The sequence below is a fragment of the Ascaphus truei genome, chromosome 7, assembly GCF_040206685.1.
Source record: "Ascaphus truei isolate aAscTru1 chromosome 7, aAscTru1.hap1, whole genome shotgun sequence".
Lineage (NCBI taxonomy): Eukaryota > Metazoa > Chordata > Amphibia > Anura > Ascaphidae > Ascaphus > Ascaphus truei.
In genome coordinates this window covers 28899170-29020508 of record NC_134489.1, presented here as the reverse complement: position 1 = coordinate 29020508, position 121339 = coordinate 28899170, and the positions used below count along the sequence as shown (strand labels likewise).

The following is a 121339-nucleotide window of genomic DNA, read 5'->3' as shown; positions in this document are numbered from 1 at the left end:
GACGCAAAGCTTTCTCCATCTGCACTTCCCATCTGACTGTTGTCCTATTATACTATGGAACCGCTATCTCCACATACCTGAGACTAGCCACAGACGATTAGTTGGAGCAGGACAGACTGACCGCTGTACTAACCACAGTCATTACCCCAGCCTTAGATCCTCTTATCTATGCACTTAGGCTGGGGCCATAGAGGGGTTGTCAGTGCTGGACCGCGCTGACGCTGAGGCTCGCCTGCTGAAATCTGCGCGATTTCATGCCCATGCAGGCGAGCCAGCGGGCGCGATCGGGAGTCGGGGGGAGACTGAGGGAGGCGGGGCAGTGACGTAGCTGGGTCAATCGCCTGCGACGCACCGACGTCAACGTCACAGCACCGACATCACAGCGCCATGACGTTGACGCTGCTCTGTGCTGATTGGATGTTTTCAGCCGACAGCTCTCTGAAAAACAGTTTGGCTGTCGGCTGAAAAATCCAACGCCTCAGCACGCCTGCGGACGCTCGCGTGAGCCCCCTCTAAAGACATCCTCATGGAGGATGCAGGGGCTCAGCGCGGAGCGTCAGCACGGCTCAGCGCTCACTGTCCTTCTATGGACTCGGCCTTAGAAACAATGAGGTGAAGAAATCTCTTTAAAAAGTGCTCTTAGGAGACCAGGACTAAAAAAAAACACACGTATAGGAGACACTTTTTATTTTTTCACAAATGTTCTATAACTATTATTATACAATATTAGGAATAATGTATCATTGAATGGCTACTGTATTTTATCATATAATCCCTCATGTTTTCAGTGAACCTTGTTATTTCTGTATGCCACTGTTTATCCTGCAAAAGTGGAGCATTACTGATACTTGACTTCTCATACAGGACTGAGGCAGGTATCATAATCCTGTTATACTAATGCGCACAGGGACTGAAACATACATGCCAATTTTCCTGAATAAAGTCCCCTATGTACTTGGCTGAGTAATGCATCATACCCCAATGTATGGCAATAAGCCAATCCTCCTATCATCCCCAATTTCCAAAGCTCCCTGGTAGGATATATGATGTCTCTCTCATACAGTATGTGAGCATTCTGAAAATGGAAAGCCATGGTCTTTTGATACTGATGTTCAAGGTTGTAAGTTTGACTCCATGCTTAACTCTCTCTCTCTGACCTTAGGGCAGTCACCTTAGTTGCTTGTACAGGTGCGCCGACGAGTATTCTAAAACTTGCCTTAAACTTGCCTTGGAAAATCTGGGACTATAACCAACAAGACCCAGGTACATGCTGGGTACATGCTGCATAATGTACATGCTGCAACATTTCAGTGACATTTCTGCAGAGACTAATGGCCCATCGGATTAACACAGCAGGGGTCCCTGGCAGTCCAATTCAGTTTGAATGGGACTGCCAGGGACCCCCGCTGTTAAACCGATTGGCCATTAGTCTGTCTGCAGAAATGTCACTGAAATGTTGCAGCATGTACCCAGCATGTACCCTGCATGTACCCAGCATGTACCCAGGATGTACCCAGGATGTACCCAGGATGTACCTGGGTCTTGTTGGTGATTGCCCCAGATTTGTTTTAGAATACTCGTCGGCACTACAGTACCTCAACATACACACCTTTAATTGTGTAAGCATTAAGCATTATACAATAGGTCTGTTACACATTAAAGCTAAAAGTATGTGTCCACATACTTTGTATTCCTGTAGTTTCCAAACTTTGTTTAATAAAACAGGACGGTGTGAAACGTTTCCGTCAAAAGAGATTAGACAATAGATCAAGTTTTATGTTTGAAGGCCAATTTGCCTGTCCCAGACAGCTTTATATAAACCAAACTGGATCAGCACTCAAAAATGAAATCAAAGAAAATAAAGGAATTACGCTTTGCTTTTGGTCTCACCAAGTTTCTTCTTTAATGTATCAAAAAAAGGAGCAATACATAAAAAATCAGCACACACAGAGAAAGGAAATGTCAGCAGACACATGTTATGTGCACAATAGAGAAACGTTTCAAGGCCCCCTGGCCCCTTCGTCAGGCTTCATTACATTTTTGAGTGCTTATCCAGTTTGGTTTTTGTATTGAATTAATTCCTTGACGTCAAATCTATCTCATTATATAGATCAGTCTCTTCAGAAATGTGTAACTATGCTACCACCCTATGTTAGAGACACAACACAAGTAATTAACAACACATTCGAAGGATTAAACTGGGAGGAAGATTGTATCTGGGCCACATGTGATGTAGCCTCACCATACAACAGCATTGACCATCGTTAGGGATGTCGAGCAATAAAGCGGATTCTGTCAACAGATAATAATGTATACATAGATCAGATACATTTTTATTATTGAGAATATTAATTTTATACTGGAGCACAATTATTTTTTATTCGACAAACAGTTCTTCCTACAGACATGTGGCAATGCCATGGGTCCCGGGTCTGCACCAAGCTATGCAAACTTATTTATGGGAGTGTGGGAGGATCAGTTCGTATTCAATAACAACTTGATGTTGTGAACATCGATGATATTATTTTTATATGGAAGGTTGATGTAGTCATGCTACAAGAATTTTAAAATTATTTGAATACTAATGATCTAAACCTGTTATTCACCTCGAAATTTAAATTTTTTTGTTGTTGACATTAACAATTATGTATTAAAATCAAGTTACCATCAACATAATTGGACGTCTAACATTGCTTACGGCCAATTTAGCCACCAACTGCACTTCTATAAAGAACAGGCGACTATTTTAGAAGAAAGATTTTTAGACAGAGACTTCAGCTTTGAGATAATTGAAAATGCCAAATATAAAGCAGAATCACTAGAAAGTACAGAGATTCTCAAAACAAATAACAAATAAGAAGCCTCACGAAGAAATGTTGCACCCTTCATCACTGAATATAATAGAGAATCACATAAACACAGGAAAATTCTACACAAACATTGGAATTTGCTGAAACAGGACATTACCCTCGAAACCTGAAATTATATTCACGAATGTACTGAACCTAAAAACCAGATTGACATCAAGCGAATTTAGAAGTGGAATAGTAAACGGAGAAGGATGGCTACCAACTAAACCAAGAGGCTTCTATGGATGCACTACTGTACGTGCTAAGCATGTAAACATAGTGAGAGAAAAAACACAAAATTAACTTCATGCAAAACTAAAGAGGAGTTTGATATATCATGTTTTATTGAATGGAGGCGGTGGCGGAGAGAGTTAAAAAGGATTTGAAGGGAAATCAAATGAGCCAATGGGAGCAGAGCCTACCAGCAGGGGCTCAGCAATAGCTTCCCCCCACCAGCAGGATATCCCCGGCTGGACTGGTGCCACACTGACTGGGGAATCAGCTAAATTTTCTGGTTTTCGGGCAGATTGCCCTCTGGTCCGATCTCCACCCCTTGCCACTTTGTTCTTTGTCCCCTGCACCTCTCCTCCCCCTCCAGTGCCAGCAATAGCCATTTCTCCAATCATGTGGGCTTCACAAAGGCTTTCTCAGCCCCGCATGTTCAGAGCCCTTGGCTATGCTTTATTGTGGGAACAAACACATTTTTACACTTTCAGTACATCTTTACACCAAGAATAATGAATAAAGTTTCAGGGTACGTACGGGGCTACCAGGCATATAAAATGGGGGTAACAGTCTGATGACCAGATCAGCCCCAGGGAAGGACGGGCAGGGGCCAGGGACAGGGTTCACCTTCATTATGCTGGTCAATGGGCTTCTTTCCGTCACATCGACCGTCCCCAAGGGACATGAAATGGTGAATACGATCACACCCTTGGAAATAATAGCATGAAGTTCCCCAAACGTCATAAGGCTTACTAAATGACCAGCCCTCATGACATAGTATAAGGGGAATGACATAGGGGCACACCATTAACACACAATGGTTTTAATATTTCTGGATTTAATATCCTGTAAAATGTTGCACTAAGGCCATCTGGTGCAAATGTTATTTTTAAGTGCTTTGTGGTTTCTTGGACCTCTAGATTTGCGAAAGGCCTCGTTGTTTCTCTACCCCTTTTGTGTCTAAAGCCCTCTCCCGCCTTAAACCTTTCTCACTGACTGCCCCATACCGCTGGAATGCCCTTCTCCTCAATACCCGACTAGCACCCTGCCTATCCACCTGTAAGACACATCTTAAAACACAACTGCTTATGAAGCATATGAGTAGCTCCATGGCTGATACTATACTGCTCAAACATCGACCTTGTCTTGTTGAAGACGCACTTACCAGAACACGTTCCTACTGTCTCTGTGCGTTTTTCCTACTTACTAATTCGATTTTAAGATCTTCGGGGCAGGGACTCCTTTTCCTAAATGTTACTTTAATGTATGAAGCACTTCTTCCCATTATGTGTTATTTGTATTATTTGTTATTTATATGATTATGTCACGTGCATTACTGCTGTGAAGCGCTATGTACATTAATGGTGCTATATAAATAAAGACATACATACATACATGCTAGATAACTATGGGAGATTGGCGTCTTTTATAAATTTGTAAATCCTCCTCATCTGGGATTGTTGTATATAGGTCTTTATAGTAATTTAAGAATTTTGGCATATTTCCTAGGCTGCCACTCTTCTATTACCCTCTTTGGTACAGAGGGATGGTATATGGATGGCTGTTTTATTATCTTTTATATGGTTTGCCAGTAATTTACCAGGTTTGTTCCCCCATCTAAAATATTTGTTCTTTTGGTTTTGTAATTGAGTTTGTGTTCTTTCCGTTAATAAGGCATCATATATCTCTTTTGTTTCTGAGTATTTTTTGTTATTTGCTCTATTATTTGTCATATATGTTTGGTATGCCTGAGTTAGTTTAGCGTTTATGTTGTTTAATTTGGCCTGGAGGTTTTAGTTTTTCCTGGCACTGAATGCAATAATATGACTTCTCAGTACTGCTTTTGACAAGTCCCAAAATAACATTGCTTCTTCAGTGTGGGTTTCCTGAAGGAACATCACCTGAGCTTTGTAACACCTGAGATGATAGAGGACTTTCTTTCGTTTTGCTGATGAATTTTAACCTCCCATATTCCAAGAGATCATTTGAGGCTGTTGATTTGTATTGGGGGTTGTGAGGTCTCAGTATTAGTTATATTCTGCAGTTGTGTTTAACCAATCCCTTTCAGGGTGAAGATTTCCTTGTTTTGTTTGTTTGGGGTTCGAGGTATACCTTCCCAGAGAGAGGCTTCCCCGAAGCAGGTGACTCTGTAGAACATATTACAGGAGCTTTGATCACGAGAAACATTCTTTGATTTACTATCTTGCAATTTCCATATTAACATCCAACTTAATTCCAAACCAAACAGAGAGCAACAGGCTGTGTTTGAGTGCGACTCAACTTGTGGCTTGCAATAGCAATGAGTCTTTGAATAGTGTCCGGCAACCCAGTATAGCTATGTTTCCATCATGCGTAGTTCAGGATATCGTCTGTGGTTAACTGCAGCTTGTCACTGACAGTGCTTGGTCTCTTTTGTGTTGGAGTTTGGCTGTGAACGGTAGTCAGTTTAGTCCTGGAGGTGCTACTGCTGCTCCAGTTTGTGTTTCTGGCAGTTCGCCTGTGTGTTTCCTTATTCCCAGGAGCTTCCTGGCATCTCTTTCCGCACTCTGGGCCCATCTGCTTCCCTCTTCTATCTCTCATCCCTCCTGCGGTCTCATTCCCTTTCCACCCGTCACACTTTCCAATTCCTCCTCCGATTGGGTGTCTGCAGGTGGCGCTTCCAATTCTTCCCATAGCACGCCACCACTGTCCACGTCCAACCCCTCACTCGGATGTGTGTGGCACCAGAAAACCAGGGGGGCGGGGAATGGCAGATGGTTTGTGGAACGTTTCCTTCCGTCGGCCACCTTAATTGACCAGCAGGCTAACCAAACACTCCTGTGCCCGTCCTCCATTCGCCCACATAGGACACAGTGTCACAGCGTGCAACCCTCTCGCCGGTCCATTTCTGGATGCTGTGATCCTGCCTCTTACTATGTCTTCACTCATCTTGGCCCTCCGGCCATGCCTTGTAGTTTGCTCTCCTCTGCTGCTTCATCTCTGCATGGCCTCCCAACAGCGAGTATGCCCCTGTGTTTCCCGGATTCCTATGGATGGATCTTTATTCCTGTTACCTTTGTTGGTTGTTTCTGATTTGGGTGCTCGTGTAGTCCTCTTTCCCCCACCTTATGGGAGATGGTATACAGTAGCTACACATATGTCATAGTGCTAAATACCTGTTGGTAAACAGGACATCCTGAGTTCAAATCTCAGCAGTGCCTCCAAGTGTAGCCCTCTTTTCCCCACCCTATGGGAGATGCTGTAGCTACAGGTGTGTTTTGGTGCAAAATACCAGTTGGTGTGCAGGAGAGCTGAGGTTCCACCGATGTTGTTGGGGGAACAGGACAGGCTTTTGGAGGTCAATACATAGTTCTTTCTTTGGGAGCCAGCGCCTCCATCTTCAGCAGGCTCCAGTAGTGCTGGAAGTAGTCTCTGCAGAAGAAAGATCATATACTCCCTCCTGATGGACTGCAGACTAAGGCAAAAAAGTGTAGTAAAGCAGGAACATCTTCACTGCATACAGCATATTAATACAGTGCATATAGCCTTCTCTGGGATGTATATCACCCTTTAGGTATATTTTTTAGAGAGCTTTTTGGGATCTCACCTAAAATGCAGCCACACTTAAGGCCCGTCCACCATAAGTTCCGGTAATGGGCTTTTAACACCTTACAAACTTTTCTTCATATGTACTAGAGACACTTGTGAGGTTTGGAAAACATGGGTATAAAGTACTCTCATGTTAACATATTTAAAGTTGTCACAATTATCAATACAGGCACTGTTCCTCTGAATTGGATCATAAAGTCATCAATTATTTGCTAACCCCTTTTCTTTCCAAGAGGTTTGCTATGTGATGTTGACCTTTCTACCATCAAAGGGCAGAAAATAAGAATGAAGAATTCTGTATACAGTTAGAATTTAACCAAAGGTTGAACTCAATGAGCGTATGGTATGTTACTTTGTTACGTCGCAGGATCACATTATTAGTCTCTGTGATGGTAGGGGTAGCCGGCCTTAATAATAAAAGTGAAGCCCGGCTGACTACCCCTAAAATCCGTGTGTACTGGGCTGTCTGAGTGAGCCCCTAGGGCAGGTAAAGTATAAGACCTGTGTAATGGTTTCTCGGGGCCGCACCCAATCTGACATTGGCCCCTGTGGTCTAACCTGCCCCAGTTACATGTATGCAATGTGTGGTGCACCTGCTGGCTTACAGGACTCCTGAGTCTCCCACATGGTGTTAGTCAGTAAGACAGGCATCTGAGGTAGTGTGATCTGAGTCCTACTCACATCTGATGCAGCGCCTCCACCTCATAAGGATCTCTGCGGCTGCAGGGAGAAGTGTCTGATGAGGACCTCCTTCGGGGTGCCTCCTTCTGGATAATGACTTCACTCACACACAGCAAGGAGTTGGTGAAACTGGACATCTTTATTGCAGGGTCAGGCAGACTGCCCCTCATAGCGGTCGTCATAGCCGCTCATCTTCATGTTTGGCATCCCTCTCAGAAGTTCCTTCTTCTCAAAATGAGTGGGATCATCTCTCCCCTAAGGGAGATCACCACCTGTGTCAGATCCCTGAACACAGAGTAGGGTATGCTATTAGTTGAATCTGACAGCCTAGCTGCTGCAGACACTCCTTTACCTTGTAGTCTGTAGAACCACTGATTAACACACTAACTTTAGGCAGTGCTGTGTCTTATATAGACTCAGAAAAACAGCCACACCTCTTGTGTCACTAACAGTGGACACAGAGCATGTTACCACTCCCCTTGTGTACATATGACACCTCATCAGGGTGTGAGGACAAACCTCCATGATTGATGCTGGCAATCCTGCACACTTACCAGGCTTACTGCCAGCATGAGAGAGAACTGTATACTATTTTTACACATGGCTACAAGTGTATCCCCTGTAAACCATGTTACCTTAGCTGCCACTGTAAGCTCATCAGCTGGGTAAACTTGTGTGTTTTAGACCCCTTATGGGAAATAGCTACAGAAACGAGATTTCAGGAACAGGAGTTTAAGGGTGGATGTTGGGGGTCAAAAAGGGTTAAAATGTGTATAAAATTGCTGACCGATTCTACCGGTAGTACTGTAATTGTACCCGTGAAAAGCACATGTTTTGCGGGTACGGGTCTATGTATAAAGACTGTGTATTTTATTAATGAAATAAAGATATGTAACATCATTGCCAAGCCAGCAAGTTCAACAACCACGTTCTACAATGAAGGTATAGGAGCTAAGTCCTATAGCCCAAGTTGTAGAAACCAAATTGTAAGAAAGGATTTTAAAACCAAGTTTTAGAGCCCAAGTTCTCATTTTGTATTAAAATGTATTGGTATGTGTATTCATCTCTATGGAGTCAGCCCCGGTATTTCGATTAGCCGGGGTGCCTGCATAGAGATGGTGGATCAAAGAGGAGGAAGGGAATGACTGGGTGTCGAGCATTTGGCGAGCATGGAAGGGCAGAGAACCAGGTCCATAGACAAGGATCCCCGTGGGGGAAACGCTTTGTTCTCGCAGACACTGTGGAGCCTACCCAGTGGGAGGTATGGAGCTGGCAAGGGGAAACCATTGCTCATAGGCACGGTTCCCATTGGCCAGTTCGAATTTCCCACTTGCCGACATCTTGAGCCCTAAGTATACCCCCTCCTCTGATTGGTTGCAGTAAGGCAAGTCACCGGTTTGTGGTTGACTGCTAACTTTGGATCTGTGCTCTGATCGTCCGCCAGTCCCCTTTCCATGTTACACATAGGACACTGAGGACTATGTAAGGGGACTGCCCGATCAGAGAACCAGATCATCTTATAGCTTGGTCCGGTGAAGCTCTGGCGGGCTTTTCAAAAGTGCGTTGCTCAGAATAGCAAAGCATTAGGACAAGTTTTACAGTCGCGGCCAAGTTCTGAGGATGCGGCCAAGTTCGGAGGAACGATTTTACTTGCTCCAGGCTTAGTCCAGTGAAGCGACTGGTGGGTGCTCGGCATAGTGGTGGCGGAGCAGCTGGGCCAAGAGGAGGATAAGTGCTGGGAGCAAGTTCTCGCGGCCAAGTCCTTAGACCATGTTCTGATAATTGAACAGCGATGAAACCAGAGGTGAGAGCGCGGCTGCTCTCCTGAAAAGAGTACCATGTGTTTCCTGGACATGGAGTGGACAGGGTAAGCCTTCCTGAAGCAGGCGCCCTGCACCTAGTTGAGGCTGGGACTCCCCCCCAGATCCCCAGTTAAGTATGTTTTTCCCTGTTTTGTGCATTTTTGTATGTTTGTGATTTTACCCGAATAAACCCCATTTTATTCAACAATGTTGTCCTGCATAGTGAAATGGATCCCGGAAGGTAAAAGGTGTTAAAAATACTGGTCCCCCGTGACAGTCTCCAATGGTGCTTCTGCATCATTCCTGCAGTCAGATAGATGTCCCATATGGAGAGAAATATAATATAAGATGTATTAATTTATTGTGGTTTCCACCAGCCTTGTAAGACCTTATTGACCTTGGCTAAAAAGCACTACATTGGAATTCCATCACCACCAGCCTTGTCCCCAACCTTTGTGCATGTGAAGGTACTAATCGAAAGTAATATATGTAGCCAGGTTCCCCTTTGGGACGGACCCCCTCCGTGTACTCACAGATGTTTGCATGGGGAGTAATGGGAGGCCAGTGAGTGAGCAGCGTGCGAACTTTAGCCTATCAGGGAGGGTTCTTAGATGGGACTACAAGTCCCATGAGCCTCTGCATTCCCCATGTGACTCCAGGGAGCCAATAGTAACTCACTGCACAGGATTGTTACTTTTCGCGGGCTCGGAGCATGTTGTTTAGTTGGATACTGGGAGCAGCTAGGGGAAGGAGGTAGGGTGCAGGAGTCCGTGACTCTTTGCACTAGGCCAGCAGCCCCCTAGGCCCCAGATAGCTCTGAGCCACCATTAGCGGAGTATTTCAGGGACTCGCCCCAGGTCAGGGACCTTGCCCTTATTACTATAACAAGTCAGTAGAAGTACCGTGGATGTTGCCGTCCCTCCCGTGGGTTGGGTGCAGACATCTGTTGGTGTGGCCGAGGTTCTTCGCGTGGGATTTGCCCTAGGATGGTTCCGGTGTTCTCCGGTCGTCGGATCCTTTGCGAAGCTGTTGCAGATCCGAGCACTGGAGTGCTCGGCAGGTACTCTGATCTACAAGTGCACCACCGTTTGTAGTTATTATTGTTCGGGACACATGGCTGCGCAGCCACCCATATTTTCTCCGTAAGGGAAGGGGACATATTGTGTGGGGCTATGGACACGGGGTGGGATCACCCGGTGTAGGTGGGGAAGGGTTACGATTCATGATATTTTGTGTCTCCTGTTAGAGGGACACCTGTTCATTGAGTATAATATATATGCAAATGCAGTAAAGCTAGTTCTGTCTTGCCATTGTGGTTTGATGTGATTGTTTCCTGCGAGGGCCTCATCCCACTCCGTTGGGATTCCTCCCAGGTGGAGGCGTTGCACCCGAGATCGAGACATATGCATGTTCCCCAGGTTCCCTCAGCGGAGGCTTAGGCTCCTGAAAGCCTCACAGGTTATACAGCACGGTAGTAGCGTTTGTATTCATAGGGAATACCTGTTACATATACAAATAGGCAGCCACTGTTTAAAAACAATACAGTGTTTTATACAGAAGGCCAGTTATTCATCTGTTCATAATGATAACATGGTAATAAAATACTTACCCATCTAACAGACCCGGATAAGTGCTCTGTTAAGCAGCTGTCTCATGTCTCATACAAGGTACACTTTACATAAACCTGCTAAAATAATTGTCGTGACAAGCTTCTTCCAAAAGAGGTAAACAGGTGAAATAATATCATCAAACCAGATGTAAATACTAAAGCAAGTTCTTATGAAGCAGCCCTGATGACAAAATAGATAAGTAGAAGAGAGAACTGTGAATCAGAGATGATATTCCTCCTGGTCCTAAACTCTGAGTTTAGAGATTATCATAGTAATAATATTAATCATAATTGTATGTATTTTAGTTAATTTTAGTTTATATTTGTGATGTGTTTTCTACTTAGTTCTGACATAGGTTTATTGCTATTTTGTATAGTATGTCAACTTTATGTCTTTGGTATAATTCATTTTTATAGATTAATGTCATAAATACTCCAATTATATCTAAGCTGTATATTTACATGTTAATGAGGGGTGTCTGCAAACATATGACAAAGCATGCTAGTGTGACACCTACATGCATATATATATATATATATACATGCATATATATATATATATATATATATATATATATATATATATATATGCATATATATGTATATATATGTAAATATATATATATATATATATATATATATATATATATATATATATATATATATATATATATACAGTATTTATATTGTATAATTTATTTATAATTTATAATTTATATATATATAATGTATTTATATTTATATAATAGTATATATATATATGCATGTATATATATGCATGTAGGTGTATATATATATATATATGGGGAAAGGGGGGAAAGGGGGGAAAGGGGGGAAAGGGGGGAAACAACGGCGCAAATGACTGTTAACTGTATAATAAGTTTGAGCATAAGTAGAATGGGGGTGTGGTTTTGCCAATGATTCTGAAATAAATGAAGAGAAACAAAATATAGTGAAGTACGTTTAGTTAAAATATATGCGCAAAAGTAGATCGCTACTTACAAAGTAGCAGATGTAAACAAGCATGTAGGATATTATAATCCTCTCCGTCCTGCTGCCTGGAGTTGCTGTATGGATCCTTCACGTGGAACGCCAAGAAGCGCCGTGCTGGTTCTCCTCTGCCTGCAGCCTTCCTCCGTGACTTCCTGGTTGATCCTCTGGTCTCGCGAGACTAGCCCGCTGACGTCACTCCGCCCAAACTGTCCAGTAATGCGAGACCAGAGGATCATCCAGCACGGCGCTTCTTGGCGTTCCACGTGAAGGATCCATACAGCAACTCCAGGCAGCAGGACGGAGAGGATTATAATATCCTACATGCTTGTTTACATCTGCTACTTTGTAAGTAGCGATCTACTTTTGCGCATATATTTTAACTAAACGTACTTCACTATATTTTGTTTCTCTTCATTTATTTCAGAATCATTGGCAAAACCACACCCCCATTCTACTTATGTTCAAATTTATTATACAGTTAACAGTCATTTGCGCCGTTGTTTCCCCTCTTTCCCCATATTTATGCTATTGTGTGTAGCTGAACATTAGGCAGCAACTGTTAATATTTTGGATGTAAATTGTATCTTTTTGCGCACTTAGTATTAATATATATATATATATATAGTGGTTATTTTGGGGGTTCAATATGAGCTTATAGGGTTTCTGTATGTTTTGGTAATCTGCAGACATCATTTTTGGTTGCAGTTTTTGCTGCTATTCTGTCGAGGCGAAATGTGTTCTTCACACGCTTTGGTGGACTCCGCTATTAAAACCTCTGTCTAATACCCCACAGCATTTTCTGTATCTTTATACTTACCTAATTGTATGTGTACATATTATTTGCCTCTTGGCTCATTATTCATTTCAATTATTGTCACTTTCAGTTCCTTGGCAATTGTAAACTGTGTCCTTCGTTTACACAATTTAAACTAATAAGGAAATGTACTTTTTACTAATCTAAAAAACAAACAGATGGGTGATTTACAAGGAACTGTATTGAAAAGGTTCAAAGTTCGATACAAATAGATACTTTATTATTATGAGCATTCTCTGTGTACTGTATAGTATATTATGAACGTCCTTAATATGCTATATATTGTACTTTTTCATATCTACCATTGTTGTTATTTTTTTTTTAAAAAGGTGATGGGTGAAATACTAGGTTTTACTGGATGTGCACTGAGCTCTGTCTGTGTTTCATGTTCTGTCTCTGGTTTTAAATATATATCGCCATGCTCAGTAGCTCTCCTCTGTGACACCTATATGCTTATATATATGTTGTGGTTATTTTGGGGGTTCAATATGAGCTTGCAGGTGTCCTGTATGTTTTACAAATCTTGTTCAGCTGGTCTTAGCTGATTGGAAGGTGGCTCTTCCTATCTTGTTGAAGCTCACCCCCTCCCACATTTAAATGGTTAAAAGCTCACTCCATAGCATCTCCCACTCTCAGGGGAACTTGCCTGCTTGCAGTGTGATTGTGACAAATCTAATACAGAGTGCTTTTCCTGGTAATGTACAGGTTAATAAAAGCTTAAATCAGACTAAGAACTATGCAACTAATTTTGACATATTTATTATAAATCATTCTTCCTGGTAATGCACAGGTTATTAAGAATTTATATTAGTGTTAGGGAACCTTGAGTCTGGTCTGCCGTGTAGTGACTCAGGGGCTTACAACACTTTGGCCAAAATGTTATACTAAAAGACCATTTCATTTAATAGATATCTATACATATATATTTAGGCACTGTACCGTGTATAGGTTTCACTGGATGTGCACTGAGCTCTGTCTGTGTTTCATATTCTGTCTCTGGTTTTAAATGGTAAAACATTTTATAAATAAATCAAATCAACAAATCATATGTGACTCAAATATTTACCGTTGATTTTGATTCCTTTGTCTTCCCAATCTAATGTCTTGAACAATTCTTCAAATGTTGATGTGCAAAGCTTTGGTGACATGGGGGCCTATTCTAGGAGGTTTGATAACCAACTCATCTAGGTTTTTGAGCAGTTCTCGCAAAAAAATTCTATGTAGCTATTCAGAAAGCCTTGATGAGTTGCCAAACTTGTACGGGGAGTGCCTTTTCCCGAGTATTCTCGCTCCTGGACAAACTCAACGAGCGGAAGCTGCCAAATAGCATTTTTTCTCAAATGTCGCTATTCTAATAGCAACTGTTAGATAATTGGAGCTCTGAAATAGCGAGATTAAGACAGATCTCATCTCGCCAGCCTTAGGGAGACGAGAAGGGATCTGAGAGCAGGACTTTTCTGCATCGGATTGATGCTGGAAGTCTCCGGAGCTGATAACACATTAATACCAGCTCCGCAGACCCCCGGCTCCAATCCTATGCAATAAAAACACATTAACTGGCTGCTTCAGACATAAAAGTAACATTGCGGTTACTACCGCTTAGGTAATGACGGGGTAAACCTCTCCTGCTACCCACCCAGTATGCATAAACACCAACCATGAGCCAAATACCACTTTCCCCCACCCCCGCTACCCAAAATAAACATTAAAACACAATACTAGCCAATAATCACATTCATTGCCAGTGTTGTTACAGTACCTATGCATATTGCCAGTGTTGTTACCAAAGAAGCATATGAGTAGCACCATTGCTAATACTATACACGATACATAAAGCTTGGCCCCCTGCAGACACACTTACCAGAATTCCCTCCTGCTGTCTCTGTACGTTCATCCTACTACCAATTAGATTGTAAGCTCTTCAGAGCAGGGACTCCTCTTCAGAAATGTTACTTTTATGTCTGAAGCACTTCTTCCCAAGATCTGTTATTTGTATTATTTGTTATTTATATGATTGTCCCGTGTATTACTACTGTGAAGCGCTATGTACATTAATGGCGCTATATAAATAAAGAAACATTACATCACATTACATGCCCTCAATGGGAGCAAAGACAGTGCCAATGGGAATGAATGGGAACCCATTCTACCCCCAAAACTCCCAGATTTGGATAATATCTCATTTGCCATTTAAAATAAAATATTATCCAGCCAGTGTTAAGTAAATAAAACTTCTACTTACCCCTGCCGGGATGAAGGCCTTGCTCGTCTTCCTCCCCATCCATGTCCTCCGTTGACAGCAACATAACAATAACAAATACAAACTAATGGCCCTTAACCCCTTAATCATCTTAGCTGTTATTAAGCGCTATAGTAATTAAGGGGTCAACCCCCCTCCCCCACTTCCCACCCAGGCAGCCAAACCTCCCTCCCCCGGGCAACTATCCTCACCCTCTACCAATTGATTGGCACAGTGGAACATCATGCCCATAATATGAGCGTGGTTTGCAACCTAAAAAAAACAACAGCACCAAAAAGACACAACAACACAGCAATTAAATAAATTAAACACCTAAACAACAGAACAATTAAAGAAATCAAACACCTATACAACACAAAAATTCAATACAAACAAGCGCTACAAATACATAACAATTAATTAAAAACAATCAACAAAATAAACCAGAATTAAAAAAAGCAATCATAGAAAATAAACAAGAATAAAATTAACAATCAAAAATACACAAGAATTAAACAAATCAATCAAGAAAAATACATAACTGTGAAATAAAAACATGCTTTTTCCAAAAAAATGCTTTGCTTATCACTGTATTTAACTATAGCCCTAAAGGGACATAGATAAATAGATTTGCAGTCAATGGACAGTCTGGATTACTGTACTATATGTGTTGGGGAGGGGGGTTGTTCAGGATAAAGGAGGTGGGTAGTAGGTTTGTTGTGTTTTTTAATTTTTATTGAGGGTAGAGGGATTGGGTGAAAGGGGTAGTTGCCCCAAGGGTGGGTGGTTAGGCCTCACAGGTGGGTAGCGGGAGTGGTTAACCCCTTCATTAATATAGCTGTTCCCACCGCTGTTAGTGAAGGGGTTAACTCCTCCTGCTACCTTCCAGGCAGGCCTAACCACCCCATGTGGGGCAACAACCCCCTTCATACACCCCCTCTGCCCCCAATAAAAAGGCTATTCCGGTTTAACCCCTTCATTGCCTTTGTGGCTACCCACTAAGGTAATTAAGCTGTTTTTATTTAAATACTAGTGTGCAGAACAGGGGGTCTCCAGAGATGAACCACATTGATTTGAGGTACGGAGACCCCCTGCTTCCCGAGCTACAGGCCCCGTTAGGGGGTGCTGGTATCCGCATGCAATGTTTAAATCTCCGGCTTCGTGTGACCCAGACATTTAAACACATAGGAGATACCGGGGCCTGTAACTCGGGAAGCAGGGGGTGAAATTAATGTGGTTCAGCTCCGGAGACCCCCTGCTCCCGCACACTAGTGAGTAAAGACACTGACTGGCACGGAGTGTGAAGCAGGGGAACCTGGTTCAATTCCCGGTGTCAGCTCCTTGCGACCTTGGGCCAGTCACCTTATCTCCCTGTGCCTCAGACACCAAAAAATAAATAGATTATAAACTCCACGGGGTAGGGACCTGTGCCTGCAAAAATGTCTCTGTAAAGCGCTACAAAAAACTAGCAGTGCTATACAAGAACATGCTAAAAAAAATAATGGTCCATTGTGTTGTATCCACTGCAAAATCATGCTTGTTCTCTAGGATGAGCAAAGTGTATGGTCTGTTGCAGCCAATTAGTAAGTACGTTCGTAAAAATATTATAAGTGATTGGAAATAGTCGATCCACTGCTGGATACGGCCTCCCCAATAACCTTGCAGATCAGTATCAGATAATACCAACTGCTGCTAAATGTCTAGTGTGTTTATATGGAAGAGTTGCAGAAAGCAACATTCAATTCAATGCATAGGAATACCCAGAAAAAAAAACAGCACCAAAGTCATAATTTACAGTGAATTAAACTGGGGATTAGTGAGGGAAATGCCATGTGTAAGTAGCTGTAGTTTCGTAAAATAACTTCCTTTCTCTTCTTGATGCAATGTTTATTTGTCTAACTAGTACATTGACCTCTTGAGCAAACCATAAAGGTATTACAAACAAACGTAAGTAGAAGACGGTGCTATAAAGACGCTTCTCGTTGTTGCTTAAAGACCAGAGAGAGCTGCAGAACGTCAACGAGAAAAAAGGTAATTTCTACTGGTAAGAACATTATCTAACATAAATGAACTTCTAGATATTTTCTTGCCAGGAACAGGAAGTAATCTGTTGCATGTGTTATACACAAAAGAGAGGTAGAGTTTTATTTCAGGAACTTTGGTTGTTCTCTGACCCACCGTTGTATGGGGCCCGTGAATGAAGTTTTTATTTTAAATCTTTATGTACGGCAAAATTTCAGTGCTAAAAAGTAATAAAACCCTTAAAAAAATGTGCATCGTATGTGTAATGACTTCATACATATGGGCGGATATGGCACATAATTTATTTTAAATTATTTTTGACGCATCCCTGAATACTTGATTGATACAATTTAAATAAAAATAGAATTGTGTTATTTTGTATTTATAACTAGTATTAATAAATATAAATCATTAGGGCAATATTATATATGATAGGCTAAATGTGAAAATAATATATTTTGTTAACCTAAATAATGAAACGTGGCTGCTGAGTCACATACATAGCAACACAATTCTGCTCTATTAACAAGAATATTAATAATACGAATTGTAATTAACACTATTACCAGTTTTTCTAGGGTTTATGCCAAGTTGAATGTGGCAGGCGATTTAGATGCACTTTCTATTTTTTGGATGCACAGAAACATTCTCATGTCTTTGGACAAGTTTTCTTAGCTGTTTCTGAAGATTCCAGGTTTAACCTAATAATTACCAGAATGCAGGGTTAGGCATATGGAGAGAGAGAGGGCGAAAGAGGAAGCGAAAGGGAGAGGGAGCGAGAGGGGTTTTTGGAGTAGGAGACTTAAAACCTTGGAATGTTTTAATGGAATTGATACTCCCCCACATACCTCAAATACAGGATGTTACCTTCAAAGATACAGTTCTTTAAATGCTATGGCTGTGCTGAAAAGCTGTGTAATTTTGCAGGCATAAACTTACAGGGCTTCATGTTAAAATGTGTGCTCATTTGCATATCATTTCCCAGCATCCCTTGCTGCAGTGGAAGCATTGTATTGTACTATGAGATCATTGTGAAAAGCAGGGTGGCAGATGTTTCTGAGACTTGTGAATGTGCTCACAAGGGATATTTTCATTTGCTTGTATTTTCATTTCCACTGTACGGTGGAAGGTTATTTGTCCCTTTTTTTCCCATCATAACTTATTTAATCTGTGGTTAAATGCTATGAAAATATATAGGCGAGGGGGGTATACAGTATGTAATCAAGACAAAAGTAGTGCAATTCTGGGGCAAAACATTTTGTATTGATTTCAGTAGTTCCACTGTTCTTCTCTGCGCAGTTCAAGATGCTGATACATATCCTGTTGCTGCTGACACTCACCAGAGAATATTCTGCATCATGTGGTAAGTTCCTTTTCCAGGAAACAACCAATTACAACATTGAAAAATTGCAAACAAAATCTTAAACAATCTTATGACTCGTTGAATTCTCTGCCCTGAGTAAGATCTCAATTTTGCAGACCACAGAACTCAGTTCAGTTACAACTATTCAAGTACTCAGACACACACCCCTTACTATTCCCTGTAGCTCCTGACTGCTTGCATACCTATCCGATTGAGGTCCGATTGAGGTCCCGAGTGTGCTTTGGAAGTCAGAGTTCCCGGGCCAGTCAGGCACCCCGACTCACATTTGTCAGCTTTGCCATGTTTTGTGAGGACACGGATGACATAGATGGGTATGTGCGGTCCTTTGAGAACTATTGCGAAATGCGCAACCTACCTGAGCACTGGGTCAAATACCTGGTCCCTCAGCTGCGCTGCAAAGAAGGTGTGGCACACAGAGATGGACCAAGAGGATGCAAAGGACTACCCGGTTGTGAAGGAGGTTCTCATGGCATGTTATGTCATTACCCCGGAGACCTACCAGGACCAGTTCAAAGCCCTGAACAGAGGGTCCAAAGATACGCACCTCGAGTTCATGTCCCGACTAGAGCACCAGTCTAAACGATGGATCGCCGGGTGTGAGGTAACAACTTTTAAGACACTCCATGACCTGACGGTCAAAGAGCAGCTCATGTTAAAATGTTTTCCTGAGGTGCAAGAGTGGGTCACCGACCAAACATCGGCCAGTGCGAGGCAAGCGGCAGATTACTTTGTAGCCACATGGCCCCAGTTCCGGAGGCAGTCTCCTGGTGTGCTGTAAACCTACAGTGCCTTTCCGGGTGTGACAGCCTGATCCCCCCCTAACCAGCGCAAGCCCCTGGCGGCCAGCCACAGCACCTACCAGCACCTGGCCGGCACCTACCTAGTTAGCCCATGAACGGCAGTGCTTCAGGACCTAGACAGGGTCCATGAAATGTGACTGTCCCTAGCTTCGCCAGTCCCATGGTGCCGGGGCTTGGCAATGTACCCCAGCAGCCCGGGCCATCACCTAGAAAGGCAGCCCAGATGATCCAGCACCCTCACCTACGTTCCCGATGCCAGTCACAGCGACCAAAGCGACCAACCCCCTTGTTCAAGCCGTACCAGCACCCCAGGTTGCCACGGTCTGGCTTCGTCCCACTGACGTCCGGATCAAGCACCTCCGACTGGTGACAGTTGGGGACAGACTCTTATACCTTTCTCGCCGGGTGCTGTTGTTCAGCTGTCTGGGGGTGTAAGCTTTTCATGGTGGTAAGAATGGGCGCCAGGAACTTATTCACAAACAGCACAAGTTTATTTGGATACAGTCATACTTATATGAATCTCCCCTGGGACTCCACACAGCTCCTCAGAGAGGCCCACATGGCTTTGATCACATTTTTATACTCTCCACATCATCTGGAACTTGCCCTACATATTGTTCAGTGCCAACAGTTAAACCCAAACCCCAGTATAGAGAATCTGGCGTACTTCAAGCATAGGAGTTGTGGGTGTGGCTACTCCCAATACGGTGCTCCCCCCAGTGAGTCCCTGTTCTTGGGCCCCCAGGGCATAATGCCGCTGCATCACTTTATATCCTAGGCAAAGGGCTTCAATTTGAGAGTGGCCCTTCTAACATAAGGGGCACTCTTCCCTCACTAAGAAAATAACAGAGGTGGCCGCACATCCAACACAAAAATCCGGGCGAGTGGATTTAACCACCGGGCGAGTAAATATTGGCCCAAGCAGCACACGTTTGGTACTAGGTGGCGAGTAGATTTTTTTGTGTGGCGAGTAGATTTTTTGGTGATTTGTCAACCACTGCTTATATATATGTTGTGGTTTTTTTGGGGGTTCAATAGGAGCTTGTAGGTGTCCTGTATGAAGACTACATAGACACAGTATGAAAGACCTACCTGTTGCTCTTCCTGGAATCCTCCTGATGATATTGGGGCACTCCTGGGGTCTGGGTCCCAACCTCCTATATTTCCATATTTATACCTCATGATGACCTCACAGTAGTGATGTACCGGGTACCCATAAATTACCCAATACCCGGCACTATTTTCAGTACCTGGAAATTACCTGGACCCGGCACCAGGCGGCTGGAACTCATTGCCAGGTAATTTCCATTTTGCACTGCTCCCTCAGTCCTCCTCTTGGAGAACGGCATGAGCAAAGCAGCAGAAGACTTACCTGCAGCTGGCAGCGGAGGGTAAGGAGAACCACTGCGGAGAGTGAGAACCAAGGCGACATCCTGGTGGTGGTGGGAGCAGCGGCAGACATCTTGGAGGCAGTGGAAGCAGAGGACATTATTGTTCAGCTGGTCGAAGCAGCGTCATCCACAGCTGGTGCCAGTGGAAGCAGAGGAACGTGACAGGAGCAGGAGTGTTACAATTGGACAGTAGGGGAGGAGCTGGCTATAAAATAGTAACGCTCCTGCTCCGGTCACATGTTCCTCTGCTCTCACCAGCACCAGCTGCAAAGGATGTGTTCCACTGCTCTCACCAGCTGAACAATGACGTCCTATGCTACCACCGCCACCAGGATGTTTGCCGCTGCTTTCACCGCCACCAGGATGTTGGCGTGGTCCTCCTCACCCTCTGCAGCGGTCCTTTGCACCCTCCGCTACCTGCAGGTAATTAAAAGCTAACCGGCCGGGTATCTGGTACTGCAAATTTTCTATTTTTCCCCAGCTACCCGGTACCCAGCAATTCTCAGGACCTGTTACAACACTACCTGGCAGATCACCATGGCTACAGAGGTAGTGTTTGGGCTCTTTAGTACTTCACCCCACCCCATGTGAAAGGGTGAGCTCCTTCTAGAATATGGGCGGAGTTACACTATTAGCAACAATAATATAAAGGTTTTTGCTGTGCAACAACCCACCAGAACCCCTCATATAACAAACTAGTAACCCAATGGGGGGGTTCCAATATTATAAGACAAGTTTTCAGGAGTTCTCTCTCTTCCTTTGGTGGCAATACTAATAGTTATTACACTAAGACCCACTGATAAAGCTTGCAGTGTATATTTCACAAGAAAGTCTCCATGGTAGTTACAATCACTGGTCACATCCATAATGACTAAGTTTCCAAACTAGGATTTTTTTTTAGTGAAACCATTTACAATCTTTCTACTTTCCTATGAAAATGTGTCTCGCCCTAATCAGTAGATAAAGGGATTGTTAAAATTTCATTCCCAAATCATCCTTTTAGAAGCTTACAAATATTAGTATGGATAGTCAAATATGAATTGTGAGGGATCTCTCACTCTAAATGTTGATTAAGATATGGTAGTTTGGGCAAAAACAAGACATTTTTGGTCATTGTACCCTATGTGTAACAGAATGATGGTCCAGGGAGAAATCTGATTTCCATTATTTGGAGTAAGGAAGGAATTTAATTTTTCCCTTATGAGACATTATTGGATGATATTTCACCTGGGATCTTTCTATTTGCAAAATACGGTAAATAAAAAAAAGATATAAGAGAAGTATCTGTCGTCTAAATATACCGTAGTTTGAACTTGATGGACAATGTGTCTTTTTTCAACCTCATCTACTACAGTAACTGTATGCAAAGATGTAATGTGCTGAAATGTCTGTTTAGAGCATGCTTCTATATCGGAGAAGAAGGAGAAAATTCTGAACCTGCTGGCTTGCTGGGATGACAATTCAGCATTTGATCCCTCCTACCCCACTGGAGCGGGATACAGGAGCTGCAGGGAGATCAACAATTCTGACAATGAAGCCAAAGGTGAATGTTTATTACAGCTGGTGATTTGTGATGAAAATGTGGGTGGCATGTTAATCGGTTTTGGATAGAAAAAGTGAAACATTAAGCGACTTATTCTACAAAAGTATACACCTCTGATTCAGCGCTACCGCAAAGAATGTATATTTGAAGTCAATGAGGCTTTTGGGTAATGCTGAATTGGAGCTATGGCAATTTATAGGATAAAGCCCAAAGAGTATTACAAGATAGCAAGGGCCATTTTTACTAAGCAGGCTTCTGCAATATGACACCTGCAAAACACCTTAGAGCCGATTCATGTCAATTGGTTGTAAGGTGCCCTAGCAGAAGGCTGCTTCATACATATGGCCCAAATTACTCATAGTGAAAGTGATATTAACAGGATAAGGTCTCAGAATTAATTAAAAGTTGTATCATTACAAAAATGATAGAAAACCTATATTTTTTAATACTTTATTAACCCTTTTGCTGTTAATGGTCAGCAATACATTATTTCAGTCCAATAAAGCTTTTTCCAAATCCTGATGAAGGTCACCTTACTGGGCCATAAGACACCTACAGGGAGGAGTGGCTCAGTGAGTAAAGACTCTGACTGGCACTGAGACAGGGGAACCTGGTTCAATTGCTTCAATTTTTTCATATTAAAAATTATGTCATGGATATCTGTCCATTGCTCCATCATTATAGACATAGGTATATGTAATAACAGAACATAAGAACAGAAAATACTGGGTCAGATCGAAGGGTCAATCTATTCAAGTAACCTGTATCCCACCTTTTTTGCTGTGACAACTCCAGTGGTAGCTAGTTATAACTGGGATTGCGTAAATTTAGTCACGTGAGGATTACCGGCATCTGCATTTCTCTCCTCTCCCTACTGTAGACTTTCGAGCGCAGAGGAAGAGGAGGGTCACATGACACACACAGACGATTTAAAAAATTTTTTTTAAACATTCAATGCTTTATTGCTAACGGACACATACTGTACGCACACCCCTACACCATGTGGGAATTGAACATGAATACATTTTTTATAATACACATGCAGGAATCAAACTCAGGCCCTTCCATTTGCTAGACCAATTCTTTACCTCCTACACCACAGGATTGGTGTGGCGTAGCAAGTAGAGAATTGGTCTAGCAAGTGAAAGGTCCTGGGTCTGATTCCTGTATGATATGGTATAATTTATCAATTATTATTTTATATAATAATTTATAAATTATAAAATAAATAAAATAATAATTTATAAATTATACATTGCAATTTAAATAATTTATACATTATTTTATTTTTATTTTAATTATAATGTACAATTTATAAATTATTATTTTATTTATTTTAAAATATTCCTAATAACCTCACTTAGTATCTGAGCCCTATTCCTAATAACCTCACATAGTATTTTAGCCCTACTCCTAATAACCTCATTTAGTATTCCAGCCCTATTCCTAATAATCTCACTTAGTATCTGAGCTCTATTCCTAATAACCTCACTTAGTATCTGAGCCCTATTCTTATTAACCTCACTTAGTATCTGAGCCCTATTCGTAATAACCTCACTTAGTATCTGAGCCCTATTTCTAATAAGATCACTTAGTATCTGAGCCCTATTCCTAATAATCTCACTTAGTATCTGAGCCCTATTCCTATTAACCTCACTTAGTATCTGAGCCCTATTCCTAATAACCTCACTTAGTATGGTATAGGAGTGTGTGTATGTGTTCGTTGGCAATAAAAATATAGCAATATACATTATAATTAAAATAATTATTTTATATAATAAAAATAAAATAATTATTTTATTTTTATTTTTATTAAAATGTATAATTTATCAATTAATATTTTATTTATTAATCCTGTGGCATAGCAGGTAAGGAATTGGTCCTAGCAAATGAAAGGTCCTGAATTAGATTCCTGCATGTGTATTATATCAAATGTATTAAAGTTCAACTCCCACATGGTATAGGGGTGTAGGGGTGTGTGTATGTCTCCGTTAGCAATAAAGCATTAAATGTTTAAAAGAAAAAATGGATATGTTTTAAATCAGTAGCAACGTTTAGACCGCTCTTTAAGCGAATCACGCTATAACGGTATACATTATATATATATATATATATATATATATATATATATATAATCAAAAAAATAAAAAAATAAATAGATGATACCGTTCTGTGGCTAACGAAATGCTTTTATTTGTGCGAGCTTTCGAGATACACTGATCTCTTCTTCCGGCGATGTTACAATGAATGAAGCAAAAGGATAACTTAAAAACAGTGTCTCTTGGAATGTTATCTGTGCTGTTCCTTCCCCCGGTGTCGATGTGTTTTATGGCTAGAGGTGTTAAATGGTTCCTGAAAGCAAGTGAAGAAAGAGTGTGTGTGTATCAGTGTGAATAAAAATGAATGGAGAGCCCACAGTATATACCGTGCTTTACACAAGGTGTGTGTGGAGTGGGACTGGATATAAATGGTGTGGGTGGGTGTGGAAATGTGAGAGTTAGTAGCACAACTAAAAGTGTGTGTGGATACTTAGTGGTCCCTATTGGTGTATAGGGATGGAAAAACAAGGAGTATTAGTATGTGTAAGAGACAGCTGTGCGTGCATACATATAGCACAGTATGTACAGACATGGCCTTTAGCGCTTATGGGACGAGAGTTCACTACTGTCAGTAATGACTCATAAAATTTCGATCTCTGTTTAGGCCACTGCTAAGATATATATATATATAACATAGAAAAAGAACAAAAAGCACTCCGTAATAATAGTCACTGGTGTGGGTGCAGATCCTATAATGAAGAATAAGCAATACGATACCGTTTGGAAACGATATGGGAACAAAAAAGTGTAGCACCAAAGTAGTACTGCAATAGTATATCTCTATTGGTGGACTATAGTGAATAATATAGTAAGATTAAGTGTATATGGTGCTATAAATATATGCAAAAGTGGAAAATGCAAATACAATTGACATATAACAATAATATCTACTAAATTCTATGATAGAACACAAACATCTTAAGTGAAAAATAAAAATAAAAAAGTGCATAAAAGAGAAAAAAAAAATAATAGAAAATAATTAAATAAAGTCCAACCAGTCCTTTAAACATTAGTCCATAAATAGAGGTAAATGATGTTGACAAGGGGATCTCCGGCTGCTCTCACATGGGATTAACCACATCCACGGATATCTAAAAACAGAAAAAGAGAGAGCGCACGCCCCATAGCATAACACTGTGTATTTATTGTAAAAGGAAGGGAAAGGGGGGGGGGGGGGGGGGGAAAGAATCACACTCACAAGATAAAAATTATAAAAAGGCAGTTTGTGAATATATCACCACCATCCGGTTCTTTACTGCGGAATAGCGTCTCTGTGAACTCTTTCAAGACTGCCAATGAAGTCACCGCTCTCCGGATTCCTGGGGTGCCGTTTGTCGCCTGTTTGCTGTCCAGAAAACTCAGCTCTCTACTCCGAATGGCCGCCGTATAGTTCCCACGCTGGATTTGGCCTCGTGCGCGTGCGCAGCGTCGTAGTGACGTAATTGCGCTCTCAGTATCCCTGACGCGTTTTGTCACCACTGGGCGACTTTCTCAAAGGGCTGAGCTTTGAGAAAGTCGCCCAGTGGTGACGAAACGCGTCAGGGATACTGAGAGCGCAATTACGTCACTACGACGCTGCGCACGCGTTGAGGCCAAATCCAGCGTCGGAACTATACGGCGGCCATTCGGAGTGGAGAGCTGAGTTTTCTGGACGGCAAACAGGCGACAAACGGCACCCCAGGAATCCGGAGAGCGGTGACTTCATTGGCAGTCTTGAAGGAGTCCACAGAGACGCTATTCCGCAGTAAAGAACCGGATGGTGGTGATATATTCACAAACTGCCTTTTTATCATTTTTATCTTGTGAGTGTGATTCTTTTCCCCCCCCCCCCCTTTCCCTTTCTTTTACAATAAATACACAGTGTTATGCTATGGGGCGTGCGCTCTCTCTTTTTCTGTTTATATATATATATATATATATATATATATATATATATATATATATATATATATATATATATATATACACACACACAACTGTGTGGATATACAGTTCATTTTATTTGAAGCACTTTACATTAGTTCTACAATTGCAATTATATATTTTATTATATTTTTGGAGAATTTTTATTGATATCTATAAACTTTACGCTTTTTATCTTAATTTAGCGCTCAGATAACTTTTTGAGTAGATTAATGTAACCTGCTATTTTTACCCTAGATGGAATTTACACTTTGACCACTGAAAACAAAGAAACTTACCAGACCTTCTGTGACATGACCACCAATGGAGGAGGTTGGACCTTGGTGGCCAGTGTTCATGAGAATAATATAAATGGCAAGTGCACCTCTGGAGATCGCTGGTCCAGTCAGCAGGGAAACACTCCTAACAACCCAGAGGGTGAAGGCAACTGGGCAAATTATGCCACATTTGGGTTGCCTGAAGGAGCCACCAGTGATGACTACAAGGTATGAAGTCTTCAGTGAAATGTACTTTCATTATTTTGGTCATTGGACATTAGATTTTTTGACACAGATCTGGCACTGTTTACTTTTGAAGTGGGCACAATGAAAAGTACTAACGGACGGAGCCCGCTCATGGCCCGCATAGCCAGTAATGCTTGCGGCCCTGAAGGAATAACACAGCAGGGTTAATCCTACTAGGCCACAACCAGAGAGAAGCAGTCAGAAGCAGTCCCTCTTACTGTGTTTCTAGGCACAGCTCTTACAACAGATTTCACTTTTATTTATTTTTAGTACTCTGTATTCTCAATAGCTGAATCCCATTAATTGCAGGTCCGGGGACCCCATGCTTCCTGAGGTAAAGGCTTCCATATGTGGTGCCAGTATCTCCTGCAAGTGTAAATCTCCTGTATCATGGACCACGTGACCGGGACATTTAAACAGCTGCAAGATACCGGCACCCCATACGGAGAGGTCTGTACCTCAGGAAGAAGGGGGTCCCCGGGCGTGAAATGAATGGGATGCAGCACTGAAGACCCCCTGCTTCAATACTGTGTCCTAAAAATAACTAAGAGCAAAGCTTCATTACCTTAGTGGTTAACTGCTAAGGTAATGAAGGGGTTAAACCCTCCCGTCACCCCACCCCCCGGGTGGCCTAGCCACGCAACCCCCCATCTAGACAATGTCCAATATCCCTATTAGCCAAATGGATTTATTGTATTTGTAATGTGTATTTTTTATGTTTCTCAATGGGCAAAATCGCTATTGGCCAGATTATCCAGATCTGGCTAACAGGACTATTGCCCATAACTGTGTGTAGTGACGGGGGGGGGGGAGTTCTTGGGATAAGGGGCAGGGAAGGTGAATAAGACTCCCGGGGGAGGAGGGTGTAGCGGGAGGGTTAACTTCTTCATTACCTTGGCGGTTATATATCTCCCTCCCTCCCCCTTGTGAAAAGTCCAGAATTCTTAGCACCATGCATTGCTGTGTGCCGTTGAGGGAGATGTCGTGTAGTTGCCCAAACTTATCTTGCACCAGGGCTCCCCATTCACTAGTTCTGCCACGTATAACACTTTATCATTTTGACTGCTTGGTTTGTCCCATGTGCTACCAGAACCCTGGCTACTATGACATCAGCTCTAAAGACATTGGTGTGTGGCATGTGCCAAACAAGACACCATTAGCATTCTGGAGAAACTCATCACTTCTGAGATACCGAACAGAAACTGGCTTCCTACAGCATGAGGGAGGGAACCTCTTTCAATTGTACAAGGTAAGGATCTTCTGAGATAATACACCAAGTCTGGCTTCCTACAGCATGAGGGAGGACACTTCTTCCAACATTTGAAGGTAAGGATCTTCAGAGATGCCACACAAAAGCAAGACCTTTCCTTTCAGGATTCCATCAGAGATGTGGCCGTGTTAGTGAGTTATATCCCTTACTAGCTCTTTATTTATTCTTTTTCCCTTAGAAATACCCAGTGAGCTACAATGTCGGAAACTGCTTGGCACAAAATGGACCGGCTGTGCCTGTTGTGTATGACCATGGAAATGCAGTGCAGACAGCCAACTATTACTCCCCAAATGGAAGAAGTAAGTAATGTTTAGATATAGCAAAGTGTAATAATTTGTAATAATGTCGCGTCCAATGTGAAAAAATACGCCCCTCCCCACTTTTTAAATAGCAGGTTTTCCATGTATATTGAGACTTTTCTCCCTCCACTGTAGAGGTAAATGAGAATATTCACAGCTAGTGTTAGGACCTGCATGCTCATCATGCTCATGACGTGGCTGCAGGCTTAGGCCACGCTTATTGTGCCGGTGACGCGACGTCGCCCGAAAACAAATGCATTGTCGTCGGTGCAAGCGTTTATAGTAAGCGCGACGGCGACAAAGCGACAGGGCAACGCGATTTTTGGTAGCCGTAAATATTTGATTTTTCAGGGGTTCTCGCCTCATGTGACAGCCCCTGAACCAATCAGTAGCCTGGTCGCCCACGACGCCGCCACAAAGGGAAATACAACTTTCGCTTGCGGCGACGGGTAACGTCACGCGGCGACGGCACTATAAGCGCGGCCTTATAACGCTTTGGCCAAAGGGTTTAACTAAATGACTCTTACTTATGAAAATACTAACTTTCAAGAATGTAACTATGTATTTTGTCATATTGGATGTAGCATTGGGTATTTTTGTTGTATTAATTTGATGTAACGCAACTTAATAATAATAACTTTATTTAATATAGTGCTTTTCTACCAATGGGATTCAAATATAGTTTCCATATAGCTTGCAGTATGTAGCGCTGTACATAGAATTTTATAGGCATAGCCTTTGCCCACAACTTATCTATTGTATGTTTGGGGCCTGAGGCACAGTGAGATAAAGTGACTTGCCCAAGAGCACAAGGAGTTGTATTGTATGTCTTTATTTATATAGCGCCATTAATGTACATAGCGTTTCACAGTAGTAATACATGGGGTAATCAAATAAATAACAGATAATATAAATAACAGATCATGGGAATAAGTGCTTCAGACATAAAAGTAACATTAAGGAAGAGGAGTCCCTGCCCCGAGGAGCTTACAGTCTAATTGGTAGGTAGGGAGAACGTGCAGAGACAGTAGGAGGGAGTTCTGGTAAGTGCGTCTGCAGGGGGCCAAGCTTATGTATCATATGTTCAGAATATCCACAGTGCTATTCATATGCTTCTTTAAGCAAGTGTGTCTTAAGGTGGGTCTTAAAGGTGGATAGAGAGGGTGCACGTCGGGTACTGAGGGGAAGGGCATTCCAGAGGTGTGGGGCAGTCAGTGAAAAAGGTTTAAGGCGGGAGAGGGCTTTAGATACAAAGAGGGTAAAAAGAAGACATCCTTGAGAAGAACGCAAGAGTCTGGATGGTGCATAACGAGAAATTAGGGAAGAGATGTAAGGAGGGGCAGAAGAGTGTAAAGCTTTAAAAGTGAGGAGAAGAATGGAGTGTGAGATGCGGGATTTGATCGGAAGCCAGGAGAGGGATTTCATGAGGGGAGATGCTGAGACAGATCTAGGAAAGAGTAGAGTGATTCTGTCAGCAGCGTTTAGGATAGATTGTAGGGGAGACAGGTGAGAGGCAGGAAGGCCGGACAGCAGGAGGTTACAGTAATCAAGATGGGAGAGAATGAGGGCCTGAGTCAGAGTTTTAGCAGTCGAGCAACAGAGGAAAGGGCGTATCTTAGTTATATTGCAGAGGAAAAAGCGACAGGTTTTAGAAATGTTTTGAATGTGAGGGGCGGATGTGAGAGAGGAGTCGAGTGTGACCCCTAGGCAGCGTGCTTGGGCTACTGGGTGAATGATGGTAGTTCCAACAGTGATGTGGAAGGAGGTAGGGCCAGGTTTGGGAGGAAGTATGAGGAGCTCTGTTTTAGCCATGTTGAGTTTAAGGCGACGGAGGGCCATCCAGGATGATATAGCAGAGAGACATTCAGAAACTTTGATTTGTACAGCAGGTGTAAGGTCAGGTGTTGAAAAGTATATTTGTGTGTCGTCAGCACAGAGGTGATAATTAAACCCAAAAGATGTTATTAGGTCACCTAGAGAGAGTGTGTACAGAGAAAAGAGAAGAGGTCCCAGGACAGAGCCCTGGGGTACCCCCACAGAGAGATCGATAGAGGAGGAGGAGGTGTTGGCAGAAGAGACACTGAAAGTACGATGGGAGAGGTAGGATGAGATCCAGGATATAGCTTTGTTCCGAATACCAAGAGTATGGAGAATGTGAAGGAGAAGAGGGTGGTCCACGGTGTCAAATGCTGAGGGAGGTCGAGTAATATGAGCAGAGTGTAATGACCTCTGTCTTTGGCAGCATGGAGGTCATCAGTTATTTTAGTGAGGGCTGTTTCTGTGGAGTGAGCAGTGCGGAAGCCAGATTGTAGAGGGTCTAGGAGAGAATAGGTGTTGAGAAAATGGAGCAAGCGAGAGAATAAAAGTCGTTCAAGGAGTTTAGAGGCAAAAGGCAGGAGGGAGACAGGTCGATAGTTAGAAAGACAGGTAGGGTCAAGCTTGCTGTTTTTGAGTAATGGTATGACTGTTGCATGTTTGAAGGAGGATGGAAAGGTTCCAGAGCAGAGGGAGGAGTTAAAAATGTGTGTGAACGTAGGGATTATATTAGGAGCAAGAGGTTTTAGGAGATGGGAGGGAATGGGGTCAAGAGGGCAAGTGGTAGAGGGAGAAGAGGCGATCAACAGCGACACATCCTCCTCTGATACAGTGGAAAAAGAGTCAAGGAAGGCAGGAGGAGAGTTAGGAAGAAGTGTAGGATGGGAGGAAGAAACAGAGGGGATGTTCTGACGTATGGATTCCACCTTTTCCTTAAAATAGTCAGCAAAGTCCTGAGCGGAGATGGATTGGCTATTGCTAAATCTCGTGTGGTCAGTGGTCTCCGATAAGAGGTTTGTGAACCAATGTGCTAGGGAAACTGTCCACTATTGTCGTCCATGAACAAAAGGCTAATCCTGCATGCTCATCAGCTGCTTATTACTCTTCCCAGGTGAGTTTGTTGCTGGTTTTATCCAATTCCGTGTTATAAACACTGAGAAAGCTGCCCTGGCTCTGTGTGCTGGAGTGAAAGTGACTGGTTGCAATGTAGAACATGTGAGTACGGAACTATGAATAATAATAATAATAAAAATAATAATAACATGTTCTTGTATAGTGCTGCTAGTTTTACATAGCACTGTACAGAGACATTTTGCAGGCACAGGTCCCTGCCCTGTGGAGCTTACAATCTATGTTTTTTGGTGCCTGAGGCATAGGGAGATAAAGCGTCTTGTCCAAGGTCACAAGGAGCCGACACCAGGAATTGAACCAGGTTCCCAAGCTCCAAACTCAGTGCCAGTCAGTGTCACTGAGCCGCTCCTTCCCACCACAGTGAAATCCAGGAAAAAATATGTGAAGATGGATTATAACGTTGGAAAAAATGACACAAAGAAATCTAAGTGTCACAAAAAATCCTAACATAAAAATGAACAAATGTCCAATTATATCCAGGATAAATGGTATACTTATCCCCCCTTGACATGAAGAGTACAGTACTATAGCTTAAAGATGCCAGACAGTAGTTTCCGCCAGATATCAGAATCCAAATAGTAGTAAGTCCCAAAGTCAACCAGGGAATAAGTGTCACCAAATAGAGTCTCAGGGTCACTGCAGTTCTTCAGTACCCGGCCCCCCAGATTTATATTTAAACGAATAAGGAGTGGCAAGGGGAGGAAGAAGCAGAAAATCCAAGAACAGAGGATACAACAAGAACAGACGGGGAACATATCACTAGAGTTAGATAATTTACCAGACACCTTCATCATGAACCTAACTGACTTCATCTTAAATGATGACCACATTAGAGTCCTTAAACGAGGCCTTTCATATTCTCCCACTTCAAATATGGACCAATTTGAGTATATCAAAGACACCAACCTATTCGCCAGAAAATTATTGTTACACAAACACTACAGGAAAATTCAGCAAGCAAGGTCCAAAAATGTGGACCCTGTAGAAATGGGCAATGAAGACCTAGAAAATCTAGATATCCTATTGGAATTATGTGAAGAAAATGAACGAACACCAGGTGTTGGTCCATTCACACAACTTAAGCCTAAAAGTAAATTCACCCCTCCAATGGATACCTGTAGTAACGTGGAAACTTTTGTTAAACTGGTGTCTAGAGACATAGGAAATATGATATCTAAAGGAAGAGGGAGAAAGAACAACATGGATAAAAATGAAAGACAGGCACTCAAAGATTTATCAGAAAGGAAAGAAATTACTATAAAAAGTTCAGACAAAGGTGGTAACATTGTTATGCTCAAAACTGACAACTATGTCAAAGAAAACATGAGGCTCCTTAGTGATAAGAACTGTTACAGGGTCCTAGAACAGGATCCAACACTGATTTTTCAGAAAGAATTAAAAATCCTTCTAGATAAAGGTCTGGAAGAATCTGTGATTTCAAAACAGGAACATAAATTTATGTATAACCTATCCCCAAAAACAGCAACTTTTTACAGTCTGCCAAAAGTTCATAAAGATCCCATACATCCGCCGGGCCACCCAACTGTCTCTGGCATTGGGAATCTTACTGAGGGCCCTAGTGTCTACATTGACAAAGTCCTGAGAACCTTTGTAACATCTTTACCATCATACAGTATGTACAAGACACCCGGGATGTATTGAAACGATTAGAGGGAAATAACCGTTGATAACGGTACAGTCCTCTGTAGTCTTGATGTTGAATCGCTCTATACAAGCATTCAGCATCAGGTGGGCCTCAAGGCTGTAGCATCTTTTCTCTCTACTCGAGGCACCAAATATCTTGAACATAACGAGTTCATGTGTGACCTCTTGTCTTTTGTCCTAACCCACAACTATTTTATGTTTAACAACAAACTCTACCTCCAGGTACAGGGAACTGCAATGGGGACAACATGTGCCCCTACATATGCTAACCTGTACCTGGGGTGGTGGGAGAAATATACGGTGCTCAATGAGAACATGACAAGATTCACAGACAATATCATCATATGGGTCCGTTACATAGATGATATCCTGATATTATGGAATGGCAGTAAAACATATTTTACAACATTTGTGGAAACTTTAAATTCCAATCAACACAACTTACGGTTAACATATGAAATCAATGAAAAGAATCTGGTTTTTCTAGACTTAAAAATCTCCATTGATCAAGATGGCACTATTAATACTATATCACATGCCAAGAAAACAGCGACTAACAGCTATCTCAGGGCAGAAAGCCATCACCCGGCATCACTCATTAAAGGTATTCCCACAGGACAGTTCCTCCGAATTAGGAGGAACTGTTCTAATATGGCAGATTTTCACTGCCAGGCAGAAATAATGAAAAACAAATTTCTAACTAGAGGCTACAGCAAAACAAATATAAATAAGGCCTTTAAGAATGCAGAAAAAACAAAGAGGGAAGAGCTACTGTACACTAAAAAACAAGTAGATACTAAACAAATAATCCCCTTTATAGGTACCTATAATGCCCAATGGGATCAGATTAAATGTATCTATAGAAAGTACTGGCATATCCTCTTGGAGGATGATGACTTGCGGGAGGTTCTTAAACCATTTCCCACAATGGTACCGAAGAGATCCAAAAATCTCAAGGACACCCTGGTCCATAGTCATTTTCAAAGTAAATCACAAGTCCAGACTTGGCTCCCACAGAACACGCAAGGTACCTATAAATGCGGCACTTGCAAAGCATGTACATATGTTCAGACCAGTAAAACATTCAGAAGTACCCATAACAAAAAGATCTTTCAAATGAAAAACTTCATAAACTGCAAAACAATGAAAGTTGTTTATTTAATTACCTGCAAATGTGGGATACAGTATGTGGGAAAAACCGTCCGACAGTTCCGAAGACGAATATTGGAACATGTCGGATCCATCAGAAATGAGTTGGACACCCCGGTGTCCTGCCATGTGAGGGGAGATCATGGCGGAGACATTAATTCTTTGCAATTTCAAGGTATTGCAAGTCTCAAAAGTGATATGAGAGGGGGAGATTGGGACAAAAAACTTTTACAACTAGAGTCCCGCTGGATATATCAACTATCCACCCTGTCCCCATGTGGTTTAAATGAGGGCTTCCTTTTCACCCCCTTTCTGTAAACCTTGTACAACTGTTTGAAATCTGCCCTGATACATACCTGTTTTCCATGTGTTTACAGTCATTAATAACATCCTATTTTTGAAGAGTCTTAATATCTCTAATAACTCTCAAAGGGATCCTCTGTGATGAAGAATACTCAGTTAATCCCCCCTTTTTTCTCTCCCCTTGTGGACCAAAGTTAACCATTAGTGTTCACTTTTACCATCACCTCTATAGGTTATTTTGGCAATGACTATCTTGTCCCGTTCTAGACCATTTCGATATAGATATGTACTATATAACCATCTACTCTGATCATTACTATAGCCTGTATAATAATGAGTGTTATTATGCCCCACAACGGGATGCAGCAATACACAATGATTAAAGTGATTTAAGAATCCTTTATTACAATCACTAACACATACTTTCTGACAGCCAAAGGAATGTAAATAACATAAACACGAGTATCCAAGGGTATCCACCAATTACGGACCTCATAGGCAGTCAGGTGACAGTGTTTATGCATCACACACTCACCTTTGCATTATGAATGACGCGCGATTAGAGCAGGCCTGCACAACTCGTAAAGTGAGAAGGGCCGAACTGCTCCAAGAAAAAAAAAATTGGGCCGCACAGGTAAAATCATCACCATCATCATCATTCCTTGCACCTCATCATCATCATCCTCATATCTTCCCCAGCATCTCACATCCTCATATCTCCACCAGCACCATTCATCATCATCCTCATATCTCCCCCAGAACCCCTCACTATCAACCTTTGCGATACTCCCCGTCTATCTCTCATACCCCCATCTCTCCCCCTCACCCACACAATACCCCCCTCCACATCAAACACACAATAACCCCCTGCACACCACACACATCCCACCCCCCCTGCACCTCACATCCCTCACCCTCCTTGCACCTCACATCACTCTCCCCCCTGCACCTCACATCACTCTCCCCCCCTGCACCTCACATCACTCTCCCCCCCTGCACCTCGCATCACTCTCCCCTCTGCACCACAAATCACCCCCCTTGCACCACCAATCACCCCCCCTGCACCTCGCATCACTCTCCCCCCTGCACCACCAATCACCCCCCTTGCACCACCAATCACCCCCCTTGCACCACCAATCACCCCCCTCCACCTCCAATGACCCTCCGCTGCACCTCCTATGACCCATCCAGCACTCCCCATCTATCTCTCATACCCCCATCTCTCCCCCTCACCCACACACATAATACTCCCCATCCACATCAAACACACAATAACCCCCTGCACACCACACACATCCCACCCCCTGCACCTCACATCCCTCACCCTCCTTGCACCTCACATCACTCTCCCCCCTGCACCTCACATCACTCTCCCCCCTGCACCTCACATCACTCTCCCCCCCTGCACCTCACATCACTCTCCCCCCTGCACCTCGCATCACTCTCCCCCCTGCACCACCAATCACCCCCTTGCACCACCAATCACCCCCCCTGCACCTCCAATGACCCCCCCTGCACATCCAATGACCCCTCTCCCCTGCACCTCCAATGACCCTCAGCTGCACCTCCAATGACCCCCCCTCCCCTGCACATCCAATGACCCCCCTGCACCTCCAATGACCCTCCTTGCACCTCCAATGACTCCCCTTGCACATCCAATTACCCCCCTTGCACCTCCAATGACTCCCCTTGCACATCCAATGACCTCCCCTCCCCTGCACATCCAATGATCCCCCCTGCACCTCCAATGACCCCCCCTGCACATCCAATGACCCCTCTCCCCTGCACCTCCAATGACCCTCAGCTGCACCTCCAATGACCCCCCCTCCCCTGCACATCCAATGACCCCCCTGCATCTCCAATGACCCTCCTTGCACCTCCAATGACTCCCCTTGCACATCCAATGACCCCCCTTGCACCTCCAATGACTCCCCTTGCACATCCAATGACCCCCCCTCCCCTGCACATCCAATGATCCCCCCTGCACCTCACCTCCCCAGCACCTTAGAATTGTACTTTAATAGCTATTACCATGGCTAGTATAATTATATAACCGTGGACAAAGACAGTGATTAATAGCTATTTCTTCATATACACTGACGTCTTTGATAAATTAGCGCACAGAAACCTCCTTTATTTTTAATTTGTTTTAATCATTTGGTTCAATGTATATTTTGCTGCAATAAATATATTTTAATTATTTAATTAATAAATAGTACTTTTAATTTAGCCTAGGGTGCTTTCTCGAGTGCGACATAATAGGGAGCTCTCTTTCTTTCCTTTGTTTACCACAGTTTACATTCCCAGTAAGCACCACCCTCGCATTCTTTATTGCAGTTTAGTTTCCTGTCATTACACAGGACATTCATTTACCCTCCTCTGTGGTGTTGTGCGAGACACACATTTGACCCCGCTTGGGGTTACTTTTTTCTTGTGGATAATTAAATAGTAGTGTACAGAGCTTTTGAAACATGTTTCTTATACAAAGCCACCATACACTTTAAGAAGAAACATGAGGTTTAGAAATCTCTGTACACTATAATTTCCTCTATGAAGCGCTATTATGTTGGACCTCTAAAATGTATCACAACCTACAACTAATCCATTGTTCAGAGAGGTTTATGCACCACAGGTTTATTTTAGATGTTTTGTAACCTACATAAGGATTGGTAGAAATCTATAAGAAATCTATATTATCTATAATGTTATCATGGGTTAATTTCCCCATAGATCCTTCTATGTTCTTTTTGAGCCTTGAAATGGTTAAGTGCCTTTCTTTCCAAACGTGAGATGAAGTGTGCAGTTGAAAACCTGCCTTCTCCTTCCTTTTTTCAGCACTGCATTGGTGGTGGGGGGTACATCCCAGAGGGGAGCCCTCGGCAGTGTGGAGACTTCGCTGCATTCGATTGGGATGGACATGGAACCCACGTAGGATGGAGCTCCAGCAAAGAGATCACAGATGCGGCTGTGCTGCTCTTTTACCGCTAACATCGAATGAAACGGCGGAAAATAAGCACTTGGCCGCCTCTTCTGCTCATTTTCCTAACTGTTGTAAAACCTCTGCCCCTATATTATCCGAAGGTTTCTTTCATATTTAGGATAGCCTTGTGTCTAGCCCAGGTGTTTCTGAACCCCATTACTGTATTAGCTTCTCCCATCTCACCTGCGAGGCAATGCCACGAACCCGACCCCCTTTCTGTGATGAAGTACTTCCTTACACCCGGTTTATGACCTTTTCTTCATCATTACATTACGCCTCAGTTCTTAGGCCAGGTCCCCAGCGGCTGCTGCGGCACCCGCGCCACACACCACAGCATAGCTCTCTATGGGGAAGGCCCCAGTGGGTGGGTGTTTGGGCGCGCAAATGACGTGTACGCTGGCAGGGAAGACAATCATTTGGTGTTCACGTGCCGCGATCATGTGGTCGGCGCATAACCAATGGCAGGGCAGATATGCCCCATCATGCCGTGCCCCTCCCTCCCTTCCCCCCCCCCCCCCCCCGTCATGGACCCCCCCACGCATCCCATCGCTCCCCTACAGATCACACAATACGGCTTTCAACTGTGCACATGCCGCCAGGCGCGCGTGCTGCAGGTAATACTGGGGGCGTAGCCTTAGGGTAGCACATTTAAGGACATACAGATGTATCAGGCTTCATTGTTTCTCCTGGTGCCTTATTATGACACCTGATGGGATACGCTGCACCAACACTGCCACGGAATTTTTGGCATACGCAGCATACTACACACACTACATCTGTAATTCAATTTTTAAATAACCTAAGTTAAAAAAGAACAATACGCAACATTGTTATCCAAATAGGTTAGAACAGGGGTGCGTCCCTCTGCCTGCTCACGCCCCCTCCTTACCTTGTCTTCGGCGTTCTGATGTCACAACGTTGTGTGACCCCATGGCGTCATTTGACACCGCGTTGCTATGGCGACGCATCACAAGAAGCCGCCGGAGACAAAGTAAGGGAACTTACAGAGGCGCGGGGCCTCTGTAAACACTGCGCCCCTCTGAAAATCTTATGCACCCCAGTTTGCGCACCCCTGGGTTAGAAGTTGCAACAGTAGCAAACTGCAATGATTGTTTATCTATCTAGCCAATTAAGTTTAACGTGACCCCTGATGTGTCCACACTTTCCTATCTTTGGAGCTTGAGTGCTGATCTTACATGTGAGTGGGTGATGGCAGCCCAATGCGTTTTGCCTGCTTAATCTTTGCAGGTTTATTGCTAGTTAAACAATTAAGAATCATCAGGTAGATTTTAATGATTGATAATTGTGATACCTTTGTATTATGGGTCATTTAGCCCTTTATCACTTTTGAATTAACAGAATCAATTTAGATTTTGTTTAAAAATAATGTGCAATAAACATTTGAGCAATCTATGAATGATTCCTGTGATATGTCCTTGGTCTATGCAGTTTATAGAAATTCTTAAAGAGCATAAACATGGAGGCGCCATCTTAATTTCCCAAAGGAAACTGAGGATCGTACTGTTTTTGAAGTGAAACTTCTATGCTGGGACCTACCAAATGAAAATGTCCCTTGGAGTAAATCACCTTCATGGTGACAGAAGTGCAGTCGCGGAAGTGACGTCACTGCTGGCAGAAGAGGCCGTCAGTGCTGGTTGCTCGACGCGCATGTGCAGCCCTCCCGTGCTCGGCGCACCAGTGCAGATGTAACACATGCGCAAACGCCACACACACACACACACACACACACACACACACACACACACACACACACACACACACACACACACACACACACACACAAGGAATTCACAGTTACTATACATATAGAAGTGCAAATAGGCAAAACAGGGGTGTGTGCCACGCACGCGCGTTCTAAGTCAAAATTCTTTGCATTTTGGCAATTAAATTGTTTTTGATTTTTAATTAAAAACATCACCATCACAAATACAATTTCTGTGACAAAACACAAAGAAGTTTCACTTAAAAAGCGCGTGCTACGCATGCACACCCTTTTTTAAATTACTCTTGCAGGGAGGAGAGGGCACAATAGATTTGTAATGTAACGATATTTATTTAACCAATAAAGTCTTATATATCAGCTATATGCATGTCACAATTGGCAAGGTAATGGCATACAAAGTGCTCGGGAAACTGAAATGTATACAAAGAAGGTATCATAGTGGCTGGGTAGAATTACCTTTTGATGTATATATCTCGACAAATGCACTTGCCCGCTTGCCACAGGCGAGTGCATTTTGGCAGTCGAATGCTTACCTGCGGCGGGGTCCAGCAGTGTGGTGCGGCCATCCATGTCTTCTGCCCTGCAAACTGTACTCTTTCCCCTGCAGGCCCTGAAAAAATGGGCACGCAGCATCAAATGTCGCGTTACCATGGCAACGGTACGCTTCTTGACATCATTTGACACTGTGCGGCCATTTTTTTGCCGCACCACGCCATAGGACCCCGCCGCAGATAAGATTCGTGAGGGGGGGGGATATTGAGTTTTGGGGGGATTATATATAATATAATAATATATATATATATATATAATCAAAAAGAAAAAACACAGAGGTCCTAAGGCCTTAGAAGTAGAAAACTGTGGGTGTTTTCAGTAGTTGATCCAGAGGAGACTGAAAAATACCAGAGAACAATTTCCATACATACTAATATTGAGTGTTTGAATATTTCATTTGTACTCTTGGCTTCAGGACTCACTGCTAAAGTCTTAAATAGATTATCAGAGGCAAGGAGGAGGAGTGGGCATAATGGATTTATAATATAACAATATTTATTCAGCCATAATCGTCTGACATTGCAGATGCGTAAATGTAGCCTTTATTAAGGTAATGACTTACAAAGTGCTTCGAGAAAAAGATGCAGTATACTACAGCATCTACAAAAACGGAACTCGCCCAAGTCACCTCTGATCAGATTTGGTTTAAAGTTCAGTAGCCTTCTCTTCCCGATCGCTTATCTCTTTTTGAGGCTTAATATAAAGTATTTTACAGATGATACTGCAAACCAGCGAAGCCAATAACAATTTTTCCTAATGCTGATGATGCATGATGGAGAAATGCGGTGATGTTGGCTCATATATTCCCATATGATGGAGAAATGCGGTGATGTTGGCTCATATAATCCCATATGGTGATGCACCAACACTAGTCTCAGATCCGCGACGCCTTGCAGGATAATAATTTGCGGCCACAGATGACATTGGAATCTGTTATTTCTTTGTACTTTACGCTTTGCCTTGGAATTATAAGAAGATTTGGGAGCCTTTCCTAAATTATAATGAGTATCTCTACAGAATATGTTGTTCTTTTAAAAGAGGAGGTTCCCAATTCCATTTTTATTGCCTTTTTTTTATGTTGATGACAAAAAACGCAACTCAAATGTGAAGTAATTTGTATATTTAATTTTGTTTCTATGCTAAACGAATAAAGTGCAAGTTAAAAAAAAAAAATCACCAACGTTTTTCTTCCAGTATATTGTATGTTTCCAGTCTCCCTTCCTTTTACTGTAAGTGTTAAAGAATATATTTAGGACAAATTTGACACACAAGCAATGGAATAATTCTTCAGCTGGTTTTACTAATTAGTAGATGCGAGCCATACCAGAGATATGCTCACATAATTTAACAAAGGAACTGCAAAGTAATGTATTCTGCCTCACACAGGGGCGGGGCCTACATTTGGTAACTTTGGATTGGATAGAGTAATACATCTGTGACTCATGCTAGAGTCTGATAGGAGGCTAGAATTTGCATCTCCTAATAGAAATAGTAACGTGTGCAAAGAATGTATGTGTGTGTGTTAACACTGGATTGTCTCATAGAAAATGAATGAAGTAATCTGCCACAGACCTGGGCTGTGAGGAAAAAGGAAAATAAAATCCAGGAACAAGAAAATTTACAAAGATTTGCAGAATGGAATTTCTTAAAGGGACAGTCACCCAAATCCTTTCATAAGCTCCTACGAGCAGAGTCCTTCTTACCTATTGTACAAGTGTATGAGAAAGTTGTAACTTTAGTATCCTCACATCCCACTGCTGAAAGTCTAAACTGTATAAAAATAATAATAGTAATAATGTTGATCCACTAAAGAGTGTCACAGAAAAACCAAATTGTACATCATGTAGAAACCAATTGGCACATCTGGATTGCCCACTTTACTATCAATTGTAAGACCTCAGACCCCATTCCATCATTGGCTTTCTTTCATATTTAGGCTAGCAGCCTTGCATGTATTCCAAGCATATTTTATTTCTCTTCCTCTACTCGCCCCTGTCACATCTATTGGAAAAAACTTCTCCATGAATCCACCTCCCTTCCTGTGAAGAACTACTTCCTCACATCTCCTCTAAGCCTTCCACCCTTCAGCTTTAGAGAATTACTTCTTGTTCAAGTACTTTCTCTGAAATATGCTTTCCTCCTGTTCCTTGCTGAAACCCCTTCATGTATTTGGAAGTTTCGATCATATCCCCCCTCTCCCTTCTATCCTTTACATGCGCTACATATATTTAATTACTCTACTAAATTCAGGAAAACATTTTTTTTTAAATTTATTAAAATAAATTAACATGTTGGCAAAACCATTGAGTAGGATTAATGCCATGAACAGAAGTGATAGTTTCAGAATGTTCCTATTAGTAGGTCCCCTATTCTGGGTGCTTAAGAGTTGAGTCCTGAGTAAAATATTTGGCACACATCTCCAGTGTGAACTTTCTGATGACTAGTAAGATGAGTAGAGGGTAGTGAAGCTTCTACCACATTCAGAACAAGCAAATTACTTTTCCTTTGTGAGTTCTCTGGTGTGCATTAAGATTAGCGAGTTGAGTGAAAGCTTTGCCACACTCAATGCAAGCAAATGGTTTCTCTCCAGAGTGAATTTTATGGTGTCTATCAAGAGCCGAGTAATAAGTAAAGCTTTTCCCACATTCAAGACAAGAAAAGAGATTATCCCCAGTGTGAACTTTCTGATGACTGGTAAGATGAGAGAGTCGAGTGTAGCATTTACCACATTCAGAACAAGCAAATGGCTTCTCTCCTCTGTGAGTCTTCTGGTGAGCAGTAAGATTAGCGAGATGAGTGAAAGCTTTGCCGCACTCAATGCAAGCAAATGGTTTCTCTCCAGAGTGAATTTTCAGGTGTCTTTTAAGAGCCGAGTAATAAGTAAATCTTTTCCCACATTCACGACAACAAAAAAGATTATCCCCAGTGTGAATTTTTTTATGATTGACAAGATGTGATTGGCGGGTATAAGACTTTCCACACTCGGTGCAAGAAAAAGGCTTCTCTCCTGTATGGGATTTCTGGTGTCTAACTAGATCAGAGTAATAAGTAAAGCGTTTCCTGCATTCTGGGCATGTAAATGGCTTCTCCCCGGAGTGAACTCTCTGGTGTCTTACAAGAGAAGAAGATTGAGTAAAACCCTTCCCACATTCACTGCAAGAAAATAAATCATCTCCTGTGTGCGTTTTCTGATGACTAACCAGATGCGATTGTTGCGTGTAGCTTTTCCCACATTCAAAACAAGAAAACGGCTTCTCTCCAGTGTGAGTTAGCATGTGTCTGATCAGATCTGAGTTATGGTTAAAACTTTTCCCACATTCATGGCATGTGTGCGCCTTTTCTTCTGTGTGACTTATGTTGTGTGCCACAACATTTCCGATTTGAGTAAAACTCCCACATTCAGAGCTACAAAACGCTTTCTCTCCTGTATGGGATTTCTGGTGTCTAACTAGATTGGAGTAATAGGTAAAGCATTTCCTGCATTCTGGGCATGTAAATGGCTTCTCTCCGGAGTGAACTCTCTGGTGTCTTACAAGAGCTGAAGATTGAGTAAAACCCTTCCCACATTCATGGCAAAAAAATAGATCCGCTCCTGTGTGCGTTTTCTCATGACTAACAAGATGCGAGTACTGCGTGTAGCCTTTCCCACATTCAAGGCAAGAAAATGGCTTCTCTCCAGTGTGAGTTAGCATGTGTCTGAGCAGATCAGAGTTATGGTTGAAGCTTTTCCCACATTCATCACATGTATGTGATTTTTCTTTAGTCTGTGACTTTTCTTTTGTGTGTCTTCTCTGATGTGAAATAAAGTTTCTGAGTTGAATAAAGTTTCTCCCACATTCCGCACATGAAAAAGGCTTCTCTCCTGTATGAGATTTCTGGTGTCTAACGAGAGTGGAGGAGTGAGTAAACCATTTCCCACATTCTAAACATTCATAAGGCTTCTCTACTGGGGAGGATGTCTGGTGTGTATTAAGCCTACTACAGAGTGTCTCTTCTTGGTGGCTTCTCTGATGGTCTGTATGAACAGGTGGATTGGTAAAGCTTCTACCATATTCTCTGAAGTTACAGTTATTCACTGGCAGACCATTGGGAATTTCCAGTGCATTAGTATCCTCACTGATGCAATGCTCATCAGAAACAGATGTATATTCTGTCTTCACACCCCCTGTGTTATTATGGAGGTAAGAGGTTGTGAGATCTGTATTTTCACATGAAGTTTGCTTTTCTGATGAAATTCTTAATGGTTTTATTTGTCTCTCACTTTGTATAGTTTGGGTCGTACAGCCGTCTACATTGAAACTTAGGGACAAATTGTGATGCTCTTCTTTTACCCAGTCTGACGGCCAAAGTGGAGTGTTGCATTCTTCTGTCATATTCTTGCTCACGGTTCCATCTGTAGGACAGGAACACACATAGGGAAGAAGCTCATCAGAAAAGTGGCATTTCTGAACTATTCAATCAGCATGATAATCATGTCATTAATTGGATAATGTGTCAAACAAGAAATATGACATAAGTGGCATAGACACGACAATAGCAAAACAAGAAATAATACAAATATAAAAACACAATGTTATCTATAGTCTGTCCTTTTTTTATGATCTATAATAAAACAGCTTGCACGTTTGTCTATCAGCGCCATAATGTAGTTCCAAGACCGTGAAACCTAGAGACTTGAACCTTTGCATGCATACTAAGAGAACCATAGGGGTGTGCACCAGGTTGTTCTTTTTTTTACAAGTTTAGACAGAAAGCAGATAAAGAAAGAGGAAGTCAGTTGACATCTGAGGAGTAAGTAAAAATGCTGGCTGAGAGAAGGACGGAAGAGAGAGAAGGGGAGAGATGGGAGGGAGAGATAATGGGAGGATGGGATGGGGGGTGAAGAGAGATGAGAGGGAGAGAGAAGTGGAATAGCATCTTAATGCACATAGCCTGGTGGCAGAAAAGCAGAGTCAGGTAGCTATACAGTTTATGTGACAAGAAAAAGTAAGAAGGTGCTCTAAAATGTGAATGAGACCAGGGAGGTCTTAAAGTGAATGTATATCTTTAGAAAACATACCGTGTATAGTCTAGAACAGACTAAAAAAAACTATATTAATGTGAAAGATAATATATATGCATATAAATAAATAGGTATAGTAGATCAAAACCCAAAATAGGAAAGAAAGTTAGCTATGCTTTCCAAAACTATATGAAGTGAAAAACAAAAGGGGAGCACAAACAGGATAAATGACAAGCCAGTGCAATAGAAAAGTGCAAAGTGAAGATCTCTTCAGCAAGAGAATATATCACTGAAACAGCCTAAATATTAAAAGGTGCAGTATACTCAATACAAACAGTCTTTGTGAAACATCGGCAGCACTCCTAAGAATCCTCTCTGGTGTCCATCTGTATATCCAGCTTTATAACAGGAACCCACCTCAGAGGAAAGATCAGGCAAACTGATGGGGCAGATAGTATAGGCAAATGTATTTATATGGACATAAAAAGCACAAACAAATGCACACTCAGTGTAACAGGTTAAACTTAGCATTGAGTTAGAGGTTTATACTCTCTTCAGAGTGACAAAATCTCACTGCCGCCCGACCCGCACAGCGTCCCCCGTAACAGCTTGTGATGTCAAGCCAGTTATAGCACGATCCGCTACAACGTGGATCCGCATATAACGCTGTCTGAGCGTGGCTTCCGATTTAAAAACATCTCCAATGTTTTTTTTTTTTTTTTATAACATTCAATGCTTTATTGCCAACGGTCACACACGGACACACGGACACAGATGGAAACACACACACACATACACATCCTCACGCCTACACCATGTGGAAATTGAACCCCTGGTACTTCAAATGCTAGTGCAATTCTCTTACTGCTACACCACAGGGTTGGTGTGATGAATCTGACTCTATAAACAAACTTAACATCTACTGCACAGTGCAGTCCATCACCAGAGAAGAATATACCTCCCAAACAACCATAGGGTTGTATAAGGAGGATAGCCTTCCATCCACACAGTGGTTTAGGGCTTAAGAGCAGTGGACTGGTATATGAAAGATCATGGGTTCAATTCCTGTATGTGTATTGTATAAAATAATAATTTATAAATGATACCATACCATGCAGGAATTAAACCCCTGATCCTTCATATGCTCGTTCAATTCTCTAACTGCTACACCACAGAGGGTGTTCTGACTTTTTTTTTTTTATTAACATTTAACATCTTATACTATATTAGTGAAAGCACTGTATGTTTGCCTGCCTGCCTGCATGCATGCATGCATGCCTGCCTGCTGGATGTCCGGTGTCCCTAGCGGCAATCTCATTGGTCCCTTGGCCCGCCCGCCCCCGCACACCTCTCATTGGCCTCACACACTCACACCACCCCCTTGGCCCGCCCCCCACACCTCTCATTGGCCTGAGGCGGAGTGACGGGCCAAAGGTCCAAAAAAATAAATAACACACACACACACACACACACACACACACACACACACACACACACACACACACACACACACCTCTCTCCCCTCTCCAAATCAACTTTTCCCCCTCCCCAGCGGCATCACCTCTTCCCCCTCCCCAGCGGCATCACCTCTTCCCCCTCCCCAGCGGCATCACCTCTTCCCCCTCCCCAGCGGCATCACCTCTTCCCCCTCCCCAGCGGCATCACCTCTTCCCCCTCCCCAGCGGCATCACCTCTTCCCCCTCCCCAGCGGCATCACCTCTTCCCCCTCCCCAGCGGCATCACCTCTTCCCCCTCCCCAGCGGCATCACCTCTTCCCCCTCCCCAGCGGCATCACCTCTTCCCCCTCCCCAGCGGCATCACCTCTTCCCCCTCCCCAGCGGCATCACCTCTTCCCCCTCCCCAGCGGCATCACCTCTTCCCCCTCCCCAGCGGCATCACCTCTTCCCCCTCCCCAGCGGCATCACCTCTTCCCCCTCCCCAGCGGCATCACCTCTTCCCCCTCCCCAGCGGCATCACCTCTTCCCCCTCCCCAGCGGCATCACCTCTTCCCCCTCCCCAGCGGCATCACCTCTTCCCCCTCCCCAGCGGCATCACCTCTCCCCGCTCCAAATCACCTCTCCCCGCTCCAAATCACCTCTCCCCCCTCCCCGCTCCAAATCACCTCGCGTCCCGCAGCTGCCACGCGGCGCGTAAGATGGCGGACCCCCTTCCTCCCTCGCGGCGCCGAGTCAGACGGTGGCGGCGCCCGGAAGTACAGGTAGGTGTCGCTCCCCACCTCCGGCGCCAAACGGAACTAAAGAAAGGGCGCATCAACTGAGGTGTGTGTGTGTGTGTGTGTGTGTGTGTGTGTGTGTGTGTGTGTGTGTGTGTGTGTGTGTGTGTGTGTGTCACTGTCCACTGCCCCCCCCTCCTGTCCACTGCCCCCCCCCCTCCTGTCCACTGCCCCCCCCCCTCCTGTCCACTGCCCCCCCCCTCCTGTCCACTGCCCCCCCCTCCTGTCCACTGCCCCCCCCCTCCTGTCCACTGCCCCCCCCCTCCTGTCCACTGCCCCCCCCCTCCTGTCCACTGCCCCCCCCCTCCTGTCCACTGCCCCCCCCTCCTGTCCACTGCCCCCCCCTCCTGTCCACTGCCCCCCCCTCCTGTCCACTGCCCCCCCCCTCCTGTCCACTGCCCCCCCCCTCCTGTCCACTGCCCCCCCCCCTCCTGTCCACTGCCCCCCCCCCTCCTGTCCACTGCCCCCCCCCCTCCTGTCCACTGCAGGAAATGCAGGGGGAGGAATCCATGCCTTTGAGGCGCCCCCCCCCTCCCTTTGACGCCCCCCCCAATCCCTTTGACGCCCCCCCCCCCTCCCTTTGACGCCCCCCCCCTCCCTTTGACGCCCCCCCCCCTCCCTTTGACGCCCCCCCCCCCTCCCTTTGACGCCCCCCCCTCCCTTTGACGCCCCCCCCTCCCTTTGACGCCCCCCCTGCCTTTGACGCCCCGCGCGCACACACTGACTGACTGCCGCACGCACGCACACACTGACTGACGCGCACACAAAGCCTGACTGACGCACGCACACACTGACTGAGGCACACACTGACTGTGTGTGCGTCAGTCAGTCTGTGTGTGTTTGTGTTTCTGCCTCAGACTCACTGACGCGCGAGCAAACACACAGTGACTGACGCACACACGCTACATGAAGCTGTAAAGGAGGGAGGGAGGGGGGGGACTGGATTGATGTGAATGGGGGACAAACAGAGAGAGGGGGGAGGAGAGAGAGGAACGGGAACATTACATCCCGGGCAACGCCGGGTCTCTCAGCTAGTATTAAATAACCTTAACACTACAGTAAATCAGTCAATTAGAATACACCAAATAAACAACCATAGGGTTGTTAAAAGAGGATAATTATCTATCCACATTGTGGTGTAGTGATTAGAGCAGGGGACTGGTATATGACACGATCGAGGGCACACAAGCAAAAGTTTATTGTGACTCTATTCACTGTTGGCCTGTCATTGGTCAGAGAAGGCCATGTGACCCTCCTCTGCGCTCGAAAGTCAAATTGAACTGTCTCCCCAAGCACCAAGCTTGGGAGAGCCTACGTAAGCGCCGCGCACCAAGCACGTGGACGCAGCCTGATGAAGCAGAGACAGCGGAGAACTGCAGATGCAGGGTAAGTCCTCGCGGAACCTCTGATCGTGACCATTTTTCCCCCCGCAATCCCGGTTATAATGCGGTCTCATAATGGGGAGCCCGAGCAGTGTTTTGGGTCTCCAACTCATAAACATGTCAAATAGCTGTATATAAATTCAAACATATGAAATTTAGAATGTCTCAATATTTAAATTTATACTTATAGTCCGTCAGAGGATTTCAGAACCCTGACCCATAAAAATACTGGTAAGAGCAGACTGAAGCATGGCACAAAACCAATCAGGGGTGACTCCAGGATTTAATAGCCGTCTCTGTGCTCTGTTTCGGGGGCCTGAAATAAACATATTTCTAGTTAAAAAAATAAATCTAACAAAGAATAAAATTAAGTGAAACCAGAAATGTTTGCTTAGAATCCAACATAATTGTGTTAGAATTAGCGGCAGTCTCCACTTACCCATTGAGTTGAGGGTCTGGTGATGCTCCATCACATCCTTGTACAATTCCTCGTGTCCTTCTAAATACTCCCATTCCTCCTTGGAAAAATAGACTGCAACTTCATCAAACCTAATAGACACCTAAAATCAAGAGAAGACCCAATTTGTTATACAGACACAGAAATCAGTGCTTATACAGTCCCTCTCCCCCTAATATGACCTATGGTTAAAGTGAGCTCCATGTGATGCCCCTTTAAAGCAGATCCACAATATTGTTTTTATTTACTTTTTCCTTGCTGTTTTTAATTATATTTATATATTTTTTAAGGCCCACAGCCTGCACTGGAGTGTTCACATTACACCTTCTATTCTCCCTTTCTCCTCTACCAGACAGCACAGGGCAGTTTTCCAGGCACACTGTAAAGGTGTTCTAGTTATCAGAAAAAGCATCCGATCCTAATTTTCTTAGATAAGGTTCTTTGAAGTTTACTGATGTCACTGAAAGGCAGGGCTGCCAACAGGGTGGGTCTGCCGGGGTTTGCATCCCAAGGGCCAGCTGAGTCGGGGAGGGGGGGGGGGGGGGGGGGCGCGGCCAGCACTGCAAGTTGGGCCCAACCTCTGGCCAGGCCCGTCTGCCGGTCCTCTCACAGCCGGGCCCCGGCTCTCCCATAGCAGCAGCCTGCATGACTCATTCCCTCTGTCCTTGTGCTGAGGGGAGAGTAGGGGTATGGCCGCGAGATCACCGGCAGCCGGGCCTGGCCAGAGGCTGAGCCCAACTTGCAGTGCCGGCCGCCGGTCCCCCACATCCACTGGACCAGGTCTGATCATCCACAAGGTAAGTCTTTTTTTTATATGTATTGGGGGTGGGGATCATTTTTATATGTATTGGGGGTGGGAGTCTTTTTTATATGTATTGGGGGTGGGGATCATTTTTATATGTATTGGGGGGTGGGGGTCTTTTTTATATGTATTGGGGGTGGGGGTCATTTTTATATGTATTGGGGGGTGGGGGTCTTTTTTATATGTATTGGGGGTGGGCTTTTTTTAAATATGTATTGGGAAGGTGAGGGTCTTTTAAATATGTATGGGGGGGGGTTTTCTTTTTATACATGTATTGGTGAGGTGGGGTTATTTTTAATATATATTGGGGAGCTGGGGGTCTTTTTAATATGTATTGGGGGAGTGGGGGGTCTTTTTAATATGCATTGGGCGTGGGTGTCTTTACATTGCATTTTTTTATATGGGGTGGGGGGTGTATTTTTTAATATGGGGTGGGTGTATTTTTTAATATGGGGTGGGGGTGTATTTTTTTTATAATGCATTAGGGGGTGGGGGGTGTATTTTTATTATGTATTTAGGTGGGTGGGGTTTTTTGGTATGTATTTTTGGGGGGGATTGAGTGAGAGTGGGGTAATTGATGGAAGGTGTGGGCGAGTGAGAGGAGAGAGAGGTGGGAGGGAGGGAGGAAAAGAGGGAGCAAGAGTGAGACAGAGGGGAGAGAAATACATGGGAAAGGGTGGGAAATAGAGGGGCTTGTGAGGTGTGAAATGGGGGGGCTCGCAATACCGCCGAGGGGTGGGGGGGGCCCTGCTGAAAGGGAGTTATTCTCATTTAGGTTTTAAACTCCTTATTAAGGCATTCAAAAAAAATAATAATTGAGCGGGGGAAAACTAGAGATGAAACCAGATATCTGAATGTGTAGTATTGCAAAGAAAGGGAGGAGCAGCGGCTCAGTGAGTAAAGACAGGGCCTCAGACCAGTGGCACAGCGAGACATGCGCTGGCCTCTGGGTCCAAATTTTTTCAGGGCCCATTAATATTAATACGGACTGCAATTTTATTCTCCCTCCCCTGATCCTCTGTCTCATTATCCCTCCTTCTCATAATCATCTCTTCCCTCATCCTCTCTCCCCCTCTTCCTCTTCATCATCTCTCCCCCTCCTCCTCTCTCCCACCATCATCACCGCTACCCCCACCATCACCTCTCTTTCCCCCACCACCATCACCTCTCTCCCATCATCTCTCTCCGCCCCCCACCATCCCCTCTCCCTCCCCACCATCTTCACCTCCCCCTCCCCACCATCTTCACCTCTACCTCCCCCCATCAACACCTCTACCTCCCCCCACCATCAACACCTCTCTCCCCCCCAGCATCAACACCTCTCTCCCCCACCATCAACACCTCTCTCCCCCCCACCATCAACACCTCTCTCCGCCCACCATCAACACCTCTCTCCCCCACCATCAACACCTCTCTCCCACCCACCATCAACAACTCTCTCCCCCCCACCATCAACACCTCTCTCCCCCCCACCATCAACACCTCTCTCCCCCCCACCATCAACACCTCTCCCCCCCTCCTTCTCCCCCATGCCTACCTGTGGATGTTAAGGCGTTAAACAGAAGCCAGCAGAGGAATCACCAGCAGCTGTTACAGAGCAGGACAGCAAGGGAGGAGCGCCTCTAGAGGTCTGACCCGGAAGTTTTTCTTACTTTGGGTTGGGGTTCCCCAGAATTTCACAATATAATTCAAGGGTTCCTTAACCCCCCAAAAAGGTTGAAAACCACTGTTCTAGGTAATCGTGTGTTACATTTTTATTTTATTCAAGTTAGTGTGAAGGTTCTGCTTCCAATACATGGGGTTGCCTTTAGTTGCAATGTACAGACGTACCCCGCATGCACGTACTCAATGGGTCCAGAGCATGTATGTAAAGCGAAAATGTACTTAAAGTGAAGCACAACCTTTTTCCCACTTATTGATGCATGTACTGTACTGCAATCGTCAGATACGTGCATAACTGATGTAAATAACACATTTGTAACAGGCTCTATAGTCTCCCCGCTTGCGCACAGCTTCGGTACAGGTAGGGAGCCGGTATTGCTGTTCAGGATGTGCTGACAGGCGCATGTGCGAGCTGCCGTTTGCATACTGGGCGATATGTCCTTACTCGCGAGTGTACTTAAAGTGAGTGTCCTTAAACCGGGGTATGCCTGTAATGTTTATTGTAACAGAATACATTTTGCTGAAGGCCTATTTTTCCCATCACCCTAAAAGATTACTTCAGGTAGAGGCACACACTGAACTATTTAACATGTATTACTTAACAATATTATTTATCATTTGTGTCACAAAATCTTAAAAATCCAGGAAGCTTGCAGGAAACCGATACTGCGCCATTAACCGCGAACAACCTTATAAGTGGAAAATAGCTCTGTGCTGCCCAGTGGAGTAAGTGAAAACAAACATGCAGGAGTTGCCATGTAGACGCTCTACTGCAGGTTTTTGGCCTTTAAAATAAAAATGAACAAAAATCTGAAAAAAGCTAGGGGGAAAAAATGAAGGTTAATCTGTTTCTACAAAAAGGTATCTTGGGAGGTTTACCTTGAAAACAGGTCACATTGGGAGGAGCTGCACCTTGAGAAACCTTATTTTTTATCCCACATAAAGAATGGAAGCTTTGGAAAATGTCCTGGTCACCTTACAAAAAATAGAAATGTAGCGGGATCTCCAGTAAATGAATAAGTTATTTACTGAATAAACATGTTATTCCTACGCGTTTCGGTCCCAGCTGGGATCGTCGTCAGGGCAAAGCAAGGCCCGACAAGGGTCCCAGCTGGGACCGAAATGCACAGGAACAACAGGTTTATTCAATATATAAAAAAAATTCAATTACTGAAGTGACCGCTGCAATTCTATTTTTTAAACAGTTCTAACACGGGATCGACTACAGGATCAGACTCTAAACAAACAAACAGGGAAGCGCTATATGAGTTAGGATCAGGCCCAGCAGCTACTTTATGTTGAAAACCACATATGAAATAAGCATATAATTGCATGAATAAATACACAAAAATATATAAAATAAATAGCACAAGTCTCTGCCGGAGAGAAATTGTCCAGGTGGTGTAAATACAAGTTAATGCCCCTGTCTGATATGACAGACTCGGGCAAGAGTGGCCTTTGAGAGGTTAAAATCCAGAGTGGTAGCTTAGATGGAAAGCGCTACCAACTGTGCAGGTATTGAAGTGTGTAGAAATGGGAAGGTGCCGTAGGCATCAAATGTGGAAAGCGCTCACCCAGACTTCATACACTTCGCGCTGGTGGCTCCTTTTGTTTCCTCCTTCACAGCACTGCAGAAACACCGCTCCACAGCTCTCCTGGGCTCGCACACCAGTGATGGAACTGCTCACAGGGCGCCGGGTTTCCGGGTATGACGTCACGGCCGGACGTGACGCACCAACCCTTCCCGGCCGTTGCCTGGAACTACCGGAGCGCACAGGGGCTGAGAGCCGAATCTCACACACCCCACACAGCTTCAAAATTTCACAGCCTCGTCAGGATTTGGTGCACCACAATTTCTTGTTCCAGTATAGTGAGTACTATACGAAGTGCATGCTCTACAATATTCTTTATTCTGGTTACGTTATCTCCACGATACAAAACACGTCAGCACGCCAGTGGTCTTGAAACGTGTGTGAAAATGTATTTAAAGCAGGACCTCTTTAAATATGTTTTTTTACACAAGATTCAAGACCCCTGCAGCTTTGGCATTTTTGCATTATATTGCTCCAAACAGATTTTGGATTGACGTGTACCCGTGGAAGGAACCATCAGGTGGAATTGCGAGTGCTTTTTCCCCCATTTAACTATGTCACAGACAATCACCACTGGCTTTGATACCCACTCTCCCAGATATCTCCTAGTAGAGTTCAGCATGTTCTGCTAAAATGCATGTTTCATTGGGTGCATGCTCTTATTTCTCTGTCCTTGTTCTGGGTCATATCCAACTAACTGCCCTACTATATAGTTCTATGCTTTTCTCTCACCAACTCATTACCTACTTCAAGCAGATGTGTCCCCTTCTGTATCCTTCTCACTGCACCCAGAAGCCTTCTGCCCAAATCACATAACGTTTCATTATAGGTGCCTACTTCAGTAAAGGTGTCCACATTGGCATAAAGTTGGTATAATCTCACCTCTCCAGTCAATAGATGAATGATCTTGGTGGCATGTTCCATGATCTTCTCATTCATCAAATTAGTTGGACAATCCAGGATGAGACTCTGGATATTGCAGAAGTCTTCTGACACGCAGAGAGGGGTTGTGTGGGGGACATGCTTGTGTTGTTTCTTCACAAAATAATATTCCTACATATTGAGAGAGGTAGCAATTTAAAGATCAAGCTTCAATAGGAGGACAGTTCTGGTGCTCACAAGTTTTGACTGATGCGCAATAGCTTTTTTAATAAAAACTTACATTTAAGCATCTTCTCCTCTAGCACCATTAAAATCGCAATGCAAAATATACACATACCAACTAAAACTTGCAATCAACCATGTATCTTCTGCCCAATTATATCGCCCCCAGACCATGCATTATATAACTGCTCAATCACTTTACCTCTCTAACCATGTGCTGTCCCTCTACGTAGCCACATCCTTCTATGATCTGTGCTCTCCCCAGTCACATCCATCTCTGCCCATACTGGTCTCTCTCTATTCTCCCCTTGTGCCTAATCATGTCAAACTCTTGCCTCTACTGTCTTCTTCTTTACATGGAATTTGACAGCAGATAAGAACCATTCTGGTAATTTTCCTATATGTTGTATAATATTAGACCTAATTTGATCCTTGTCTTTACTTTATATTTTTCTTGCCATATCTATCCCAATCATTTTTTAATTCCTTTGTTATATTAGCCTCTACCACCTGTTGAGAGACTATTCCATGAATCCATCACTCTTTCCATGAAGTACTTCCTCAATTTCCCTGAGCCCCCCAACCTCCAGCTTCAGTGCATGACCTCTTCTAGCTTTTCTAAGACCTTTGTCTTAGACCTAACACCAAAGTCTTACATATAATCCCTTGATGTAACAATGTACATTCTAGAATGAGCAGTGTTATTATGGCATTGTTCAGTGGACCTCACCTCTCCAGTCAGAAAGTATATGATACCGACAGCTTGTTTCAATATCTCACCAATCATCTTATCCATGCTCAAGTTCTTATGATTCCTCATCATTAAGTTATTCAGATGCTTCAGGGAGACATTGAGGATTACAGAAGTTTCTTACCACATAATTAAGGTTTTATGTTTCTATATAAAAAAAAAAAAGAAGAGTGGAAATGACATTAGACTTACAAATACATCATGGTTGTGAATAAAACACAAATAGTAAATAATTTTTCAGAGTAACAGAAATGTATGTATGTATGTGTATATATGTATGTGTATATATGTATATATGTATATATATTTATTATATTGTGACGGATATAAGGGGATGGTAGAGGAGGGTGTATATATTGCCCCTCAATTATTGCAGGGTTTCTGCTATAATTAAGCCCCTGGGAGCTGCAGTGTATAATTTTTGGATGATTTTGCCTCTTATTGGGTCCCTGGGGCGGAGCACTTGGAGAGTAGGGTGGGCCAGTACTCCACTCCACGTTTTGGAGATTTACCAGGTAGAATTCAGACCGGGACTTCTAGCTCTCCCTGGTCTCACATAGCTGCAACTGCTAATTAAGAGGAGCAGCTGTTAAAGCCTGCCTGTGAGCAGACCAATTTGTTTTCAGAGAAGCTTGTACTAAGAGAGCTGTGTTTTGTGCTCAGTGGAGCAAGGACTTTTGTTTTGATTTATTGATGTTATCTGCTGTAACATCTTAATGGTAAAATAAACAGGCCAAAGCTTTATTTTCACCTCTGTGTCAGAAGACTGTCTCCTCTACCTGGAAGGCTGTGTGAAAGTGGTGATCCCTGGACAAAAGGTACATAGCAAAAGGGTACTTTTGTCACAGTATGTGTGTATGTATGTATGTATGTATGTATGTATGTATGTATGTATATATATATATATATATAAAACAGAGAGGGCACGCCCCATAGCGTAAAATTGTTGAACTTATCAGGACTCATCTAAGGGTTGGACCTTTGCACATGTTTTTCCAGTTTGGAAATCATTATATGCATTTATGCGTTGTGGAGCATTGCGCAGGTTTTGCATCTTGCGTCCTGGCATGGTCTTGTCCCACATTCAGTTGTACTGTTGAATTTACTCCTCACCATAATTTTCTTGAGATTATGAGGTGGTCTGTATGATAATAAGGGTGTTTCAGGGAAGACCTGTTGCAGTATTGTATCTTATACATTAGATAAAATAACAGGGAACTACCGCAGGGGTGGAGGGACCTATAAGTCTGTGTCTAACACCATATATTATTGTCTCTTTGATTGCAAGGAGACAAGGGAGAAGGGGGAGGAAAGGGTGTGAGGAGCCGACGTAACCTATGATAATGAATACTCGGTCATTCACACAATACCAGACATCAAAGGCAAGGATATAGACCTGGTCTAATATGTTATTAAGTCTACCTTATATATAGATGTAGCGCATAGTAGCAATATTTACATCCTACAGCTATTCCCTTATATTAATTCCTGGCAATACCTATAGGTGTATTCGACCGGTTCCAAGCAAAATGAACTTGTAATAAGTAAATAGTCACTGTTAAACCAATAAACTGCACACACATAATAACAGGAACATGTATGAATAAAGCAGTATACAACCAGATATCCAAGTGTGTAGCGTCTTATTCCCCGCACAGTAACTCCACTGCCGACGCCAAGGATGACGTCACTAAAATCCGACGGACCGTTTCGCGTGAGATCCACGCTTCATCAGCGTAGGATGTAAATATTGCTACTATGCGTTACATCTATATTACAATGCCATATTCCACTTTTTACATCTGCAATAACCAGGGTGCAGAATGCTATCCATTCTGACCGGAGTGCAATGTTGATCTCCATACTATATCACTCACTCTAAACCTTTTGTGACTAATATCCAGTGTTGTCATTTAATTGTGTTGGCAAGCTTTATATAGAGAGAGACACTAGCTCAGTCTCTAATTGTGTCCCTACTGAAGGGATATAGTGACAGATTATTTGCTGTCTCACTACCTCTCTTAGGACTGTGCAGCTAAAACACATTGGAGGAATATATAGGGTTACACTTTAGATATTTACATCTCCTCAATATATCACATTGAGTACAAGCGTCTCGCTCAATTATCTACATTTAGAGGGTATTACCCCTCCCTTATCATGCAATAGATAAACTTGCATAGTCTAGCTCCCTGTACTGTGATTAATTGTGGTGGAGTTTCTTTACTCAGGGAGTATTAACCCCCATGCGGGGAGTAAGATTATCTCCTGACATATGAGTACTCCCCCATTTTTAGTCACACTCCACTGCCAATATTTTAATTCCCTTGTATATATTCCACACCCAGTGTGTTCTTTTGCAGATATTAATAAATGATTTTTTGTTTTCTCTACTCACTATGACTGGTTATATAGGATACTATCCTGGATCACTGTTATCCTAGCAATAATTACATCACGAGTGCAATTGTGAGGGATTCTTGTGGGGATAGGATTTTCTTCAATCCTTACCTCCCATGTGTGTATAAACAGCACTACACCCCCTGTAATAGGCAGATCTCCCAGAGGGTGGGGGAAACACCGTTAAATAATAATAATAATATTATATAAGGAAAATGGCGCAAACCAAAAATAGGTGGACGGAAAATAGTTTAAAAAAAAACACCTACAAGGACATAGATACAATGAAAGTCCATAGATAATTCCAGGAAGAGGCAAGGCCTAAAAAATGAGAGATGCCAAATATAGTGAAGTAAGTTGTATTAGAATTACAGCGCAAGTACAGAAGCTACTTACAATGTAGCAGGAGGTTTCAAGCGTTTCAGGATAAAATCCTATCTTCGCTGCAACTTTGAGCTGGGTAGCTGTGGGATCAGGTATCCACGGGGACGCTATCGCTCCGGTTACCCTCCTCCAAAATCACCAAATCTCTGGATATTTTGGAGTGGATGACGTCAAAACCCGGAAGTGTCACCGTTTCTCTTGGGAAATTGATATTTGCAGTCCCAATTGCCTTAATAAAGGCATGCAGCTATAGAGAAGTATATAAGAAGGCTGTGGACGGACTAAATGGAAAAGATCTTGCAGTAGACCTTAACTTAAGGAACATCCCTCACATATACTCACTCACCTGGGAAAGAATTCTTGTAAGGGAATTTCACATTCAAACATCTCAGGAACCAGAGGGCCCACATAGTTTGGAGTATTGTGGTTCTGGTCCGGGGGGCCCTGTTTCAAATTAGGTAAGAAAAATAAAGAGCCAGTTTGGTGCTTTAAGACAGATATGGACATATGCAGTGAGAATATAATAATATTTAGTACTAGAAGTTACTAATAATATAACATAATAATAATAGTGGATGTGAGTACCTGTTGGTATAGGTGAATTCAAAGAAATAATTTAGAATTATTTAGGACCAGCACTAGGAAACCGTACAGGGAAAGGAAATATAACCTGCTGTAAAAGCCTAATATCTTCATCTCTCACTCTGCCCCCCTCCCCATCTGTGCATGTCTCCCCACTCCATCTGATCTCCCCACTCCATGTGATCTCCCCCCCCCCCCGATGTCTGCAAACACGTAATGTTTGCTTGCAAAGCTTTGTCCCTATTGCACATGTTTAACTATCAGCAATATACATCATTTGCAAAGTTTCCTACCGCAAATATAATATCATTAAACCAGCTCCTACCTGTAAGTCACACCCCTCTGTGCAGCAGTTATATGAATGGATAGCAGCACTGCCCAATGACAATCTGCTGAGCTCATGGAATTCTGGGATATGTAGGCTTCTGCATTCAGAAACGTATCATTTGTGTCAGACTAGAACTACAACTCCCAGCATCCTCCAACAATACAATCAGCCAATAAGGGTAGAGATTGAGAATGAGGCTTGGAACTCACCCTGCCCTTTGCTTCTGGTTTCATGCCCCACCCACATTCTGCCCTGTAATACGCTTGGTGCAGTGTGCTGAGAAGTTGGGGTAATGCACAGTAATTATGCATGAACGGATCAACCCTTCCTAGGACTAAATTATGTCAATAACATGTTTAAGTGGCGACATCTGAGTGACTGATTCCTTTTTTTACTCAAATATGGGACATATAAGTATTTGTAAATTGTATTTAATATATTCAGTATGATAAGCTAAGACTTGGGAGGGATATGCTTTTCTTTGGCTTCTCTGAGTGTTCAAAGGAGTTTGCTTGTGAAAAGCTTCCTCTCTCCATCCCCTTATCTTTATTGGCTAACTGATAAGGACAAGGTGGATAACTAAATAAAACACTTCATTGGCAAAGACTTTCCCATCCAGAATCTCCCAAGAAATACATCTATAATTATAGTATAGTTTCAGGAAGTCAATCACATTGTTAAATAATTTTTTACTATAATAGGAGCCATTCAATTATGTGATGGTTTTAGGGTTACACAGTACCATAACTTTTCTTGTAAATTATATTTATTGTATTCAGTATATGCAGGGGTGCCACCTCTCTGGGTTTAACCCAGAGACTTCGGGTTTGCATTCCCATCTCCGGGCTACGAGTTTGTCGGTGAAATCTCCGGGTGGCGGGCTGGGCGGCATGTGGCGGTGCACGCACTTGCCTAGTGCTGTCGGCGAGGGAGCTAAACAACCTTGAATCAGCAGCAGCACGGCCAGCAAAGTGGGGCGGAAGAGGACGGCTGTGGTGGAGCGTGCAGCGCGGGGCGGCAGAGGATGGCTGTGGTGAAGCGTGCAGCGCGGGGCGGCAGAGGACGGCTGTGGTGGAGGAGCGCGCGGGGTGGCAGAGGACGGCTGTGGTGGAGGAGCGCGCGGGGCGGCAGAAGACGGCTGTGGTGGAGGAGCGCGCGGGGCGGCAAAGAACGGCTGTGGTGGAGGAGCGTGCGGGGCAGCAGAGAACGGCTGTGGTGGAGGAGCTTGCGGGGCGGCAGAGAACGGCTGTGGTGGAGGAGCGCGCGGGGCGGCAAAGGACGGCTGTGGTGGAGCGTGCAGCGCGGGGCAGCAGAAGACTGCTGTGGTCGAGGAGCGCGCAGCGCGGCCAGGAAAGCGCGGCGGCAGAAAGCGGCTGTGCTGGAGGAGCGCGCAGCGCGGGCAGCAAAGCGTGGCGGCAGAGGACGGCTGTGGTGGGGGAGCGCGCAAAGCGGCCAGGAATGCGCGGCGGCAGAGGGCGGCTTTGCTGGAGCGCGCAGCACGGCCAGCAAAGCGTGGCGGCAGAGGTCGGCTGTGGTGGAGGAGCGCGCAGCGCGGCCAGCAAACCGCGGCGGCAGAGGACGGCTGGGGTGGTGGAGCGTGCAGCGCGGGGCAGCAGAAGACTGCTGTGGTGTAGGAGCGCGCAGCACGGCCAGCAAAGCGCGGCGGCAGAGGGCGGCTGTGCTGGAGGACCGCGCAGCGCGGCCAGCAAAGTATGGCGGCAGAGGACGGCTGTGGTGGAGGCGCGCGCAGCCAGCAAGGCGCGGAGGCAGAGGACGGCTGTGGTGGAGGCGCGCGCAGCCAGCAAGGCGCGGAGGCAGAGGACGGCTGTGGTGGAGGCGCGCGCAGCCAGCAAGGCGCGGAGGCAGAGGACGGCTGTGGTGGAGGCGCGCGCAGCCAGCAAGGCGCGGAGGCAGAGGACGGCTGTGGTGGAGGAGCGCGCAGTGCTGCCCAGCATTCCAAGTACCCTCCAACCCAGAACTCAGGTGTCAGAAACATAAAGGCGTACCCAGCGATTGTTTCGCTGGCACTGATTAATTAAATTATTAACTCTGGCACTGCAAAGGCGGCTTCCCTCACATGTGCAATTTTATGCAAGCAGCTCTGGCACGGACCAAAGCCTTTCAATTTAGTATTTTTTTCTTAGGCTACGCTTATAGTGCCGGCGACGCGATGTCAGGCTACGGTCGCTGGAAAAATCAAATTGAGATGACTTCCAGCGATCGCGACCAAGCCGTCGCGTCACGCGTACTATAAGCGCACGCGACATCGGCAATGCATTTGTTTTGACGCGACATCGCTGTCACTATAAGCGCAGCCATAGAGTAATAATTCCAACCTAAAACTGGGGTGTGTCAAGCTATACTAGATTACTTTATTACATTATTTAAATGTACATGCGGAGTGTGATTTTCCAAACCATTTGTACTAGAGTAATAACTTCTAATTCATACTGTAGTGATCTGATTTTAGTTTCACAGTACAATAGTGACTGCTAAAATAATGAAATCCTTCCAGTTTATCTCTGATTCATTGTTAATACCCTATTTCCTCGATTCTAAGACGCACCTTTTTTCCGAATTTCACATGTCTGAAATCGGGGTGCGTCTTAGAATCGATGTATTAAAAAAAAAAAGTGTCTACAGTACTAACCGCCTCTTTTCACTTACCATGTTTCAGGAGAGGGCCCATGTCAGCGGAGGACGAAGCGGGTGGCGGCAGGAGAGGTCCCACGTCTGCAAATGGTTGAAAATGGACAGCGGGTGGGTGTGCGGCAGCGGTGGCAGGACAGGTCCCAAGTCTGCAGGTGAATGAAGATAAGAAGACAGCGGGCCGGCGTGCAGCGGCGGTGGTAAGAGATCATAATAGCGGGAGAGCTAAGCAGGAGCAGAGCAGCATAGGGGAACGGCTTGGGAGCTGCACACTGTAACACCGGAAGTTGACCGGTGTCTGAATTCCGGTTACAGTGTGCACCTCCCAAGCCGTTCCCCTATGCCGCTCTGCTCCTGCTCAGCTCTTCTGCTATTATGATCTCCTACCGCCACTGCACGCCCGACCACTGTTTTCTTATCTTCATTCACCTGCAGACTTGGGACCTAGATGCGGCGGGACATAGAGAAGGCGGTTGATTCCAGATGCCACATATTGAAACAATAAGTTGACAGGTCTGCTGTCCGGGCACACTGTAAAATGAGACATAACTCAACAATTTACCAGTGCCTCACTGCTGCAAAAAAAGAATTTAACGAAAGAAAAAAAAAACATTAGAAGTCATGTATTTAGGCTTAATGCGACCCAGAAGGTACTGTAAGGGCTTGTCCAGGGTTTTACTGGAACTTGCCCTTACGTGGTTGTTGTAGCCATATTGGTTCCTGGCAAATCCCTCCCTGGACTTAGTAATTGGTTGCACCTATTCCTGAGCCTGCCTTGTTCCTGCTTGGCTCTCCCTGCTATTTAGGGTCAATCTCTTCCACCAGGAAGGGGCTGAGCACAATCCCTTTGTGACCTGTGCTAGTCACAAGCACTTTGCCTGGCCTTCCCTGTTTCCGGAGGCCTTCCCTGTTTCCGGAGGCCTTCCCTGTTACCTGAGGCCTTCACAGTTGCTGAAGCTGTTCCTGTGCAGTCCGTTTCCGTGGATTCCCTGGTGCCGACCCAAGATAGCGACCCCCTACTATCCGTATCTCTCCTACCCTGACCCGGGTACCCACGACGATGAGTCCGGCTTCAGGTCGGTGAATCAATATCCATTTCTGTTGGTGCAGCCAGTCCCTTACATACCGAGCAAGTGCTGTCGCTAGGTCACTGTAAAGGGTTAGGTTTAAATTCCCATGCATCCCATGGTAGCCGAGAGACTCTTAATCAAGCACAACTGGTCATGCACAGTGGGATAGACTTCACTTGCAGAGTCTGCACTTTACGTCGACCGGGCAGCCATTTTAAATCCCCATGTTTTTCTCAAATCCACAGGCTTTTCAGTGTCTGCCTGCATTCTCTACCTTTATGTAACGCTGCCATTTGCTCAGGCTCTTTTTTGTGTGAAGATATTGGGAGTGTCAGGGCAGAAATGGGAAGGCTGGGGAGAATGATTGCTCTAGCAGCCAGGGGAATAGTTCCTCAAAGCACAGAGGGGACTCAGGATGCTCAGATACCAAGAAAGATTGTGGTGGTAGGGGACTCCATTATTAGGAAGGTAGATAGGGTAATCTGTTGCCATGACCGATTGTTGGGGGGGGGCTGAGATTGACCCGGCGGTCTTTGTACACGTTGGCACCAATTACAAAGTTAGAGAAAGATGGAGGGTCCTAAAAAATGATTGCAGGGATCTAGGCCAAAAGCTTAAGGCAAGGACCTCCAAGGTAGTATTTTCTGAAATACTACCAGTGCCATGCGCTACCGCAGGGAGACATTCAGAGATTAGGGCGGTTAATGTATGGCTAAGAAAGTGGTGTAGGAAGGAGGGGTTTGGGTTTTTAGAGCACTGGGACTCCTTTTCTGAGAGGTGCCATCTATATTCTAGGGACGGATTGCACCTCAATGAAGAGGGATTTTCTGCGCTAGGGGGGAGAATGTTAAAAAGGTTGGAGGAGAGTTTAAACTAGGATGGAGGGGGGAGGGGAATGAAACAGATAAACTAAATACAATAGAATAAGAAACAAGGGGTTTTGGAGGTAGAATATGGGCAAGTGTGAGTTTGACAAGCAGTGAGACACCAATAGTACATAGAGATAATACTAGAAAACTTCTAAAGACTAAACCAAGTTGGCACAGAAAGGAAGGAGAAGATAAAATAATAGTACAGGCTGCAAAAAATCTGAAATGCATGCTTGCTAATGCAAGAAGCCTGACAGATAAAATGGGGGAGCTTGAATTAATACCCCCAAGGGAGCAGTATGATATCATAGGCATTACTGAAACATGGTGGGATGAAACTCATGACTGGACAATTAATTTAGAGGTTTATTCCCTTTTTCGGAAGGATTGAACAAATAGAAGGGGAGGTGGAGTATGTTTATATCTAAAACCTATTATTAGGGATGATGTTTATGAAGGGAATGATGAAAATGTAGGGACCTTGTGGATAGAAATTAGCAGTGGACGTAAAAGTATAAAGAAAATGTTTGTAAGGATATGCTATAAACCATCAAATATCGGTGAGACTGAGGAAGCTAAAATACCTTTGCAAATGGAGAAGGCATCAAAACTGGGTCATGTTTGCATAATAGGTGATTTTAATTATCCAGACAGATTGGGGCAATGAGATTAGCATTACAACAAAAGGAAACAGGTTTCAGGGGGTAATTAAAGACAATTATATGACCCAAATTATTGAGGAACCAACCAGGAGAGGGGCAATACTGGATTTGGTAATATCAAACAATGTAGAAGTAATAACAAATATTCAAGTCCTGGAACATTTGGGCAACAGTGATCATAACATTCATTTAAAATAAATTCTCAAAAAACAGATTACTTGGGTTCAACAAAGACCTTAAACTTTAGAAAAGCAGATTTTAACAAACTGAGGGCTAATCTACACGTAATACATTGGCATGATGTTTTTGCAGGGAAAATGTAGAAGATAAATGGACAGTCTTTAAAACACTGTTAGAAAAGCATACTTATCAGTATATACCCTTGGGTAATAAGTATAAAAGAAATAAGTCAAAACCAATGTGGCTAAATAAACAGGTAGGGGAGGAAATGGACAAGAAGAGAAAGGCGTTTAGATTCTTTTAAGTCAGAAGGGACGGAGACATTGTATCAGAATTATAAGGAATGTAACAAAAATTGCAAAAGGGCAATCAAATTAGCAAAAATGGATAATGAAAAGAGGATTGCAATAGAAAATAAGGTCAACCCTAAAAAGTTCTTTAAGTACAGTGCCTTAATAACAAAAAAATGAGAAAAGAAAATATAGGACCCTTTCAGTGTGAGATGGGCAGGCAGATTATTGGAGGTAAGGAAAAATGACTCGAGGGTATCCCTTTAGGTTGGAGGAAAGGAGATTTCACCAGCAACAAAGGAAAGGGTTCTTTACCGTAAGGGCAGTTAAAATGTGGAATTCATTACCCATGGAGACTGTGATGACAGATACAATAAATTTGTTCAAAAAAATGTTGGACATCTTTTTAGAAAGGAAAGGTATACAGGGATATACCAAATAAGTAAACATGGGAAGAATGTTGATCCAGGGATTAATCCAATTGCCAATTCTTGGAGTCAGGAAGGAATTTATTTTTCCCCAATGGGTTTTTTTTTGTTTGCCTTCCTCTGGATCAATATGTAAGTATAGATATAGGATAAAGTATCTGTTGTCTAAATTTAGCATAGGTTGAACTTGATGGACGTACGTCTTTTTTCAACCTCATCTACTATATAACTATGTAACTATGTAATCTGGAGCCAAAGCAATTAGTAGCTAATCTTAACTCCCATTAGTCTTCCAGATTCATAAATGGCATCTCAGATTAAACACGGACATCTCCTGACTTCTAACAAGCAAAATAAGAGCTCTAGATCTTTGTTTAAGATTTAAAAATATTACGTTATTTTTAACATCTTGACACTATAATTTCAGGCCATCCTGAAGCTATATTTTTAGGCCAGTCTATAAGACTAAGTGATCTTGGAACATATTAAAGAAATCCCAATTAAAGATAAAGGTTTTCTCACGTTCATTAGCCACCATGACTAAATCATGCATCTGCAATGTCTTAAAACTCATTCAGGCTGATTTGCTGGGCTTCTCGTGTGAATAGTCTGGTGTCTAACCAAATGTGAGCTTCGAGAGAAGGATTTCCCGCATTCTGTACAGGTAAAAGGCTTCTCCCCTGTATGTACCTTCTGGTGTCTAACAAGATGTGAGCCATAACCAAAGCATTTCCCACACTTTGTGCAGAGATACGGCTTATCTCCTGTATGAACTCTCTGATGTATAAGAAGATGTGAGCTATAACCAAAGCATTTCCCACACTCCGTGCATTTATAAGGTTTCTCTCCTGTATGAACTCTCTGGTGTCTATTAAGAAATGAACTGTTAATAAACCTTTTCCCACATTCATTGCAGACATATGGCAGCTCTCCTGTGTGGACTCTTTGGTGCATGACCAAATAAGACCCACTATAAAAGCTTTTCCCACACACTTTGCAGATATAGCGTCTTTTCCCTGTGTGTGTTCTCTTATGTACAATAAGATTTGCATTCCGAGTAAAACTCTTTCCGCATTCTTTACATGTATACGATTTTGCTGCTGTCTGGACCCTTCTCTCCGTAATTTGCTTTGAGCCGTATTGAATGTGCTTCCTACGTACAGGGTAACTACACAAACCTTCTCCTATTTGAACTCCTTGATGACTAATGGAGATTAAGCTTCTTTCACACTTGACACTGGTGCTGTGTTTACGTCCTGTGTGAGTCGTTTGATGAACAAGCAACAGTGATTTTTTATTAAAACAATCTCCGCATTCACTGCACGTGTATTTCTTTGCCTGAACGTCCCTGTAGTTTATCATAGTTTGTGAGATTTCCTCCTCATCGGGTGATAAATATTCTGTCTTCAATTGTGTGATTTGTAAGTGGCCATCTTCTCGTTTACTTCTACTGATGAATCCACCTAAAGTAAATTAACATTTCATGAGTAAAGGTTTTCAGATTTCTTTTATTATTGATAAATTATGTTTTTGCTTTAAACCCTTCCCTCTATTCTCCCTTCAAAAAGTAATAATATATCAAAATGTTATATATACTGTACACACACACACACACACACACAGTCTTATTGTTCCTAATGACAACACAAGATATCTCGTCATAACAGAAAGCCACACAGCTGCCACGGGATTCAATGGCAGTGATGGTACAGAATATCACACCATATACAACCAGAGTTAACAATAAATCTGTACACACACACATTGTTGATCCACTGCTGGATGAAGGTCTACCTCAATGATCTTCCAGGTACTTCGGTTGCAAGCCTCTTTCCTCCACAAGGATGCAGCAAATTTCCAAATTTCATTCTACCATCTTACTTTTGGTCATCATCATGGTCTTTTGAATTCCCTTGGGAATCCAGCCCAGTATCATCTTTGTCTATCAATGGTCACTTATTCATTGCGATGTGTCTGGCCCACTGCCATTTTAACGCCACTGTGTTTCTGCCTGAACCTTCTGAATTATTTTTGCATTTAGGGTCCAAATTTCAGATCCATACATGAGCACAGGCAGAATACACTGGTCAAACACTGTCTCCTTAAGGCACAGTGGTAGTTTCCCATGAAAGATAGTCTTATTTCTTCCATTTGCACTCCATCCCATCTTAATTCTCATGTTGATCTAATTTGAAAAAAGTTTCCATCCATTGTCACATGCTAGCCAAGGTACGCATCGTTTTCAACTTTCCCATTATTTCGATCTTTGAATCACATTTGTTAAACATCCCCTTGGTCTTGCAGAGATTCTTGCTTGCTTTAGCTGGTTCTCCAATTTGTTACTAAAAGGTTTCTGGACTTGTGACAAAAAAAAATTGTGTGTGTGCCGAGCACGCGCATTTTAAGTGAAACTTCTTTGTTTTTTGTCACTGTTTTGTCACAGAAATCGTGTTTGTGATGGTGATTTTTAATGTTAAAAATCAAAACACAATTTCAGTGAGAAAACGCAAAGAAGTTTAACTTAGAACGTGCGTGCTCGGCACACATCTCATTTGAGCTATTTGCACATCTATATTTATACTAATTGTGAAGTGCGTGTGTGTGTCTGTGTCCTTATCCAAAGTGGGGGCAAGTGTTGTACCTGGAGGGGGACGGCTCTCGCTGGCTCTGCTCAGAGCCTCTGCACATGCATTGAGGGGGACGGCTCTCTGTTTCAATATGTGTATAATATGTATGCGATGGCAGATGGAGCCGCTGATCAATACGCATGCGCAGAGATGGACGCTTCAGCGCTTCTGCTGATTGCTGCGAACGACTGTGTGCATGGAGGTAAGTCTTGGTGAGGGCCAACTGCCTCATCTGTCAACACTGACGTCACTTCCATAACCTACTTCTGTCTCCTGGAAAATGGATTTGGTCCCAGCAAACAAGTTTCACTTTAAAAAAAAAAAAAAATGCTGTCTGCAAACATTAGGTGACAAGTATTTACAGTTGATTTTGATTCCTTTTTCGTCCCAGTTCAATGTCTTGAGCAATTCTTCAAGTATTTTGGGAAAAAGCTTTGGTAACATGGTGTCCCCCGTCACAAACCCTCGCTAATCCTTCTTTTGATTGTGTCTTCATGTAGTCTAATGGTTGATTTCGTACATTTTCCTGTACACTCAACATTTTAACTTCTTCATTCATTTAAAAAGGCTGAGGTGTAGCAGAATCAAATAGTTTTTCGTAATCTAAGGTGAATGGTAAATCATATTCATTACTTTAGGAAATCCCTTTCTGTACAGCTCGGCTGTGGTCCATTGTGTTGTATCTCCAGCAAAATCCTGCTTGTTCTCTAGGCTAGACGCACTTCAGAATCTGTTGCAGGTGATTATGGAGTAGAGGATCTTCATAAAAAATCTGGTACATCACTGGACATACACGGATTGGCCTGTAGTTTGACAAGCTTGCCAACAGCATTCCAAAGGCCCAGTACAGAAGTTTATACAGGTTACGGAGTTGGCCCAATGCTTGCCCCATGATGGCAGCCCTGGTTCTTGATGTCTTCTCTCTCCTTTCGTATGGATGAGGATAACTATGGCTTTGCTTCATTATTCTGGAATTGTCCTGTTCCTTAAGCAACATGTAAAGAGTTTTGCAAAAAAAAAATCTCTACTTCCCAAGCTTCTTTCAAGATTTCAGTTGTAATTCTGGATTACTGCCATGAACAAAAGTGAATACTTCCAGAATATTCCAATTATTAGGTCCCCCTTTCTGGGTTCTTACTAAGATTTGAGTCCTGGGTAAAATATTTAGCACACTTATCTGTAGTGTGAACTTTCTGATGACTAGTAAGATGAGTAGAGGGTAGCTTTTACCACATTCAGAACAAGCAAATGACTTCTCCTTTGTGAGTCTTCTGGTGGCATAATTGGATCGAGCAGACAGCAAAATATATAACAAGATGCAGTAATTGCAGCACAATGATGAAATAAAAACATCACAACATACATGGAACGGAGTAAATAGCAACAATATGCAAAACATATATACATATGTACGGCGTTATGTATTCGGCACTATTTGCCACAACTGAAACCTATGTCTTTCCTATTGTGTTTACAGTGAATTTGCCAAAGAGAGAGAGCGTGTGGAAAACCGCCCGGCCTTCATGAAGTTGGCTTTCCTATCAAACATCAAAGAGATTAAAAAAAGACTGTATAAACTAGAGAATTATTCATAGATCTTGTATTTTAACTGGAAAAGACCAGTCGTAAATATTTTATAGTGCAGTTAAAATTATTAAAACAAAAAGCAAGGGAGGCGCATGCGCGACGGATAGGAGTATGGCAGCCTAACCTAATAGCTCCCCGCCTCGCTCCCTATAAAGTTCCATAAAACCCACAAAAACTGAAACCAAACGACGCAAAAACAAAGCCCCATACAGCACAACCAGTCAGGATGTCCCGCAAAACCCCCAAACCTGGAAAAAAACGGGGGATGCCAGAATATTTCGGAGCTGCAGGGCCGCGCGATGCGGGCTCAGAAATGGCGCCGATTTTGAATGCCGGCTCAGAAACTGAACCGGACGGAGAGGAGGAGGAATTCACCCTCCAGGAGCAAAGACCGGCAAGGCAATGCGACATAACAAGGCTATGCACCGACCTCAAAACATTCTTTCAGGCCGAAATGAAAGAGTTAAAGAGGGAAGTAGCTGGACTGGGAGAAAGAACAGGGGTCCTAGAAACGAAGGTAGACCAGTCTATCCGCGCTATCAGAAGACAGGATAAAAAATCCATGGATCTACAGGAGCAGATAAATGACTTGAGAGGGCGACAAGAAGATGCAGAAAACCGCGACAGGCGGAACAATCTGAGAATCAGGGGGGTACCGGAGAGCGTACTGGACTGTGAAGAATACATTGGACTTTGGCTAGAAACGCTGCTCCCTGAGACCCCCAAAGAAGCACTGGCTATGGACAGATGTCACAGGGCCCTGCGGGCTAAGCCCCTTCAAAATGAGCCACCAAGAGATATAGTGATCCGCCTACACTATTATAAAACCAAAGAGAGAGTTATCAGCATCACAAGACCCCTTCCAGTTGTGGAATATGAGGGGGTCAGGCTCTCGATATTTCAAGACTTATCCCCGGAAACCCTTGCCCGCCGCCGAAACCTGCTACCAATAACCAAAATCTTGCGGGAGAAGGGGGTCAGGTACCGCTGGACCTTCCCCTTCGGCCTGCTGGTGGCAAGAGGCGGCAGATCCTTCATCATAAAGGATTTGGCAGAAGGACCTGCCTTCTTACATAAATTGGGCCTAGGAGAAGCCCCCGAAGGGGCGGCCCCGGAGAGCCCTACACTAGACCCTATCTGGTCCCAGACCCAAAGGTCCCCCCGGGCACAACAAGATAAAGCCTAAATATGGCGAAAAAGAGCTATTTGTTCGTTCCAATGTTGTTTGGTTCCAGTTAAAAAGTTAACAAATAACCACCAAGTCCTACTGCTTGTGCCTGAAATTGTTCCCATGGCGCAGTACTCGGACCGGAGGATGAATGCTGAAAAATGGACAAATATAAGAATCCCACTTACCTTGGCAGCTTGCGAGGGCAGCGTTGAAGACCCCGGTGGCATCGACAGGAAGAACAAGATGGTCCCCCTATAAGGAAGATGGCGGCGATACACGAGGCAGCGGGAGCCAGGGTGAGACGCAGGAGCCGGAAGGCAGCTTCGGGCGGGAACCAGGAGCGCGCTCACACACAGCCGCCACAGACGCAAGTCCAATCCAAAATGGCGTCGGACCGGAAGGACGTCACCAAACGCGAGAAAGATCCGGGGAGAGAGACGCCATCTTGAAGGTGGCAGCACGTCGGAAGGCCCCAAGAGGCGGCGAAAGGGGGCCTGAATGAGCCTACGCCCCGCACAGGCATAAAATAGACAGCCATAGCGGAAAAATTTAAACAAACAAGCGCGAAAGTCGGGGATAGAGGCCGGTATAGTCCCAGATGAGACTTAGAAGATAGAGTAGGCAGCGCGTAGAGAGGGGAAAAAGCAGAGGAAGGTAGAGAAGGTTATAGGCCCACATAGGGGGGGGGAATAGGGAACAGCAGGTAGGGAGACTACCATTTAAACGGGTAAGAAAGCAAGTACTAAAGGCTGCATAGTGATAGCAGAGTAGACAGTCCTAGCATGTGAATATAGAAAGATAGAAGACAGATAGATAGAGCAAGGGAGGAAAGGAGGAACAGAAGGTGAGTAAGAAGGAATAGAAGGTGACAAGGGAAGCATTAAGGATAGGGGAAAGAACAGGGAGCCAAGGCAAACGGGAACTGAGGGATAACACACTAGGAGGGTAGCTATGGTAGATGGGGAGGAGAAAGGGGTAAGACAGAGAGGGGGACGTAGATAGAAGGGAGTTGAAAGGAACAAGAAAAATAGTGAAGGTAGGAGTACGTCACAAGAAGGTAGGCAGGAAAGCTGTACCGAGACCGAGATAGTTTGAGGACGAGATGACAGGCAGTAGGAAAGAAGATAAAAGACTAGAGCCCAGAAAGCGGATTTGAGCAATAGCCCGCGCAGAAACAGATAATAGGCAGAGCTGTGCAGGGTAAGGTGAAACAAAATAAAGAAAAATTGAGGTCAGTGGGTATCGCAGTAGAAAACTAATGACTGCAAAAACACGACAATGTCAGCGCTATAATAATAAGGGATACAGGTTTAAGGGGATTTGGTAGGTTTACCCTGAGTTCAGTGGGTGAGAAGTTTAGCGATTATGAGGGACTGAGAGGCGGGAGAGGTGGGAGGTAGCCTGCCCTGAAGTCTGCATGGGCCTGGCGCTGGTAAATAGGGAAAAATTCCCTATGGACACTAGTGCTACCCTTTGGGTAGGATGGTCGGGGAAAGGAGGCAAACACCCTGCCTCGAGTCCGAACATTCGAACTTTGGACTACAAACCCAAAGGAGGAAATCCCGGCGGAAGGAGTGAGGAAAGAGAACGCCGAGAAAGTTTACTTGTTTTGATTGTTGTCGTGTTTTCTTGTGGTGTTGTGTACATGTCCACCCCCATGTCCCCCTGTGTGTGTCCCCCTACCTTTGTTTCTACAGACGGGGCCAACAAGAGAAAGGTGGTCGGAGTTCGCCGGAATCACAAAAGAGGACTCGATCGTAAAGGCGTAGATCAGCTACGACAGATGGATCAGCACATCGCCTCTAATGAGTAAGGATATAGTATTAATATCCCATAATGTTAAGGGCCTGAATAGCCCGGCTAAAAGGCGGGTCGCATTTAGAGACTACAGGCGTAAGGGGGCAGAAGTACTCTTCTTACAAGAAACCCACTTCTCCCAAACTAACTTCCCCAAGTATTTCGATAAAGACTTCCGAACCTACTTTCTAGCATCAGATCAAGTTAAAAAAAGAGGGGTCGCCATCCTAATTCATAATCATATCCCATACAGACATGACAAAACATATAGCGACAAAGAGGGGAGGTATCTAATCATCACAGGTTTCATTAGAGAGTCCCCAATAACACTTGCTACTGTATACGCCCCAAATGATAATGCCACATCCTTTTTCAATAGCTTCTTTAATAAACTAAGTAAAGTTGCAAAAGGAAATATCATAATGGCAGGCGACTTGAACAGAGTCCTTAACCCTAGTCTAGACCGATGCACGACCACTAACAAACAACATCGACAGGACGTATTAACTCTTACAAAAGGTATAGCAAATTGTCACCTGATTGACATATGGAGAGAACTGCATCAAGGAGAACGAGAGTATACTTTCTACTCTCACCCACATAACACATACAGTCGGATAGACTACTTCCTCGTGTCTAATGGTATGGTCCCTGGGGTCTCTCGCACAGAGATCCATGATATTTCATGGTCCGACCATGCACCAATAGAGCTGCGGTGCACATTAATCCCACTAGACAGGCCTAGAGCGAACTGGAAACTAAATGAGATCCTATTAAAGATCCCGGATCTCGGAAGAGAAGTAGGTGCTAGAATTCAGGAATATTTTGAGGTGAATGAGGGAAGTGTAACATCACAAGCCACATTATGGGAAGCTCATAAGGCGACTCTTAGGGGGACACTGATGAATCTGGCAGCCAAACGGAAAAGGGAAAGAGAGAAAAAAACTAAGGCCTTAGAAATCCAAATAGCTGAACTCTCTACCCTGCACAAATCTAATAAACAGACACATATACTCAAACAACTGATGGACACCAAAATTAAACTCAACCTCCTCCTTACCTCCCAGGCTGAGAAGGAAATGGCTTGGTCTAATCGGAAATTCTATGAAAAAGCGAACAAACCCGATACACTACTTGCCAATAAGCTAAAAAAGAGGCTTCAAAACAACTCTATTCACGCAATTCGGAACCAAAAGGGAGACCTTACCTCCATACCTGGGAAAATAGTGGAGCAATTCAAAGTCTACTATGAAAAACTCTATAATGGAGATAAGGTCACCCATAACAGTAAAACGGGGGACCTATTGTCCACTTTCCTGAAAGAGGCAAAATTACCAACCTTGGCAAGGGCAGAGCGTGAAGCACTACAGGCGGACTTTACCCTGGAAGAACTCAAAGAAGTCATCAAAGCATTAAAACCGGCCAAAGCACCGGGGCCCGATGGCTTCTCTAATCTATATTATAAGAAATATATTAAAATTCTAGCCCCACATATGCTAAAATTGTTTAATGGTGTACTGGAGGGGGACTCCTTCCCGGCACAGATGCTCCAGGCGTCTATCTCGGTGATCCACAAACCTGGAAAGGACCCGGCAGACTGTAAGAGCTACCGGCCCATTTCACTGATCAATTCGGATATCAAAATCTACTCTAAACTTATAGCGAACAGGGTGGGTAGTGTCCTTCCCAGGTTAATCAACACGGATCAAGTAGGGTTTATCGGAGGAAGGCAAGCGGCAGACAACACCAGAAGAATCATAAACCTGATTGATCTGGCCCAAAAGAAAAATATACATTCTTTGGTGTTGAGTCTGGACGCGGAGAAAGCCTTCGATAGAATAGACTGGCCCTACTTATCAGACACGCTGAGGGCGTTTGGCTTTGGAGGACGTCTCATGCGGGCCATCATGGCTCTATATGGGAGCCCTACGGCGAGAGTGAGGCACCAGGGTTTTCCCTCTGAGCAATTCCACATAAAAAGTGGAACGAGACAGGGATGTCCACTGTCGCCGCTGCTGTTTGCGCTCTGTGTAGAGCCCCTGGCAGCACACATACGAAATAGCCCCGACATTTCGGGAATCTCAATTGGTGAGCAAGAGTATAAGGCCGCTCTGTATGCAGATGATGTCATTTTAACATTAACTAAACCGCTCACGTCCCTTCCTAATGTTTTCGAAATTCTGAACAAATTTAACCATATCTCTGGCTTTAAGATCAATCAGTCTAAATCAGAAGCCCTCAATATAAATCTTCCCAAAGAAGTCGAAAAACTGATTGATCTTAACTTCAATTTCAAATGGCAACCCTCCGCTATCAAATATTTAGGGGTATATCTTACAAGGGACTACAAAAACCTATATAAAGCAAACTTTCCCAGGTTAATAAAGACGCTGAAAGAGGATCTTAGACTATGGGCAAAAGGGGGCATCTCATGGATTGGAAGGATACACTGCGTGAAGATGAATCTCCTCCCAAGGATGTTATATCTTTTCCAGAGCCTACCTATACCATTGGTCCACTCTGACATCCTCTCTCTTCAGTCAGCAATAATGAAATTCATTTGGAATAAGAAAAACCCAAGAATTGCTAAGGGTATTCTGACGAGACCCACCACCAGAGGAGGGCTAGCGGTACCTTGTTTGTTCGCTTACTACAAAGCGGCTCAATTAGCCCAAATTCTCCAATGGCACACAGACCCAAGCCTTAGGAGATGGGTAGAGTTGGAGAAAAAGTGTTGTGCACCAATTGACATCCAAACGCTGATCTGGTTGCCCAAGGGAAGGACACGTCAGATCGGCACGCCGCTACAGACCATAGCCAATTCTATTCGGGTATGGGAGGCCACCAAATTTAGTTGTAAACTAACCACAAAGGCATCACTCATGACGCCAATCATTGGCAACCCTGATTTCGCTCCGGGCCTGAATAGTAAAAACATGAAGTATTGGACACAAGCGGGCATTACCCGACTTAATGATCTGAGGGACAGGATACATATACAATCATTTGAACAAATCAAATCCGCAAAAAATATCCCAAACACAGAATTTTTTAGGTACCTTCAGATCAGGGATTTCTTTAACAAAACTACAATTAGACCAAAACGTACTAATTTTGAGCAGCTGTGTTCCAGGGACACGGACACAAGGGGACTCACATCTAGGATGTACGGGGAGGTGGTCTGTCCGAAAACGACAAGCGAGACCCGGCTGCACTACATGCGACAGTGGGAGTCAGACTTAGGCGAGACGTTAGAGGACGAGGAATGGGAGCAGATCACACAAGCAGCTGCTAAAAGCTCCATCTGTACCACACTAAAGGAGAACGCGTATAAGGTCCTGATGCGGTGGTACTACACCCCAACTAGATTGGCTAAATTTGTTAAGGGCTACTCTCCGCTCTGCCCGAAACAGTGCGGGGAAGCAGCTGACCTGCGACACATGCTGTGGTCTTGCACAAAAGTGGTCCCGATTTGGGAACAGATTAGAGATTGGTTACAGCGGATTCTCGGTTGGGAGATCCCCCTGGACCCGTGGTTGTTTCTGTTGGGCAGGCGGATCCAGGGTATGCCAAATGCGACGCATAAATTAATCGCGCATTTCGCAATAGCCACTAGATGCGAGATCGCAGCACTGTGGAAGCAGCCAGGAATCCCAGTTATCCCCAAGATTCGAAATCGAATTTGGCACGTTTGCCGGATGGAACAATTAACGAGTTTAGTTAATGACACCGGCACAAACTTCCTAAAAGTCTGGTCACCATGGCTAGCACAGACGGACATCCCTGGGGTGGACGCCACCGCAATTTTGCTATAATAGTCACGAACGCGTTCTCCTTTGGAGGTCAGTGACCAGTCGACATATTGTGATGAACAGATAGATGACAGCCCCCTGGGTAACAACCTAATGAGTCAATCCTACAGAGTTACAGCGATAATCTAGCGTTAGAAGCAATATAACAAAAAAAAATTATCTACAAGGAAAAGAAGATGACAAATGACTTCGCGGCAGCAGAAACACCCTGAGAAGACCACACCCCCCCCTCCCCCCTCCCTCCCCCCTCCCTCCCCCCTCCTCCCTTGTCCGGTGTCCGGTTTGTCTTGTATGTCCTTTATGTAGTGTCTCTGTCTCATACCAAAGAAGATTTAATAACCATACGATTGTGTTAACAAAGAAAATCTGTTGGGGTATTGTATTACAATGGGCTGTGATATACTATCAAAATTTGTAACCCCAATAAAGAAATTTGAAGTTGAAAAAAAACAAAAAGCAAGGTTCCATTTCTATTGGGCAACCCCCTCTATATCACCTAAGTTTCAGGCACAAAAATGAGGCAAAGATAAAACAAAGGTAGTTTTTTTTTTGTGTGTAAAAGTGATAGATACTGATACAGTATGTTTTGCAATAAAAGGAAAAACATGAATGTACAGAACCACTAAATAAAGATTGAAAAGTTGAATAATTTTGTATTTGATATTTTAAGATTATAAAGATCGCTTCTTTAGATATGTGAGCATTAAGATTAGCGAGTTGAGTGAAAGCTTTGCCCGCACTCAATGCAAGCAAATGCTTTCTCTCCAGAGAACATTTTCTGGTGTCTTATTAGAGACAAATAACTTAAGCATTTCCCACATTCACGACAACAAAAAAGATCTGCAGTGTGAATGTTTTTATGATTGACAATATGCGAGTGGCGTGTATAACATTTTCTACACTCTGTGCAAGAAAAAGGCTTCTCTTCTGTATGGCATTTCTTGTGTCTAACTAGATCATAGTAATAGGTCAAGCGTTTCCTGCATGCTGGGCATCTAAATGGCTTCTCTCCAGAGTGAACTCTCAGGTGTCTTACAAGAGCTGAAGATTGAGTTCACCCTTCCCACATTCAAAGCAAAAAAATAGATCCGCTCCTGTGTGCGTTTTCTGATGACTAACAAGATGTGAGTACTGCGTGTAGCCTTTCCCACATTCAAGGAAAGAAAATGGCTTCTCTGCAGTGTGAGTTAGCTTGTGTCTAACCAGATCTGAGTTATGGGTGACGTTTTCCCCACATTCATGACATGTATGTGACTTTTCTTTTGTGTGTCTTCTCTGATGTGAAACAAAGTTTCTGAGTTGAATAAAGTTTCTCCCACATTCTGCACATGAAAAAGGCTTCTCTCCTGTATGGGATTTCTGGTGTCTAACTAGAGTGGAGGAGTGAGTAAACCATTTCCCACATTCTAAACATTCATAAGGCTTCTCTACTGGGGAGGTTCCCTGGTGTGTATTAAGCCTACTACAGAGTGTCTCTTCATCGCGGCTTCTCTGATGGTCTGTATGAACAGGTGGATTGGTAAAGCTACTACCATATTCTCTGAACTTACACTTATTCACTGGTAGACCGTTGGAAATTTCCAGTGCATTAGTATCCTCACTGATGCAATGCTCATCAGAAACAGATGTATATTCTGTCTTCACACCCCCTGTGTTATTATGGAGGTAAGAGGTTGTGAGATCTGTATTTTCACACGAAGTTTGCTTTTCTGATGAAATTCTTAATGGTTTTATTTGTCTCTCACTTTGTATAGTTTGGGTCGTACAGCCGTCTACATTGAAACTTAGAGACAAATTGTGATGCTCTTCTGTTACCCAGTCTGACGGCCAAAGTGGAGTGTTGCATTCTTCTGTCATATTCTTGCTCACGGTTCCATCTGTAGGACAGGAACACACAGAGGGAAGAAGCTCATCAGAAAAGTGGAATTTCATAACTATTCAATCAGCATGATAATCATGTCACTAATTGGATAATGTGTCAAACAAGAAATATGTGCACTATAGTGTTATTTTTTTAAAGTTTAGAAAGAAAAAACATGAAAAAAGAGAGGAAATAAATTAACACGTGAAGAGAAAGTAAGAATCCTGGATGAAAGGAGAGCGGAAGAGAGAGAGAGAGAACGGGAGAGGGGCCGAGGAGAGGGGGGGAGTGATGGGATGGAGTGAGGGGAGGGATGAGGGGGGAGAGAAATTAGGGGGAGAGAGAAGAATAGAATCTTAATGCACATAGCCTGGTGGCAGAAAAGCAGTCTGAAAGCTATACAGTTTAGAAAGACGAAGAAAGAGAAAGATGAGGGGGAGAAGATGGGAAAATAGCAGCTTAATATGGCTACTATTTAAAACACAGAGGGAAGGAGGGAAGAGAGAGAAAAAGGACAGCTGAGATGTTGACAGACTCAAATGCTTTTTTGTAATCTATGAATCCTAAGCAGAGTGATAGATCGTTTTCGTTACTTTGGGAAATCTCTTCCTGTACGACTTGGATGGGGTCCATTGTGTTGTATCCACTGTGAAATCCTGCTTGTTCTTGAGGCTGGGCAAAGTCCAGGGGCTGTTGTAGTAGATAAGTGAATACACACACACACACACACATACAATTAGAGGCAGTCTCCACTTACCCATTGAGTTGAGGGTCTGGTGATGCTCCATAATCAAATCCTTGTACAATTCCTCGTGTCCTTCTAAATACTCCCATTCCTCCTTGGAGAAATAGACTGCAACTTCATCAAACCTAATAGACACCTGAAACCCAGAGAACCCCCCATTTGTTATACAGACACAGAAATCAGTGCTTATAAAGTCCCTCTCCCCCTAATATGACCTATGGTTAAAGTGAGCTCCATGTGATGCCCCTTTGAAGCAGATCCACAATATTGTTTTTATTTACTTTTTCCTAGCTGTTTTTAATTAGATTTATATACTGTATTTTTTAAAGGCCCACACTGAAAAAGTGTTCTACTGTAGTTAACAGAAAAAGCATCTGATCCTAATCTTCTCAGATAAAGGTTCTCCACTGATGTCACTGAAAGGGTTAGGATCTGAACTAATCATTTAGGATCATTTAGGATCTGAACTAATTTTTAAGGAATAAAATACACCACCTTAAAAAGAAACTCATTGAGCAAGGAAAAAACTAGAGAGGTGATGACAGATATCCACAAGGAGCGACTCAGTGAGTAAAGACACGGACTGATCACAATGACACTGAGTTAGAAGCAGGGGAGCTTGGATCAGTTCCCGGTCTTGGCTCTTGGTCAAGTCACTTTATCTCTCAGGTACCAAATCATAGATTGTCAGCTCATCCGGGGCAGGGTCTGTGTCTGTAAAAATGCTTATGTGCTGCGTACCGCTATTATAATTGTGAAGGCCTTTGCGTGCCATTGGGAGAAAAGCGCTATATAAAATAAAGTTATTTTTATTATGAATCTTTAACAAATGTAAAAAATGTAAACAGGTAGAAGAAACTGCCCCTTTGAGATCCTAGGAAGACAGAGGGGGAAAAACACCTCCAAGGAGTTTATAAAGGTTTTATTTATTAGTGTTTACAAACAGTGATTTGAACTCGGCAATGAATGTCTGGTAATTAAGATACCTGGAGTCAGGCGAGACTGAAGACCAGAATCAACATCTACAGGAGGCATCTTTAGAGAAGACACGTGTTAGGTATCTGCCCCCCAAATGGTAGAGTTGGGAGTGAAAAACCCACTAATGAAATATTAGTTTGACTAAAAGCTTTTTATCGGGTTGGCTGGATTTTTGAGCCATTTGGGGGGTCTACATTTTTGCATCTGAAGACATCTCACAATATTAAAGAGTTCTCGCATGTCCAAACTGTGCGTACCATGACATTTTAGGTAGCCATTTGGTTCCAGCTGTGAAAATCCATTATATAAACCACCTGCTTTGTAGTAAAGTTCTGCTTTAAATATATATATATATATATATATATATATATATATATATATATATATATTTGCAGAATAAATTATGTCATAGGACAAGCTTTCAAGAGTTATCCTCTCTTCTTCAGGTCAAGCAATACTGATATACAAAGGATTCAATGGCTAAAACAGTGTAGAGAGAGGGGGGAAAAAACAACAACAGATATTTACTGTAGATAAGGTAGGGTGTTAAAAGTGTTTGAAGCCAGGGGACAGTATCAAAGAAAGGTGGGGAGGGGAAGGGATGATGGGGGGGAGAGAAAGTGTGGATAAGAATTGAGGCAAGCAGGATAATTATAAACAATTTTGATAGGGTGTGAGAAAACCCATGTCCGCATTAAGTCCAAAGGTGATGATAAAGGTCCCGCACGCGGACCGAAACGTTGGAATGATGTCTTGTTAATACAATATATTCTTTTGTCAACCATTTGGAGTGCTGCATCCTTTCTGGATGTATTTTTGCTTTCACTAATACACTTTGATTTTCAACATTGAGTGCTGTCTCTTGTTTACCAATCCTTGGAACGGTAACGTATAACTATATATATATATATATATATATATAATACTAGCTGATATACCTGGCGTTGCCCGGGATGTAAATGCGTAATAGGTAGTATTATTTATAAATCGTGGAACAATAGGTGACTATTTGTTGTAAAGGTTGGATAATAATGTTGAAAAGAAAGATGGAATAAAATGTAATACGATGCTGTTGTTTAAAAATGGTTTATTGTAAACATACCACAGTACAATGTATATTTTGGTGACATAACAGATGTAAAAATGTGAGGCATGTGTTCCTATGGGAACATGCTTCCTGGAAACTACACTTACCAGCATGCTTTGCAAGGACGCCATGATGCAGTGTTGTGCCTTTCTATCTGTGAGAGAATTTGACATTATACAAGTCTGTGGCCTGCATTAACCAGTTGGATGTTGGATTAAGTCCCTCCCAGCACAATGAAGTGGGCAATTCTATATATGCTGAAGTAGCCATTCTGGGGATTTTCTGCCAATAACCGATCGCACTTTCGCTTCGGCGTATATAGAATAATGCCCTTAAGGAGAAGCTGTAATAAAAGACTGTCTTTTGCCGATCTCTTCTGTGTGTCTTTTCAGGCTGCTAATTCCAAGACACCTGGAGAACTGATCTGTGTGTTCCAGATATAATCCTTCCTGTGTCAGCACAACGGACACGTAAGGCTATAGTGGGGAGACGCAGATATCACAGATCTGCTGGACTAGCGAAAGAACACAGTCACGGCGTGACGGGAGGTTCAGTATTAAGCACAGCAAAATCTGCATGCAAGTTTTTGTGAAATCTGTATACACTGATGAGATACAAAAGGTCAAAACAGCTGTCTCTGTGGGTAGATTATACTGGCTATGCATTTCTTGAACCCAGGTTGTGCTGAAAAGCTGTGTAATGCGGCAGGCTTACGCTCATAGGGTTCCTTGTTAAAATGGATAAGAAGCAAAAGGTGACACTGTGTGCTTATTTGTATGTCATTTCCCAGAATCCTTGGCAGTGGAAGCATTGTATGGATATAAGGAAGTTTTAAATAAAGTTTTCTATATACTAATATAGAGGGTAATATATAGGGTAATAATAATATTACAAAAAAGAAAGAGTCTGATCCAATAATGGTGAGAGGCTTTGTAGGCAGAGAGGTTGTGTAAAAGAGAGATAATGAATTAGAAATAAATAGTAATTAAAACAATAAGATTTTTATTTTATAGGAAAGGTTGCGGAGTTATATTTTTTGTTTTTTTTAGTTATCAAGGTTTCTCTGTTCAAACTTATAATAGGAAACCAACTTTTTGTTTTCTTAAATGAACTGGTCCTGTCTGATAATTGGACAGGGTCCTTATATAGTGGCTGCTTTTATGGAAGGTTTTTGTGCAGAAATAGGGATGCGAGTACAGACTATGGGGCCTATGCAGAGTCGTCCGAATACATGCCATTCGGCATGTATTCGGCAGAATTTGCTTCCCGTATGCACAGAGGCTTCCTTGAGTGGCGAAATTTGAAATTTTCGCCAGGAGATTTGCTAGGCGGCAGCATCCCGCCAATGTGTTGGCGAGAAGCGTGTTTTTTTTACATTTCGCCATGTTTCTAGGTTCGGCATATGCAGGAAAGGGCAAAGTGTGGTATTCGGCATGTGTGCTTGAATTCTCAGCGCTGAAGTCGCCAATTGTGCGCGCCAGAAAAAAATGGCAGTAGCCGTCCTGTTCACTGGAAAGTGCTGTCAGTTAGTAAGGGGAAGCGGAGGAGCGGTCACGTGACCGCTCCCATCCAATGGGTCTGCAGCCGGTTCCCTACAGAGCCGTCATTGCCAGACAGAAGGTGGGGTGTGTGTGTGTGTGTGATGCCCCGATCGCTGTCTCCCTTCTGCCCTGGTCCCTGCCCCCCTTCTGCTCCGGTCCCTGCCCCCCTTCTGCTCCGGTCCCTGTCTCTCGTGTGTGTGTGTGTGTGTGTGTGTGTGTGTGTGTGTGTGTGTGTGTGTGTGTGTGTGTGTGTGTGTGTGTGTGTGTGTGTGTGTGTGTGTGTGCCTTGTGTGCCTTGTGTGCCTTGTGTGTGTGTTTGCATTGTGTATGTGTACAGTATGTGCATGCATGCATGTGTGTGTATGTGTGCATGTGTGTGTATGCATGTGTGTGTATGTGTGCATGTGTGTGTATGCATGTATGCATGTGTGTGTATGTGTGCATGTGTGTGTATGCATGTATGCATGTGTGTGTATGTGTACTGCTGCCGAGTGCGGGGCTTCAGATCGCGATCAGCTGCTGTGTTTGGGGGGAGGGGGGGGGGGGGTCAGTAGTGCTGCTGAGTGCAGGGCTTCACATTGCGATCAGCTGCTGGGCTTGGGGGAGGGGGGGGGGTCAGTAGTGCTGCCGAGTGCAGGGCTTCACATTGCGATCAGCTGCTGGGCTTGGGGGGAGGGGGGGGGGGGGGGTCAGTAGTGCTGCCGAGTGCAGGGCTTCACATTGCGATCAGCTGCTGGGCTTGGGGGGAGGGCATCACGCTGTCACAAACCTGTCCAGATCCATGCCAACTGCTGTCACTATATGTGGCTCCCAAATCTCTGATGCACACAGGGCATTGACAAAGCAATAGGGTGAATATGCCTCTATACACATAACATTGCCATGTCAGCAAAAACTCTGAGCATTACAGTATAAGCAGTATACAGTATATAACAATATATAAGCATGTGTGTGGCTATGTGTATCTGTGTGAGTATGCATGTACAGATCAGTATATATCAGTATGCCTATGTCTCAACTGTGCCTTTGTGTATCAGTGTCTGTAAATGTGTGTGTATACAGTATTGTGTGTCTGTCTGAGTATCAGTGTATATTCCTGTGTGTCTGTCTATCAGTATGTACACTGTCTGTCACTGAATGTCTATGACTGTAGCTAATAAAAATTGTAAAAGTGTAAAGAGAAGGTTTTTTTTTCAGTATCTGCAGCTTCACAGTGCTTCTACCACTTTAACAGAGAGACGCGTGCTGTTTCTCTGGTATGTAACTATGCAGAAGCCGTCACTAAGACGCTGTGCCAGGAATGTGGTGTTTACTTTAGAAATTTCCCGCCCACTTGAATTGAAGTCTTGCGAGACTCACGAGCGCGACTTTCACCCGCAGTGACTGAAAATATAGCCAGATGTAAGTAAGACTAAGGAAATAATTTGTATAAAAAGATTAGTGGTTAAATTACACCCTGGGCATATGCTAGGCACAGATGCAGTGCCATTAATGCTTGCACTGCAGATAAACAGCAATTTCCCGCCCACTTGAATTGAAGTCTCGCGAGACTCACGAGCGCGACTTTCACCCGCAGTGACTGAAAATATAGCCAGTTGTAAGTAGCTCAGTCTGAAATGGCGCGATTAACACTCGCCAATCATACACTTTGAGACTTGATTGACGATTTGTCCTTTCTGAATCAGGCTCAATAAATACGCCACAATGTTGAACTTTTACAACAATGGCAATTTATTTTGCCGTTCCTCTCTGCATAGGCCCCCTATGTGTATTGGCTGGGAACAGAAGATCTTTGCTGAAGTTGTAACTGTTGCAGAACACATGCAGCGCAGTAAGAAAGCCAAGAGGGAAAAAAAAATCAGGAAGACAAGTTAGCAAAGGAAAGTGCAAGTGCAGACAGAGGACATAAATGTTATAATTGTAGAAAATTAGGACACTTTGCCAGGAATTGCAGAGCTTCTAGGAGAGATACTGTAACAAGAGAAATAACCACAATGACCGTTATCAGAATAATGGTGACAGAGAGAGAGAGAGACTTTTGAAATAGGACTCTTTACTTTTGTTACGGGCATTGGCTGGAAAAAGGCGTAAAGTAAATTATAATTTTGCCAATCCAAAATATAACATACACAACCTAAATTCGTAATGCCAGATTAACTAAGTATGAGTGCATACTGACTGGCACAATGTCACAGTCCATCTGTGCCCCTCATTATTCTGAACAGATTGTTTTTGCTTAAAAAGAATCTGGAATGGGGCGTGTCCGGCACGCCAAAGAACATGGACGTGTGAGAGCTGAGCTCCACAGGCCCCAACATATAACCATACTCACAAATACCCTTCAATCCACCCCCCGACCCCAAAAAAAACTACCTCCTACCACATAAGCACCCCGCGATGACCACCAAACAAAGAGCGGCGCCGGGCCAGGGCGCAATCAACTTCTTCCCGCAATCTCAGCGGAGCTCGGATCCCTCGCCGAAAAATCAAGATGGCGCCGGGCCAAGTACCGCACGAGGCCCTAAACAGCAGGCCGCGGCTAAGGAGCAGAGAGAGCCAGCGCAAACCCCGGAGTCTCTCCCCACGAGAGAATTTATGCGTGACCTGATGTCAGGCATGCTGGATGAGCTACATGTCTCTATCCAACGAGACCTGAAAGCAGCCGTCACGGAATTGAGGCTGGAGATAGCGGGTTTCACGGAGAGAACGACGGCGCTGGAAACGAAAATGGAGGATTCCCTCCAAACGCAAACGGCCACTGCTAATGAGCTATACAGACTGGGCATGGAGATCAGCTTCTTAAAAGATAGCTTGGAAGATCAAGAAAACCGTGAGAGAAGGCAAAACCTGAGGATCCGTGGAATCCCTGAGACAATCATGCCAGATCAACTCCAGTCGTACCTCCGTGGGCTCTTCACAACGCTATGTGCAGACCTGGACCCCAGGGACTTCGAGATGGACAGAGCCCATCGTGCCCTCGGGCCCAGATCAGATGACCCGCACAAATCCAGAGACACCATAGTCAGGCTGCATCATTACCTCACCAAAGAGAGGTTGATGTCAGCCTGCAGGAAGGCAAACCCCCTCGTGTACCACGACGACAACCTACAGATTTACAATGATCTGGCTAAACAAACCATCAATAAAAGAATGGAGCTTAAACCCCTGACCACCCTCCTCAGGGAAAACGAGATTAAGTATAAATGGGGATTTCCATTTAAACTGATCGTCGTCAGGAATGGAAGGACCCACATTGTCAGACACCCCACGGAGATGACAAGAATGGCAAAGGCAGTGGGACTATCCCCCCCTCCATCGTGGAGCGCTGACCCACAGGATAACCAAGACCAAGAGAACGAAGGTCCTGCAGTGAGGGCATCCGAGCGCCTGGCAGGCCGCAGAAACAGAAAATAAAACCTTAAAAACAAACCTTTCTGTTTTCAAAGTTCGAGTACTGCACTGTCACGTTCCACCGCATGAGGTCCCTCACGCAAGCTCCCTGCACAGAAGCTGGAACAACCCTGGAGCAGCACAACGAGGAACACACGGCACAAACTAGAGGAGGGCGCCATCCCTGCCTGGAATTGCGAGCCGAGGAGACCGACTGTGGATCCAGAATGACCAGCACAGAGCGCCGATCACGTGTCCAGGAGGAGCCAACCATGGGACCGGCACAAAGCTTACCATCTGAGTCGCAGTAAAGCGACCCTTTGGGTGGGGGGGAAGGGCTGGGAGTCGTGGGTGGGGGAGGGAGAGGATTCATTTATGGAGATCGGACGGATGGAAACCCTCCACGGATTCCCTTGCCTGTGCCGCCCCCCCCCCCCTCATTAATCCCTGGGCTGCAACAGCCGGCGACCCAGAGTGCTTGGTCACTCACAAAGTTTGCATCCTGACCCACCTCAGGCACGAGATCGGGCCCCCCCCCCTCCACCAACAGAAAACTGTAAGTACATTTCTTGCTACGAGTGGGGCCTCTCAGCATACGGGAATAAAACCTGTCTGCGCTGGTGACCTTTGAGCCCCCACAAATACACTCCAGGCCAGACATGCGCACAGCAACAAAAAGTGACATGTGCTTACCTTCATCCCTAAAAGGTTTAAAGTTTAAAGTTAGTAGGAGTTATTAGTAAAGCTGCCCCTACCCCATCCTAACCCTTCTATTCCCTGCTCACACTCCCTACACTCGCTCCCTAGCGTTTTCCCCTCCTCATCCCCACCCCTCTTTTTCCCCGCCCCCTAGCTACCCTAACCCCTCCCCGTCCCCCCCCTCTGCTTCCCTTACCCCTTCCCCAGCCATCCCTTATTAGTCCAAAAGAGAATGCTCTTAAACTCAATAATCCTGGAACCCACCGCCAACTAGGACGGCGCCAACCAGCAGACTGAGCACAGAATGGACCCAAAGAAGCTCTAACCAGAGCCACTGGTCTCAGAGAGACTCATTGTAACCTGCACAATGTTGGCCCAATTTGCAATCACATACACACGTCGTGGACTATACATAAGGCAGCAGCTGCACCAATATAAATGTCCCCACTGGTAGTCTGCCATACAAACTGTGGATTCCTCCCCCCCCCCTCCCCCTCCCTTCCCTCGCCATCCCCCTCCTCCCCCCTCTCCCTTCCTCCCCCCCCTCCCCCCTCCCACTTCCCACCCCCCCCTTTCCCCCTCCTCCCCCCCCTCTCCCCCTCCTCCCCCCCCCTCTCCACCCCCTCTCCCCTCCACCCCCCCCCTCACTCACCCCTCTCCCCTCCACCCCCCCCTCCACCTCCCCCTCCCCCCTATCCCCCCTCTCCCCCACCCCCCCTCATCCCCCCCCGCCCCCCTCTCTCCCCTCTCCCCCCACCCCCCCCTCCCCCCTCTCCCCTCCACCCCCCTCTCCCCCCCCCTCCCCCTTCCGTCCGTCCCCCCATTCCCTCTCCCCTCCCCCTCTCCCCACTGCCCCCCCCCACACCCCCACCACCCTCCCCAGGACCACCCTCCCCCTCTCCCCCCATCCCCTCCCCAATTAGACACGAAATCCAGCTGGCAATCCCCCCCCCCCCCGTAATTACGGGTACCCAGTGCCCCCCCTCCCCCCTTCCAACCCCAACCCTTGAAATGGGTCCAACCTAAATATTACTATCGGGGAATCAAAAGGGACTCAGTACAAAGCCACAGGTTTATCTCAAATGTGACCCAGTGCGCTCACACTCATGAGACACATGTAAAGTCTAAATGCCTATCCGATAGGCCCCTGAATGCCCGCGCATAGATATCGCATGGCAACAAGTGGTGTAAAATGTATTATGACTTGGTTTGAGCATGCCTCAGTAGAGGCCAATGTGTGCTGGGCCCGAACTTGCCCAAAGGTAATCATTATGTGACAAATATGCAATTCTGTAAATATCTAAAAGGTACAGATCACCAACCCAAAGATAACACAACACTTAGTCATACACTACTTAACCACCACATTCAACTCAATAACACACCCAGTTATGTGTCAGGAACCAAGCCACAACCAACACATAACTCAAACACACCTTGCTCTACACTCCGATTACCTCTAAGAAGTGCAAATTAGATATATGCTGACTAACATTGCACCGAACACGGACTCTGACCCTCTTGACACATTCGGAGTATTTCCCAAAAGGCCTACGCCTCGGACGAGGCAAAGCCAGAACTCTGTACTACAAAATGTATAACTAAAACGATGTTCCCCGTACCTATGTTAACTAATGATATCACAATGTGTACCATATCTTATCAGTATGCAAAAGATGTTATAACAGTACCATATAACTCACGGCTACTCAACTACAGACCCTGATCTACATTTTTCTTTCTCCCCTCCCATCTGCCCCCCCCTCCTTCCTTCCCTACCCCCGCCCACCTCGTTCCTTACCTCCCTAACAACCACTCCCCTCCCATCCCCCTCTACCCCCCCTTTCCCCCCCTTCCCAATACCAATCCCCCCCCTCCCGCTGTAGCCCCACCTCCACCCCCCCCCTTCCCATACACCTACCTGTAACCAAAGGTCGAAGGGTCGAAGGGTCACACAAGCAACAGAGGGCCAGGACCTCACTGTTGCACCCCTGACCTCGGGCCCCGGACCCACCCCAGAACGGGTAAACCTACCCGAATGCCGGTCTCTCGGAGACAAGGCAAAACCACATTTAGACCTTTTCAAGGCCTACTCTCACTTCTCCTTCATCTGCTGACCCTGTCCCGGCAGATCTATCCCCCTCCCCTCTCCCCTCCCCCAACCACCCCCTCGCCTGAGCAGCCCGACTATAAGCCCTCAAAGAATGTCATAGAAGCCATACCCCCTACTTTAAAAAACTGCCCCGTGCACATCATCTCACCAAAAAATGGGAGCAGGGTCTCAGCTAGTGGGAAAGCTGAGACCTCAAGCCCACGCACCATAAATTTAAAGCATTAAAATGGCAACGTCAGCCCCGATTAGAGTCAGATCTCTAAACGTAAAAGGACTGCAAAATCATAGAAAGCGACGATTGGCCCTCCAGGACATGAAAAAAACAGGGGGGGACATTATATTCCTACAGGAGACCCACTTCACATCCCAGGACCCCCCAAATTTATTCAAAAAAATGTTCCCGACAAGCTTTTTTGCTTCATTCAGCAGTAAGAAAAGGGGTGTAGCTATCCTGATCAGACAAGGCACCCCATTCAATCATATCAAAACAACAGCGGACCCAGAGGGTAGATTTCTAGTGGTGTATGGCTCTTTAGCGGGCTCGACAATTGCCCTGTTCAATGTATACACCCCAAACGAAAACCAAATTGAATTTCTACAGACTGTTCTCGAGGGCGTCGACCCGGGATATCTATCCTCGATGATAGTGGGAGGAGACCTAAATATGGTGCTAAACCCCACCGAGGATAGATCAACCACGACGGGACCCCCCCGCACAACCCACTCCCAGATCAAGGGGAAAAGGTTTAGGGGAATTCTAAATGAATTTTCATTAGTGGACATATGGAGATCCCAGCATCAGGGCCAGAGAGACTATACATTTTACTCAGCTCCTCACCAGACTTATTCTCGAATAGATTATTTCCTGACCACAAAAAACGTACTGGCGGCAACCACTGAATCAGACATTGGCTCTATCACCTGGTCGGATCACGCCCCAATCACCTTGACATTATCACTCCCCTTTGAAAAAACAACAAATTACTCTTGGAGACTTAACGATTCGCTATTAAATCACCCAGAGATAGAAAGGGAAATAAGAGCCTCACTTAAGGACTATTTCTCTCTCAACACAGGTACAGTTTCCTCTCCAGCAATCCTATGGGAAGCCCATAAGGCAACCATCAGAGGGAAAATCATCTCCATCGCCTCCCATAGGAAAAAAGCCCGCCTAATACAAATCAAGGAACTAACAGATAGCATTAAAACAATAGAACAAGCCCATAAGGCAGACCCTACAAAAAAACTATATAAACAATTGCTTGCAACTAGATCAAAACTTAGGCAAATTCAGCTGGAGGATGTGGAAAAGGCCCTTAAATGGACAAACCAACTGTACTACGACAAAGGGAACAAGGCTGACAGACTCTTAGCAAGTAAACTAAGAGGGGTGCAAAAGCGATCCCAAATAACAGCTATCAAAAGTAAATCTGGTGAGATACAATATAGTGAGAATAAAATCGCAGAGGAATTCACTAAATACTACACAGAGTTATATAACCTCAGATCCAAAAATGACCGCTCTCCACCAATAACCATAGAAAATATAACACAATATCTGAATAAATGCCAACTCCCCACCTTAACGGAGGAGGAGAACACAGTCCTCAATGCTGAGATTACAAAAGAGGAACTGGAAATGGCGGTCAAATCATTAAAGATCACCAAGTCTCCTGGCCCTGACGGTTTCACCAATGTCTACTATAAAAGATTCCTGCCCACACTATCCAAACATCTTCTAGCTACATTTTACCATTTCTTGGAAGGGAATCAGATTCCCGCATCAATGTCTTTAGCTAATCTGGCCATCATTCACAAGGACGGCAGAGACCCGATGCAGTGTGGAAGCTATCATCCAATTTCCCTACTTAACAGTGATCTCAAACTATATAGTAAAATTCTGGCTAACAGATTAAATCCCATCTTACCGAGGCTCATAAATATAGATCAAGTCGGATTCGTAATGGGCAGACAAGCCTCAGATAATACTCGGAAGATAATCAACATAATTGAGCATGTCCACCTCTCGGGGACCAAAGCACTTTTATTAAGCCTAGATGCAGAGAAGGCGTTCGATAGGATAAACTGGCAATTCCTGGACCAAACTATGCGTAAATTCGGCTTCAAAGACGCATACCTAGAGGGGGTCCGTAGATTATACCACAACCCATCAGCAACGGTAAAATTACCCGGCGGCAATAACCAGAGGTTCGAGATTACAAATGGTACTCGACAGGGGTGCCCCTTATCTCCTCTCCTCTTTGCACTAACCATAGAACCGCTGGCATCAGCAATAAGGCTCAATAGAGACATCCAGGGAATAGAAATTGGACAAAGGCAGCACAAAATATCCCTATTTGCTGATGATGTCATACTAACCCTCTCCAAACCTCAAATCTCCCTACCCAACCTTCATAAAGAACTCCATGAATTTGGACAAATTTCAGGATATAAAATAAACCAAGACAAATCGGAGGCCCTGAATCTAAGCCTGCCAGAGCCAGAGGGAAACTCCTCAAACTAAATTTTAACTATCGTTGGAGCTCCTCCTGTATCAAATACTTGGGAGTTAAGATATCGAGGACTTACCAAACTCTTTACCAACATAACTATCCGGCACTGTTCAAAAAAATCAAACAAGATCTAGACAAATGGGGAGGATACCAAATATCATGGATCGGGAGGATGGTCTCGGTTAAAATGAACATACTCCCAAGATTGCTATACTACTTCCAGACACTCCCGGTCCCCATCCCTGGCTCAGAATTAAAGAATATTCAAAAATCAATTTTCCACTTTATTTGGCAAGGTAAAAAACCTAGAGTTGCCAAAACGGTTCTTTTGGCCCCAAGGGGGAGAGGAGGACTAGGAGTCCCAGACGTGTCAAGATACTACCTGGCCGCACAACTGCGACAGGCGGTGGTCTGGAACACTAGCCCGAAACAATACTGTTGGCTAGGTATAGAAACACATTATGCCGGGACGCCCTCACTACCAGCTTGCCTTTGGTCCATGAGTTAGGAAGACATGCCAAGTAACAAATTCCAATTAGGCCCAATGAGACACACCTGGGAAATTTGGATGAAATGCAGATATAAATTTAAGCTCATGTCACCTCACTCCCAACTTACACCAATTCACAAAAACCCAAAATTCCCACCTGGATGTGAGCCCAGACAATTTGACCAATTTGAAACCAAAAATATCAGAGCAATTGTTGACCTCCTGAGATTGGGGCAGTTCCTGAGTTATCAAAATCTACGGACCAAATATGAACTAAGAGACCTAAACGTCTTCAAATACCTACAAATTCGGCACTTCATTCAAACATTATCCCCAACGTTGGAATTTCCCCCTCTCACTGGCTTTGAAAGGCTCTGCAGAGAGCCCGGCCATCAGAAAGGTCTTATAACGCAAATATGTGCAGAGCTTGAGAAAGCCTCAGAAGCTCCGACGCACGACTATATGCTGCATTGGGCAGCAGAATTGGACATTGTTATAGACCGAGAGGATTGGGAAAGTATTTGGGAAACAGCCTCAGGAACTTCCATATGCACCACAATAAAAGAGAATATTTATAAAATCCTGTTTCGCTGGTATCTTACCCCAGCCAAAATTAGCCAAATCTACCCACAGGCCTCCGACCTATGCTGGAGAGGCTGCGGTCAACGGGGGGACATGGCCCACATCTGGTGGTCATGTCCAGAAATTCAAAAATACTGGGAAACTATACATAATCTTATAAAAGAGGTCACAGACCTCACAATCCCAATTGAACCGCTGACCTACCTATTGGCCAGGCCCCTAGAGACACTGGACCGACCAACAGGCAAATTAATCTCCCTTATTCTCACGGCGGCCAGATGTGCGGTGGCAGCCGCCTGGAAGAAGGTGTCTCCCCCCCTCCAGACAGACGGTGATAAACAGAATCAATGATGTAAAAGACATGGAGAGACTGTCTGCATTTGTGAAAAGGTCCACTACCACCTTCAACAAAACTTGGGATCCGTGGTACACACGTATGACCCAGACCAATAGAACTAATACATAAATACAGCCCTGGAGGCCATCATAGGAGATGGCAAGTGTTTGGGCGGATCAGGACGAGGGGGTCCCCCCCCTCTCCTCCCCCCCCTCCTCCCCCCTCTCTCCTTTCTCTCTCATCTTCTTTCTGTTTCAACTCCATGCTACCCCGATTGACCCCGGAGGAACAGGGGGACGTGGAGTCTCTTTCTTTCAAAATGTTAAAAACTGTATTAGGCCACATATGATCTGTTTTAACAAATTTGTTAACAATTATTATTGCCTAATAAAAAAATTTGGTAAAAAAAAAAAAAGAATCTGGAATAGTCCGAAGTGTGGATTCCCAAGAGGGGTCTTCCCCGCCTGGATGGAGAAGCTCAGGGAGTCTCATGTATTGTGAATCTGAGTGGGGAACATGCCATAGGTATAGGTGCAAGGTAGGGAAAATTATTTATTTTTTTCCCCCAAAACGTTTTATTAGATTCTCAGGTATAAATATGGTAAAAGGGTTGATTGTTTGAGTAATCCCTGTGTGTCTGTGGTAATATCTTTCGCCACAGCAATAAGTGACTATGAGTCAGGTTCTCATATACAGAAGTAGTCTTGGTGACGGCAATTAATTGTTGTGCCCTTGACAAGAGCTGTAAAAACGGACCTGAAAATGCTAATGATTTGTACCTGATGAATCCTACCTGTGTGCAAGTCTTGTGCGAGAGTTAAATAATGGGGACGCCGGTTTATAATATACAAAATTACCATCCAGAAACTTGCAAGTTCTTACAAAAATAAGAATATAATTAATTGCTCGTGATGAAGTTTAATTTTATTTAAAGGTGTACACCCACTACAACACTGGACAAAAGACAGTTGGAGTGTCTGTGGAGAGAGAGAGAGAGGACAAAGAAAAGGCATATGCGGGAAGATCATTTGATCTTTGCCATTTTTTTTTTGTAATTAGCCCGGTCACTGGTAAAATGTATTGGTTCATTCGTTTTGGCCAGATGATGAGCTTCTTAAAACCAGAAGATATTCTTCACCCTCTGCTCAAATTTCCACCTCAAAAGAGAGGTCCTTGTGTGAAAAAAATTGTGCTCCAATCTTGTTATACATTGCAATCTACAATATAATAGTGGACATACTATACTATTGTGAGCTTTCCTATATCTCGGAGAGAGAAAGTACCTTACACCTGACATCCTGGGGGAGATCGCCATTGAGGTTTTTAAAATTCTGCTACCTGTCCTACCATAGCTCCAGTTAGAGAGAGAACGTGTCTCTAACCTGCCTTATTTTTGAAAGAGGAATGTGTGAGTGGATTACCATCACACATTTTTGACATTAAGATACCTTACCATACATGTTTAATTTCTATTTTTCATATACGCTGTGAACCATCCGCGCTCCCCTCACATGGAAGAAAGAAAAGACTGATATATAGTCCTTGGAACGATCTATAGAGGGTTAAATCAGAACTCTTTTTCATTTCTTATCACATGTATACTTGCAAAATATTGTGGTGGTGATTTGGTATTTACTGTAGTGCCGACGAGTATTCTAAAACAAATCTGGGGCAATCACCAACAAGACCCAGATACATACTGGGTACATACTGGGTACATACTGGGAAACATGCTGGGTACATGCTGCAACATTTCTGCAGACAGACTAATGGCCCATCGGATTAACAGCGGGGGTCCCTGGCAGTCCCATTCAAACTGAATGGGACTTCCAGGGACCCCTGCTGTGTTAATCCAATGGGCCATTAGTCTCTGCAGAAATGTCACTGAAATGTTTACAGAATGTATGCAGCATGTACCTGGATCTTGTTGGTGATAGCCCCAGATTTTCCAAGGCAAGTTTAAGGCAAGTGTTAGAATACTCGTCGGCGCACCGGTATAGTTGGTTGAATGTGGGATTTCGCACACACCCCTAATCACATGTGATATCTTTGTTTATATAAGAGTTCACAATTTATTTTGCACTTATTAATTGACACTTTCAATCACTCTTCACTTCACTATTTTGGGACCGCCCCATTACACCATTCTTGGCAGGAACCATCAGGTGGAATTGCGATTGTTTTTTTTCCCCCATTTTACTATGTGACAGAGACAATCACCACTGGCTTTGATACCCACTCTCCCAGATATCTTCTAGTACAGTTCAGCATGTTCTGCTAAAATGTTTTATTGGGGGCATGCTCTTATTTCTCTGTCCTTCTTGTTCTGGGTCATATGCAGCTAACTGCCCTACTGTATAGTTCTATGCTTTTCTCGATTACCGATTACCTACTTCAACAGACGTATCCCCTTCTGTATCCTTCTCACTGCACCCAGAAGCCTTCTGCCCAAATCACATAACTTTTCATTATAGGTGCCTACTTCAGTAAAGGTCTCCACATTGGCATAAAGTTGATATAATCTCACCTCTCCAGTCAATAGATGAATGATCTTGGTGGCATGTTCCATGATCTTCTCATTCATCAAATTAGTTGGACAATCCAGGATGAGACTCTGGATATTGCAGAAGTCTTCTGACACGCAGAGAGGGGTTGTGTGGGGGACATGCTTGTGTTGTTTCTTCACAAAACAATATTCCTACAGATTGAGAGATGTAGCAATTTAAAAATCATCCTTCAATAGGAGGACAGTTCTGGTGCTCACAATTTGATTGATGTGCAGTAGCTTTTGAATAAAAACGTACATTTATGCATCTTCTCCTCTAGCACCATTAAACTGGCAATGCAAAATATATACATACCAACTAAAACTTGCAATCGACCTTGTATCTTCTGCCCAATGATATCGCCACCAGACCATGCATTATATAACTGCTCAATCACTTTACCTCTCCCGTCTACATAGCCACATATTTCTATGATCTGTGCTCTACCCAGTCACATCCATCTCTACCCATACTGGTCTCTCTCTATTCTCCCCTTATGCCCAATGTCAAACTCTCGCCTCTACTGTCATCTTCTTTACATGAATTCTCCTACATTTTGTATAACATCAAACCTACTTTGATCCTTGTCTTTATATTTATGAAGTGAAACTTCTATACTGGCACCTACCATATGAACATTTTTCCTTGCAGTAAATCTCCTTGTTGGAGATGGAAGTGCAGTAACGGAAGTGATGTCACTGCTGGCAGAAGATGCTGCAACTGGCCACGCCTGCACAGTAGGCGCCGTGTCCATCCGCACCTGCACAGTAGTGTGTGTACCTGTGGTGCGTGCCTGCGTGCTGCGCCGGCGGCTACTGTGCAGGCGCACCCCACGGCACTTACTGCGCAGGCATGCCCTAGTGCGCAGGTGCAGGCCTGACGCGGCGTGTACTGCGCAAGCGTGCCCAGCGGTGCGCCTGCACAGTAGCCGCCGGCGCAGCACGCAGGCACGCACCACAGGTACACACACACACGGAGACACGCACACAAGGAATTCACAGTTACTATAAATATAGAAGTACTACCTCTTTCCACATTACTGTTGGAAGTACTATATAATTCACCCAGTAGTCCAAGCACGCTGCCTAGGGGTCACACTCGACTCCTCTTTCACATTCAAAACGTTTCTAAAATCTGTCGTTTTCTCCTCTGCAATATTACCAAGATACGCCCTTTCCTCTGTTGCTCGACTGCAAAAACTCTGACTCAGGCCCTCATTCTCTCCCGTCTCGACTACTGTAACCTCCTGCTGTCCGGCCTTCCTGCCTCTCACCTGTCTCCCCTACAATCTATCCTAAACGCTGCTGCCAGAAATCCCGCTACTATTTCCGAAATCTGTCTCCGCGTCTCCCCTGCTCAAATCCCTCTCCTGGCTTCCTATCACATCTCAGCCCTAATTGCTCGCTATACTGTACACCATCCCGACTCTTGCGTTCTGCTCAAGCACGCCTTCTCTCTACCCCTTTTGTATCTAAAGCCCTCTCCCGCCTTAAACCCTTCTCACTGACTGCCCCACACCTCTGGAATACCCTTACCCTCAATACCCGACTAGCACCCTCTCTATCCACTTTTAAGACCCACCTGAAAACACAACTGCTAAAAGAAGCATATGACTAGCTCCATGGCTGATATTTAACACCTCAAACATAAACCTTGGCCCCTTGCAGACGCACTTACCAAAACGCCTTCCTACTGTCTCTGTATGTTCTTCCTACCAGACAATTAGATTGTAAGCTCTTCGGAGCAGAGACTTATTTTCCTAAATGTTACTTTTATGTCTGAAGCACTTCTTCCCTTTATGTGTTATTTAAATTATTTGTTATTTATAGGATTGTCATGTATATCACTGCTGTGAAGCGTTATGTACATTAATGGCCTATATAAATAAAGACATACATACATACATACAAGTACAAATATGTAAAACAGGAGGGGGGGTGCCGCGCACGCAGGTTCTAAGTCAAACTTCTTTGCGTTTTGGCAACGAAATTCTGTTTTGATTTTTAATTAAAAACATCACCATCACAAATATAATTTCTGTGACAAAACAAAGATGTTTCACTTAAAATGCGCGTACTCGGAGGCGGGGCGACGGGACGGTGAATGGCAGCTTAGTGGCAGAGCTCCAGTCCCACCGGTGCCTATAAATCAATTTAAAGCAACAACAGCGGGTGTTTATTACCCATTCTCCCACGAAAGTACGTCTAAACGTCTAGAGATGGCAACGGTCAAAACACTCAGGAAAAAAAAGCAGCCGGTCACCACATACTTTAACAGCAAAGAATCGGCAAAAACAAGCAAAGCAGGGACCCCAGCACCTCCACCATGCTCCGACCCAGAGATGGAGTTAGCAGATGATGACCCTGAATCGGAGGACTTAGAAATCATGCGCCGCAAGGACATGAAAGAATTCTGTACCCACATGAAGAAATTCTTCAAATTTGAGCTGTGGGCATTGCGTAAAGTTGTGGACGTATTAGGAGAGAGGACTGATGCCCTAGAGACCAAAGGAGATGAGACAACAGGAGCCTTAACGACTACCCAGTCCCAGATATTCACTTTAACACAGCAAGTTAAAACCCTGGAGGACAAGATTGAAGACGGGGAGAATAGAGACCGGAGATGCAATATTAGATTGCAAGGGGTCCCTGAGACTATCACAGACCCTGAGGAATTTACAGCAGGCTGGCTGGAACAGTTATTCCCAGACAAGACAGGGGGGGAACGCCTCCTGGATCGATGTCATTGGGCACTGAAAGGAAAGCCCCAAAAAGGAGACCCCCCAGAGACATAGTGCTACGCTTCCACCACTACCGGGTCAAAGAAGAAACATGCAGAATCTCTAGGGAATCTAAGGTGATGGAATTCAACCAGGTTAAGTTCCAGGTATATCAGGACTTGTCCCCTGCTACCCTAGCTAAAAGGCGTACACTGGCCCCAGTCACAAGAATTCTAAGAGACAGGGATGTGCGCTACCGTTGGCTATTCCCCTGCGCTTTAATGGTATTAAAGAATGGGGTAGCTCACACTCTCAAAAGCGTGGACGATAGCGCAGATTTCCATAAAAGTGTGGGAGTTTCGGAGCCTTCTTTGAGCCCTCCCAGACTGACAGCAGCCAAAGATGGCGCCCCAGCTCCCATGTGGAACAGAGTGGGACCCAGCCATGCGGAGATCCGCTCTACGTGGGGGGGAGGCTAGCTCTCCATAAAGTGATCCCACGCATTATTAACCCACCAAAGACTTAGCCAATGTTACTTGTACTGAAAACCCCCCGTCCGGAACATGGATTACCTTCGGATACATATTTAGACGCTGGCAATGGACAGCTAATCTACTACCTTACCCACGATCCGCATGCGTTTTTAAAGTGGCACCCATCTTGCCTTGCTCCTTCCTCGTAGCGGGCGGGAGTACTTCTGACTTTCGCGGGCTACCCAGATGACGTCACGGAGAACCGCCCACATCTCGCGAGATCGGGACACGGACTGTGGAGGCTGCGGCGCCTTCCCGTGACGTCGCGGCGCCTTCCGGTGACGTCGCGGCAGCGAGGGGGGGGACCAGAGGAGGCCCTGAGCAGGAGAAGCCGTGCGGCCGGATACGCCGGGAGATCTACAGAGGCAGACACAGGGGACCTGCCCCAGTGGCTGCGGCGTCCCTCCCTTGACGCTGACAGGGCTGCTCTGATGCGTCGCAGCCCCTTCGGCCACGGAGCAGGCCCTGGACGTGCGGGGGGGGGGGTGATGAGAGGAGAGATATGGGGGGGAGACGAGAGGAAAGATATGGGGGGGGGAGATGAGAGATATGGGAGGGGGGATGAGAGATGGGGAAGAGAGATGGGGGGGGATGAGAGATTGGGGGGGATGAGAGATGGGGGGGAGATGAGATGAGAGATATGGGGGGGGCAGATGAGATGAGAGATATTGGGGGGGCAGATGAGAGATATGGGGGGGGAGATGAGAGATATGGGGGGGATGAGAGATGGGGGGGAGATGAGAGATGGGGGAAAGAGGAGAGGGTTGGGGGAAAGGGGGGAGAGATGGGGGAAAGGGGGAGGGATGGGGAAAGGGGGGGGAGATAGGGGAAAGGGGGAGGGATAAGAGATAAGTACGGGGACTCGACTGGAAGAGGGGAAAGGGGGAGGAGAGTAGCAGAGGGGGGGGGAGTCGGGGGCAGGGTTAGATGGAGAACGCTGCCCGTCAGTAAAGCTCCCCACGATTAGCAGCGCTGCCATCCCTCCCCCCAGCTGCCTCTCACGCACACACGTCAGACCCACAAATAGCTATAGTTCACCTGTAGACTCTATCTACTAGTATATATAATGGGCCGCGGAGATAAGCAATCAAAAGTAACACATTGTCACTGTTTTAAAGAGTATATTAGATACCATAACGGACGCGCATAAGTCTAGGGTTAGGTACTTAAGGGTTCACTTACAGGTCAAACATAATCCTCTTCGCTTATGTTCTTTGTTCATACTGTTTAGTTTGTTCTGACTGTTTAGTATAGTTAGGTTAGATTGTTAGTATCGTTAATACTGTTGTCATCGGAAGACGCTCTTAGACAAAAGGGGACCGTTTACCATTGTTGACTTTATATAGCTCTCGTTAGTGTCCCGTGACAAGCTGTTCAGTTCGCCCGCTGTTGCGATTGCATATGGAACGGCGCCGGTGGGAATACCCGTGTCGGCGCGCAGGTGTTCCTCGTTTCGGCCCCTAAAATCAAGGGATCGCAGACAAGACCCAGGGAGGGCAGGTCCCAGCGGAAAAAGATGCTGGAACAGTGGCCCACTCCCTCGGGCGAAAGAGCCGCACTCGGGGGCCCCGAGTCGGCTCTTGTTTTTTCACGTTGTTTGTGATTTTATACATGTTTTGTTTTTTAGGTTTAATATGAGTTTTTTTCCTTGTGTATTCTCCTATGTAATGTCCTCCCCCCCCCCTCCCGACCCTCCCTGCCCCCCCCCTCCCTCCCTCCTTCTTCCCCACACAGAGGGATATACCAACTCAGGTGCGACAGAAAGGTCACCATTCAGGGACATATCTTAAACAGGGTAATAATCAACTCGAAGGACGACGACTCTGGTGAGTGGACGAACATTATGCTGCTATGGTATACACACACTAGATGATGGTGCTGACACTAATCTCCCATAATGTCAAGGGCCTTAATCACCCCACCAAAAGAAAGATCGCTTTCTCAGATTATAAAAGAAAACAGGCAGACGTATTATTGTTACAAGAGACGCATTTTAGCAGGACTGATACCCCTAAACTCCTAGACAGAGAGTTCTCTCAGGTCTATCTGTCCTCAGCTCCTGTCAAAAAACAGGGGGTGGCTATACTGTTTCGAAATCAGACGCCATTTATTCTACAGTCAACTAAACGGGATACAGAGGGCCGATATATAATTGTTACAGGCACAATACGAGGTAAACCGATCACTCTGGCCTCTGTGTAGTCCCCCTGCGAGCAGGACGCATCCTTCTTCGATCGCTTCTTTAAGATTTTAAACCACACAGCTAAGGGGAGTGTCCTGCTCGCGGGCGACATCAATATGGTCATGCATCCTCATGTGGACAGATCAGGTGGGACAAGGGCCGATAACAAAAAAGCTGGGATAGCGCTTCAAAGCAAATCAATTAACTGATATCTGGAAAGAGTTGAACCCGACAGATAGAGACTATACATTCTACTCCCATCCACATGGTACATACAGCAGAATCGATTACTTTTTTTGTCTCATGTCAACTGGTTCCGATGGTCTCCTGGGCCAGGATCCATGATATTTCGTGGTCAGACCACGCACCGATAGAGCTCAGGTGCAACAATATTCAGGCTATTAGACCTGGCGCGAACTGGAAACGAAATGAATCAATCCTAAAAATCCCTTCAGTGTGTGCGGATATTGGAAATGAAATAAAACAATTTTTCCAAATTAACTTAGGTTCGGTCAGTTCCCACTTAGTCTTATGGGAGGCTCATAAGGCAACGTTACGAGGCACACTAATTAATATCACGGCCAAAAGAAAAAAAGAGAGATACTAAAATTATCGCGCTCCAATCTAAACTACATTCCCTCTCTTTAAAACACAAGAGCAGACCAGATCCTCAATCCTTACAGGATATAAAAAACACCAAAATTGAATTAAATCTCTTATTGACTTCTCGAGCGGAGAACTCACTGAGTTGGTCTAAGAGGAAATTTTACGAAAAGGCAAACAGACCGGACACAATGCTGGCACGTATGCTGCGAGATAGGCAGTCTAAATATAACATAGCAGCCATACGCGTAAAATCCGGGACCACCACAACCAACCCGATGAAAATAGTGGAGGAATTTGGTTCTTTTTATGAATCCCTAAACAATGGGGAAAAAGTGGCCCATAATCCCAAAACGAGCGGGGCTCTGCGAGATTTCCTAGCCGGCTCGAATCTAGTGAGATTGACAGACTCAGACAGAGCAGCCCTATGTGCAGACTTCACCATTGAGGAGCTCTCACAGGCAATTAAAGAACTAAAACCATCAAAGGCCCCCAGACCAGATGGCTTTTCGGGGTTATATTACAAAAAAATTGTCAAATTACTCGCCCCGAGGCTGCTCCAAGTGTTTAACGCAATTTTAGCGGGAGCTCCTATCCCCAAGACAATGTTGCAGGTGTCGATTTCCCTAATTCATAAGCCTGGTAAGGATCCGCTGGACTGCAAAAGCTACAGGCCAATCTCATTAATCAATACAGATATCAAATTATACGCTAAATTACTGGCCAATAGACTCTGTCATATCCTACCCAGACTTATACACCCAGATCAAGTCGGATTTATTAAAGGGAGGCAGGCAGCGGATAATACCCGACGATTTATTGATCTGACAGAATTGGCTAATAAAACAAACACTCAAAGTATGTTGTTAAGTCTGGATGCAGAAAAAGCTTTCGATAGGATAGACTGGCCTTATCTGAAGGAGACGCTTGCGGCATTTGGTTTGGAGATCAGATGAGTGAGGCGATTCTCGCGCTTTACTCAGGCCCTACCGCCAGGGTCATACACCAGGGCTACCCCTCTATGCCGTTTCAAATAAAGAGCGGCACAAGACAGGGCTGCCCACTATCTCCCCTTTTATTCGCCCTTTGTATCGAACCACTGGCGGCACAAATCAGAGGCAACCCAGACATCTCAGGGTTAAACGCGTATTCACAATCTCATAAAGCGGCCCTATACGCAGATGACACCCTCTTGATTGTTACAAAACCTCTCACCTCCCTCCCAAATTTATTTGACCTATTGGACAGAATTTCAAGGCTCTCAGGGTTCAAAATAAACTTGTCTAAATCTGAGGCTCTTAGCATCAATCTCCCTAGACATACTGAGAAACTTTTACAACTGAACTTCAAATTTAATTGGCAAAAAAAATGCATCAAATATCTGGGAGTCCATATTACTAAAGATACCACAAGCATCTATAAAGCGAATTATCCTAATCTGATTCGGACTCTAAAATCTGCTTTATATAGATGGACCTCTCAGAGAATTTCCTGGATCGGTAGGATACATAGCGTTAAAATAAATTTACTCCCCCGTATCCTCTACCTTTTCCAAACACTACCCGTACCACTCAAAACGAAGGAAATACTCTCACTTCAATCTGAGCTATCTAATATTATAGGGGGGGGGGGAAACCGAGAGTTAATAAACTGAATATGAAAAGACCTGTCCTGGCAGGCGGGTTAGCAGTGCCCTGTCTGTTATACTACAAAGCGGCACAATTAAGCCAAATTGTTCAATGGCAATCCAACCCAAATTTGAAACGCTAGGTGGAGCTTGAAAGCGCTGCATGTTTCCCATTGGAACTCCGCAGCCTGATTTGGTTGCCCAAAACCGCACAAAAATTCGCTGCCACACCGCTCTCCTCAATGACCAACTCGCTATTGATCTGGGAGGCAAATAAGCTGAGACATTCCCTCATGACAAAACATTCCATGATGACCTCCTTGTGGAATAATTCTATGTTCGCTCCGGGCCTGATAGGTAGTAATATTTCAATCTGGAAACAGAAAGGTTATAAACGTATTCGAGACCTGGAGGGTTATAATAGGAAGATCAAAACATTCGATCAAAAAGTGAATTTTTATTGTCTACTCCTCCCCCCCCTCCCCATAAAGGAAGAAGTGAATTGCATATAACCTTTGTGTTGTTTTTTCACTGTGGTTCCCCTTTCTTCCCTTCAATTTTATACGTCCTAAACGCCGTGGAGACACAAGCGGAGCAACGCGCCTGAGGACCCTTCCCCTTTTTTCTACCTACACCTATACAGAGGTTGGTGAATCACCTCTGAGAGACTCGACAGCGAATCTCCTTTTGTGGAAAGAACTGAAGCTACACATTGAACAGTAGGATTTTCTTTTTGGCGCAACTTCTCTTTTCTTGCTAAAACTATTCGATCATATTAGACTTGAAAAAGATATGCCTCATTCAGAATTCTTTAGATATCTCCAGGTCAGAGCGTTTTACAATAAATTCACCCCATATCCCCCATTGACATCTTTCAAAAAGCTCTGTCTGGCAGAAACAGACACTACGGGACTCATCTCACAATTATATAGAGAAGTAATCAGTTCCGCTGCACGGGAGCCACAAGTACTCTCCTTCCGATCCCAATGGGAGGCTGTTTTAGGGGAGATTCTTGAGGAGGAGGAGTGGAAGGCTATTTATCTAGCAACAGCAAAGAGCTCTATTTGCTCCACTCTCAAGGAGAACGCATATAAAGTCCTCATGAGATGGTATCTCACCCCGCTGAAATTATCTCGGTTTGTACAGGGTTCCTCCCCACTGTGCCCAAGACAGTGCGGAGGAACAGCAGACCTGTTACATATGCTGTGGTCTTGCCCGCGGATCTCCCCACTATGGGAAACCATTAGAAATTGGATTCAGAGGATTTTTGACCTCGAAATTCCACCTGACCCATGGCTGTTCCTTTTGAACAGACCATTAACGGGCCTTACCAAAGCAAATAATAAACTAATCGCACATTTTGCAATAGCCACGCGGTGCGAGATTGCAGCATTATGGAAAGGCCCTGACATCCCAAATATCCCAAAGATTCGGAACCGAATGTGGTTCATATGCCAGATGGAGAAGTTAACGAGTTTAGTTAACAACACTGGCACCAATTTCCTAAAAGTCTGGACGCCTTGGCTGGCCCAGACGGATATCCCAGGGGTTGAGAAAGAATCGATTTGGCTTTGATAGAAACTAATGCGTTCTCCTTGGGAGGGGCTAACCCTACCCAACATAGGGGGGCAGAACGCGAACCAGTAGCACCCCAGTCGTCCAATTAATGCTAAACGGGGTTTGCCGCCCATAAGCGCAGCTCCAGTCCCGACCGTGACATGGCAAACACAGAGTGAAGCACCACAGATCTTCGTATCATTTACCTCCCCTCTCCTCTCCATCCCTCCTCCCCCTGTTTTTTTTTTTTTTTTTGTGTGTTGTGTTTTATAATTTATGAATAATGTTTACCAACATTGTCCCAACCCTTATTATTTACACCAGTCACAAGATTGTTCAGCTAATGTACTAACAGGCAGTGAGCCGCCCGACCGATTAGGGCTCGAAAAGTCGGGCGGTCCCACTTAACATGTGTTGTAAGATTAATTCTCTCGCAGTCATATTACAAATGATATGCATGTTATGTTGTACTATATCTTTGAAAAACTCAATAAAATGAAAGTTATAAAAATAAAAAAAATGCGCGTACTCGGCACACACTTTTTCTCATATCTTTCCCAAGCATTTTTTATTTCCCTTATTATATTAGCCTCTACCACCTCTGTCGAGAGACTATTCCATGAATCCACCACTCTTTCCACTAAGTACTTCCTCACAATTTCCCTGAGCGCCCCAACCTCCAGCTTCAGTGCATGACCTCTTCTAGCTTTCTGAAGACCTTTGTCTTAGACCTAAGACCAAAGTCTTACATATAATCCCTTGATGTAACAATGTACATTCTAGAATGAGCAGTGTTATAATGGCATTGTTCAGTGGACCTCACCTCTCCAGTCAGAAAGTATATGATACCGACGGCTTGTTTCAATATCTCACCAATCATCTTATCCATGCTCAAGTTCTTATGATTCCTCATCATTAAGTTATTCAGATGCTTCAGGTAGAGATTGAGGAATACAGAAGTTTCTCACCACATACTTAAGGTTTTATGTTTCTATCAAAAGAAGAGTGGATTTGATATCAGACTTTCAAATACATCAAGGTTATGAATAAAACACAAATGGAAAATTATTTTTCAGAGTAGCTGAAATGTTAATATATATATATATTAAATGTTAACTAATATATATATATATATATATATATATATATATATATATATATATATATATATATATATACACAGTGGTCGACAAATCACCAAAAAATTTACATGCCGAACAAAAAAATCTACTCGCCACCTAGTACCACACGTGTGCTGCTTGGACCAATAGGAGCTCGCCACGATGTTAAATCCACTCACCCGGGGCGTGCAAATGTATAGGTTTGTCGAACACTGTATATATATATATTTGAGCAAATGTCAGCAAGCCAACCTCACACTGATGATACCCATCAAGGTTGAAACATGTCTGTGAGTGGGTTAACTGACTTTGCATCTCCCAAGTCCTTGCTTAAAAGCTGTGTTTAAAGCAGCATGCATTGGCTAAGGGTTGCTCATGTAATGTGAGCATGAGATAAAAGGTGGCACTGTGTGCTCATTTGCATGTCATTTCCCAGAATGCCTTGCTGCAGTGGAAGTGCTGTTTGCTGGGTGATAATGGTGAAAGACAGGGTTGCAGACCTGTCTAAGACATGCAAATGAATATACAGGAATATTTACAGTTGCTATATATATATATATATATATATATATATATATATATATATATATATATATTATATATTTCACTCCGACAGGCACTATAAGTAGATATATACAAATAAGGACAATCAAACACAGAAAAGTATAAGCTGCATAATTATACTTCAAACATGAGAAACATAAAAAGAAACCGTAAAAAGTATTGATCCCCATTATTGTGCCAGATACTGCCTCCTAAAAGCATAAACTGTTACAGACATCAAGCGTTGAGCAGATTAGCTACAGTATGTGGCTAATTTGTATGGTATATATTATACTTCAAGTCGATTAATAGTTATAATCACTCCATAATGTGTTAAATTAATTTACGCACATAAGACCAGAGGTTACTCTGCGGAGTGACACTGACGCTTGCTGCTCACTGCCTGCCTCTCGCTGGAGCTGTTGTGGGGAGAGGAGGAGAGGGGGCTGGCAGAGCTACCGCTGAGAGGCTTGTGCCGTTTGGCGAATGGTCTTTCGTGGCGGGGGGCAGGGAGGGGGGAGCGCCCTCGGCGGGGGTTGGGAGCCAGAGTAGAGCTGAGGGGGAAGGTAGCGGGGAGGTGAGCTGCGGGTGAAGGGGGAAGTGATGGGGTGTGGGGGGAGCCGGCGGGGAGGTGAGCTGCGGGTGAGGGGGGTTGATGGGGAGAGGAGGAAAGAGGGGAGTGGCCGGGTGGCAGGCCGCGGGGTGAGGAGAAGAGGATAGTGGCCGGGTGGTTGGGTGAGGTCATAGAAGCAAGCAAGCCAATGAGAGGTGTGCGGGGGCGGGGCCAGGCCACGGACCAATCTGATTGGCCAGAGGCTGAGTGACAGACCCACGGACCAATCAGATTCACCACATCTAGTAATAATCTCACAAAATTCAATTTTATATATATGGATGTCAGTCTCTCGGGGTGCATACCTCAAATCCTGCAGGCGACTCCTTATGTCTGGGCATGGCTCTCTCTGTTGAATGACATGGTGGTTAATGAAGATTGTCTCAATGGATTGATAACATCTGAGACGCCCCCGGATGAATGGAAGGAGGGCATTTAAATCCATTGAAGGATGTCACACAGCTACAGAGAGCCTGAGGAAGCTTGATTAAGCGAAACACGTTGCTCCAATTCACCAGACATTTGTACCCAGGAGGCCACCGTAGGGAAGCGTTGAGGGTGCGTTCCAGTCTTGCGTGTCATCTACTGCTGCCCGGACACGGAAACAGGGAGCGCACGAACGGGACGACCCCCACGGACTTTGCTGCATCCGACGGGGGATTTTTAGATGTGAGTGTTTATTATTTCTTTGTGTTTTTATTACATTTGAAACGTTTCATGCCCACTCTCTCTGTGTTTTACTGACACCTTGGGGAGAGTTCGGATTGCGACCAGGCGAGAAGGAGCCACATCGAGTGACGAGCAAACAAAGGAAAGAACCACCAGATGTACCTGTACCGACACAAGCCCGTGAGTATTTATATTTATCAATCTCTCACTGACCCATCCTTGCATAGAATACACCACAAGAAGTGCATTGACCGTGGTTCTATCTTGTACACACCATTGAGGTGTTGGGTGAATCTGGCTACATCATTAACCAGTCTGCCCACAGATCCTATGGTATTTAATTTTGCAGATATCCATTTACCCGCGCTCCCCTTGTTTTTTGCTTTCGGCTAATGAAGGGCGCCAGGTGTTTTATAGTTTTGAACAAAAATAAGGTTTGTTAACTATTGCAACACAATTTTCTTCCTCCCAGTTGGTGCAGAGGAGGCACATCCTTAATTAACTGTACAGCTTATTACTAAATCAAAGGGTGACCATATACTATGCAGGAGATAGGGTGTACACGTATTCACTCTCTCCTTGCACTGCAGACAGGGTTTCTACCGGCTGCAGCATAGTGTAGCTCAGGTCTCAGGGCTTCTCTGGTAGGTCCAGGCCAAGGCTGTAGTGAGGAGTAGCTGTAGAAAATGTAGAACAAGGCGCCAGGAACTTTTAAACAGGATGCTTGCTTTTATTGCACACCAGCAAACACAGTAAAACAGGACAGGTTTTCAGCATGCCGTTCCCCCTTTGCCTACAGTTCTTCCCAGGAACCAACCTAACCCTGGCTAAGGATGAAGCAAGCTCAGCCCCAGATCCCTACAGAAACCTGGGCTATAGCCTTGCTCCCTGCAGCAGCACACTCTCTTAAACTAAAACACAGCCCCCCCCCCCCCCCCCCAATCTATCCAGGGGGTGTCAAACTCTTTCCCTCCCAGGTGCCTGGAGATTGGAACAATATAGCTTACCAAGAGCCAGCTCACAGCAGGGCCATGTGCAATGGGTTTAACCCCTACACTGCCAGAGTGCTGACATAGCCTACATGCTAAAAGAGGCCTGATATTAGCAAGGGGCTACAGTGGATGTAAGAACCTGTCTGTATCAGTGAATTCAATGAAATAATTTACAATTCTTTAGGACCAGCACTATGAAACCGTTCAGGAATATGAAAAATAACACAATGGAAAAGTCTAATATCTTAATTTCTTACCTCCCCCCCTGATCTCTGCATGTCTCCCCACTCCATCTGATCTCACCCCCCTAACCCCGATCTTTGCAAACACTTAATGTTTGCTTGCAAAGCTTTGTCCCTATTGCACATGTTTAACTATCAGCAATATACATCATTTGCAAAGTTTCCTACCGCAAATATTATAGCATCAAACCAGCTCCTACCTGTAAGTCACACCCCTCTGTGCAGCAGTTATATGAATGGATAGCAGCACTGCCCAATGACAATCTGTTGAGCTCATGGAATTCTGGGACATGTAGGCTTCTGCATTCAGTAACGTATCATTTGTGTCAGACTAGAACTACAACTCCCAGCATCCTCCAACAATACAACCAGCCAATAAGAGTAGACATTGAGAATGAGGCTTGGAACTCACCCCGCCCTTTGCTTCTGGTTTCATGCCCCACCCACATTCTGCCCTGTAATACGCTTGGTTCAATGTACTGAGAAGTTGGGGTAATGCACAGTAATTATGCATGAACGGATCAATCTTTCCTAGGACCAAATTATGGCAATGACTGTGACGGTGAGGGGGTATCCATGCTCACAATAAAAGTTAAGTGCACTTCGTTATCCTTGATCCATGTATTGAGGTTTGGGAGTGTCAGCTCTTGAGCCCAGTGTTATAAATGCATTGTGTAAAAATGATGTGACAATAAATAATTTTCTGTGTTTTACCTTTCCAGGTGTGCCAGCAAGCAGAGATTGCTAGGCTATGAGTTTCAGGGTGGGTTTTGTGGAGAAAGTCTTATCAGATTGTGCCTAGGTAGTCGGGGTCCAGAGTTGTTGGATACCCCAAAAATGTACCCAGGAATCAGGTCGAAATCCCGGATACATATAGGCACAATTCTCCGGTCAAAATCCTGCCCTGAAAACACTTGCACAACTCACCGCTAGGAAAAAAGAAAAAACACAAAAGCGCACCAAGATTGAGATATGATATGTATTGACAACAAATAAAGATAATAATATGCACTTACATATATAAAAACTTTAATGGTCCAGATCACGATCGTCACTTCTATTGGTAGGGCAACAAATGGGATGAAGAGGGGGGTAATCTCAGTCTTCAGGAACAAGCCCCGCGCGCTGGGGCTGTATTCAGAGGTTGCGCTGCGTCTCTGCTTCACACGCTTGTCGGCGTGATGATCTGCGTAGTGCGCATGCGCGGCAAATGAGGCCCCCTATAGTAGTCCCGGAAGTGCCCGCCCGTTTTCCGTTTCGATCGAAAATGGCAATAAAAATAGCAATAAAAACACTTGTGTGAAGACTGGCTGTATGTGATAAACAGACCAGCGACACCCTTCGCGACGCGTTTCGAATACAAAAGTATTCTTCCTCAGGCGATATCAGGGGCACCTGTTTGGGGTCCTTTATATACCACATAGATGATTGGTTAATACCAATAAAAGAACATCCAATCCACTATTGGTTAAATAGAAAAGGGGGATGGTTCAAATTCACCAAGCCTGCCCCTTGATGTTAGAATGAACAGGATATTGATGCTGTATTATAGTGGTGGCACTTTGAGTAATAATTAGATAATAAGAGACAAAAGTGCCACTCACCAGTGGAAATACATAAAGAGATACCTACAGGTGGCCCTTTTAACAAGTGTCACATATAAAATACATTTGAAAATATATGTAAAAAAGTAGTATTAATAAAACATTGTGCTATCACATAAAAATACAACAGTTAAACATAAGACATATAATATAAAGAAATGGATGTGGAGAAGAAGGGGGGGAAAGGGGAAGGAGGGAGGGAAAGGAAAAACATGTGCAAGGTAAAAAAAAGACATAAAAACAAACAAAAATATCAATGACATGTTGAATAAAATTGGCTAAAATAGAATGCATCTCAATTCTGAAACTTTGCTAAATTGATAACAAATGATAAAAAATGATAAAAACAGACTGCAAAGAAAAGATCACCTATCATTTAGTTACCGCAAGAAGGGAGTCAACTCCACATAATCATTTAACCCCCCAGGATGTTTAGTTTGGAGTGTGTATATCCAGAATTGCTCCCTCCTTGCGATAAATAAATCCTTATCACCACCTCTAGTAGTAGTGGTGATATGTTCTATACCCATGTATTTGACCCCTGTGGTGCTGCATTGATGGACATCCTTAAAATGGGACAGCAAATGGGTTAATGGTTTACCAGAGGCCAATGTTTTAGGAATGTTGACAATATTTCTTAAGTGTTCCATCACACGTATTTTAAGATGGCGTTTTGTGCGACCTACATATTGTAGTCCACACCCACATTGTAAAATATATATAACATATGTGGACAGACAGTCAATATAATTTTTAATCTCATATTTGCGATCTGTCATCTTGGACTTAAAGTGATCTTGTGTCAGCATCCTTGGACAAATTTTGCATCTATTGCATCTATGATTACCTTTAAGCCCCAATAGATCTCTAAGGTCCTTCTTCTTATTGGGGACACTGCCCTTTAGAAGGCTCGGGGCCAGCATGGTTTTAAGATTATCACTTTTTGTAAAAACAATAGGAGGTCTTTCTGGTAAAAACTTTGTCAAAATGGGGTCCAAATGTAAAATGTACCAATATTTATTAAGAATATGTTTTATCTTATTATGTGACCTATTAAATTTGGTAATGAAATACGGTGTCTTGTTATCCTTGTCTGGTCTGTATTTTTCCCTGTGTTTCTTTATTTTTGGCCTCACAATTTGTGGTGCAGTGTTAGATGTAATGGCTTCACTGTCAATCGTATCTTCCACTAAATGTATGGGTGTATCCTGGCTCCCAATGTCATTAACGTTTATATGGTGATCTAAGTTCTTACTTTTGGGGCAAATTAATTTCTCCCTATTACAGCGTAATGCCTTATTAAATGCTTTCTTAACAGTGGTTCTATCATATCCCTTATGTAGAAATCAGTCAACTCAGAAGAACTGGAACATGAATTTGACTAGTCAGGAAAGACATTCATTAAAAGTATTACGTCAAGATCCCAATACAGTTGTAAGGGAAGCAGATAAGGGTGGAGGCATCATACTCCAAGATAGAACAGATTATTGTCTGGAGGCAAATAGATTGCTTTCAGACCCTAGCTCTTACTGTAAACTTCCCAAAGATCCTTCAGTACAGTTCCAGAATGATCTCAAAGAGTTGCTAAACTCTGCTTATGAGTCTAATGTTCTTAAAAAGCATGAGTTTGATTATTTGTATTGTACGGCTCCCACCATCCCTATTATGTATCATTTGCCAAAGATTCACAAATCACTTATTAATCCACCGGGGCGACCTATTATTTCGGGAATTAATTCGCTCACTGCTAACCTCTCTTCTTATGTAGATTTCTTTTTACAACCACTAGTATCCACTTTACCTTCACATCTACTTGATACCACCTCTTTACTCACTATTTTCACTGAATTTAATTGGAAACCAACATATAAACTTGTTACATTAGATGTTCAGACATTGTACACGTCTATTCCCCATAAAGGGGGATTAGATGCGATTAATTATTTCTTATCACTACATGGCACTTTACCTCTTCATCAGCGTAGGTTTATTCACGACTCAATTGAATTTATTTTGACACATAATTATTTTCTATTTGAGCACGAGTTTTATTTACAACTGTGTGGCACTGCTATGGGGACACGTTTTGCACCATCTTTTGCAAATTTATACATGGGATGGTGGGAATCGTTACATATATGGGGTGCTGATGTATCTCCGCCGCAGTTGGTCATGTGGTGGAGATACATCGATGATGTGATCGCCATCTGGGATGGCGATAGCACCTCATTTGATAACTTCGTGGATGGGTTGAATAAGAATGAATTCAACCTCACCTTCACAAGTGAGCTGAGTCCAAATACTATCACCTACTTGGATTTGGAGATATATGTTTCTGAAAACAAGCTACTCACTAAAACCCACTTTAAGAGCACTAATGTAAACTCTTTCTTGCACCCCACGAGTGGCCATGAAAAAAGATGTATTGATAATATCCCCTACAGCCAGTTCTTGCGGATGAGGCGAAATTGTACTGACTTAGAGACATTTAAATCTCAGTCACAAATACTTCAAGAACGATTTCTACATAAGGGATATGATAGAACCACTGTTAAGAAAGCATTTAATAAGGCATTACGCTGTAATAGGGAGAAATTAATTTGCCCCAAAAGTAAGAACTTAGATCACCATATAAACGTTAATGACATTGGGAGCCAGGATACACCCATACATTTAGTGGAAGATACGATTGACAGTGAAGCCATTACATCTAACACTGCACCACAAATTGTGAGGCCAAAAATAAAGAAACACAGGGAAAAATACAGACCAGACAAGGATAACAAGACACCGTATTTCATTACCAAATTTAATAGGTCACATAATAAGATAAAACATATTCTTAATAAATATTGGTACATTTTACATTTGGACCCCATTTTGACAAAGTTTTTACCAGAAAGACCTCCTATTGTTTTTACAAAAAGTGATAATCTTAAAACCATGCTGGCCCCGAGCCTTCTAAAGGGCAGTGTCCCCAATAAGAAGAAGGACCTTAGAGATCTATTGGGGCTTAAAGGTAATCATAGATGCAATAGATGCAAAATTTGTCCAAGGATGCTGACACAAGATCACTTTAAGTCCAAGATGACAGATCGCAAATATGAGATTAAAAATTATATTGACTGTCTGTCCACATATGTTATATATATTTTACAATGTGGGTGTGGACTACAATATGTAGGTCGCACAAAACGCCATCTTAAAATACGTGTGATGGAACACTTAAGAAATATTGTCAACATTCCTAAAACATTGGCCTCTGGTAAACCATTAACCCATTTGCTGTCCCATTTTAAGGATGTCCATCAATGCAGCACCACAGGGGTCAAATACATGGGTATAGAACATATCACCACTACTACTAGAGGTGGTGATAAGGATTTATTTATCGCAAGGAGGGAGCAATTCTGGATATACACACTCCAAACTAAACATCCTGGGGGGTTAAATGATTATGTGGAGTTGACTCCCTTCTTGCGGTAACTAAATGATAGGTGATCTTTTCTTTGCAGTCTGTTTTTATCATTTGTTATCAATTTAGCAAAGTTTCAGAATTGAGATGCATTCTATTTTAGCCAATTTTATTCAACATGTCATTGATATTTTTGTTTGTTTTTATGTCTTTTTTTACCTTGCACATGTTTTTCCTTTCCCTCCCTCCTTCCCCTTTCCCCCCCCTTCTTCTCCACATCCATTTCTTTATATTATATGTCTTATGTTTAACTGTTGTATTTTTATGTGATAGCACAATGTTTTATTAATACTACTTTTTTACATATATTTTCAAATGTATTTTATATGTGACACTTGTTAAAAGGGCCACCTGTAGGTATCTCTTTATGTATTTCCACTGGTGAGTGGCACTTTTGTCTCTTATTATCTAATTATTACTCAAAGTGCCACCACTATAATACAGCATCAATATCCTGTTCATTCTAACATCAAGGGGCAGGCTTGGTGAATTTGAACCATCCCCCTTTTCTATTTAACCAATAGTGGATTGGATGTTCTTTTATTGGTATTAACCAATCATCTATGTGGTATATAAAGGACCCCAAACAGGTGCCCCTGATATCGCCTGAGGAAGAATACTTTTGTATTCGAAACGCGTCGCGAAGGGTGTCGCTGGTCTGTTTATCACATACAGCCAGTCTTCACACAAGTGTTTTTATTGCTATTTTTATTGCCATTTTGATCGAAACGGAAAACGGGCGGGCACTTCCGGGACTACTATAGGGGGCCTCATTTGCCGCGCATGCGCACTACGCAGATCATCACGCCGACAAGCGTGTGAAGCAGAGACGCAGCGCAACCTCTGAATACAGCCCCAGCGCGCGGGGCTTGTTCCTGAAGACTGAGATTATCCCCCTCTTCATCCCATTTGTTGCCCTACCAATAGAAGTGACGATCGTGATCTGGACCATTAAAGTTTTTATATATGTAAGTGCATATTATTATCTTTATTTGTTGTCAATACATATCATATCTCAATCTTGGTGCGCTTTTGTGTTTTTTCTTTTTTCCTGGGACTTGGTATCGCTGTTGGAGTTTTCCTGCTGGGATCCATATTGGAGGTGGGGGCAGACACCTTCAACACTAAGCTGCAAGAGATTAGAGAGGAACCACCATTCCACTATCCTAAAGAGCAAGAGCGCGGACTGGACTCAATTTTCTTAACTCACCGCTAGGACCCTCTGCTTCAGCACAGACCAGAAAGGTAAATGGGGCATAGGGATGCAAGATATCCCCAGAACTGTAACGGGGTCCCTAGTATAAGGGGGGATGCCCAGTTAATGCCCTGATCACCCAGAATCTGGTATATGGGTTCTAGGGGTACTCCAGCTCTACATAAGGCTGTGAGGATTTTAAAAGTCTGTCAGGTTTGCAGTGTGTGAGGGATATGGCTAGTGGGAATAAAAGTATAGATTCTCATTCTATCCCTCATAGCGCAAAGACTTAGACAGTATAAAAGTGTAAAGCATATTTTATTAAACAGGTACGTTTAAAGTGTATAATGCTTGTGCACAGTATATGAGCTGGGACTTCCAGGTCCATGGTTCAGAGAGACCATGTGGCTACAAAGCTTGGTGCCATCAAGTCTGCTCGGGTCCCGGACATGAAAGCTTCAGAGGTTGCCAAGGTGTGAAAACCATTTGGGTACGGGAGTTAGGCTCAAGTACTCACGTCCTGAGATGAATGGAACATGGGACCACTATTTCCCCCAGGCCAGACTCTGAGGAGCCTAACTCAGCGGGTGTCTTCTGCCTGACACGTGGCAGAGGTGCCAGGTTGACGCATGCCCTTGTCAGAATCTGAATCCACGCTTGCCCGGCTTAGATAGACTGGCAGGGCTCTGACAGGCTGGTAAGATTCTTCCCACGCTTGGATTGGCTGCCGTATTTCATGAATAAACTCTGAAATACTGCATGGATGTCTACGCCAATCCGGACGAGAGATTCTAAGCGCGGTAAATTTGAAACGACCAAAAGACGCTCTCGGAGAAATAGCAGTGAGCCGGCTTCAGAAATTTCAAGGCAAAATATTTTCTAAGTCCCACTTTTCGGGGCCAAGTTTTGAGAATAGAACGTAGCGGTCGTGGCTGGGATTGCAAGCCCAAAAGAGTACCAAGACATTTGGTACTATCTCCCGGTCAAGGGATTTTGGCATCTCCGGATGAAAGAGAGCGGTGGCGTCAGGAACTTCATGCCGATTTGAGTTCAAGGACATTTCGGGCTAAGACCCGGTCAACCTAAAGACTTTGTTTTCTGTTCTATTTTACCTAGGAAAGTCTAGTTTTTTTTAGCCCAGATCCCCAGTAAGTGTGTTTTCTTCTGTATTTTGTTATCCCGTGTGTACGTCTGTTTCTATGGAATAAATGACATTGTTTTAGTATCTTGTTTTGCTCATTGAATGATCCCAGTAAAAAGGTGTAAATACCTGGTCTCCCATGTCGTGACAATGACATGTTTAAGTGGTCACATCTGAGTGATTGATTCCTTTTTTGTTACCCTAATTTGACATATAAGTATTTGTAAATTGTATTTAATATATTCAGTATGATAAGCTAAGACTTGGGAGGGATATGATTTTCTTTGGCTTCTCTGAGTGTTCAAAGAAGCTTGCTTGTGAAAAGCCTCCTCTCTCCCTCCTCTTATCTTTATTGACTCCCTGATAAGGACAGGGTGGATAACTGTAAAGAAAACACTTCATTGGCAAAGACTTTCCCATCCAGAATCTCCCAAGAAATACATTTATAATTATAGTATAGTTTCAGGAAGTCAATCACATTGTTAAATTATTTTTACTATATAGACTAGGAGCCATTCAATTATGTGATGGTTTTAGGGGTACACAGTATCAGCAAGAAGAAGGGTAGAGATGTGTAGCACTGCCGCAATTTCCAGCTCCCAGTGAAACCGGAAAAATGATGAGGTAAGCTTTCAATTGAAAAACAGGTCAGGTTTTATTGCAGGGTGGTGCAGCAAGGGGACAACGGAGCAACACTAACGCACCTACGCGTTTCGTGCACTAAGCACTCGTGCCCCCACAAAGAAAAAAACAAGCACCAAGGTAAAGGGCCATAGTGCCCCCACAAAGAAAAAAAAAAAAAAACAAGCACCAAGGTAAAGGGCCATAGTGCCCCCACATATATGTATATGGTTACCGGTGCCTGTTATCACGTTCTATTGGTTACTAGGAGGGGTCGTCATGGGGTTTTTTTCTGTGATGGTCAAGTGGACCTCACTAGACTCCTAGCCCTTACCTGACAAATTACCACAACATTTATGGACTTGCTCATGTTATCCAGTATTATCTACATATGTCATGGAGGAATTCTGACCGATTTTGATGCATCACAAACACATTTTTGTTCTGTACACAGTATCAGAACTTTTTTTATTTGTACGTTAATTTATTTTATTTTTAACAACCAGGGATTTATTTGAGAAAAGCCCTTTCCGTTCCAATTTTACCCCATAAGTGTCCCTTAAACCTTTCCCATATGCAGGTGATAGAGCTCTGTCCCAATGTTAATGTTGATTTGTTTTTAAATTAGATAATTTAATTAGGCCACTTTGACCACTGACTGGTCAGTGATCTGTTCAGACGCATGATTTGTTATTGGGAAACTTTGTAAGACAGGGATTGTCTCAAAAGGAAGAGCCAAGTCCTTTTAAAAAGGACGTAAAACCAACGGACTTGAAATATTTAACCCTTTCAGTGCCCTATTAACGTACAGTGTAGATTATAAAAAGTGCCACCCTAGGGGACCTTATGACATACGTTGTACATCATGGAGCTTTGGTCGTTGTTTTGGGGCTGTCTCAGATCTGGGCTCCCATGGAGCGCTGCAGACTACAATGAAGGAGCGAGCCCTGCCCTGGCAGCTGCCGGAACCCGAAAGGGATCGCTCAGTGCCTGAGGAGCCGCGGCCACAGAGCTGGAAGGGCATGTGGGCATGTGGGCATGCACGTATACTTTTCAATGTGAGTTCTTGGAAATTGCTGATTAGCTTCTGATTTCAGTACCTATATATTGTTTTGTTTTATTGCTCACCCCTTTGGCTTTTCGCTTGGTCACCCCTCCAGGTATTTTATTTTCCCAGTTATCCCATATTCCCTTCCCAAATATTCTCTAGTATCTTGTTCTTGGGTTCTCACTCCTGCCTGTCTATGGTTTGGGTTGTAGCCGCTCTTTTCTGTGTCACAAAGGACGCGAGAATATGTAAGAACGGATACACCACATTTAATTGTCCTGTCGTAGAACCTTTGGTTGGTCCATCTTAACGCCCTCTCTACGGTTCGAGCTGCATTTGTTTTAATTCTGTTCTTGTTTTGTCAAGTGTTCTAAGCAATTTGTTAGAGGGGTTGTTTTTATGCTGTTCCAAATTTAGGATCTTTACTGTGAGCTCTTTTTGTAGTTTAAGTTCCGTTCTTTTCTTATGGGAAGCTATGGAAATAGGATCCCCTCTGATAGAGGCTTTGTGGGCTTCCCACAGCATTGATGGGGCTGAGAAGATCCTTTATTTATTTTTAAAAAAAAAATAGAAAGTTTTTGTTTTTATTGTCTGTGCTATCTCAGGGTCGTTAAGGAGGGAATCATTTAGCTTCCATTTGTATGTATAGCTTTTAACGAAGGGCAGAGAGAGGGTCAGTTCGACAGGGGCATGATCAGACCATGTTATTGGGCCTATGTTCGAGTGGGAGGATGCCTGGAGAATATTTCTGGTACCATGTATCTGCAAAAAAAGCTCTGACGCATTTCGAGCAAATCTAGCCTTTTTAAGAGTATATTGTGGATACATGAGTGTTCTGTTGATTCTATCTGATTCCAAGAAGGCATACTCAAGAGAGTGCCCGTAACCAATTCAACCACATATACTGTAATAGCTACTGTGCTACCTCACTGAACCTCTATATGGACACCTGCACTGATATGATTTATATGATCAGTTTGGGTGCATGAGTGTTCTGACAACCCTAGTGATATGTGGACTTGAACTGTTGAACTGTATTGTGTTTACAGTATTCATGGGAAAATGTATATAAATACATTATATATTATACACAAACATGTACAAAACAAGCACATCACAAGGTTTTGCGTTCCAAAATTGTGGTAGCTTACAAGAGACCTGTGACCCATGGGGGGTTATTCATTAAACTGTGATAGTCCTGACTGCCACGACCACGGGACCTATGACACATTAATCCCATCCTTCCTCTCACTACGTTACTCAGACTAAAGGGATGTGTGCACGGTTGAGTCTGCACTTCATGCAGTGCTGGGTAACACAGGGACAGAAGGGGCTTGTGTCACCTATTCAATTCAAACCACTTTTCTACAGATAAATAAGGCAATGATTATTCATTAAAAATGTATCTTGTTTTGTTTTACAATACACGTACCCCTAACACGGGTAACTCAGGCTTTCGATAAATGAGTCATAGACAACAGACTGAGCTTGAAGAAAAAATTCTCTTTTATTGTCCTCTAGGAGCAAAGAAATATGATGTTGTTTGCATGTATTTAGATATCTATGAATATTGTTTCACATATTCTGTAAGATGTCAAATGTAAAAATCTAATAAAGTTTGAAATAAGAATTTATTTTTTTTGGTATCTTTTTAGCAGGTTTACAACTGTTAATCTACAAATGTGTGTTAATGTAACAGGAGTTAAATATATGGTGAAGGGTTTAGATAGTCAACACACAATCTCCCCAACCATTCAGCTGCATAATACTAGCACAGTCTTCTTGCTCACGGAACTATCAGTAAGCACAGGGGAGGAGTGCGGGACTATTCATCAGCACACAGTCATTAAACGCAGATCATTTGATTATAGTTCACTGGGGTTTTGTGTTTGCCTTCCTCTGGATCAATATACTTGCAGTACAAATATAGGATAAAGTATCTGTCGTTTACATTTAGCATAGGTTGAACTTGATGGCCGTATGTCTTTTTTCAACCTCATCTACTATGTAACTAAGGCCCATTCTGACCCTGCACTATTCCTACGGCCCGCTTTGCGAGTTCAACACTTGACTGGGAGACACTAAGAAGGGGGTTGAGTCCAAATATTTCCAGATGTCGCATGTTGAAACCATGTGTTGACAGGTCTGCAATTCTGGTACACTGTAAAATGAGACATAACTCAACACATTTATCAGTTTATCAACGATTTATCAGTGTCTAACTGCTGCAAAGACAGGATTTCATGAAAGAAAAGAAAATCCCATTAGAAGCCATGCATTCAGTCGTAGTGTCACCTAGTGTCACCCAGTAGATACCTGGGGAATATCTGGTGGGCTCTGTCATCAAGTGGCCACTAAAATTTTACAGTGGCAGGGGTCCGGCAGCATCAGAGGGCCACCGGATCTCCAGCACTTCTGTGTCATGTGATCACATGACATGGCGAGGCCCCCCGGGATGTCGGACACTAAAGTGAAGGGGGCTCCCTTTCTGTTGGTGCAGCCAGACCCTTACATAGTGCTGTCATTAGGGCACAGAAAAGGGTTAGGTTTAAATCTCCCATACGTCTCTGGATGGCCGGGAGAGACTCCTGAAGTCTTCATAGAGTCGGGAGATTAGTTGAATCTCCCATGCCAGTCTAAGTGCGGTTACAGGGAGAGTCAATGTGTTCTAATCAGAGAGCCAATAAACATTAGGGGTGATACAAACAGAACAGGTTAGTACAAGGCTAAAAATTAAAAAAGACAACAAGAAAACTTGAATGAAAAACCCCCTTCATTCAGAGGTTCCTAAGAAATGGAATGTGTCATTTATTTCTAGTGAAACTAAAGGCAAAATCTTTGCTTTTAGCACAGGTACATTTGTTAAAGGCAGCACGTTACAAAATCTTGCTTTTAGGTTGGTGACATAGAATCGCACCTTTAAATGTTCATGCAGAGAATCTGGGCATCTACAGTTTAATGGGAGGCTACACAAGACAGATTTTCTGTTGTAAAACGACAATCTAATGTGCTGAAATATCCAAGTCGGCTTTGAGTGCTGAGGATCAATCTTCAATCTTTACACGAGCACTCGTTGAATCAAAAGAATATGTAAAATAAGGTAATTCCTCATCTGTGTCACCGTTTTAAACAGCAGCTGTGAGGGAATGTATGATGTGTGCTGTTCAAGAGGAATCGGGAGCCAAAGCAATTAGTAGCTAATCTTAATTCACTTTAGTCTTCCAGATTCATAAATGGCATCTCAGATTAAACACGGACATCTCCTGGCTTCGAACAAGCAAAATAGGATCTCCTGATCTTTGTTTAAGATAAAAAAAATGTTTGCCCCACTAGAGTAGATTATTTTTAACATCTTGGAACTATAATTTCAGGCCATCTTGAAGCTATATTTTTGGGCCAGTCTAGAAGACTATGTGATCTTGGAACAAATGAGAGAAATCCCAATTAAAGATAAAGGTTTTGTCACGTTCATTAGCCACCATGACTAAATCATGCATCTGACATGTCCTAAAACTCATTCAGGCTTATTTGCTGGTCTTCTCGTGTGAATGGTCTGGTGTTTAACCAAATGTGAGCTTCGAGAGAAGGATTTCCCGCATTCTGTACAGGTAAAAGGCTTCTCCCCTGTATGTACCTTCTGGTGTCTAGCAAAATGTGACTTATACGCAAAGCATTTCCCACACTCCGTGCATTGATAAGGCTTCTCTCCTGTATGAACTCTCTGGTGTCTAGCAAAACGTGACCTACTACCAAAGCATTTCCCACAATCCGTGCAGCGATACGAACTCTCCCTTGTATGTACCTTCTGGTGACTAACAAGATGATTGCTATGACCAAAGCATTTCCCACACTCTGTGCAGCGATGCTCCTTCTTTCCTGTATGAACTCTCTGGTGTTTAATAAGATTTGAACTGCTAATAAACTTTTTCCCACATTCATTGCAGACATATGGACGCTCTCCTGTGTGGACTCTCTGGTGTATGCCCAAATGAGGCCCACTAATAAAGCTTTTCCCACACACTTTGCAGATAAAGGGTCTTTCCCCTGTGTGTGTTCTCTTGTGCAAAATAAGATTTGTATTCCGAGTAAAACTCTTTCCGCATTCTTTACATGTATGTGATTTTGCTGCTGTCTTGACCCTTCTTCCCGTAATTTGCTTTGAGCCGTATGGAATGTGCTTCCTACGTCCAGGGTAACTACACAAATCTTCTCCTGTTTGAACTCCTTGATGTCTAATGGAGATAAAGCTTCTTCCACACTTGACGCTGGTGCTGTGTTTCTGTCCTGTGTGAGTCGTTTGATGAACAATCAACAGTGATTTTTCATTAAAACAATCTCCGCATTCACTGCACGTGTATTTCTTTGCCTGAACGTCCCTGCAGCTTATCACAGAGTGTGAGATTTCCTCCTCCTTATCGGGTGATATATATTCTGTCTTCTTCAATTGTGTGATCTGGTGAGTGTGGGCACCATCTGGCTTACTTCTACTGATGAATCCACCTACGGTAAATGAACATTTAATGAGTAAAGGTTTTCAGATTTCTTATTTTTATTGACAAATTATGTTTTTGCTTGAAACCCTTCCCTCTATCCTCCCTTCAAAAAATAATAACAATATATATATATATATTGTAGAACAAGAGATTGATGAGCGCACACTAATGTGCGTAAAAATTAATATGTATTTAATAAAAATCAGACAACCTATAACCGCTAACAATAAATGACATAATATAAAACAGAGATGAAATAGTAAAAAAGTGGATATCAGTGGATGC

The 121339-nt window shown here is 43.9% G+C and overlaps 3 protein-coding genes across 8 annotated transcripts in view; 1 reads left to right on the top strand and 2 right to left on the bottom strand.

Annotated features, from left to right (window-relative positions):
* Positions 1–16715: 16715 nt before the first annotated feature.
* On the top strand, positions 16716–38490 carry LOC142498874 (intelectin-1-like). Of its 4 annotated transcripts, XM_075607493.1 has the most exons (9): positions 16821–16831; positions 18122–18185; positions 20879–20946; positions 21794–21940; positions 26200–26447; positions 27556–27714; positions 27914–28034; positions 30961–31064; positions 36933–38490. In XM_075607493.1, the coding sequence occupies exons 2-9, from the start codon at positions 18181–18183 to the stop codon at positions 37083–37085; spliced, it is 1005 nt and encodes a 334-aa protein (XP_075463608.1). In that variant the 5' UTR covers positions 16821–16831; positions 18122–18180; the 3' UTR covers positions 37086–38490. The 4 variants fall into 4 exon arrangements, with proteins under 4 accessions (XP_075463609.1, XP_075463611.1, XP_075463608.1 ...); XM_075607494.1 differs by lacking the exon at positions 20879–20946 and having other exon boundaries at positions 16716–16844; XM_075607496.1 differs by lacking the exon at positions 20879–20946 and having other exon boundaries at positions 16724–16831.
* A 1142-nt stretch (positions 38491–39632) lies between these two features.
* On the bottom strand, positions 39633–94841 carry LOC142499936 (uncharacterized). The gene is given in 12 exon segments (XM_075609992.1): positions 39633–41833; positions 41835–41874; positions 41876–43766; positions 48430–48550; positions 53386–53556; positions 54338–54477; positions 61131–61232; positions 64776–65663; positions 76745–77071; positions 77813–77936; positions 94058–94228; positions 94705–94841. Coding segments are annotated over 12 exon segments (4182 nt in total). The 5' UTR covers positions 94831–94841; the 3' UTR covers positions 39633–41752.
* A 23203-nt stretch (positions 94842–118044) lies between these two features.
* The window catches only part of LOC142498861 (gastrula zinc finger protein XlCGF66.1-like), a 14671-nt gene continuing 11376 nt past the window's right edge, over positions 118045–121339 (bottom strand). For all 3 annotated transcript variants that reach the window (XM_075607466.1, XM_075607468.1, XM_075607467.1), the window contains exon 5: positions 118045–121061. In XM_075607466.1, coding sequence (XP_075463581.1) covers positions 120076–121061 — 986 coding nt within the window. In that variant the 3' untranslated portion in view covers positions 118045–120075. The remainder of the gene's footprint in view (positions 121062–121339) is intronic.

Excerpts from the sequence above, each read along its gene's own strand:
- LOC142498874 (XM_075607493.1), top strand. Across the intron at positions 27,715-27,913 it reads ACCTCTTTCAATTGTACAAG|AAATACCCAGTGAGCTACAA; the intron begins GTAAGGATCTTC and ends TTTTTCCCTTAG. Across the intron at positions 28,035-30,960 it reads TTACTCCCCAAATGGAAGAA|GTGAGTTTGTTGCTGGTTTT; the intron begins GTAAGTAATGTT and ends TACTCTTCCCAG.